General features: G+C 41.1%; 2 protein-coding genes across 3 annotated transcripts; both read right to left on the bottom strand.

Moving 5' to 3' along the window:
* Positions 1 to 24,102: 24,102 nt before the first annotated feature.
* On the bottom strand, positions 24,103 to 73,073 carry LIX1 (limb and CNS expressed 1). The gene is made up of 6 exons (XM_074994196.1): positions 72,992 to 73,073; positions 59,957 to 60,120; positions 38,588 to 38,728; positions 30,373 to 30,468; positions 26,770 to 26,847; positions 24,103 to 24,968 (listed from the first exon to the last, which is right to left on the bottom strand). The coding sequence occupies exons 1-6, from the start codon at positions 73,071 to 73,073 to the stop codon at positions 24,684 to 24,686; spliced, it is 846 nt and encodes a 281-aa protein (XP_074850297.1). The 3' UTR covers positions 24,103 to 24,683.
* A 4,225-nt stretch (positions 73,074 to 77,298) lies between these two features.
* RIOK2 (RIO kinase 2) lies at positions 77,299 to 107,907 on the bottom strand. Of its 2 annotated transcripts, XM_074995290.1 has the most exons (10): positions 107,587 to 107,766; positions 106,212 to 106,350; positions 105,164 to 105,280; positions 102,797 to 102,972; positions 95,016 to 95,104; positions 91,623 to 91,814; positions 90,942 to 91,034; positions 87,030 to 87,557; positions 85,515 to 85,611; positions 77,302 to 77,799 (listed from the first exon to the last, which is right to left on the bottom strand). In XM_074995290.1, exons 1-10 carry the CDS (start codon positions 107,650 to 107,652, stop codon positions 77,638 to 77,640), a joined length of 1,659 nt encoding a protein of 552 aa, XP_074851391.1. In that variant the 5' UTR covers positions 107,653 to 107,766; the 3' UTR covers positions 77,302 to 77,637. The 2 variants fall into 2 exon arrangements, with proteins under 2 accessions (XP_074851392.1, XP_074851391.1); XM_074995291.1 differs by lacking the exon at positions 106,212 to 106,350 and having other exon boundaries at positions 77,299 to 77,799; positions 107,587 to 107,907.
* Positions 107,908 to 144,179: the final 36,272 nt, after the last annotated feature.

The raw sequence follows: 144,179 nt of genomic DNA, 5'->3' as shown, positions 1-144,179 counted from the left end.
ATGTTTACTCCCTAATCTCTTCTCAACAAGAAAATGTTATGCCATGGTGGTTCTAGAGGAAACCTTCTGAATGTAGACATGGTATAAAATAAAGCAGTGTTCTCTTCCCGAGTTTAATGTAGTCTGAACCAGTAGCTCTGAACATTGTGAAGCTCCAGCTCATCACACAGAGGCATTTACTTTGAACTCTAAATATGACAACTTGAATGTCAAAACATTCAGCTTCCTAATAAGCCCCCAACTGGTTATACAGTGCAGTTGTGTGTGTTTAAAGCCAAAAATCTGCAGCCCATTAAAAACGTAGGGCATCATAATACTGAATTTATTATCTAGTGAAATAACACACCCAGTGTAGCAATGGCTGTACTGCTCCTATTTAATTCTGAACACCCGCTTTTTAAAATTTAATATCTGCATCTGACTCAGAATTTCCCATCTTCTGAACAGGAGTGCTGCACAATAGAGGGATTTAAATGCAGAATCCATAGGCGCTATCGGTTTCACGTTCAAACGGTGCCAAAAAGCCTTGAAAACACGTGGATTTTATCCGGTTGCTAGGCTTGGCAGGTGCAAGAAACCGGGCTCAACTTCTATAACATAAGAGAGAAAATGTGGGCACAGAAGGATATTTGGGGGAACAGATTTGATGATCCCTCCCTCCATACACTTGCTTCTAATCTGAAATAGTACACTTCAATTTTGAGTGTATCCCAAAGAATGTTCCCTAGCTCACCCCAGCATCCTGACGGTAGTGTAGTGGTGGAATATGGAGGACCGGATCAAATGGTTTGGAGGGAGGGTTTTGCAAACCCAACCAAAAATGTTAAGGCAGATGCTTCTTGTTAACCCTTCCAGCCTCCTTTATGCCTAAAACAGAGCCAACTGCTTCTCAGTTTGGGGCAGTGATGTGCCATGAGTGTGCCTACCACCTGTTTTTGCAAATGTAATGACTTTCCTGTGTCCTCCATCAGCACAACTTGAAATGGATGTGTGTTGTACCATGTGGTCCCTGCAGCCTCACTTTCCAGGAGGAGATAGCACAAGCTATTGTTCTACTCAGTGGAGTTATGTAGCCTTCTGGCTCATTGCTGATGCCCATCTGCTCAGCTGGAGCCTCCAGCCTGAAGAAAATACCAGTGGGGAAAAAGTCTGTAATTCCTTCCCTTACTATTGTCTCTCCCCTGCCTCCCATCCAAGTCTGCTTCGGGTAACCTGCTTCACCAACCTATCCCCACACAAATTAAGGGTCAGAGATATCGGCAGAGACCTACCCACCTCAAGAACCACACAGGTCTTGGATGCTAATCTGTAATCTACTACAAAAAGGAGGGATGAAAGTTTCTCATTCACCCAAGCAATCCACTCCACAACCCTAGACCCTCAAGAGTCCTATCTGCCATTACTGGTGCTGCTGAAAGCTGTGGGACAACCTGCCCAGCTCTTCTGTTGTTAAAACCTGTTTCTAGGCACCAGTGCCTCTTAGAGGACCTTCCATGAGGTGGTGGGGTGGGTGGCAAGCATACTGGGACAAGGGGGAGGAGTGGGAGGGTGTCTGCATTTGGGTGGCAGAAGAATATGGCTTTTTTGGGACCGGCATGAGAGAGAGATGGCAATGGGATTTATTTTTATCCACAAAATGTGCAATCACTTTTCATTAAAACAGGAATTTTTTTTTCAGGGAATCCTTTAATAATTTACTTGTATTTTGATCATCAATTAGATGTTTTTACTTAATATTTAACAACTGTTTCTTTTCTCAAAAACTCCTGCAGAACCATTCTAGATATGGCATATGATCTGGCTTTGGCCAGCATGAGTAGCTGCTGTCTCTCTCTCTGGTATTGCTGCATTCTAGTTGCCTAGAAAAGGAAATAACCTTTTTGTCTGTGGTTTCTTTGCCATGTTCCCTATGCATGGTGACAAGGCTTGAGGATTTAGTTAACAGGAATTAATTATTCTTTGCAATTGTTTTATCTTAATAATATTGTAAATTGCCTGAAGAATGTGGACAGGGAAGAGTCTGAAGCATATTGTGCCAATCCCTGCAAGGCCCTTGGCTGGCCAGTAGTGCAAAGAACTCCTATGAGATGACTGGAAAAAGCCAACGTGAGATGAGGGATTGGGCTGAAGGGCATGGAACTATTGCTGGCTGTTGTCCTTCTACTCTGCTGGAACTCTCGAGAGAAGGAAAGAGGTGAGTATAGACCGTGGCCTGGTGTATTTAAGGTATTTCAGCTGAGAGAACTCTATCTGGAACAGAGAGGTCTATTATTTGCCTGGTAACTGCTGACAAGTAGCTGCTGGAAGCTGGCAAGGGAGAATATTTGCTTAAAATGAGCCACCAAGTTCAGAAGGAGTGGGAGAAAACAGATTTGTACTCACTGGAGTGGGCTATGCCAGTGTTCCATGGGTAGTGCTCAGCACTCAGCAATCCCACAACACACAGATCCCATTCTTCCCTTCCTGGAGTGAAACCAACCTACCAGAGGCAGATTGGGAAGGCAAGCCAGCCAAATCAGCGTATCGATGCCAGTAGCTGTTTTAAAGACACAGCCAGGCTAATAGCAGCTGTTTCTGGTTATCTGACACTTGACATAGCTGGGAGAAAAAAGGCTTGTTTTGTTGCCTTTATGCACTTTTTCCCCCCCTCTTATTATCTCAAGTGTGCATGGCCTATGAACCAAGACTGACATACGGTCGTTAGTAGAGATGGAATTTCCCTGTATTAGGTGTTACTCACATTAATGAAGTCATGACACAGTGCTATTCTATAAACTCATGCTATGGTGACAGGGATGTTAACAGAATAAAACTTACTGATGAGTAGGTGGCATGCTTACAGACTGAGTGAATAATTTTGTTTACTCTCACTGATGTGGGTAGGTAGAATATTGCCCTTCCTTCTCTATAAATATGTCTAAACAGTGCTTGTCCCGAACCGGCAAATAAGAGAAGGGCTCTTAAATGTGAATTTAAACAATTCTGAATCGTTTTTCTCTTAAGTGCCTTTGGGGATATGCTCTGACTCCATGTGGCTTTTTAAAAGCTGGGGTTTTTAAAGTGTGAATAGATGACAAAAGCAGCAATGACTACGCTTTATAGAAGGCACACGATGTATACTAAAATACTATACATTGGTAGATATGGTATGGTAGATAATGTACTGATGTTTCTTACTCTCCCTGGCTGTGTCTACACTACAAAAATAACGTTGCAGTTGCTTACTTCGAAGTTGAGCATCTACACACACCCTACTTTGAAGTAGGGCACTTGTCATGGAGAGAGAGAATCTTTTTTGAAAAGGTAAAAGGTATCATCTTTGACAAACTGTACCAAGAAAGATCTTTCAATGTGACAAACTCATTTCCTAATGCATGAATAAACAAAGTAATAGGCAAAAATAGGGTTTTGCTAGAGCTTGCTCTTCAGAAAATGTTTAGGCAGGTAATTGAGGGATCTTCTCCCTTTTTCCTTTGTACAATATAAGCTCTGATCAAACTATCACCAACTTTAACAATGTTAATAAGACTAAAGTTTGAATGTCTAAATGAGTTTTGAAACAATTTCAGTAAATACTGCAAATATCAATGCAATATATTGTAGGTAACTGTTCTCATCACCACCTAGTGCAGAGACTTACCTTGTTTTTCAAACATATACAGTTGTTCTGTGCTTCCCCCCTCCCCATACACATTACAAGTAAAGCCTTTTACTTTTATTTCTTTTGATAAAGGATGGAGTCTCTAAAATCCTACAGCTGTGCACAATGTGGGAATGATTTTGTCAGCTGCACTGCCCTGAGGTATCATTTCACAGCAAAACATCATGAAAAAGTTCACTGTGAAAAGTGTGGTAGGGAAAGTTTCAAAAGAGAGGCTTCAGGACCATGAAGAGGTAAAGCTGAGAGTTCTCATTCTTTCTCTTTTTGACAACACAGATTTTATTGTTACCAAAGGATGGGCAGAGGCTGGGTGTGTTCAGTACGTATTTACTTTTAAATCAATATTGGAATTTATGGTGGAACCAAAAGTACATCTTGTAACTGAATAGCATGTGTGTGCACATGCAGTGAAAGATACATATCTGAATGTCTGATTGTAATATAGGTGAAAATCCTGCCTTAAAAAGTGTACAGATAAAAATAACATCTGTGGGTTACTCTAATTTCTGTGCTCGGTACATTCCAAGGGTGGCCTGTTTAGGTAGGTGTTTCACACTCCCATCCAAATTCAGTGGCTAGTGACTTTGTTACATTATCACATGCAGTGCCACCCCTACAAAGGAAACTTGGATTTTTTTTTTATATAAAAAAAGAGAGAAAATCAACGGAACTTCCCCGGATTGAACCCAACAGGATTGTGGGCAGACAGCATGGGAAATTGCAGCAAAATCTTCTGTAAGTACCAGTGCAAGTAAACCGTAAATTAGAGATTTTCTTAGAAGACACTTCCTAGAAAATGATTCTTTTAGGTGGCTTGCTTTTACTCACAGGAACACCTTTGTCATTTAGACCTCCAGATCCCCATCAGTGGGATGAAATGTAGCGCTGTCCGCATAGTTGACTACTTCAGCGGTGGAGGTGGCTTTATTTCACTGTTGCTCTATTTACAAAAGTCACCAATGAAGAATCCACATCTGAATGCAGATGCCACACAGTCTCCACTGTTATTGCCTATTCTAAGTGTAAGGTCTCAGATCCCACCATGTAGCCACTTAGCATGTGGGCCCCTTGTAAGTAGTTTGAAAGACACTTGAAGACGATGGCTGTCTGGAAATCTATAACAAATAAGGAAAAATCCTGAAGAATCTACACTTGATTCTCTAAATGAAGAGAGTAGGAAACAAGTCACAATTCTGCTTTTGCACATTCAAGTTCTTGTAGGCAGCCCCATTAGGGACATCTTATCTGAGCTAGTATCTGTCTTAGTTTCTCATTCTTTATCAAGTTTAATCACTTAAGGCTCTTATTTGCTAGAGAATGTGGCTGTAATTAAAATCTGTGACAAAACAAAATTGTGTACAAGATCAACCATGCAATGCAGATATAATATTTTTAAAACCATGTCTGCATTTAATGTTGTTTCTCTGCAGGCAATCATTTATTAGACTGGGCCAAGTAATGCTGAAAAAGTGCTCATTGAGTCGGTTTGAATCCCAAACAATTTTTAGAACGATTATATCTGTTCAGTTTACGACTGCCTTTAGTTTACTACTTAGTGAGGGGAGGGCTGTATTCCTCATAAGTTTTATTTTCAATTACAGAAAGCTTCATGGTAGACTGTAAACATAGGATTATTGGGTTGTAACTATTTTTGTTATACATGCTTTATGCATGAGGCCTACCTTCTTCTCCTGACACCGTGCTTTAAAATTCTGATGTTTTGTCTTGAAATGAGCTCATGGAGGTACCTTCAAGTCACTGTACTAGCCAGCCTCCCTTTTCAGTATCTAACTTCCTTCTGGCCTATCTTCCCTTGACAGGCCAGCCATAAAAGCATGACTGCTGAAAACTAAGGGTGTTTCTGGGACATAGCTCAGGAAAAAGAAGCAACATTTGCAGCTGTGCAAATATCTACTTCCTGTAGGATGTGCCCAAGACAGTTTGGAACAATCGACAGCAGAGAACACCATGAGAAACAAGATCACCACTTCACAGCAAGCAAAAGAGGTACCATTGTTGCTCAGAACGCACAGAGAGCTTTTACATGATGCACTAGCCATTAGGGAGGAAGTATCAAGGACTAGATAGCATGAGCATCAAATGCTTTCTCTCGTGAGAACTTCCAAGATGATTAATATCCCCATTATCCAGCAAAACTCTTGCTCAGCAGCACTGAGTTGTGTGGGAGGGAGGTTGGTAGGGGTTGAGAGTACATACCACCATGTAGGATGGGACATTTGCATTGTTTCTTGGGAGACAACTAGCTATAACTTGTGAGTCTGCTAAGGTCATGAGTTATGGTTACAATGAATCTCTTTATTTTGTCGTTATGAAATATAACCTCTTGCTTTTGAAACTGTTCACAGGGCTGGACATAACATTTTTGGTGTAAATGACCCAATGTGCCACTAGTAAATGAATCTATATCCGGAGCTACAGAACAAAAAACGTATTGAAATCTGTGTCATTCTTTTGTTCAGGGTTACGGTCCTGTCTTATTCACTACTCCCTTAGCCACCAGTCTTATTGTTTTAAATGTTAGAGAGGAATTGTTTTTAAATGTTAGAGAGGAATATTGATAAGAAATAGCTTGTCTATTGAGTTCCTTGTCCACATTTTATATTTCTCTGGCAGTGAAGCCCGCTTGGAATTAGTGCTTGATTGGTTTCTAGCCATTCTTTAGACACGTGTGGGAAGTGTATGAGTGTTGTCTTTTTTTTTTTTTTTTTGAGACCATCAGGAAAGATATCCTCAGGAAAACCACAACCAAAATTTTTTTTTCTTTGCCTGGGGGCTCCAGTTGTATTAAATGCATAGCAACCACACAGTATCCAAATGAAAAGTGCAATGTGTAATTCTTACAGAAAGGGTGGCCATAGTCGCTGGCATAGAAACAAGCTGCTGTTTGATCCAATTACTTTTTGCTGACCCAAAGGTATAAAATAATTGCCTTAGGACATATTTGAACACCAAGTGGCCCACTAGGACATGGGCGACAGGCATGAACATCAAGTCAAAACCCTGAGTCCCATAAAGAAGATCAGCCAGTGAGCATTGCTTAGGCTGAACACCCAGAAGTCTCTATCAGTAAAGATGACTATCTTTCTGGCTGTTCTCTTGTTCCAGCAATAAAGTTGTGGAGATTACAATCTCCACCTCCAAACCCTCTCAGCTAAACCCAGCTTGAATTGTCGTACCTCTGAAAGTCAGATAGCTAGCAGCTGCTTGACTGGCATCCCACCAAACCAACTACTCATAAATGTCTCTATTGCCAGAATCAAATGCTGAGGATACATGTGTCAGAACTGATGCCCAACAAATGCCATTTTGGGGTTGAACAGTCCTGGGCTAACACATACTTGAGGAGTCAAAGCTATCACCCTTTCTCATTTCAGTCTACATTTTGTGAGCCTGTTTACTGCAGCAGCCAAGGCAACTGACTCCCTTCCATACCTGGGCTGAAGCATTGTATAACCAGCACCATGTAGCTCAAGAAGGCACAGCTGGCCTGCACAAAAGACCTAACAATTCAGCGAATGTTTATAAATATTTGAGGGTGAATTTAACCAAACTATTAACCTTCTTAACCTGTTCCCTTCATTGATTAACCTGCATGGCAGAGAAAAGAGCCATTGGAGTCTCTGTATAGATCTCTGTGCCAAAGTGTGTAATCCAGTATATGTTTTTGGTCCTCTTTCTATGTCAATAGACACTTTAAGCCACTCTGTGGTGGAACAAATTGTCTGAAGCAAGATTTTCTAATGCCTGAATCTACTGAGGCTGAGAAACAAAGCATTGCGGATTCTCAGTCATGGGAGCTATGTAAGAGTGGGTTAGATTAACATCTGTTAGAGATGATTTATGTGGTGCTTGGTACTGCTATGAGTGCAGGAGACTAGACTCCATGACCTCTCGAGGGCCCTTCCAGTTCTAGAACTCCAGGATTCTATAAGTGTCCAAGAATTGTGCCAGGTTCCTCTCTTTGCATTTTAAAAAGATACTGAATAGTTCAAAGGCTAAAAAAATGTTCACCCACAGGCAACCATTTGTCTACCATTGTCTACCATTTTTGTCTACCATTTTGTTTGTTTGTCTACCATTTTCCTGTGGGTCTTCATTAGAGAGTGTAGAGATTGTCTGTCTGGTTTTGCGCACACAGTTGCAACTGGAGTATTTAGTGTACTGGATGAGATGCACTGTGAATTGTGACAGGCATGTGTAGGACCTTTGGATCTCGAAATGTATGCTGGTGGGGGATGCTGATCACTGTAGCAGTGTAAGTGTGCGCTTGGACAGGCTCTGGAGTTGTGTGCAGGGCAGAAGAGGAGGTTCAGGAAAGAATTACAGGATTGGGTCCTCATTGAGTATGCATGGTGGTGGTGGAGGCAGTTTGCTACCTCGTGCGTCCCAGTGAGAAGTGGTAGGTGATGACTACGAGTGCACACTCAAAGGAGGTTTCAGTTCAGTATGAATCCAGTATTTTCTGATGTTTGGGCGAACTATTTTATGACATGATCCACTTCTCCAGTGGAGTGTCCTTGTTTGGTGAAGGTGGTTTTGAGTGTGTTAAGGTATATATCTTGAACTTCCTCCTCAGCACATGTTCTGTAGGCTCAGAAGACCTAGCTGTAGGTAACAAATTTCTTGGTGACTTGACAGGATCTATGAAGGTACAGGTTGAACCACTCTTGTCCAAAACTGTCGGGACCTGACCATTGTCAAACAAGAGAATTTGCCAGATGATGGGAGGGCAATATTGTCCAGCAACATTACCAAAACTTCCACTGCTTACTGGGTTGTTAGATGACATTCGGGGTAAATTACAGCTAAATAACAGCACAGAACACTGAGAGCCAGGACTGGTGTCTGGAAACAAACTTTATGGGATCATGGGAAACTTGGCTAGGTTGTCTGGCTAATTAAAATCATGCCAGGTTACAGTTTGTTCCCAGACAAGGCAGTTCCATATTAGAAAGATTCAACCTGTAAGTGTGGAAATCTCATGTTTCTTGTATGTTGCTGTCTATATGGTTCCATTGTTGAAGATGATTGTGGTGTCCTGGAAGTGGATACTGGTTTGGGAGGGTTCCAGAGGCAGTTTAATGGACACATGGTGTACTACACCATCTGAGCATTTCCTGATATGTTTACCATCCGGCAGTGAAAAGCAAGAGTATGACAAAGCCGCTTATACTACTGGATAGTCTGAGAAATGGTCCTTCATTTCCTATGAGGTTTTGTGTTTTATACACATTAATATATGTATTGCTTTGAGATGCTTATAAATTAGTAACATCATAAATTGAAAGGCCAGGTTGGCTGCTGGTGTAAACAAGCATGAGTTTGTTGACAGCATTCAATCAGTTTATACCCATTTTTATTTTGGTTTTCAGACTTTCATGAGGCCTTTTACAAACAGCCTGCAAGTGGATATATGCTCTTATTTCTGAGACAGGAAATTTTCTAGCCACCTTCCTCCATCCTTATTACATAGTAGAAAGGATCAGAAACCTTCATATTCTTCCTTCCCCCAGTATTACTTTTCAGCAATAATTATTAACTAATTTTTGTTATAGGAGTATGTTGGAGAAAAGGACCCAATTATCCTTACGATTTCATTTCAAATGCCTTAAGAATAACCATGGTCACTTGTTTAATATCGTGCCTTGCTGTGACATGCTGGGGCCTACACCATCAACAGGTAGGGGGTGAATGTTTTTCTTTGGTTGCAGGGGGTCCGGGGGGGGACAACAGGGAATGATCTCACTTGTGACCATTTATATTGTATAAGCAGCATAATGCCATGCGCTGGGTTATGCCTGCTATAGGTCTATTTTAGTTTTGATTGTTAGGGCAGTATTAGTATTAGAGAATTTTGGGAAGAACTGCATTTTTGCCTCATAGAATCATAAGGCTGGAAGAGACCTCAGGAGGTCATCAAATCCAACCCCCTGCCCAAAGCAGGATCAACCCTAACTAAATCATCCCAGCCAAGACTTCAATAGGCCATGACTTAAAAAGCCTCAGGCTGGCTAATGACTGTGGTGCTTTAAAACTCCAAGCACCTTTCCTTTCCACTCCCCAGAAGATACAGCTGCTACTCCCCAGGAACCACAATCTCTTTACCTCTTTGTAAAGTGAGTATTCAGATGCACTGCTTAATTTGTGCAATTCTTATTCAGTTAATAGATTCCATCCCATATTGTATTTCTCTGGGCACTTCATATCTCCTCTTAACATGTTTAGATTCAGGAGAATCATTGCAGGTGTGTCTATACTGCAGTTGGGAGATATGAGCTAGTTTGCTAATAACAGCAACGTAGCTGCAACAACACAAGCTTGTCATGAGGGTATAGACCCAGGGTCCTGGTGGACTTGTGATTTGATCCCAGTTTTCTTCCACCTGTGTGCTATAGCATTGTCACTATTTTTAGTGGACAGAGTGTATGCATACACATACTGCAACTACACCACTAACTGCAGCGTACACGTACCCTAAGCATGCAATATCTGCAGCTGCATGCATACGTAAATCATATTTATATGGCACTGATTCAAAGTGATAGGCATCACTTGAAAAAATGTGAGCAAACAATATGGCTGTGTCTGCACTACAAAAATAACTTCAAAGTTGCTTATTTCAAAGTGCAACTTCTAAGTCAGCAAGTTCAAAGTTGAGCGTCTACACACACCCTACTTCGAAGTTAAATTTCAAAGCAGGGCACTACTCCAGTCCTGGGAATGGAGTAAGGACTCTGAAGTTGGGTTCCCTTAACTTCGAAATAAGGGAAAATGTGTGTCGATGCTGTGGTGGCTACTTCGAAGTTAGTTCCTAGTGTAGATGTATCCATATGGCTGTGTCTATACTAGGAACTAACTTTGAAGTTAACTTCAAAGTTAGGCACTACTTCAAAGTAGCCACCAGAGCATCGACACGCATTTTCCCTTATTTTGAAGTTAACTTCGAAGCAGGGAGCCCAACTTCGAAGTCCTTACTCCATTCCTGGGAATGAAGTAGTGCCCTACTTTGAAGTTTAACTTCGGAGTAGGGTGTGTGTATATGCTCACCTTCAAAGTTGCTTATTTTGAAGTTGTGCTTCGAAATAAGCAACTTCGAAGTTATTTTTGTAGTGTAGGCACAGACTGTGTTTCATATGACAAAATGTAGCAACAAAGAATACAGGCTATACTTACAGAATGGGGAACTCTATCCCTGGAAGCAGTGACTGAACAGGATTTGGGAGTGGGGACAGATAATTAGCTGAACAAGAGTTCCCAGTTTGATGATATTTCCAAAGGAGTTAATGCTATCCTGAAGTCTATAGAAGGAGAATCTTGCATAGGAACAGAGAAGTTATTTTGGTGTAACTCCTAGCTCTGGTGCCCACAATTCAAGAAGGATGTTGATAAATTTGAAACAGTTCAGATACAAGCCTAGAGAATGATTAAAGGATTGGAAAATGTGGTATAATTACAGACTCAAGATTCAATCTATTTATTAAGCTAATGAGTTGGTCAAGGGGTGACTTGATTAGTCTGTAAGTATCTGCATAGGGAACAAATGTTTAGCCTAGCTCTTCAGTCTAATAGAGAACAGTGTAACAGAGGCCCTTTGCTGGAAGTTGAAGATAGATAAATTCTGATGGAAAATATGGTGTAAACTTTAACAACCAGAGTAATTAACCACTAGACCAATTTGGCAAGGATTCTGCTGGAATTTCTCTCAGGTATTTTCTAAGAGACATGCACTAGGAATTATTTTGGGGAAGCTCTGTGCCCTGTGTTGTGCAGAAAGTCAGATGAGAAGATGCAATGCTTTCTTTTTTTTTCAAATAAAAACAAAAAATAGGAACCAGCCATTTCCCTGCCCCCACTCCCAGCCAATCCCATTCTGGGGCTGCTGACGTGCCTGTAGTCAGTACTGGCGAGCACCAGCACACACACACACTGAGAAGTGTTCCTTGTGGCCTGACAATCTTTGAATCTATCAAAAATTGCAGATAGACAATCACAACTAATTTTTATGTAGTTGATGTTTGTGTTGTCCAAATAACTGTGTGCATCATGGAACAAATTTTGTACATTCAATAATGTATATATTTTTAAATTGTTTCCAATTTTTTTACTTTAAAAACATGATTTTCCTTTTTTCCACACAGAACTTGTGTCTACACTATAGAGGTTTGTTGACAGAAGGGGCCTTCTGTTGGCATAATTCAGGGAGCACACACAAAGCATTCTATGGACAGAGTCTTGCCAGAACTCTGCATTTGTCTCGACAGTGTTATCCCTCAAAAAGTTGAGGAATAATGCTCTGTTGACGGAGTTCTGTAGACATTTCTATTGACAGAGAGGGCTTCCAGTTTACCGGGCAGCCCTGTTTGTGGACCTTTCTTTCGGCTGCTCTGTCAACAGAGGGCAGGGTGGTCTGTCTGCTCTCTGTCGACAGATGCTTCTAGGACAGACATAGCCAGATTATGGAATGAACTAAAATGGGGATGCCCAAGTGAGGAACTTTCCTAATAAGGGTGCATCATTTTAATCATGCATGTGTCTATTCATGTATGTATATATGCAGAATGCTGGCAACCAGAAAAAAAGAGGGAGAGCATGCATATATGCATGCAAACTAGCAGTGTTTGGATAATCTCTTGCATAGGATATTTTAACCTGGTCGTTAAACATAATATTCTCCTAGCAACATTAGTGGCTCTTGCACATTTTTATATGCGGCCAAATTGGGAATGGATTTTATCTGGACATGAAATAGGCCTGTTAGTGTTATGAACTTGTGCAATATTTGACATGATTTGGTAGCTATTATGAAGTCTCAGTACTTAAAACAAAAAACTAAAATATTTGGGAATGCAGAACGCAGTCTTATCCTTTTCTTGGTGTTAACAGGTATAAAACAGAGCTTTTATCACCAGCTGTAGCTCTGTAATGACAGTGATGAAATCCAGCTGTACTCAGTGTCCTTGCTGCAATACCAGGTGGAGTTTATCAAGGCATCTCTGATGAGGGTAAAGGACCTGATTCGTTTGGTTAAGCACTGGTTCAGGACCACATTTGCTAAACCCACAGCCCAAAACAAGTATGTGACTAATGCTTGAGCCTCTTTTCTTTTTAACAGCCATATGTTCTTGAGAAATGAACAGTGAGAACTGTATGATGGATTTTACATAGTGCATGTATTATGCTTCTCTGCTATATTTTAATGGCTGTTTTATAACTGAACAAGAATGCGGCCCGATTAGACAGTGCCCTCCAGCAAAAAAGGGAATGAAGAGGAAGAGAAAATACTGCACAGCTGTGCTAGTTTATATTGGCTTTGTGTTTTCTTTTTCCAATTAAAGTGACTCACTGTTGATTGGGGAAAAGGGCCCTCCACCTATGTGACTGACAAGACAGCTTTTGCAAAGGCGTGACTTGGTGTGAAGTTTTCAAATCTTTTCCAAATCTTTTCAACCAAATAGAGTAGAAATCTGGCAAAGACCACTGAGAAAGTGTGAAGCAAATCAGGTGAGAGCTGAGCCTTCTACAAGAAGTAACTTCTAAGTATGTATTAAATTCTGAATTGCTATTCTGAAAAATTAACATAGGACACAGATGGAGCATACATTCTGGAGAGGAAAGGGAAAGAAGGATGGTTTTGTTGCTAACCCACCAGATTGGAACTCAGGAGATTTCAGTTCAATTTTCAGATCTGCTTTAGATTTCCTGTGTGATTTTGGACAAGTCATTTAATCTTTCTGTGCTTCAGTTTCTATCTATAAAATGGGGATATAATAATGCTACTTTCTTAGGTTACTGGGAACTTGTGAGGATAAGTTCGTTAGCGTGTGACACAGCAGATACTGCAGCAGTAGGAGCCCATAAAAGGAAGGAAAGATGGCTGTTGCACTCTGCCTGCTGTGACCTTCATGTGGTCCTCTTTCTTCTCTGTTTAGATCGGGGTGGCGAATCCATGGATCTTGAGCCATATGCGGCTCTTTGAGCCTTTCAGTGCAGCTCCTCGGAGCCATGTGCTGTGACTGTCATGCTTCCTCTGTGCACTCTCTCTATCGCTTGGTGGTGAGGCATGTGGTGGTGGCTCCTCTTCAGAGCCACACACTGGGAGTGCTGCCTGCCTGCTCCATGCAAGCGCCCATTGCTTGGTGGGAGAAGCATGTGGCGGCGGCAGCAGTGACTCCAGCAGCTCTGGTGAGTTCCCAGCATTTATTTAGGGTTGGTGGGGGGGGAAGCCATTCAGCCATGTATTATATATTTTTATATATCTGTATTACAATATATATAAGTATATAGTATGTGGCTTTTGGCACTCTATCTCCCGCTATTTTGACTCTTGGTCTAAACCAGGGGTGGCCAACCAGTTAGAGACCATCACTGCTTTCTCATCACATCAGGAAGGACAGGTTACCAAAGGCTATTTAAATGATTTAAGAAACTACTTTTGTGACTCGCTACATAACAAACATTACCCATATGGAAACCCTATTTGTTACGTGTGATTTCTAGAATCCCAAATGTTTTTCTTCCCCCACCTCCTTTTAGAGCAGTTAGAGGTGGAGGTATGTGGTATTTTATGAGGTATTACTTTTAAAGAAAACAACAGCACAATGGTCTACTGAACTACCACTGTGTTCCTTTTTTGGGCTATGAGAAACCTTTCTTACTATATATCCTCCAGCTTTTTGGTCACTCAGAGGAACTAAAAAAATATTGCAACAATAATTCCTACCAGAAAAATGCTCAAGGTATGTAGGCATACTGTGAAAGGTGACACCAGCCATGTTTAACAGCCAGAAAATCCTTTATATGGGAGGGACTAAACTTATTTTATTAAATTCAGCACAAATTCATTTATATAAATTTAGCAAGTAACTAGCAGACAACTGATATCAATATTGATCCCCACAGACATGATTGGTTGATTTAAAATAAAAAGCTTCTGTTCTTAAAAACAAAGCATGAAACAGAAACACCTGTCATTCTCAGAGTGAACCTGAATATAGAGATGGGACTGATAAGCAAAGTTTGAAGGCGCACTCAAACCATCCTAAAGTATGGAGTGGTTTGGATCTTGGTTTTGCTCTCTGGACATCTAAAGCTGAAGCAAAACTACTCTGAGGCGTCCAAAAGTTGGTTACTTTACATTTTGTGTTCAGTTCTGCCTTTGCACTTACAAACTATGGTTGAAGCACCACATGGCAATCTTTGTTCTATTCCTGATGCGATTGCGAATCATCTTCATTTCATGGGATGATTGTTCACACTAATCCTGAACTTCAAATATACTGAGTCATCGCTGATTTCAGCCCTTTCGTCTTTAACTGATTTCACATGGGCCAGACTGACTTCAGGATTTCCACCAGAAAAACAGCACCAATAGCAAACATTCCACTGAAATGGGAAAGGGTGAACTATACTGGCCATGTGGCTTTCTGCAAAAAATAGCCACCACTGCCCAGAGTGGCAGTGTGACTCAGTGTTTCCCTCCCTCCTCTGACGTCCCCAGTGGAAGCTAGGGCTTCCCTTTATGCTTTCCCTTGCTGCCAGTTACAACAGTCCTCACTGGTGCAGAGGAAGGCATTTAGGATCCTCAGTGGTGCCGAAAGAAAGCTGTGTATGCTGAGGAAAGCTGATGTGTAAGTGAAAGATTGTGCATCTTGGCATGCGGCTGAGGAAGTGACAGCAATGTGATGCTACAAAAAATAATAAAGCAAACAGCACCAATATAATTTATCTCCCTGCAGCACTAGTTGGGGGATGGAGTAGGTTAGCTAAAAGATTATAGACATGGCAAAGACCTATGTTTCAATTCTGGTCAGCGAAAGAATGCTTCCCCCCCCTTCCACCTCCTTGCTGTTGAGAGGTAAAGATGGTTTTGATAATGTCTGGTTCTTCATTGTATCAAACCATTCCTGCTTCTGGAGCTGCATCTGATTCCTCTCATATTAGCAAGAAGTTTCACAGATATTCATTCCATTGCTGGAAATACATTTCATCTAACATTTGTTGCAATAAATATTACACTTTTGTAGATGCGTCCATTTAACAGCAATATGTACAGTAGAACACCTTGATTGCTGCATGTTCTAGGATTCAGATGCACCATCTATTATTTTCTCTTGAGTAATGTGAAACTTTACATAGCCCAGACTTCCTAATATCCTTCCAAAATGTGGCTGCACTGACCTGATGCAAAAACTTCATGATGCAGTATGCAAAATCTCAAATATCCCCCAAAGTTAACTGTCCAGACATCAAAGTTCTGGTCTGACTGGAGAATATTTTTGGGAGACTCCCAGATCATGAGTCCAGTGGAGATGCGTCGACACTGAAAAGAGATGTGTCGACACTGAAAAGAACTAGAGTTTGAATCTTGGCTCCTGGCTTGATTCAAACATGTACAATGGGGTCCTGGGATCCTGGATCTGAGCCCTAGGTTAGCGATTGTATGTAGACGCAAGTGGAGTTAAGTTTTGAGCCTGAATTTGAACTCTAGGTTTCAATTGCAGAGTAGACATACCCATAAATTATACCAAGATGCCTTGGCCATACAGTAGACCCCGAAGTTACGCGGGGGTTGCGTTCCTCACAACTCCTGCATAACTCAAATTGTGTGCAAGTCAGGGGAGATGGAAACCAGGTGGCAGTCTGGTTCCTGGATCCCCTGGGCTTGCAGGAGCCAGGTAACTGACTACTGCCTAGTTCTGTCTCCCCTCCCTTAGAAGGACCTGGGAAACTGGCCAGCCATGTGCTTGTCAGTTTCCCAGATTCTGTCAGCGGTGAGGAGCTGGGAACCAAGCGGCATCCTGGCTCCCAGCTACCCGCCACTGGCAGAAGCCGGGTGTGGCTTCTCCCCGGCTCCCCCAGTTAATCTTTAAAGTGCTACATGACTGCTTTTTTGTTTTATGCAGTGGGGCTGTACACTTTCTATGTACTTGTTCAGGATCAGGCTTGTGCCTGGGCTCTGTCTCAGGCTGTTGCAGCATCCTAGAGCCTTGACACCAGACTGAGCTTAAATGTCTACACTCCCAGGCTACATCTACACTACAGTGATCCTTTGAAATAAGTTCTTCTGGAAGATCTCACCTGAAAAAACTTCTTTTGCGAGAGCGCATCCACACACAAAAAAGCGGATCGAAAAATGGATCTGCTCTTTTGATAGAGTGCGTAAACAGAGCCCCCGCTCTTTCAAAAGAATGGGCCAGGGTCCAAAAAATCTGGTGCCACGAGGCCTGCTCTTTTGAAAAAGGGCTCCAGGGGTGCCTACACATATTCTTGTCTGAAAGAATCTTTCGGAGAAAGGCGCTCTTCAACATCTGAGAGAGGAAGAGGGTTGCTGGGAAAAGTGCGGCGTTCTTCTGGTTTAATATCAAAAGCACACATTTTGCACGTAGACGCTCCACAGGATTTTTCAAAAGAACTCACAAGTGTAGAGGTAGCCCAGTTCTATAGTCAGAGACCCATTAGCCTGAGTCAGCTGGCACGGGCCAGCTACAGTTGGCTTATTGATGTGCAGGCAGATGTTCCTTCTGAGCCTAACTTTTGCACCAGTGAAGTCAAACAGAAGTTTTGCCCTGTACTTTAGTCAGAGCACAATTGAGGCCTTAAACAGATGCTCCAGCTCTGTTTTGGTGTTGTATGATCTCTTTTCTTCTTCTCACACAGTGCGACAGTGCAATCCGAGGCATTTGTGATGAGTGTAAATGGATCCATATTGTTTCAGCTATTGGCCCATGGAGCTAATGATATAACTTGACTTCTGGCATCTCTGGCTCAGCTTGTGCAGCAGAATGTGTGGCATATTCATGTCTTTGACCTATTCTGTCCATTTTCTGGGTACGTCTGTAATTCAACCAAAAAGTTGCTCTCTCCTTTTTACTGATCAGTTTTTCTTTATTGTAAAGCAAATCAACCTTTCAGTGCTCCAGCTGAAGGGCCTGTCTGGTGACATTAGCATAATGCTTACAATGGGTAATAGATCACAGACGGACACAGATGACTTGCCGCTTGTCAGTGTTTATTTTTACTTGCGTTTTGTTTGTACGCTTTCTGTGTTTGCTCTGTACCGCGTTAAGTCTGTATTGTGTGTATTTAGGTTTCGCAGGCTTCCTTCTTCCTACGCTATAGAGCTCAACACAGTCTCCATCTGGCAGATGGCAGGGAAACCAATTAATTTCAGCCTGGTTCAGGGGATGAGAGCTGTCCTGAAGCTTCTGGTTAGATACCCTGCAATGTTCATTGTTTGGCACAAACACTACAGCCCAAACTGTGCAATTTTCAAAAAGGTGATCCAGAAGCACACCAGGTAATAATATGACAAAATGTTCATCTGTTGGCGACCCACAGCTCTGTAAGTAGCACGTTCCTTCAGAAGATTATTTTGATGAACTTGTTGTGTTATGGGTAGGCTAGGTCATTTCCCGGCTCATTGACTCTCAAGAGGTGTGGGCTCACAACAGGCTGCTTCTGTTTAATTTTGTTATGATGTCTGCTGCCCACTGTCAGCGTTTACAAGAAGCAATGGAATTGCAGAGCAACTACTGACCAACGTTTAACGCTTTGCTTAGTAAGACAATACTGATTGACCCCAAATATTCAGAGTTCTGTCCTCGTCTCAGGAAATTTCTTATGCCAGCGTACATGCCAACACTACCAACTCAGAAGCCATCCCTTCTAAGGGGAGATAATTGGAAAACCAGCCGCAGCTATTGAATTCTAGATGCACTTGGCATCAGTGAGCCTGACAGGTTCAGCTGAATTCTGCTTCCTGAGGAAAAGGGAACCCCCATCACTCATGGAATGCAATGCAACTTTCCCTTAAGAGATGACTAACATATCTGAAAGAGATCAAAACTATTGAGGGATTGTGTGTATCAGTCTGTTTATGGAAGGGTACTCCCTTTACTGTGATAGCTAAGGACTGTACACCGACACATATCCCAGTGCATAGAGCCAATATGAGGGGCTAAACATTGAAGAGCAAATCTTTTGTAACTTGTTGATGGAAGCATGTTTCTTCTCTCACGCATCCACGCCACAGGCTCTGTCCCTAAGGCACTCCACCGCACCAGCTGTCATCAGAAGGGTGCCTTCTGGAAGACCTTCAAAGATCTATTAAAAGGTTTGGAAGGATTTGATTTTTATCAGTGAATGTCAATTCACTGCATACATACAGACCTTAAAAATTTCCACCAGTAATGATGGAAATTGGATGGACAAAGAATATGCTGCCTGGGAGCTATTAAGAGTTTGAATTAAGAACATTCAGTTTGTATGTTTTAACCTATGGGGTTCACCATTTGTGCTTTAACAGTTAAACTTCATAACATTTTGAATCTCATAGCCTATTGTCATTAAATTGTTGGATACCCCCTTCGTAATTTCATGAAACAATGACATTTAAGTTGATAAAGATCTACAAAAATATTTAAAAGTAAGCATAGACATTACCTGTCAGTGTTATAAAATCATTGACTTCTGCCAGGCCAATGTATAATCCAGGACAACACTGTGATATCTGGAAAACATGTTCCAAATTATGGAATTTAGAGTCTCTGTTGCCAGTTCCTGGTAAGCTAGCAGAGACCTGCTGGACTGCAACTGCGTTTTGTTTATACTTTTCTTTGTTTTTTCAGCACCTACCACAATCAGGTCTTGGACTATGACTGGGGCTCCTAGGTGCTACCATAACACAAATAGTAATAATTAAAAAGAAGAGTCTTAGGGAAAGTCCGTGCAAAAAGCTGTGTTGAGAACATGAGCATTCCATGATTAAACACACAAATCAGGAAATTACATACTTCAAGATTTCATTATTTGGTGATTGTGCAGCTCCTAGTTCCAGGGCATATTGCTTCATGACTAGGGCTTCTCCGTTCTAAGGCAATGAAAAATAATAATAATGTGCTGCTTGTATGCATGTTATTCTTTAATTACTTGATTACATAACCTCAATTTCATGTTACAGAATACATTTTATGCAACCTCACATGTATCATTTGTGTAACATCTTTCTATTTAGGTTTTACACTTGCACTAACATCTGTCAAATGATACCATTGATATGTATTGACTTGATAGACTCTTTAGTTCTCTTCTCTTTACGCTATGTATTTTAACAGTTTCGTTAGCAATCTTTTGTCTGTTCCTTTTAACCCATATAACAGCCTTCCAGAGGTGCAGTTCCAAGCACTGAGCATTCAGCTATGTTGTAGGCAGTGTATAAATATGGTAGCCAAATTTCCACTGTTGTGCTCTACCATAATGTTATCAGTGTTATAGCTCATAGGTTGTTATGTATTTTTCATATAAATAATTTGCATGTGCTTTGCTTGAGTGGAACACAAGATAGTACGAGACTACTGTTGGACACCATGTGGCTCTAATGTTGTACAAAGTTGTATAGTGATCATCTGTATCATTTTAGAATGTGATCATATAATCATGAAAGACTATCTAGTAGGGGGTGTGTGTGTGTGTGTGTGTATACACTAAAGGTACAATTAAGGATGCTCAGACTAATGTAACTTGACATTTTTTACCTTTTTTTAGTCTGTGCACGTTTAATATTTTGCTACTATACGGAGAATAGATGAAGTTTTCAGCTGTAATATAAAGTTCAGGTAAAAAATCCTCAATGGTTCTATTGAAAAGTTTAAAACATTTTTTTTTAAAAAAAGCAAGGAATAGGTGTACCTGTGGGTTACTTACATTTTCCTGTGTCTGTACCTTTAAATTAGTAAATAACATGGCCAAAGAAAGCAGGTAATTCTATGCAGTTCTGAAACCAGAAGGGATTGAAGAGTGAGAAAAGGTCAAACTGCTCCAGCTTTTAACCTCGTGTCCTGTGTATTATCAAGCTCACCCCTTTCTTTGCTTTCTGATGTCAAAAAGGCAGTAAGAACATCTGTTTGGTGGTGGTGGGGCAGGCGTTAATTTATTGCTTAGGAGAAGTAGTAGAAGTCTCTGTTATGAATGGTGGAGGTGGGGGGCTAATTTATTACTTAAGAGAAGTAGTAGACGTCTCTGTTAAGAATAACACTGCAGTAGTATTAGACTGTAAAAAGCAAAACATGCTGGTCTACTTTCAGGCACTGTGTGTCTCCAATTATCTCTAGTGTAACATTTTTGAAACATCAGCTTCCCCCCCACATCTTTCTGAAACTATTGGATTAGCTTTTGGTCAGTTACATAGCTACTTCAGAGCTACAGTTGCATCTTAGTAAATTGCTAGATCTCAGCTCTTGGTATTGATGTTCATATTGCTGCTTCTTTTTCTGTCAGGCCATTTGTTTTGGATCCTGCAAACCCAACCTTTAACGTATGCAAGAATAGCAATGCTTGGGATGAAGTGGCTCGTGTGGCAAGACAGAGCCTTCTTAAGCCTCTTTTTAATGGTGTGCAGGCAAAGGAGCCCTGGCTTTTTTACAAATTGCTAGTAATTGCTACCAACACCGCCAGGTTAATGCTTTCTCTGAAGTCCTGTCTAACAGGTTTTCCAAGGCCTGCGATACAACTCTGCCAAGAATAATATTCTAATATAAGGACCTGCAAATAAAGAAGGGTGGAGAGTTCTGTTCTTGCTCTTTAATCTATTTAACAATTCTTTGTTGTGACTTCTGAATGAACTAGACATAATCCATTCTAATCAGAGAACTAAGTTGTCTGCTATATTTTTATCTCCGTGTGAGAGAAGAAGCTGTGCTTACCTTCTCTTCCTTCTGTTTGTAAGACTCCAAGCACTGGAGCAAAGAGGGCAATACACTCCTTCCTTCCCAGCCAGCTGGAATTCCATAAACGTTCGGAGCATTTTTCACTTAAAAATGGGCCATGGAAAGAATGAAATGGTTACACACAAAGAGTATTTATAGCTACGTAGCATCTGGCAAAACACAAGGTTGCAACAGATCAATGTTGGAAGATGCTATAATAGGCTATGGCTCAATACATCATTTATGTCAGAAGTTTTGCCAGTCACATATCTCCTGAGTGTAAGATGCAAGGAAGGTCAGAAAAAAATGAAATGGAGATAAATGATGTATCTCTACCTATTGCATAGTTTAGGCACTAAGTATTTCAGTTTGTCAAGGGAGACTGTTTCATATACAGGTACAACGCAAGTAATTAGGAGCTGCAACACAAAATTGCCATCTAAATGGAGCTGTGGCTAGCAAGAACAGGAGAAAGAGAATGGAATATAAGAACTGGTTCCAAAAGGTGCTTTGAGCATCAACAGACCCTTCTAGGGTCCGAATAGGGGTGAGGGAGAAACCAGACTGAGACCGAACGGGAGGGAAATAGAAGTGGAAAAGTAGTCAGTAAATTTGCCCTGAGTGTAATGCTGTGTTGAGTCTTATGGAAGTTAACTTACTTCATACTATCCCAGCAGATCATATGGGATCCAGGATTTGGTGTATAATCACTTGAAATTTAGCTTTCCTTTGATTTTTATCTATGTGCAGATGACAGCTCACATAATTGAAAGAAAGGTAGCAAATTAAATTGTGTATTGGAAAAAAAGTCAAATTAGTTCATTTTAATTGTTTAGTAAGATTTTATTTCTTCATTCAAAACATAAAAACCAAGTTACTTTGCCATTACAAGCTGTTGTTTAATATTTTGTGATGCCTCAATTCTATCCTGCTAGACAGGGCCCGAACAGATAAACAATTGTCTTCAAATACAAAATAGAGAATGTGGTGTTCATTGGTGCTATAAGAAAAAAAAATTGTACTCAGTGACTCACCGTGTTTTGAAAACACATCTGGAACAAAGGCAATTTTTTTTTCAGTGATCCCTGAAAATTTCAACATCAGTGCTTGACTAATTATAAATGAATTCGTCCTGAAAGAGAATGAATGCCACAGTCTGTCTTACAATGAGCCAGATAAATTAAAAATTCATACTTTTCCATTATTTTGTATTTGTTTCAATGACATAATTGGCAAAATTCCACTTCCTCAAAATTTAATTGCATTGGTATGTTTCTCCACTTAATATAGCAAAGTGTTCTGTAATATGGATTTCCGCTCTCAGCAGAGTTGCTTTCAGTTAAGGGTTCTCTCAATGGGCAAATATAAAGAACTGAGAACTAAAAACAATTAAACTCCTTACTGCTACTCAGCACAGACTTCAATCACTGCTACTACTTATGAGGAAGCTGTTTCCTTTTTTTATGCTCCTGTGGAAGCTGCTAGTACAATGAATAAAATTGATAAATTGTTAAATTTCCTTTTCTTGTTCCTTACTAAACAACTTCTACGTGAAATCTTTGAAACCTGAAACATTTGGTATTTTTTACTTGTGTATGTTATATAGTAGTTCCTAGAGGCCATCTGAGAACAGGCCCAACTGTATCAGACCCTGTACAAACAGAAAAGATACAGTTCCTGCCCCAAACAAGCCCAAAAACAATAGCTATCTTATCAAAATAGTGAGAAGTCCTACGGCACCTTATAGATTAACAGATATTTTGGAGCATAAGCTTTTGTGGGCAAAGACCCACCTTGTCAGATGTATGTAGACATCTTGTCAAAATTCTTTTCTCTACAGCTAAGGTAGGTTTTACTTAATGGGATTCCATCACCCGTATACTAGGATGAATGATTTCCCAGTAGCAGCTCTACCAGTCTTGTTGCACAATTCATGGTTTCTTCTTCTGCTTCACAGGTGGGTACCTTTCTAGACTTTGGCTTTACGTGGAACAAATCTACTTTGTTGTTTTACCACTCAAAGAATTCTTTTTTCTACATTGAAATGTCTGACATTTAAAAGCATGAATGGCCATATTTTCATAAGAGTACTAGACTGGACCTGCACTTCTTGACATAAGAGAAATGTCAATTTTAAGCCAGTTCATTAATTCATCAATGAATTGAAAAAAACAGTCAGATGATTTTGCTTGAGAAAGGATTATAGAATCAGACTCTAGGTGGTTAATTATTAATTGCAGATCTTATAAATAGTCTCTTAGTTTGTAAGAGGGTTTTTAATACTGGAAAACCTGACATCTTACATAGTATAAGTGAACCCATTTGAATATTAAGTTGACTTTGCTTACTACAAGAATGAAAGCAATGTATAAAATTTAAGACACAGAAGGTCTATTTATACTGCAATCAGCACAAGTAGGCATCTCAGAGCTAGCATTAATCCATCCAGTTCAAATACCAGAGCACTAGAGCTGTGGCAGGCTGGATTTCAGCACATACTCTGTAAGCTCACCCTGAACTCTATCTAGTCTGGGAGGCAACATGAGCTGGAGCCTGCGTTGCTGAGGCTTCACTGCTCTGGTACTCAGCCTAGCATGGGTATGCCTCCAGGAGCAATGTGATTGCAGTCTGGACCTACAATTAGACAGATAAGGTCAAAAGTCCTGTACTAGTGAGCAGTTGTAAAGGCAGCGAGGACTTTGCAGAATAGCTGTTTTAAAATTGTATTTTTCTGTATAGTTTGTGCTCCTGGAAGAATCTCCCTACAGTAACACTGAGAAGATAAACTACACAGACTGCTGCAATACTCTTTGCTTGCATTGTCAATAGGATATCAGAATGGTGTAGAAATATTTGTGTGTGACAAGCCCTTATGCATAAACTATAGTCCTTCATGCCCCCTGGCATTAGTAACCTGTAGCTTTTTTGATTAGAAGGTCTGCATGAACTTGTGAGCAAATATTTCCCTCATCTTTGTACACATTTCTCTTACTCAGGAAGACTTTGTACTCATCAACACTATATATCACTAATATGCCACCGGAATTTTCTGCAGCTATTTTCTGTTCAAGTACATCATTCATATATTGCTTAACAGACCAAGGAATCATGTTTTTGTGTTGATCTGATGCTGAAAATGTTTTCTTTCAAATATGTGATTTATTCAGCTCTAGTGAATACACAAAACAAGTGAAAGTGACTAATAGCTACTTCTATGTGAGACCTAACTACCAAGAGTTAGTATGCTAGAGAGTTCAGTGTTGTTATCCCGCTTCAGGACAGCAGGGCTGGAGGTTGTGCTAGTGATAGCCCTTTAGGGCCAGGTCCATTTCATCACCATGTGACGCTGAGGTAACTTGGTTGCTGTAGATCTGGCTTAGTGCTAAACTCAGTATTTCCTTCTTTTCCTTGTAAAACCGTAATTCTTGTCCAGCTTTCCTGGCTTCCTCCAGCTCTCTCAGTGCCACTTGTAGCTCTTGGGAAATAATTCCTGGAGATTCTTGCTCCTTCATAATCCAGTCCAGGGCCATGTGACTTCTCATCCTTTCATCTAAGGAATACTGGGAATAATAGGAAATTACTTCCTATTACCCAAGAAAATCACAACAGAAATAAATTAACAGAGATTCTCCTTTTAGTCAAACAGGCTCTAGTAGAACTTTTTAGTTTCTGTTCTGTAATTTTAACCAATATGATATTCCACCATATAATGGCAAATCTATATCTTTGAAACACAGCTAGTTTAAAGAAGCTAATGTGACCATAAATCTAATGATCAGCATTTATCTTAATTTGAAATTAGGACACTTCATAGAAAGTGATTTAAAAGAAATCCTTATTTTAAAACACACCATCCAGATTTTGAAAGAATTGTTGTACAGTCAATTTTTAATTTTATATTATATTGCATCACTCATTGGGAAAAATCTCAAAGCTCTTTACCAATATAAAACTCAACCCTGCAAAGACGTACGTGTAGGCTCAACTTCGTGGCAACCTCTTAATATGAGTGGGACTATGTGTGTATGAGTGTGTGTAAAGCTCAACACACAAATATTGCCAGGACTGGGGCCTATGTTTGTGGATTCGCATATCAGGGTTCAAAACATATAAACAGTCTCTGCACAGAGATTGGGTCAACCATCAGGGTAACCCAGCCCCACATGGGATGACATAGCATTTGTTTACCAGAACATAATATTGAGTAAGCGCTACATTTCTAGCAGAGGAAATTTAAGAATACCTCAGTCACCTGTGATTCCAGAAGGAATATTGGTAAGTAGAAAATAATTGATACCAAAATTTTCTAGAGCGCAGTTAACATTTGCAAATATACTTGTCTACACTTGCCTCCAACTTCAAAGGGGGCCTGTTAATCAGGGTGATGGGAAATTACTAATGAAGTGCTTCAGTGATATGCAGCTCTTCATTAGGCTAATTCTCCCCCCCACAGCAACTTCGAAGTGCCCATGCTACTTTGAAGTCCTTTACTCCTCAAAAGTTTGAAGCTTTGAAGTTGCTGCGGGGAAGAATTAGCCTAATGAAGTATTCACTGCAGCACTTCATTAGTAATCTCCCGTCGCCCTGATTAACATATCCCCTTTGAAGTTGGGGGCAAGTGTGGACACAGCCTTTGAGAAGTAATTTGAACAGAGATGCCTGAATATTAGTTTTTTTTCCCCTTGCTTGGACAATATATGCTATAGTGCCCATAAATCATCTTTAAGATTAGACATCTAGTATTTATATTTGAATTTAAAAGAAAAAAAAGTCACAAAAGCATTCAACCTAATACACTCATGTATTTTCAGAAAACCAGAAGAAAAGAAGTTTGGACTATAGCTTATTCCAGTAAATTTTCTGCTTATTAGTTTTCCATTTGTCATTCGGTGAACTAGGCAACAAATGGGAACAGATGAATGCCAGAGGCAGAAATCTGTTCAAGAACTTTACTTTCCAATTATCAGTTTTGTTTACATTTGGCTTGGAACGCAGACGCTACAGGGGAAGCTTTTTTAAAAAAAGAATAATTTTAGTATCAAATTAAAAGCCATAAAAATATTTATAGATAGTGCAGTAGATACTTGAAGACCAAATGTAAATGGAGTATCCATATCAGTTGTACTTTTGGACTTAAAATGGGAAGGGTAAACCTTAAATAACCAAAGGAGGACTATTGAAGCAAAGGCGACTGAGTTATGCCTAGTGTTGTTTTCTTTCACCTTAGTTATATTAAAACAGACTATTATTTGGTCATTAGAAAAAGCTGCTTTTCTAAATCTTTTGTAATGGTTACCTCTGCACTAATTTGTTTTTGCTTCTCTAAATCTCAGTTCCTGGAAGGATAAATCAGTCACAGGGTGGCAGGTTCTTGTAATATCTTACCTGACGTGAGCACTTTGTTTCACGTAGTGCTTTAAGGCTTCCATTCCAATGCAGTAGCTGAAAGACTATCATTAGCTCCTGTAGAATGAAAGCACATTGATTACTGATGAAAATCTGCAAGGGCAGTACCTGTGCTCTTTTAAACTGAGTAAAATTGTGTATATTTAGCATCTTCCATAAGGAAACTAAATAAAATTGACCCTAATTACATTAAAGGGTGTAATGCATTAACAAAAGCCATATGGCTATTCAGCTGGAAGCTACACGTTCCATAGCCCTTTTCAAAGAGCATAGGTACTTGTCTACTGAACAACATTCCCACTCAATAATTCAAGATCTAGCCCTAAAACCTGTGAGTGTTGATGGGTGTGGCCTCAGAAACCCCTTGTCTTGAGTCACAGGGTTCCAGGCATTTAGGGTCCCACAAGAATCACCAGCATTGTGCAGGATCAGTCCCTGCATAGCTACAGCATGTATGAACTACTGTTGAAAGTACGGTAGAGTAGCTTTGTTTTTTTCTGCACAGTAACTGAATGGCAACAAGTCTAATCATTTACTTTGCCCTGTGATTCTTCTAGTATGCAAAGCAGCACACCAAACCAAATATGGTTCAGTATCTAAAATTAACCAAACCCCTTCCCTTGTACCAATACTGGAGTAGTGTATCAGAACCAAAGCTGTGTATCAATAATCTGAAAGCTCTTTGAATTCAACAGGTTTACCTTTGTATATAAATAGCTATGTATTGTAGCAATGATACAATTTCTGCTGTAGGCAAAATATTAAATTTAATACTGGTCTCTAGTAAACTTTTTTGTGGAACATAAGGCTTTTAAGCACGTCTCCCCCAATCAAATTAACATTAATTATCAGGGGGTTTTGGTTAGATAAAAATGAAGTGGAAACTTTGTAAATTAGCAACTTTTTACTGTGAAACAAGAATAGATAGTATACCAGTTTTAAAAAGTGCATTTAAGCATGGCTTACATGCTTTAACAGGGCAAAAGCTACACTAAATGTCTATGTCCATTTGCACTCAATTTGAGTCACTTTTTCAGTATATACTATATTTGGTGTACTAATGAGAAAAATAAGTTGTCTCCTCTTCCCACATTACATTCAAACTGTGGAGAATTTTAGTTCTGAATATGGTTTCTTTCACAAAGCTTTTACATTAATTTAAAAAATTGTTTTGTAAACTTTGCTCTAAAACGTCTTCTAGACCTCTGCATTAGAGTGCACAATTGACTACAGGTTACTTTCTGGTCCATCAATAGGCATGATCCAGCATGATTTTAGTTAGCCAGCTGACCACATATCATGGGTGTGGCCAAGTTTCCTGTGGTCCTATAAAGTTTGTTTATGGACATCAGTCCTGGCCCTCAGTGGTCTGTGCTATTAATCTATCCCTACACGTCTTCTAAGAGCCCAGAAAGCAGCAGAAGTGTTGGTAATGTTGCTGTATAATATTCAGCAAATTCTCTGGATTGGGACCAGTCTGGGCCTGAGGGTGCCAGACAAGAAAGGATGACACTGTACCAATTTTATTGCCTCATTTTCACAGAAGGACGAATTTAGCAGGAGGTTAAATGACTTGCTAAATGCCTGAGTTAGCTCTGAGATACATTCAAGGGAATTCTGTAAAAGAGAATTCAGAAGAACTCAGGGTTTAGAGTAGGGTGGGGAACCTCTGACCTGTGGTCTGAATCTGGATCTCAAGGCTGGGGGCTCCCCTCCCTAGCATCTGGCCACAGCAGGGTGGGAAGCCTGGATCCTGGAGCCTCATGATGCAGATCAGACAAGACCCCAGATAAGTGGGCCATGAGCCTGAAAAAGTTCCCCAGCCATACTTTAGAGTTTCTGAATCTCAGTAGGAATTCACATTGTTGCCAAAAGGTCTGTCAACTTTGAAAACTGATTTCATCCCACCTGATCCATTTTTTTCCCCCTTAATTGTTAATCTTAACATATGGAAAAAACATTGTATTAATTCTCCAATATATTAAATGCTTGCAGGTGTGACTCAAGCACATCTCTCTAACTGGACTATAACCTTGAAAAGACAAGATGACAAAGTACAACACAATTGCCTTTCTTTCCAACTACCAGCTAGTAAAATGGAAATATTCTTCCCTGTATACACTGCAGTAGACAGAATTTAGCTGTTCATGGTACAAAGCAAATGTAATGTGCAGTGCTGGAGTTCAGACTTCCCTGTAAGTGCTAAAACATTAGTGCTGGGTCTACACTAGAAAGTATTGTCAACAGCAGTTTAGTTATAGGCACTTCTGTCAACAGAGAGGGCTTCCCGGTGCTAGGCAGCCTTCTTTGCAGGGCTGCCATTCCGCTTTCTGGCACCAGAGGGCCATGTAGGTCTGGCGAGTCTCCGTCGTCAGACCAAGTTGTGTATAGCAGCAATCTGTCAACAGAGGTTCTGGTGAGATTTCTCTGTCGACAGTAACTTCTATCGACAGATGCTGCTAATGTAGACGTAGCCAGGAACACCTGCATTGTCTTTAGGAGAGCCCTAATTAATACAAGAATGCATGCATGTCTATAGATTGGTGAGTTCCCAAAGCATATTCTTCAATAATGCAGATTAAAATAATTGACCCTTTTAATGTAGGATTAGAACAAAGTGGATTTTTAAATTGTTTGGAAAACTGCTGCCAGCATTTATCAAATCTGAAAATGAATATACTACGTATGATATGAACAGGGAAATCGGAAGACCCCCCACACCAAAAGTCTGGATGGAAGGAGGCTTGAACCAGAGGAGTAGGAGAAAAATATTTGTTTTCTGGCTTTTAGGTCACATATGTGAAGTTTGATCTTAACTTAACTTTTCCCCATTGTTGCCATGTAGTGCTGAGCCCTCATCTGAAATGCCTCTCCAGTACTTCTATTTGACACAAACAAACTTACAAATTAATTCAGTTTTTTTAAAGCATTTTCTCAAATAGCAATAAAACATTAATCTGGAAAAAACGCATGAAGTGGTGAAGTCCTTCTAATCAGCACATCAAGCACTAATATCAAGAGGAAGAAGTGGGCTTTATTTAAGAACCAATACGCACAGCCTTTCAATGTTAATCAGTCCAACCTGATGATCTTTTATCAAGGTGTGATGTACCTTGGTGACAACTGGATAACACACATCTTAGATTTGTGAGCAGCAGGCTGTGTCTAGGTTAAAGTCCTTTGAGGGTAGTCTATATAGCTGCTTCCTGGTTGGGGCGTTTCATACTTTATCACCTTCTCTTACCTGCTTCATTCCACAGCAACCCTAATTCTTCCTGATCAAAGTTCCTTTTTTCCAGGTTCAGCTACTTTTTTCTGCTTTATAGAAGACCTGACACCTTCCTTTTTTAGGTATTGTGAGCAAGAAAGTGAGGCCATACAGCATTTCCATGAAGAAAGACAAATCGCCAAGCCTGAGGAGCTCCTGCTCCAAAATAAGGAATCAGAGAACTAGGCAATTGACCAGGTGGACAGAGGGCTGGCAGTTCCCTCTGGCTATCAGCCTAACCATCTCATTGTCTTTAGACTTAACTATTCAAAAATGAATACATCAGGAGGAAGTACAATCTTACATCCTTGTACCTGAAATTCTAACATAGTTTTCCCCATGTTGCACTCCAACATATAATGATAGGCCCCGATGCTCGTGCTTGGGTCATCTGCATCACTTAAAGTACCCTTGGGAAGGAAACAAGAGAGAGGAATTAGTATTGGGATATTTGGTTATACAAATTCTCAGTTTTAATAGTTTTTGTAAAAACAATCCAGCGTTGAAAACATGACTCATCCATCATGCCTCCTCCCTCCTTTTCCTGCTAAACAATTTGGAAGTAAAAAGCAGTGAATCAAAGCTATGTCGACATGAGCCTTTGTGATACCAACCTTTCCACCACCATCTGGCAATTCTGAAAGTGCTGTGAGAGCTAGTATATTTCTATTTCTTCCTAATTAAACATTGATCTTCCCAACAGGAAACTTAGTGAATCCTTAGAAGATTTGGATTAATGAATATGTTCAACGATGCCAAGATTGAGCAAACTCTCCCACCTATTGTAAGAGAAGCTGTAATTTCACTTATTCCTAAATCTGGGAAAGAATCAAAAGGTTGGAAGGGACCTCAAGAGGTCACTGAGTCCAAGCCACTACTGAAAGACATTCTTAAAACTAAGAAGAAAGAGGTAATTTAGGACTTCCAGTATCTCTCACAAAAGAAATGAGGGTCATGTATTTGACCATCTCAAAACTTTTTCAATAAAGGTTTCATTTAGGTGCAGGTAGTTTCCATGTTATCTCGATGTGGAAGTTGTGTTGGTGTCATCTTCAAAGCATAACCCATCATCACTGTCTTACCAGGTTTGATATTTTGGTTTGATTTTCACCCCTTCCCCCCGCCCTTAGAATTTCTGATGTTGCAATCTTTCCAATCAAATCTGAAGATCTTTTGCAGGCTCTCTTGGAACTAGTTGATCGTACCAATTTCCGTTGGAGATTTCCACAACTCTGCTCCATAAAGATGGACAGAGATAAAGGTTGTGTATACAATATTTGCATTTTTGTGTCATTGCCAATCATCTTACTTTTCCACAGTGTCTCAGGTTTATTAAAGTTGTTTTTCTTGGTTTCTATATTTGTTGCTTAGCGTGCTTTCACCACCATTACATCTCACTCCCTAGCCAGGCAACATGACTTGATTTTTTTCTCATATTTCTCCACCTACTCTGAGAGTTCCTTTTGGAACCTTGACAGTCACTTTTTTCTCTTCTCCCTTGTGATGAAACAAACCAACTTGTTCAGCTACATATACAAAAAGCTGAATCATCCACTAAGCTGTACAAAGTCATCAGCAAAAATGAGATCAAATTACTCTTTGTTGTTTGTCCATAAAATTCCTTGATTGCTTTCTGTGGTTACTTTGCTTGTAACATAGTCAATGACCAGTGCAAACACCCTTGTCTTATTCCAGCTGTCATTGCACACCCTTGATTGATGTAACCGTTCTCTAACTGTGCATTATACTGGCCTTGATTATAACTATTTTTGTTTCTATTTTCAAAGATAGTCTGTGTGTACACTGCCAAAAGCCTTCTGGAATTCTACGTTTATCACAGAAAGTGTTTACCATCTCATACTTCATCATATAATGGGTCTGAGAACAACAATATGGGTTACACGGGATTTTAATTATCTAAAATGTGTGTGTTCCTCAGTAAACTGCAGGTCCATTAGTTTCTTGATACATTCCAGGGTGATACTGCACATGATTTTACCAGGCACTGGGAGTAATGTGATTCCTCTCTACTTACTGCAGTTAGTAAGTTCACCCTTCTCTGGCAATATTAAACCCTTCCACTGGGTTTACTCTTCATTTCCTATCCAAAAGAAAGCGTGGAGGTTGTTTCATCACTTATTTCATTTCTCTCAAATAATGTTACCCTTCTAGCTGTTTTCTCATTTGTAAATTTACTCATGTGTTTTCTAACTCCTTGTAATAGCTCCTAAATCAATATCAAATTGTGGTGGCAGGTTTTCATGATATATTGTTAGTGGTTTGGTCTCATTAGACTAGCCTAAAATGCCTGCCCAGCTTTTTCTTTGTTCTTCTGTAATAAAAGTCTCTTCACTTCCATCTTTAACAGGGCCTCCTGTACTGCTAAAGTTTCCTATTAGCTGATTGCTTCTCTTATGTAAAGTTAAAAGGTCACTTCTTTGGCTAGCGTCTTTGGCCTTTTGACATTTCCCATCAATATATGCCCTTTTCTCTTCTAGCACTTCTTTTTATTGTATAGAGCTCTATGATGTTCTTGCCACTTGCTTGTCTCTTCATGTCTTAACATGCATGAGATTTTGCTTTGCACTTCTTTTCCTGTGCTGCCCACAATTAGTTATTAAGGCTGTCTTTGCAATGGCTAGACAGAATTCTGATGTTTTCCCACAGAATATCAGTGTCTTAGTTTTCTTCAGCTGATTCCATTAGATCACTGAACATGTTCTTTAGTTCAGACTGAAAAGCACTTAATGTGTCTGGATCTTTTAAGAGTGCACTGCTAAATGCATGGTCTTCTTTTAACCTTGTTCAGGCTCTTTAACTTGACCTTCAGTGTAGCAGTATAATGGTTATGATAACGGTGTCTGCCTTGAACGCCCAGCTGCCAACAAACGTGAACTTCTAGTGAAATGCAGAAGTGATCTATCTGGTTCTTTGTAGCACCATTTAGGAAGTTCCACTCACTCCATGGAATTTTTTAGAAAGGAATATTATTCCAGCTGTCACTAGGTGGTCCATGCTGCAAATTTCTAAATATTCATTATTTTGATTCATGACCCAACCCTTGCCACACTTGCCCATTACTTTATCAAAACAATCATTGTTGCTTCCAAACATTGTGTCAAAATCAGCCATAGTTATTGTATTTTATTATATATTTTTGGACCTTGACTAACAAATCCTGTAACAAACTTTTGAAAGAATGTTTTTCATTATCTAGCTTTTCTTTAGTTGGTACACAACTTTGTATGACCGTAAGCTTAAAGAGTCTAGTATGAAAGCAAGTTCTGATGATTATTTCATTGATTCACACTTTCAGTGCCTGCTTTGGTTCATTCAACATTAAAATTCCTACTCCACCTTTATCAATCAGCAATGTTTCTGGAATAGATGGTAGTTTTGTTTTTCTTACCATGTAACTTGTTCAAATCCCATCCAAATATACTCACTGATTCCAAGGATATCAAGATGCCATCAATTTCTTTATCATTTGAACAGTTTTAGTAGTTTCATATATTGTTCTCATATCCCAAAATTCATTTTTTGTTACTGATTTCATTTTAAGCATGGCACTTTTCAGGACATGAGCTTTCTTATGGATTTGATCAGTGCTCCAGTATTCTCCACATGAAGCTGCTCTCTTGTTCAAGTCTGCTGTTAACTGTATAGCTCTTGGTGTTTATTCCTGTAGCATGTTTATGTGTTGAAGACGGAGCGCCATACACCACTTTAGGTAGAGGACTTCCCCATCCATGGCCCTTGGTAGCTTCTGATGACCCATACTCAGCTAAAAAGATTGAGCACGTCTGGTTGATCAGGCCATGAGGGTGAAATGAGAATAGATGAACTTTATATGGTAGGCTGCAACTTTTTTTGGACAGGGGAGAGGCATTACCCATCCATCTTCCATACTCCGTTTTACCTGGCTTTCCAGTGCAGGAGTTGCAGGGCTCTTCAAAGTAACATGCAACCCAGGGCATGCTCCTGTTAGCTTACTCCTGGGCTCAGTTTGCTTTGAATCCTACTCCCTTTCCTCCTGTGAAAAGGTCAAAGGATTCACACTCAGCCAGCCTTTCAGTTGAAACAAAAGAGGGCCCAGACTATTATCCCAGAGGCTTTGTAGCCAAGACTGCATGGCAAATAGAGACTTGACCAATGGGAGCTAACTGACTGCCATGTTACAGCAAGGATCTTTCCAGGAGTTGGAAGGAAGTATAAAAGAGGGAGAATGACATCATCACATGGCCTCTGAGAATATCAACAGCATGAAGACCCTAAAAGTCTATCAGGCCAGCCTTACACAGACTCTGGAATTTGGGGTACAGGAAGAGATCAAGAAGACCCCCCCTCTCCAAAAGCTCACTTGCAGCCTGCAGGTGCACTGGGAGCTGAAGAAAATGGCAGAAGTTAAATTCAGAAGCGATTTGGAGCATTATCTAAGAGGGGGCGATAGCTCGGAAATGCATTTTTTTCCCTGGTAGTGTTTACTACCCTCTACCTGCTCTTCATTGCTTCTGTGACCTATGATTTGGAACTCTACCTCCTGTCTCCAAGTCTCCTCTTGGCTCCACAGAACTGCTACAAAACATCTAAACTCGCAGATTTACTTATGGGAGATGCAGCACCAAAAATGTCTGTTAAATTAGGCTGGTGTGCCTACAGGCATTGATGGATGACTTATCACTGTGGCTAACTGCTCACACTTTGAGTTCCAAAGACTGACTATATGATAATGAGGGCATGCTGATGGCCTGTAGTTACATGAGCCTTATTTAAGCTAATACATTTTAAGTGGTCCTCTGGAGTAACATGAAGTAGCTAGGTGTGGAAGTGGCTAAGTTCCTTCTGTATTTAAATTTTTGTTAATGAAAAACTAAAAAAGGAGCACCTGAATGAACTACACTGGATAGATTCCTCTCTTATAACCCTAAGCATTCAGTGGCAGATGTACAGAGCTGAACAGATCCCTATACAAGACAGTTGCTCTAACTGAACTGCCAGAAAATTTATAGCTTTTGAATGTTGTAACATTAGCACACTGCTGCTGAAATATTTATGCTGGCTTTTAAATATCCCTGAGGAAATCCATCTTGAGGTCTGCAAAGTGTATGCCCTTTTACCTTCAAAATTTCCATAAAAAATGATGAATTACATTGAATTGAACCTCCCTTTAAATTTCGTGTATGAATAAATCATACTCCATTCTTCCTACCCTGCATAAACTTTTGTTCCTTCAAGTGTATGAAACTCAAGTACAGGGAAAGAAAGCCTTCCTTTCAGCCACAGATAGATAGCCATATAAGGAGGTCTGGTCTATATCAGTTCTTCTATTGTGGCTTTTCCCTGTCCCTCCAGTAAAGGAGAATGAGATTTTCAGCAGAAAAGGGGGAAACTTCAGGAAGTGTGCCTCATGAAATGCTTCAAACCATCTTTCTAAACTCTTAATTCCACTCCACACTTATCAGAAGCTACTTCTGAAGAAATGGAAGAAATTCGACTAACCCTTTGTTGATCCAGGACAAAAGCTTAGCTGTGAGCCTGCATATTCATTTATAAAGATTTGCTACATCCCACGTTGATTTTAGTGACATAGCAGAATGCTCAACTAGAAATTGCTTCTTGTTTTCCATCTATAACTCCAAATTCTGTTTGGCCAGCCTTTACTATGACAACAGCGGGGAGAAAAAATCCCAGGCCCTAATGATGAACTGGAAGCAATTTGAACTGACAGGCCAGAGTTAATGGGCGGTAGTATGGCTGTGAAGAGAAATTGTTTCTTGAAACTATTTTATGAAAGGCTACAGTGGAATTATGGTTTCCTTCTTATTTTTCTTTGTTTGATAATTTGATATGAAACAAATTTTGCTTCATCTTTTCACAGCAATGCATAGGATTCAGTCATATGTCTTCTCTAACTGGGAGGCCAGTGCAAGACAGTCCTCAAACACTTTAGATATTTTGAAAGTATTCATTAGAACTACTAGGACTCACTCCTTGAAGGGGCTGAGAATAGTCAACTTCCATTAACTCAACAGTGTGGGAGGGGATACAACAGCTTAGCTCATCACATTGTTGCAAAAAAACCCAAGATACTCTGGAGTGTTGTAAGCAAGACAAAATAAGTAATTGGTCTGTTCTACGCTATGCTGATTAGGTCTCAACTGGAGTACTGTGTCCAGTTCTGGGCACTACCCTTCAGGAAAGATGTGAAGAAACTGAAGAAGGATACTGATGCTGTGGGGGGGGGGGAGGGTCGGGGGGGGTGGAGTCCCATGCTGATCCCACCCCCAGGAACATCTCTTAGCTTCTATTGGTTGGAAACCAGCCAATGGGAGATGATAAATTGTGCTGTCCCTTAATGACACCCCCTACCCGAAAATCTTTCAGCTCACATTGGCCTGTTTCAAGCCAATAGGAACAAAAAGATTTTGCTGGGGGCGGGGGGAGCAGAACCCAAAGCTCTCCCCACTCATTGGTTGTAGGGCTGGCTGCAGGCTGGATGAAAAGACTTGACCAGCCAGATCTGGTCTCAGGACTTTATCTTGCCCACCCCTGATCTAGATAGTGTTTAGTTCTGCCATGAGCATGGGGGTTGCTCGATGTGACAGCCTCTTAAGGTCCCTTCCAGTTCTAGTCTTCTATGACCTATTACTTGTTACATAAACACAGTTGGAGGTATAATTAATTTTACATTTATAACAGGCTTATGTAAAGGCAATCATTTATATTTATAGCTAAACATAAATTATAAACTTCACTCACTACTGAAATGCACCCCTCTCTGGCTGGTGGAAAACTGTAGCTGAAACCAGTGCACACATCATTAACATTCCCAATTTTCATACTTTTATATTCTGTATTAGAGGATTTAAAATGAAACTGTAAAAAACAAAAAAACCCCTCTCACCTAGGAAGAAGGAGAATACAGACCTTGGGCCATATCCTGAATTGTCATTCATCCACACCGCTCCACTGAGATACAGAACCAGAGCTCTGTTGATATCACCTACACATCTGTCCGTCTGTTTTCAGACTATAAACCCTCTAAGACAGGAACCATGTCTCTCCTCTGCGTGCAGTGCTTAACCCTGATTTTTATAGGGGCCTGGGGCAGTACAATAAAATAAATAAATATATAATAACCTTGAAAGAAATTTAGTCCTTGATTATCAGATTATAGTCTTGATTTTAAACTTTAACAGTAGAGAGTTGATATTTGCTGGGCATCCCCCCCAGTTAACTGCAAGCACAGATGTCTGTTTCATGTACTGTGGTTGATTTAGTTTTGGTATTTAATGGCAAAGGTTCCTTCCCGCACCTATTTCCCTACCAGGGTCATGATAAGGTCAAGAAATAAACCACTGAAACAGAGATGCAGTGAAATAAATTAGAGATCTGATATAGCATTCTGCATTGTTACCCAGGGGTTTTTACTGTCCCTAATTATATTCTGTAGTTAGTTACATAAATTAATGTGTTGTCTGTGAAAATGGCAAAATTAGACTCCTGAAGTTTTTTCAGATCATCTTACACAGCCAGATTCAGCTCTTGATTATAATCATATACATTCAGTGATATCTGTGGACCCACTTTGGATTTATGCAGAAATAACCTAGAGCTGAATCTGGCTCTGTAAGATAATGATTCACATTGATGTGATTGAAACCCAAATATGACAAAAGGGACCTATTAGTGTTTCCAGCTTTCCATTATCTGTAACTTATATCTTTTATTTCAGGATTTTCTGAGATGTGTCTTAGTGGCCTGGGATGGTGCAAGACAGGCCATTCAACATAATGGCCACAAGCATGGTAAAACATCTCACAAAGCCACATTATCAGATGTTGATCCAATTTAGTCAGATGAGAACAAGAATAGAGGTCTATTTCCCATACATTTGAAACTCTCTTTTTTTTTTTTTTTGGGTGTGTGTGGGAACTATCGTTTGTAATTCAGGCTAAAAATAAAAATTGCACAGGTGGAATTTTGGGGAGATTAAAGTAATTTTTGAATGTCTCCTCTCCCCAAGTTTTTTGATAAAAGTTGATAATTAGTACTTTGTTCAAACGACTAAGAAAATTAAGCTAATAACCAATTTGAACAAAAGGATTTGTGTCATCACTTTACATGCCACTCTATTCAGGAACACTTGCATACACTACATCGTAATATCTTTGGGAAAATGGGTGCGGTACTGATTATCCATGGATGGCGGTGGCAAGAACTCTAGGGACTCCTTTCTGGTGACAATAGTAGTGTCTGCAACCTGGCTAACAGGCATCACTAACAAACTGAGTCTGTGCCTGGATAGTGACACACTATCATTAGAATTACCTTTAAAACTAGCATTCCCTTCACATTGCATAAGCAAATTAAATTAACTGAATCTGATACCCTGCAACTGATTTTTACATGTTTATCAAAGAGTTAACTGATTATCAGTGAAGATAGAGTCATGTAGGATCTAATATTAATCCTAGTGAAGGAAGTGATCAGTATAGCTGACAACTCAAGAAAAAGTTTTATACTTACACTGGTTGAGGAAACAGCTTCTTGAACACTTTCCATAATGAACTCCTTTGTAATCTTGCGACAGGGCAATTCATTGAACAGAGAGTTGATCAGAGCCACTTTTGCAGCATCTCGTCTTGCCTCTGCTCTGCTTAAGCAGCTCTGAAATTGCACATAAATACAGTGGTTACAGATGCCAGGAAATCTACTCTAGTTCACCTTTGAGCTACTTTTGTCTTAATACAGAGAGCCCTTTTCAAGCTCAAATGAAAATTGTATTCCCACATACACACTAACCAGTCTGCTTTTGTCAGTAAAGCTGGTTGAGTTCTCACAAAAAATATTTTTCACTGAAAAATTGCCTTTTATCCAAAATGAAAACTTTTCATAAAATTGTCAGCATCGTTTCCACTGACTTTCCCTTCGTGAGGCACCTTTGAAAATTCAAGCTCACATTCATTTCCTCTAGTCTAGTTACACTGTGGCTGTGTCTACACTACGGTGATCTGTCAAAAAAAAGTAACTGTTAGAAGAGATTTGTCCACACACAAAAGTGGATTGAAAGAGCAATCCACTCTATTGACAGAGAGAGCAGCTAGAGTGCCTGGCTGCTATCTCAACAGAACAGCCAACTGGAAGCTCAGCAAACAGGACTGCCTAGTGAACCGGAAGCCCTGTCTGTCAACAGAGGGCCCCTTGAAGTGTCTCCACAGCTATTTTGTTGACTGAAACTGTTGTCAAAGGCGATTTTCCTCATTGCGGAAAGGCACAATGCTGGTTGGCAGAAGTGCCAAGTTTTGTCAACAGACTGTTGACAAAACACATTTTGTGTATAGACGCGCCACGAGTTTTGTTGACAAAACTCTCTCGTGTAGGCATAGCCTGTGAGAAAATCTTATTAGCACTTTCAAACATGGTATTTTCTATCCCACCAACAAAATATTGTAAATAGAAATTCATACAGTGGAGACCTCTTCAGTAGGTAATAAATGAATGAACTGTGGTTTCTGTTCAAATGAATCTCATATAGGGCTCTCTGGCTACGATGTGATAATTTTTAGCTAGGCTGTCAATTATTAGCCATCTCAATTTTTGGCCCTGACTATGATCCACTAGCTATTTTTTAGGGGTTGCCAATTTCAGTGACACACACTTTTAAATGATTCTTCCATCATAGTTCTTCAGATACTGAATTAATAAAAATCTAATCCAAAGCCCACCAAAGTCAGCTGGAGTCTTTCCTGTGACTTTAATTGGCTGTGGATGAAACCCTTAGTGAGGGTACAGATGTGCTGTTGTACCAGTGACAGACCTTTACTGTGCTCTCTAAAAGCAATGAAAATGCAGGTAAAGTCACCAAAGCCAAGTGATTAAGATGTTTCAAAAGCTTTTCTTTTTAAATGATTAAACATAATGTTCAGATTCAAAGAAAACTGTTTTGCTTTCTTTTCACAAAAATTCCATTCTTAACACATCTGTTTAAAGGATGGGCTTTCTAAAAGGAAAAACATTTTAATTGTTACATGCTTTGATTTTTTCCTCACTAAATCTGATATTTCTAACATACCTCAGATAGCCTAATTCCACAGCTACCCATAGTTTGTAAAATAATTGATCCTTTTGTGGGCAATCCTATGCACCTTTTATATCCATTTAGAATGGACTAGAACACAATTTTTTACCATTTTGTTTTTCTTTTTAGTTTTAAACCTTCGCTTGTAGGTTACACGTAAGTACGTCCACTGTCAAAGCCAGAGAATGAAACTCAGACTTGTATGTTTTAAATAACAAACTTTTTATAATAAAAACCAATCCAAATAATTTATATTTAAACCATCTTTGTGAAGATGACAGATAAAAGAAACGATTAGTTATTAAGTACAGCCAGAAAAGCAGCAGATCAAAGAAGTGGCATACATTTATAAGCAAATGGTAAGACTTTGGAGATCAAGAGATGTAAAAATCTGGAAGAGTAGAGTAATCCTTAACATTTTCTAAATGTAACAGGAGATACATAGACTTAACTAAAATAGATTATGATTTTAAACAGTGACAGATGACTTTCCCTCTTCATTTTTTCTTTATTTTAAATGTTTTCAGTCTCCAGAGAATGAAACTGATTATAACTCATTTGAGCTGGGGAGTAAAAGGGCAAAATTTTAAATTAGTTTCCTCAGAGGGCAAAGGCTAAAGCATGGGCTGACTTAAGTGGTACAAAGTAGTCTTGAATTATCCAGGGCTTAAGTTATAGTGGAACATTAAATATTAATGCAAAAGGGTGAAGGCTCCCTTAACAACTGGTCCCATCAGTGAGCTTGGTCTTAATCCTACCCCACAGTGGAAGGGGGTAGAGAAGAGAGCTGGTAGGAGGTCAGTTGAGGAGTAGTCTCCAGCAGTCACGTCACCTTTGGATATGAGGTTTTAAAGAATGTGGCTGGTTGGATGAGAAGGGAAGCAGCTCTCTTGTACATTCTGCTCATTGCAGTTCCTAACACCTCAGCCCCACCAGTCAGCCTCCTATGTTCCCCATTGACCCACCAACATCCTGGTCCCCCATCCAACCCCCACAATTAATCCAAAACTCACTCCCACTATCCCTTGCCTTACAGGCACTCACCCATGTTGCTACACAACTCACTCGAATTTGGCCCAGCTGCCCATCCTGTCATGGGCCAAACCTGTGTGGCTGCAATGTTGCTCAGGTTAGAGATGGGCACTCTGTTGTTCAAGTGCATGTTGGTTAATCTGAACCTGGAAAGCATCTTAGAAATAGAAATTTAAATTTGCAATGTAGCCTGACAGTCAACAAATTTGGGTTCTGTGGGATCAGTAGGAGCAAGCCAGTAAGTTCCAGCTCTGAGAAGAGGACTAACCCATCCACTGGCAAACATACTCTTCAGAATCCTCAGTTGATCTCAAGTGCCAGAGTAAAACAAGAGGAGAGATACAATCTCTAAATCACAGAAGGCCAACAACATAAAGGACTTCATAGTTCAGAATCACTACCTTTCATCGCACTTAGAAATAAATGATGAGACAAGTAGTTTTTGGAGCACACATGTAAAATGTTCCCCACACAAAGTAAGCAAGCAGTTGCTTTCTGTTCCAGCTAAGCTTTTGAGGATGTCTACAACTGCTGCCCCCAAAATTCAGTCCAGCATACTCAAACCAAATCTGGATAAAACAGGGCAACTATGCCAAGGTTTCCATTGCATAGAAAATGTGGCAGTTTTCTTGGGCTGCTGTCTGGATATTTCCAAGGTCCTCTCTCCCCAGTCTGAAAACCTGACAAACAAAAGTCGGGCAAATAAATAAATGCACAGATATTTGCTGTAGCTATTGTCTCTCATCCCTTCTGTCTCACCAAATTTAGGACAGCTAGCGCTCCCCACAAGCCTCAAAACGAAACAAGTCTCAAGGGGTGGGTGAAGTAATTCCAGGGTCTGATGAAATGGAGATGATGAGGTGGGGTTATCATTCACCTTCTGAAGATAGCACAGTACTACCATCTCCACTGGAGCTACCTTCTATGAATAGGAGTAGGATGCTATCCAGACAGAGAAGCAATTACCCAGTACTCCCCTCAGATTTAAAAAAAGAATAGTGACACTGAACAACAATTCCATACTGTCTAGGCTGTTTGGGTATCCTAGTGACTGAAGAACTTTACTTTTATGGGCTGAATTCAATACCTTGCAAGACCCTGCAATCACATACAGTGCATGGAGAGAGAAGCCCTTTTAGCAGCTCCCTTGAAACATTCAGACTGTAGCTCTTTTATTTTGCAAGGCTTTAAAGTGCTACTTGACTGCTTTTTGTTTTGATAGGGTATAGACTAGCATGGCTCCCTCTCTGTTTCTCTTTTAAATGGTTTAAGGAAGAGGCTTTCAGCGGCAGAACTTTCAGAGGAATGTCACTGACCCTTGTTTGAAAAAAAAAAAAAAAATCTCATACACTCATCCCTTGCTCTACGAGCACAATTGGTTCCCCACTTTGTGCTCTTAGGCGAAAACTCATAAGAGGGATACTAAATTACCATTAAAATATACATAAAAGTCTCTGACTGGTTCCTAGAGCTGGGCGAAGGAGCAGCAGCAGCAGATGGCACTGCTTTGGAAAGGTAAGTGAACCTTGGGTTGGGAGGGTTGGAGTGGGTTAAAGGCTGGGGAGAGTTTGGGGCCATGAGTGGGAGGGAGGGTTAAAAACTAGGTGGCCAGTTGGTTAGTTTCACAAAAGACACAAGAGACAAACACAGTTGCTGAAAAATTCTACAGAATTGCTCTCAAATTTGTAAAAGTGAAAGTATCCGTCTTCTCCTACACTGAATACGGTTTGAGAGCATGGTTTATTGCTAGAGCTAATTTTTACTCTTCTGTTACGAAAATGCTTGACCAAAACTAGGCAGGGTCCTTGAGAAAGGAACTTTCCACAAAGGTCTACAAGAAAGATTGTAGCTTTCCTTATTACACATCCAGCAACCTATTTTGAGAATCCGAGGAAAGCTTGTTACCTATCATGGTGAAGGAATCTTATGGAACTGTCTTAGATGCGTGTTGAGTGCGTGGCCTTTTTCTGCACTTTACTCTCTTGCACCCTGTTGCTTATTTTTGAGGCAACCTCCTTCTATTCACTCAGCTTAACAGGGGAAAAAAGCCAAAGTTGGAGGGAAGGGAAGGAGTCGGACAACCAGGGTTAGTGAATTTCTTCTGAACAGTCTGCAGCTGAAAAACGGTTTCATAAACTATTTAAAAGAGCTGCAGTTAAAATAACCAGCATATTTGGATTCATTCGGGTGGTCTTTTAAAATTTCCAGTTAATTTGTACATGACTTTAGAATCCAACCAACTTCTCTCCAGTTTCGCATTTCTGACAGTCCCACCACCTAGCAGTCCCTGTAAAACTAACATTATATTGTACAGAATTGTAGACATTTGATTACAAGTTTTACTTTGTTATTTTAATATCTCCAGATAGAATTACCTGATGTTAAAATAGCCTCATTACAAAGGAACAATAATTTAAAATACTCTAAAAACTAAAGCCACTTCATACTTGGCACGAAAGGAGTACAGAATATTTAAAATAGGTATTATTCCATAACTAAAAAACCCCATGATAATATTCATCAGTGATGTGCCATTTACATAGTAAAGTTGTCCTTTTACTTACTTCTCTCTTAGGAATATTTTAATTTTATAAACCCAATTTATTGAGAGACAGGAGTATCTTAATTCACCAGACATTGAGACTCATTACCTCATGTACAAAGACATGTGATTTTCATCTCCATCTTCATTGTTGCCTTAGGTAACTTCCCAGACCACATAATTGGATATGAAAGTCATGCAATTTTCCCATAAGTCCCTGCCTTTTTCCATCATGCGATATAATTTTTGCCTGTCTATATTAATTCCTTGCTTTTATAGTCAAATTGGATTGGGGATTAAGTAAAGCCCATTAATCTAAATTGCCTCACAGGAGTTGAACTCCATCTTTCAGAGCTTATCCCACTGTTGGAGGGGTGACACTTTTCATCCCATCTCACATCAAAACCAAAAATCTAATTACCAGCCACTTTCACTCATTGCACAGAATTTCAGTGATGTGCTGCCAACAATCTAACAAGAGGAGCCCTCAAAAATGTTCTGACTGTTTGCAAAATATGTGACTTTTCTTAAATAAATGACTTTCTTCCAAAAATAGAAAATTCTATCAAACTCAGTACTTTCCCCCATATCTCGTTAACCACTAACCGTCAACCCAGCCACAATGTACGAATTCTATCCTTCCAAATTCCATCAATACTTTTCTCTTCACCTCTCATGTTTTCAATTACCCAAAACTTTGAGGAGGCTACACTAGATGAAGCTTCCCACCTGTCAGGGATTCCTTTCTTGTAACCACAGTTAAAGGCAGGAAAGTTGTCCTGCAGCCCTTTGCTCTGAGCTGATTGGCTGGAGGCTGGCTTACTTACGGCAATAGGTTTAGGTTCCAGGAATGACTCTTGGGTTGGACAGGTTGTCTCTGACCAATGGAAAGCTCTCTGGGTGCGTCTACGCTAGCCGGCTACTTTGAAGTAGCTGGCAAAACGTCAAAATAGTACGTGTCGTGTCTACACACACCGTGCACTATTTCAACGTTGAAATAAACGTTAGGCGGTAACACGTTGAAATCGCTATTCCTATCCGAAGATGGGAATAGCGCCCTACTTTGATGTTCAATGTCGAAGTAGGGCATGTATAGACGATCCGCGTCCCGCTACGTCAAAAGAGTGGGGTCCTCCATGGCAGCCATCCACTGAGGGGTTGAGAGATGGTCTGTCAAGCCCCTGTGGGGCTCTATGGTCACTGTGTGCAGAAGCCCTTAGCTCAGGTCTTCTGGCTGCTACTGCTGCAGCTGGGGGTCCATGCTGCGTGCACAGGGTCTGCAACCTGTTGTTGGCTCTGTGGATCTTGTGCTGTGCAGGCTGTGTGTGTCTGGGAGGGGCCCTTTAAGAGAGCGGCTTGAGGCTTTGCTGGCCCCTTATTTTGACGGGGACCGCTTGTGTGTGTGGACGCTCCACATTTCCTTCGGGAGTGGCTCCTTTTGATGTTCCCCGTCGCTACTTCGACGGTGAATGTTGATGGCACCAGCCCTGGGGGACGTGTAGACAATACGCCTCCAAGTAGCCTATTTCGATGTTCTTACACCGAAATAGGCTACTTCAATGTAGTGTGCTAGTGTAGACATAGCCTCTGTGTTGTAAGAACATCAGCTACCCTCCCCAGTTGCTGAGGAGGCTTAATGGTAGAACCGGGCAAATAACTTCAGAGGCAAAGCCATGTTAGTCTGTAGCTTCACAGACAACAAGCAGACCGGTGGCACCTTAGAGACTAACAAATTTATTAGGTCATGTGCTTTCATGGGTAAAACCCACTTTCTCCGATGAATTATTCAAATAACTGCTATTTCTGATTCAATGGCAATTTGAGAACTTATTTTATGTCTAACAGAATGAAAAAAACTGTGATGCATTTAGGCAGATTGGGAAAAAAATCAGTTTAGGGTCAAATGACACATTTTGTACAAGCACAGATGAATCTTTTTAAATTCGCAAAACATGACTTGGGCACTGAGGAAGTGTTGGAAGCTTCCCTGTCTCCTTTAACCCCCTGGTTAGGGCGATCTCCTGGAATGTGGGAGACCAAGATTCAATTTTCTCCTCTGCCTGATATGAAGGAGGATTTGAACATGGGTATCCCACTTCTCAGGAGGCTAGGGGATAGTCTCTCTCTGTCACTCTGAGTGAAGCTGTTCTGCTCTGGATAAACAGTCATTGGAGGAGATACTTGACCATGGGTCTCCCATGTCTATTGTGAGTGAGTGCACAAGTCATCCAAGTGCAGAATGTGGTGTCTCTCTCTCAGTAGCGCAACCATCATTCACTGTTATTAATAGTGGCACTTCATAGAAACAGAACAGTGACCATGCATGACTATGAAGTGCCACTAGAATGATAGTGAATGTCTTCCCTCACTGGGTGGGAAGGCCTAACAGGGTAACAGGTTTGCTTTATGTGATGTTTGGGTAAGAGGAAATAAAGCTCCCTGCTCTTATTCCTGGCAGGATTGGAATAAAGGCATAGATAGAGAAGCTAGAACACTAACTAGGGACTCTGATCTTAGAAGGATAACAGAAGTTCAGTTGTTTTATTATATAAAAAAAGTTATTCTAGCCCATTGGTGAGAAGAAATTCTGAAAAATAATGACAAAACAAAACCAGTGCAGAGGTACTGCGTCCAGGGCATCTCAATGGTGTGTTAACTTAGGGTTGCTGACTTTCTAACTTCAGGAAACTTTGAACAAACTTGCCCTGCCCCATATCATCCCTACTTCTACCCCTTCTTGAGGCTCCACCACACACTCACTCCATCCCCCCTTCTTGAGGCTCCACCACACACACACTCCATCCCCCCTTCCTCTGTCACTTCTTGTCCCCCAGGCTCTCCCATGCTCATTTTCACTGAAAGGCCCAAAGAGGCCTACATATTGTTTGACAGATGTATCATGCTAAGCTTCAGTTTTAGGAGTTGGCATCAAAACAGTAAAGGGAAGAATTTAAAAAAAAATAAATTTCCAAAGTTTTCATGTTTCTTTTCCTCCCCTTTCCCATATTTTTGTAACCAACTCCATATTTTTGTTCACTGAAGTTATTGTGATTGTGTGTGTCGAATTAGAACCACACATTATCACAGCAGTGGAGCCATTAAAGACCCATCCTGAAGCCGAACAACAAATCCACAAACACACAACTACGGAAATGGATACCTATACCAATAACTCTGCAGAACCTGACTCCCACACGTACATGCAGATATCCACGTGTATTCATGTGTACACATCTAACATGTACTAACACACCTAATTCTACATTATTATTTAATATAAAATTGTTGTTTAGTACCCAGATGCCCCAAATGAGATCAGGACTCCAGAGTGGTAGATGCTTGACATATAAATAGCATTTGGAACAAATTGTTTATAATGTAACTAGACAAAGGTGAGAAGAAATGTGAAATTTATTGCTTTTCTGCAATTACTAGGGAGGGTGGAGTCATGGAGAAATCAAGTCATGATGAGCCTAGAACCCCAGATTGCCTAATTTTAGACTTGGACACTGGGAATGACAGGGGCAAACTCCTGGCCAAGGAAGCAGCAGTTTATCCCACCTCTTTTCCTCAGTGTGTACCTGGAGAGACTGGAAAGTGCGGTTGGAAGGGGCAGAATTAAGGTGTGCATTTCCTATCCTCCCTGCTTCCCCCTCTCTCCCATGAGCCTAGTGATGCTACGTGGAATTGAGGAAGAGAGTTTCTCTTGTAGCACCTGCCAGCCCCAGCTTAACTTGAGCCCAAGAAAAATCTAATAATATTAATGAGCAGCTTGTCCTGCCTGACGTATGAAGCAACACATTGTCTCCCTGCATCCTTCACCCCTAATACAACAGATGCATGGCCCTCCCATTATCTCTCAAGTATACCTTGGTGACATGACACCCTGGGGAATTTCCAAATCTGACTGAAGACATGGATATCAGGAGCTTTAGGGTTCGTCCTCTTCCCTCCCACCTCTTTGGTGCTGAAGGGCCATGGCAGACCTGCATAGGTGCCAGAACTCAGGGTGCTTTTATTAGCAATAACAGCAATAACAACCCCAATACAGGATTTCAGCCTTCTGCGTCTCCACTATAAAACATGTGCCAACACCACTGCACAGCTGTTTGTTTTGTTAGGTCTAGTGGTAATTTTTGTGTCCCTTTAGATTATCAAGACTGTCTTTGAAGGCTAAAGGACTGGAAAATAAAACAACCTGACAGCTTTACTTACAGGAGGCTAAAGGGCATCTATGTTAACAAGTGAAGGAGATTCCTGCCCAACATCAATGGACTTCTCCTTCGCAACCCTTCAGGTATGAGGCACAGCAAGATGGCTAGACTATTGCTTTTCAGGTTATCCAGTCAATATGACTGCAAAAATAAACAAAATCAGCGCTAAAAATGCTGCAGAGTGAGCCAGCCTGGGTGACAACTAATTTGGCTTAGAAATAGTTTTGAAGTGAGTGGGGAAGAAAGCAATGCACATTTTCCCTTTTTTGGTGCATTTGGTATTTACTAAATAAAATGAGCAATTTTAATTCAATGTTTTAGGTTAAGTTTGAAACCACTATCGTCAAAACTCACTTTTATATTCTCATAATACATATTCTGGTGATATAAATACACGTGCTTGCATATTTTGGCGATGAACAATATAGAAAAGCCAATTAAACACATACATTGTCATTTAAAATTCTACTCAAAACTTTTCCCTTCCCTCCCCTGCAAGCTAAAAGTTCATTATTCAAAATCACACAAGTCATTCATTACTGTTGCTGGTTAAAATGAAAGCTAAACTTGAACTGCAACTTTTTTCATTGTGTTCTCAAAATTAAAATATTCAGCAAGGTCCTCCTGGGTATTAAAAGCAGAAACATCTGCTAAAAAATATGAGTGGCTTGATGACTAAGGTCAGCAAAAGGGGAGCCAAAAGCTGGTCAGATGGGCCTTATGCTGGTGCCCTTTTGGTCAATGAAACTCCTTCAGTTTTGCTCACTGGCTGTAGTATGTGGTTATAGGGCTTAAATACCCAGAATAAAAATGGCATAAATAAAATCCTTCCAACATATCCTTTTATACATTAGACAATAGGATTTCATATAAATGCAAGAGAATTTTTTCAGTGACAAAAGCATATCCTATAAGGTATAATTCTGAATGCTGAGCAAAGACTCAGAACAGATCACTGTTTAAAAACCAAATTGTAATTTAGTTTGAACAGAGACACATTTATTGAGACAGTGGTGCCTAGCACATTATGGGATGCTGTAAAATAATAAAAATCATGAACTTAGCATGCTTTAAAAAGTCTATAGATTGAAAGCATGGATACCTAAAGAGTAAGATAACAGTAGTTCATTATTAAGCCTTTCTAGTGGAATTTCAATCCTTTTCTCTGATGAGCAGTTTGCAATCAGACCCCATCTGCTCAATCCTAATACCCTTTCCTAAAGGATGAATGGAACCAATCTACTTAAGTCCTTGTGGGAGTGCTTAAAGAGAGGAGAGGGATTATTCACAGTGTATCCAGCCCAATAGTCCTTCTCTTACATTCCATCACTGCAGTTATCTGGCATCAAAGGAGATATTCATGGCTGGCTTAGAAATATGACTGACATATAATGGATGTTACCTGCAGAGTCACAGCATTAAAATTACATAATCAAATGATTTGTAATGCACAGGAGAAATATATGATTATGTGAAGAGCATTGTAAAAATAAATATTTGTGCATTTTTGGGACTAGTGTTGGCAACATATATTTTAATATTATATAGTGATGGTGGCATATCAGGTACATCAGACTTTATATAAAAGATGTACAGTAAATTTGTCATAACGTTTTCCCTCAATTTTCCTTTCTCCTGTCATATTTTGAAAAGTCAAGGGGCTAAAATCAACCAACTTGACAATCAGACTTCATGACAACTTTTCAAAACATCTTCTGTTCAGAAAATTCTAGGTTGTTTAAAGCAAGAACGCTAATAATGCTCCGGAGAATTTCATAACATGATGATTTAAACATCAGAGCTACAGCCACACAGCAAGGCTATTTTGAGATAACAGACCTTTTTTGAAAGAAATTTGTGAGCATCTACACTATGCACATGCTATTTTGAAATAAGTTTATTTCATAAGCCTCATTGCAGGAGGAATAATCCCCATTTTAAGACAGCTATTTCAAAACAGGCACTGTTAAAATACAGACTAGTTCTATTTCAAAATAAGCCATAATGGCATCCAATGTATATAGTAGGCATCCTTCGATCCCGAGGGATCACGGGTTTGCGCCCCAGATGGACTGATTTGAGCAGCGTCTTCTGTGGCTGTGTAATCCAGTCTGGGAGTGGCAGTCCTTTCCTCACTGTGAGCAGCAGTAGGCAGATGTCGCTGTGGTATCACGGGCACGGATCTTCCTGAGGGCTCTCCTGTCTTCCGTTTCCTTCACCAAGGTAGTTTCATACATAACAAGAGCTTCCTTCACTCCCTGTTTCCAGGCATGCCTGTCTGAGGCGAGCAAATACCAGGTGTTCACACTGATAGAGAGAGCGCTGAGGTCACACTTCCACGTGTCCTTGTAGCACAATTTAGGTTGCCCTTTCGGCCTCTTTCCAGACACCAGTTCGCCAAAGAGGAGGTCCTTCAGTACTCGGCCATCTGTCATGCGTGAGACGTGGCCCAGCCAGCGCATATGCCTCTGTTTGAGAAGGGTGAACATGGAGGCCATGCCTGCCCTCTCAAGCACTGCGCTATTGGGGACCTTGTCCCGCCATGAGATACCGAATATGCGCCTAAGGCAGCGCATGTGGAATGTGTTGAGCCGCTGCTCTTGTTTTGAGCACAAAGGCCATGTTTCACTGGCGTACAGCAGCATGCTGAAAACACAGGCTGTGTAGACCTGCACCTTGGTGTGTACAGTGAGCTTATTGTTAGCCCACACTCTCTTCGTCAGCCTGGAGAACGTTGTGGCGGCTTTTCCAATGCGCTTGTTGATCTCACTATCAAGTGACAAGTTGTCCGACAACATCGAGCCTAGGTACACGAACTCATGGATGACTTCCAGTTCGTAGTCTAGCACGTTGATAGATGGCTCGTTACCCACATTTTGGCCCATCACCTGGGTCTTCTTTAAGCTGATTGTGAGGCCAAATTCCATACATGCATCCGCAAAGCGAGTTATGAGTGACTGCAGTTCCTGCTGAGTGTGAGCAGCAATAGCTGCATCGTCAGCAAAAAGGAACTCCCTTAGATGCTTCATAAGCACCCTGGTCTTCGCTCTAAGCCTCGACAGTCAGAAGAGGTTGCCGTCCATTCTCGTGCAGAGAGAAATGCCCTCTGTAGCAGTTCCGAAGGCATATTTGAGCAAAACTGCAAAGAAGATGCCAAACAGTGTTGGAACCAGCACACACCCCTACTTCACTCCACTGAGAATCTCAAAGGGTTTGGATGTGGATCTGTCGTATACGACGGTCCCCTTCATGCCTTCATGGAAGGCCCTAATAATGCTGAACAGAGTTGGGGGACAGCCGATCTTAGCCAGAATCACGAACAGAGCTTTTCTGCTGATGAGGTCAAATGCCTTGGTCAGGTCAATGAAGGCAATAGACAGAGGTTTTTTCTGCTCCCTGCACTTGTAGTTGCCTAACAGAGAAAACCACATCTATGGTGGACCGTTCAGGTCTGAACCCACACTGAGACTCAGGGTAGACTCTCTCCGCAAGAACATTGAGCCTCTTCAGAACAACATGTGCAAATAGCTTCCCCATGGTACTGAGAAGGGAGATGCTGCAACAGTTGTTACAATCGCTTTTGTTACCCTTGTTCTTGTAGACAGTAACAATGTTAGCATCCCTCATATCTTGCGGAACACTGCCTCTCTCCAGCATTGGCAAAGTATTCCATGCAGCTCTGAAACTAGGGTACCATTGGCGCATTTGAGGATTTCTGAGGGAATACTGTCTTTCCCTGGGGCTTCTCCAGAAGAGAGTGCTTTTAGCGCGTCGCTGAGTTCCTCCAAGGTGGGCTCAGCATTGAGTTCAGTCATGGTGGGCAGAGGCTCAATGGCATTCAGGGCTCTCTCTGTAACTACAGTCTCTCTGGTGTACAGCTGTGAGTAGTGTTCCACCCAGCGTTCCATCTGCTTGGTTCTGTCCTTCAAGACCTCGCCTGTGGCCAACTTAAGTGGGGCAGTCTTTCTTTGTGATGGACCGATGGCCTGCTTGATCTCATAGTACATTCCTCACATGTTACCAGTGTCTGCGGCCTGCTGAATCTTGGAGCAGAGTTGGAGCCAGTAATCGTTGGCACACCGCCGAGCAACCTACTGCACTTGACTCCGAGCAGACCGGAGCGCCTGCAGGTTCACCTCACCGGGAGAAGACCTGTATGCAGCCAGTGCCTGTCTCTTCTTCTCAATCAGGGGCATCACCACTTCAGTGTGGGCTTCAAACCAATCAGCAGACTTGACTGTCTTCTTCCCAAAGGTAGATATCGCAGTATTATAGATAGCGTCCCGTAGTTGTTCCCATCTCTTGCTGATATCAGCGTCGTCCAGGTGGGGCAAGGCCTCTTCAAGTGCTTGGACAAACTCACATACTTTTGAAGGGTCACGAGTCTTGCCAGTGTCGATGCGCGGCCTCCCTTCCTTTTTGGAGCGAAAGAATCTTTGCAGCTGGATGTGCACCTTACTACACATGAGCAAATGGTCAGTGTCACAGTCTGTGCTGTGGTAGCTACGTGTCACCCTGACATTACCTAAATGGCTGCGTTTGGTGAGGATGAGGTGAAGCTGGTGCCAATGTTTCGATCTTGGGTGTCACCACGAAACTTTGTGCTGGGGTTTGACGTTGAAGAAGGTATTGGTTACGCAGAGGTCATGTTGGGAGCAGAGTTCAAGGAGGCGCTATCCGTTTTCATTCATCTTCCCTGTTCCAAACTGTCCCAGACAGGATGTCCAACTGTGGTGGTTGCTGCCAAGTCTACCGTTGAAGTCACCAAGGGTGAATAGCAGCTCATGGGAAGGTACCTCACTGATGGCAATGCTAAGTTCATCATAGAACTTGTCCTGAACTTCCTGGGCAGAAGTTAAAGTAGGAGCATAGATGCTGAAGATGTTGACCATGCCCACTGGTGTTTGAAGCTGGATTTTCAGCATTCTCTCAGTTCCCACATTTGGTGGTATGACTGAGCCAACTAGGCTGTTTCTGATTGTGAAGCCAACACCATGTTCCCTGGCCTCTTCTGGAGGCTTCCCATGCCAGAAAAAGGTAAAGTCCTTCTCCCTGAGACATCCAGAGGACAATAGCCTTGTTTCCTGGAGGGCCACGATGTCCATCCGCAGTCTTCTCAGCTCGTTGTTAATGATTGCTGTCTTCCGGGGGTTACTAATGCTCTGTAGGTCTTCTGTAAGGCCAGGAGTCAAGGTCTTTACATTTCATGTGCCCAGCCTAAAGGCTGGATTATTTTGTTGCTTGTTTGTTTTGCCTGGTGTAAGGTTAACGATCCACCTGTCAGTGATTCCATAAACTCCACACACCCAGTGGAGCAAGTGGACTGTGGCAAGGCAGCACCTACTTGGCTGGGGGCTGCCTAGCTTGAGGCGGGCGGTAGCTGCCCAATGAGATCCGAAGACCTCTCCCACTGTTGGAAGCAGCCCCTGGTGCCTCACTCTACGCCAATCGAGTGCAGTGGCTTAATACTGGTAACTGCTGCTTCCCGTGTTGTGTCACCGCTCAGAAAGCGATGCCAGAGCATCCTCTCCAGGGCGCAGGCCTGGGCAAGTAAGTCTGAAGAACCAGCTGATGCCCAGCAGCAGGTTCCCCCTCTCCACGCCACTGATGTAATCCAAGGGAAAGGCGAAAGCCAGTACAGCTTGGCACCAGTGTCGTCGCAGGAGCTGCCAGAGTGAGATTGAGCACAACCTCAAACTGCCTTAGGGGCTCCATCTCCAGATTTTTCCTCAGGTTTTAGTCCCTAAGCCTTTCCCATGACTAGGTATCGCCTCAAAGCAGCAGAGGTTTTAAATCAGAGTTTCCTTCTCCTAGGTGGGCGGCCTTCCCAGGCTGACGAACCCCATCTGCCCGAAGCAACTGGTTTGAAGGCGCCAGTCACCCACCTTCGCCCCTTCTCCCGTCAGTGCAAACAGTTTCACCGGGCTTAGAAACTAAGCCACACGTGAAGGCCAGGCGCTGGACTTCGGTTGTCAGAGGCTATTGGAGACGCACGCAATGGGAGCATTTTGTAGATAGTTGGAGCTAATCCCCGCTACCACCCCCGGCTATGTCAACCCTTGAAACCAGCATCCAATGACCCTATCTTGAAATAGGCACAGTGGATGTGTCTGAACATGCCCCCTCATTTCAGAGGGGGCATGTTAATGAGGCAATCTAGAAGATGTTAATGAGGCGCTGACATGAATATGCAGTGCCTCATTAGCATAATGGCAGCCATGCGCGATTCGAAAGTGCCACTTTCGGAATACACGTTGCCTGTGTAGATGGGGGCTTTCAAAAGAACTCCCCCTGCCTCTTCCTAAAACTAAATAGGAAGAAGGGGCTTTTGAAGTCAGGGGGTCCTTTTGAAAGGCCCCCTTCTATACAGGTGGCATGCTTTCCAAAACCAGTACTTGCAAATCACACATGGCCACCATTATGCTAATGAGGTGCTGCATATTCATGTCAGCACCTCATTAGCATCTTCTGAACTGCCTCATTAACATGCCCCCTCCAAAAGGCTCTTCTGGAATGGATTATTTCAGAATAACTGCTGTGTGGATGTAGCAAAGGAAAATTAGACTCCAAATGGTAAAAGTGCAAAAAAACCTAAACAGAAATCCCAAAACAAGAATATTGATATTTATTTTTTTAAAAAAGATTGTAACAACATTTAAATAAACTTCTTTCTAAGTGAAGAATTAAACAGATTGACAGAGCCAGACGCGTACCCAGAAGCCAACTGCTACAAGACAGGCCCAACAAGGAAAACAAGAGAACACCACCAGCCATCACATATAGACCTCAGCTAAAGCCTCTCCATTGCATCATCAGTGATCTGCAACCCATCCCGAACAACGATCCTTCAGTCTCACAGACCTTGGGAGGTAGGCCTGTCCTTGCCTACAGGCAGCCCTCCAACCTAAACAAATTCTCATCAGCAACTGCAGGACACAACACAGCAACACTAAACCTGGAACAAATCCCTGCAACCAATCCCTGCTGCCAACTCTGCTCACATATCTACACCAGCAATATCATCACAGGACCTAACATCAACCACACCATCAGGGGCTCTTTCATCTTCACATCTACTAATATATATGCCATCATGTGCTAGCAATGCCCCACTGCAATGTACATTGGCCATACTGGACAGTCTCTATATAAAAGAAGAAATGGACATAAATCAGACATCAGGAATAGTCACATACAAAAACCTGTAGAACACTTCATTCTCCCTAGACACTCAGTAACAGATTTAAAAGTAACAGCCCTAACAAAAAAAAAAAATAGAAAGAAATTTCTGAGCTGCAATTCATTTGCAAATTTAACTCCATCAACCAAGGATTGAACAGAGACTGGGAGTGGTTGGTCCATTACAAAAGCAGCTTCTGAGCTCTTGATGTTCACACCTGCACATTAGCATCTGACAAAGGACCACATCCCCACTGAAGAACTGACTTGTTTTCTCCTCTCTTGATGTTCACAACTCCACATTAACTGCTGATGATGGGCCATTTCCACGCTGACTGAATAGACCTTGTCAGCTCTGACCATTCCCTTTACTGAGACACCTTCTTTAAATCACCCTCTGACCCCAGCCCCAGGCATCTGACGAAGCTACTTTGCCTATGAAAGCTTATGCTCCAAAATATCTGTTAGTTTGTAAGGTGTCCCAGGACTTCTTGTTTTTGAAGATACAGACTAACATGGCTACCTCTCTGATACTTGTCACATGGTGTTAGAGGTTTATTTTTGACTCCTAAGTACACAGCGCAAAAGTATGCAATGCTTGAGATGATGGGAAAAGCTGTGTGCTCTCCTACATAATCTTTTAACACAATTTAGTGTCCCATTGGAAGTTTCAGATGCTTTTACCTGACACATTCTGATGTGCTAATGCTCCCAAACTCCTTATGATGGAAAAACACCTACAGAAACAGAGCAAGGTAAAGAATTTGATAATATACAGCTATTAGGGAGTCATAAGGAGGAAGGAGAAAACTTCCTTGGCCTCAGAGGATAGAACAAGAGGCAATGGACTTAAAGTGCAGCAAGGGAGGTTTACGTTGGATATTAGGAAAAAGTTCGTAACTGTCAGGGTGGTCAAACAGTGGAATAAATTGCCAAGGGAGGTTGTGGAATCTCCATCGCTGGAGATATTTAAGAATAGGTTAGATAGATGTCTATCAGGGATGGTTTAGATAGTATTTGGTCCTGCCATTGGGGCAGGGGGCTGGACTCGATGGCCTCTTGAGGTCCCTTCTAGTCCTAGTGTTCTATGATTCTATGATTATCAAAAGAATGAGGGCTTTAATCTAACCTGAAGCAAATCAGTGTAATGCCACTGGCTATGATCCTTGGCTTCACTGGATTTATATGATTTATACTAGATGAGGACCTGGTCTCAAAAGTCTTAAAAAACAAAAAAACAAAAAACAAACAAAAAAAACTGCTTAGCAAAGTGGAACATCTATTGTTGTTCTGTGCTGCTAAAATGGAATAAAAATATCCTGGTCATAATCAAAGGTGGTGTGAATTGGCATAGCTCTGTTGAAATAAATGGAGTTCAAATAGGCTGTGTCTACACGAGCCCCTTCCTTTCAGAAGGGGCATGTTAATGAGCGGGTTCAAAATATGCTAATGAGGCACTGCCATGAATATGCAGTGCCTCATTAGCGTAACGGCAGCCACAGCGATTTGAACGTGTGGTTTTCGAATCGTGCGCCGCCCGTGGAGACGGGGGCCTTCTGAAAGGACCCCAGTAGGTTAGCTATAGCTTGGTGGTGTACACACTATGCTAGGACTTCTTAAACTTTAGTAGGGAAAAAAAGCCAGGCACCACTACTGGCATGCAGAAATGTAGAAAATTCTTTGAAAACTCCTCTTCCTCTACAAGATCCACAGGCACTAATGGATAAATACAAAACACAACATGACAAAGCAAAAGAAGAAAAAACTTGATGTTACTAGTCAGAGCAAACTTTGAGCCTGATTACAAACTCATTATTCAGACTAACTCCCAACAGACTTCAGTGAGAGCTCTACCTGAGGGAGAATTCCAGGGTTGGGGTGCTATTGTATACCTAATTTAACATTAATTTTTTTGTTTACTCATCATGCACATCAAAAGGGAGATACACTAGTAATTAAATACACACTTATCTGTATACATTGGGGGGGCTGCCAAAGTCACCACAAAGCCAAAATGTTGGTAAAAGGTGAAGCTTTTCAAAATGACAAGCGTGCCAGCAAACTACCCCCACCATGCTTTTTATAATGTAAGGCCACTCCCCAAAGCACGACCGTCCAGAGTTAGTGGACTCAAGCTATCATATGACATATGCACAATTATTGTGTCCCCAAATACTTGGATAATAGGACATGTAGAAAAAAAATTGTAACTTGTAAAAATCACAGAAGTATACATACCTGTCACTTCTCCCCGTTTTCCCCACAATATAATTAATGGGTCTACACAATTTTTTTTCCCACCCCATAAACTAAAAGGACTCAAAATAAATTTTAAATAAGTTGCTCCTTGGCAAACCAGTTTGTAAAAACTTTTCATCAGGGTCTCTTGCCCACTTGTCACAATACTTGGGTCATCTTACTTCTGATGACAGTCTAAACAATTCCTTTCCTACTCTTGACCTGGAGAGGCAACCTTTTGACAGAAGACAAATACAGTAAACCCACAGTTCAGAGGACCCTGATTTAGCAGACACTGGGAACAATGGATATCCTCCAAGAAAATAAATGAGCTGAAGGAGCCACTGCCGCTGTTGGGGCCACCAGCGTGGCTGGAGGAGCCACCAGACTCAATGAGGCTGCCACTGGAGCCGCCACATGCTCCACCCACCAGGGGCGTGGCACGTACACGGGCAGGTGGTGCTCATGTACATGCACCCCAGGTGGGAGGAGTGTGTGGCGGCACCAGTGGTAGCTCCAGCTGCTGCAGCTCCTCCAGCTGCTCTAGCGGTAGTAGCGGTTGCTCTGGCTCAAGCAGCAGCCGCTCCAACGGCTCTAGTGAGTTGCCAGCAATTTTTTTTTTTTCTGGCGGGGGAGCCTGGTGGGGGAGGGTCCACTATGGTAAACAGTAAAATAAACCCTCCAATTGAATGGACTTTTGGCATTAATGGCCACCTCTATCCCCATTAGTCCTTTAAATTGAGGCTTCACAGTCTCCAGGCCATTCAGTGTTTTAGCTTTTAGGCAGGGATTTCCAATGAGGCTGCCACTTCTCATGGTCTTTTTCTATGGTGTGGCCTCTTCTCCACTGGCAATGGGCCTAAAGCCAACAATTCATTTCATAAAAGCTAAACAGGCAACAACCGGTAAGAAACTTTAAATGTCTGAAAACAGCATAATGTCCGGCCAGTGAACTTCACTTGTGATGTAATAAGGGCGAACTGATTTTTGTCCCAGGAATTTGGTTCTTGAGGGAAGTATTTTCAACATCTCATCTAATTTTTCTCCAAATCATGGGTGTCACCTTAGCCCCCTTGACCTGAGCGGGGAGTGCCAGGAGCTGAGGAACTCTCAGGATCAAGCCCCATGTTAGAAATCACTGACAGTATATTACAAGTGATACATACAGGGTATAATTTAATTAGATACAGTGCTCAGTCACTGCCCCTTCTCCTCCTCCTCACAAAACTTGACCAAATTAACTTTTCTGTTGGATACTATGTTTAGCCCATATTGTCTTCTTCAAGCTGATCCAGAATAAAAAGGCAACTAATTTAAAATAATTAAAACAAAGATTTAATTATTCTGCCCCAATCCTGCAATCCCTTAATGTCCAAAAGAGTTGAAGAAGAATAAGACTTCCTAGGACTTGGCCCTGAATAATTAAATTTGACTAACTATACAGAGAACACCAAGTGAAATCATATAAAAATGTACATGTATTACTAATATTCTAGACTGAAAATAAAAGACTAAAGATTGGATTTACATTTATGTTGTCAACTATAACTGAACAAGGGACAGAATTTAGTTTTAAATAATTTCAGAAATGTTTGTAGTTTTTAGGATTACTTGTTTCTCAACTTCTACTAGATTTTGCTCAAGTAAATTTCAGGTTTATATATTTATGCAGCTAGATAAAATATTTTTCTTCTCTTTGGGGAAGTGCCTTAATGTTTTTCTAATTAACATATATCTTTCCCCAACTCACCAGATTTAATTTATTTTTTCTCTTAAAGTTGGTTCTTTTATTCACTTTATGCCTTTCACTCCATATGAAAAAAAATCTGTTTCCAATGACTATTTTTTTTACTGCAGCACATGCATGAGCACTGTTGTGATGTGTTTGAATTGCACAAATTGCAGGGGAATCTTCATAATAAAAATACAGGTTGAACCTAATCCAGCACCTTTAAGACCTGACCAGCGCTGGATGAGAGAATTTGCTGGGCTATGGGAAGTCAATATTGTCTAGCTGCATTACCAACACTTCTACTGCTTACTGGGCTCTTAGAAGACATTCAGGGTAAGTTACAAATAAGTAACAGCACAGAACACAGAGGCAGGACTGGCGACTGTAAACAAACTTTACAGAACTGCAGAAACTTGGCCACACTTGTAATAAGTGGTCATCTGGCTAACTAAAATCATGCTGGATAATGGATGTTGCTGGACAAGAGAGTGCTGAATTAAAGAGGTTCAACCTGTATCTTTTTACTGAATTAATAAAAATAATGAAAATATTGATACTACAAATAGGTTTTCTAAAGATTATGGAAAAAATCCCAGCCTAAACCAAAATATGGTCCTTATACTACTGACAATGATACTGGTTACAATTAGTTTTAGAAGAACAGTAAGTAGAATAGTAAGTCATGCCATGGTCAATTAATTCTCACCACTGCTCCTTACATTTTCTAAACACTTCATCTCCCTGAAGACAGTATGGTCTGGCACTCAGGAATTAAGTGCAACTATAGAACTCTCTGAAAATAGGTAATTATTTATTTTTCTTTTAAAAAAGCCTTTGATGAAAGCTTTCTGTTTGGCAAAAATTGTCGCATGTTTCTTACCTGAAAATTGCCAAAACAGCTTCCTCCAGGTAGGGTGACATAGCAGACAAATGGAGGACCAGGGGAGTTCAGTGACTCATAAACCACTGTGCCTTCACCAGGAAATACAGATCTCTGCTTCTGTTTGTTTTCCCAGAATTCCTGAAGCATTGCTACGACATTCACTGTCAAAGACAGAGGAGTGATAAATATTACGTACAGTATAGACAGTTTATCTTCACACGCAACTTCATTTCACAGCTTTACACATAGGAACTACTAAAGTACAAATGGAAAACCACTATAGTGCTCCGGCACTACATAAAGTTTTGGAGACTAGATTTTTTAACTTTGCTTTAAAAAGAATAAAACTTGGGGGCCTAACTTCTTTAGGCCCATTTGAAAATCCCAGCCACAGGGTTATAGCTGATATTTCTGGCAACTATCTACAGTGATGGCACTTTGCCAAAAATATTATCAATTCCTATTTCAGACCATATCCTCTGCCCCTCAGATAATATGCCAATTAACCCCTTCCAGAAACGGGTTCCTCTGAGGGTCATTGTAAAACATATCCACAAGTTATTACCCATTTCCTATGTTTTTTCATCCCAATGGTCATAACAGCAAAAGCAGTGAGAATATAGAAAATGAGAAAGCAGAAGGTTCTTCAGACCTTCAAAATGGTATGGACAAAAGAAATCCCCTTTGCATAACTAATAGAATTGGAAACAGATGGTTGTTGCAACATGTGATGGTGCTTTGACATAAACCACATCAGAGTGAAAAGCAAACCACAGAAGCAGACTTCTACTTTTCTAAAGTATAGCTGTGTTCCCCACCCACCTTGAGACTACTAGAATTTATGAACTGCATATTTAGTGATCCATAGTACATGCTGTTGATTTCTGATACCCATCACAGCAACCCATGAAGAATGAAGTGTGCGGATGAAATTGGTGACCTATCATTTTTATGTTTAATAATCCTCTTATATTCAACTTATGCCAACTTTGAGTGATGAAGAATTTGAGCAAAAATAAAATCTTTAGGCCAGCAGAACAGACTACAGAAGTTAATGCAGTCTAGATCATGAGAAATGTCTAGGGTCTGCTGTGTTAAGAAATTCTCACCGAGCTCGAGGGACATATATCTTTTATATTGCCAATTGCTTCACTGTCTCTTACATTCATGTTTGGTCACTATTCAGTTTAAAAGCCATTAAATGAAAGTTGATATCTAGGAATAAACTTCCTGTGTGTTAAACATATACGTTTTGAGCTTGATGGTTCAATAGAAAGTGCCACATTTATTGGAAAAATTGTATTGGTATTAAATCTTCATTGAAAAGGTTATGTATGGGTAAAAACAAATGAGCTTGAAATAGAATACTAGAATAAAAACAAATGACAACAAGAACAGTAAAGTTTTAGGACATCCATATTAGGAAATTGTGGTCCCATAGCATTTAACTATCTACACCCTGGATCCAATACACCCTGAATCCGATACAAACAACATGAATACCACCCACGGGTCTTTGGGAGCCTCAATATACTTGTGACATAAAATGTTAATTCAAGAAAACATCATCTGCTCTCACCCTAGTTTGCAGGCCAGCTATTCAATAGACTTTCAGATCAGAGCCACAGCTCATCAGAAATAATTTGGTGTTTCAGGCTGGCCTTTTCAAAAGAGCACCAGAGAGTCTGGTGCTTAAATCTTACTGAATTGGGCCTGGATTTGGGGCAGCGCACCTTTCAAAAACTCAGACTCAACATCTGTTTAATCAACGAAAAATGATAATGCTCCAGATAATCAATAGCTCTTCAGAAATGTTCAATGCTCACAGTAAGGCTGGCCTTTATCAGTTTTGCCTTTTTTTTTTTTTTTTCACATGTTTAATCTTTTTTTTGGTCAATTTTGGAGCAAGGTTGAGACAGTTCAGAGTACATATTTTGGTTTTCTTCTACTCTTACTAGTTCAGCATTTGGATAGATGGTGAATACTTCTTGGTTGGTTGAAACCTCTCAGTGGATTTTGCGATGTCTTCCGCTGTTCAAAGAACTAATCTATACAAAGCTCTCTAAGCAGCCAAGAGATTTTTCCTGGTCACAGTAAAGAGCAAAGAAAATAAGTGCAAGTCTTTTTTGTGGACATCCTTACACATAGCTCTGTCTGTTACTTTCCCCTCAACTAAAGGAATATAGTCTTTCTAACATTGAAAGTGTTGAACTCACTAAACTTGGAAATGCATTCTACGTCTCATATTAAAAGAATGCTATTCACTTTAATTTGGTTTTTGTGTTTTGAACAGTAATGACTGGAGTACTTACGGGGAGTTCCTAAGTGTTTTATTACTTCAGCTCTAAAATGTATTATGCAGTATATTGTAACAGCACTGAATCAGTTAAACAAAGACACGGTGAAATCCTGGCTTCATTGACATAAATGCCAAAACTCCCATGATTTCACTCATGTATTCTACATATGCATTAACCTTTTTTCATTTTAAACAGTTACAAGCAGAAAACAAATATCTAAGTAATGTTAGGAATGTGACCAATTTACAAGTAAAGGATTCTTGGCTCCTATACCCTTGATTTACCTCAGTGCATGAGCATTAAAAGGATTTCAGACTGCTGCAAGATACTCGAAGTGGCGTTAACTTCTAGTTACAAGGAGATAGAAAGAGCATCCCTTTATTGTGAAGTTCTTTGCTTTTGTTTGCTCCAGTACTAGCCAAGATCCTGTGAACTTTAGAGCAAACTGGACCTTACTTCTGTGGTAACAGTCTCCTAGCTTTTGAGACCCTGAATTTTACAGCAAATCAAAGAACATGTAGCTTTGTCACGTTAATTAAAAATATTGAACACCATAATGACTAGCACAATCAATATTCATATTATTTAAAAATGACCTGTATTTTATTCTGTTCCCCAAATGTTCAGGTTTTGTATGGATGTGTAACCAGTGCAGAAGGTTTTTAAGGGAGGGTGAAATAGCAGCCTTGACACCTGACCTAGAGCTTCTGACACACTGGGAGCAGTTGAGGAATTGGCTTTGGAAATCTGGTATCTCCTTGTGGGTAGGAGCAGAGATGACTTAAGGATTGCAGATTGCCTCACATTTCAGTTCCCACATGTGGAGATAGCTGTGCGAATATTAGGTATGCTTCATCTTACTTTTTATTATGATGCTTGCCTACATGGTCGCAAAGGGTTAACCCCTGCCAGAGGGCCAGAAAGCAGAGCATGACTTTAGATAAACATAAAACAAAAAAGCAGTCCTGTAGCACTTTAAAGACGAACAATCTAATTTATTTGGTGATGAGCTTTCATGGGACAGACCCACTTCTTCAGATGAGGATTTCCCATATCTGAAGAAGTGGTTCTGTTCCACCAAAGCTGATAAATTATATTGCAGGACACCTTTTCCTGCAAGTCTGTCTCAGGACAATGCATCTCAGGACAACCCCCGTATGAGTCAGTGCAGAAACGTTGAGGACACAGTAGGGTGGATAGGACTTTTTTATGGGGCTGCTTGTAGTTGGGAGGGACTAACCTGCATACACACGGACCTGGGTGCTAGACTTAGAGGTTAACTGTGAAGACATAGCCATAGACCATTAAAGATATTGTCCGTCATCTCAATTAGTTGAAATGGGTGCCTTGAAGAGACACATGGGATCTAGTTATTTTTGAAAGGAAAAACTCAGTTAAGATGCAGATGGATTGTTTAATATTTTAAGATTTCCATGAATGCCTTGGTTCTGAATAAACAACACTAAAATGAGGAAGCTAGTTAAACAGAAACTAAAAGGTAGAGTAATTAAACTAAAATCCCTGGAAGCTGCATGGAAACTGTTTAAAGACACCATACTAGAGGCCCAACTTAAATGTATACCCCAAATAAAAAAACACAGTAAGAGACCTAACAAAGAACCACCATGGCTAAACAGCCATGTTAAAAAGGCAGTGAGAGAGAAAAGGGCAGCTTTTAAAAAGTGGAAGTCAAATCCTAGTGAGGAAAATAGAAAGGAACATAAACACTCCCAAATTAAGTGTCATAATGTAGTAAGAAAAGCCAAAAAAGATTTTGAGGAACAGCTAGCCAAAAATTCAAAAAACGATAGTAAAATGTTTTTTAAATACATTAGAAGCAGGAAGCCCGCTAAAAAAGCAGTGGGGCCCTTGGATGATAAAGATATAAAAGGAGCGATCAAGGAAGACAGTGCCATTGCAGAGCGATTAAATGATTTCTTTGCTTCAGTCTTCACGGCTGAGGATGTTACAGAGGTTCCTAAATCTGAGCCAGCCTTTTTAGGTGACCAATCTGAGGAATTCACTCAGATTGAAGTGACATTAGAGGAGGTTTTGGAATTAATTGATAAGCTGAATAGTAACAAGTCTCCAGGACCAGACGGCATTCACCCAAGGGTTCTGAAAGAACTCAAATGTGAAATTGCGGAGTTAACAGTGGTTTGTAACCTATCCTTTAAATCCACTTTGGTACCAAATGACTGGAAGACGGCCAATATAACACCAATATTTAAAAAAGGCTCTAGAGGAGATCCTGGCAATTATAGACCGATAAGTTTAACATCAGTACCAGGCAAATTAGTAGAAACACTAGTAAAGAGTAAAATTGCAAGGCACATAGAAGAGCACGAATTGTTGGGCAAAAGTCAGCATGGTTTCTGCAGAGGGAAGTCGTGTCTAACTAATCTATTAGAATTCTTTGAAGGGGTTAATAAACATGCGGACAAGGGGCACCCAGTGGACCTAATATACCTAGATTTCCAGAAAGCCTTTGACACGGTCCCACACCAAAGGCTTTTACGTAAATTAGGTGGTCATGGGATAGGAGGAAAGGTCCTTTCATGGATCGGAAATTGGTTAAAAGACAGAAAACAAAGGGTGGGAATAAATGGTAAATTTTCACAATGGAGGAGGGTAACTAGTGGTGTTCCCCAGGGGTCAGTCCTGGGACCGATCCTGTTCAACTTGTTCATCAATGATCTAGAAAATGAGGTAAGCAGTGAGGTGGCAATGTTTGCAGATGACACCAAGTTGTTCAGGACAGTCAAAACCAAAAGGGATTGTGAAGAACTACAAAAAGATCTCAGCAAACTGAGTGATTGGGCAGCAAAATGGCAAATGAAATTTAATGTGGGTAAGTGTAAGGTAATGCATGTTGGAAAAAATAACCCAAATTACACGTACTACATGATGGGGTCAAATTTAGCTACGACCGATCAGGAAAGGGATCTTGGAGTTATAGTGGATAGTTCTCTGAAGACATCCACGCAGTGTGCAGCGGCAGTTAGTAAGGCAAATAGGATGTTAGGAATTATTAAAAAAGGGATCGATAATAAGACAAAAGATATCATACTTCCCCTATATAAAACTATGGTACGCCCACATCTCAAGTACTGCGTGCAGATGTGGTCTCCTCACCTCAAAAAAGATATATTGGCATTAGAAAAGGTTCAGAAAAGGGCGACTAAGATGATTAGGGGCTTGGAAAGGGTCCCATATGGGGAGAGGCTAGAGAGACTGGGACTTTTCAGTTTGGAAAAGAGGCGATTGAGGGGCGATATGATAGAGGTATATAAAATCATGAATGGTGTGGAGAAAGTGAATATAGAAAAATTATTTACCTTTTCCCATAATACAAGAACTAGGGGACACCAAACGAAATTGATGGGTAGTAGGTTCAAAACTAATAAAAGGAAATTTTTCTTCACACAGCGCACAGTCAACCTGTGGAACTCCTTGCCCGAGGAGGCTGTGAAGGCCAGGACTCTATTAGGGTTTAAAAAAGAGCTTGATAAATTTTTGCAGGTTAGGTCCATAAATGGCTATTAGCCAGGGATAAAGTATGGTGCCCTAGCCTTCAGAACAAGAGCAGGAGATGGATGGCAGGAGATAAATCACTTGATCATTGTCTTCTGTTCTCCTTCTCTGGGGCACCTGGCATTGGCCACCGTCGGCAGATGGGATGCTGGGCTCGATGGACCTTTGGTCTGACCCAGTATGGCCATTCTTATGTTCTTATGTTATGTACTTTGCTGTGTAAAACCTGAACTACACCTGTAATTACCACATCCCATGAAGTGGAGTGAACTGGGCAGGGGATCGAATCCTGTGGAGCCTTCTGAGACAAGGCATGGTGGGTACCAGTGAGGCCGTAGACCGGTCAAAGTGAGAGACGCACATGATTTCATCCTGAGGGAGCTGATGTGTATCTGGACTGGTAACTGACACCCGATCAAGGGAATCCTTGACTGCCAGCAGCCACTTCTCTGACCCCATCTCAAAATGACTACTGCATATGCTGTGGTCAATCAGTAATGAACCAGATTTTTTTCATTTGAATGGCTTCTGGTTGTAAGAGTTAATGCTGCTTTGAGCGGACTGGTGCAGAGCACACCTCAGAGCTATATCTCCTGGGTGGTGGAAGATTCGGGAATACAACACTGCATTGGTATACAATTGGAAGGCTTTCCTCACAACCATAAGAGGCAGGGAATTAAATTTATTTCTTTGAATGGAAGATTAGATTCTATTGCTTATTCCTTAATTATGGTACTAGCATTAATGTTGCTAATGTTTTGTTTGGGCTTTGCATTTAGTTACGGATAGTTTCGGGCTATAAGAAAAATGGCTGCTTTCCCTGCTATCTCCACTTACAATGAAATCCCATGAATTTATGCAACTCTGATCTTAACAATGGGAAATCTTTGTGAGGTGTTCAGAAGTTATTTTATATCTCCAGGTGGAATGAGGATGCATACTCCTTGAAAGGTATTGCTACGCACTCCATTATTTACCTAGGGAGAAGCGGAGAACATACATTTTCCTTCTCTTCAGTGAAGCACATGGAAAGTTCTACAAACCGTAAGTCTACCTCAACATTGCCATTGGCAGGCACATAATTTAATTAATGAAAATTAATTACTCCAGAAGCTTTGTGTTCACTTATGCCAGCATGTGTAGGGTTACTTTGCCTGAGGTAAACAAACGCAAGTAGAGCACTGACAGTATAGATGACAATGGACAACACTCATACATAGACAGGGATGTATTTTGGGAAGGGAAAATCTAAGACTAATGGGCTGTTCAGAAGAGGAATCATGCAGTCTGACCAGTAGAGTAAAATGGAGCCATAACCCTGACAATATTTCAATGTCAAAAGAGAGCAAGATACAAAGAACACACAGGATAACCAGCTACTTTGTCATTTTTAAACTTAAAAGGATTTCTGGGAAAGAGTTGTTTTAACTAACTTGACAGACTATCATTAAATGAACCCTCAAATGCAGAGAACAATAATAAAAGCTTTTGGAGTTAAAAAGTGAAGTATTAAAGAAGATTCTTAAGTGAAAGGCTACTAAAGTTGTCTTACATTTCTTAAATCAATCTGCGGCACATAATCAGTAAAACCATATCATTTAAACAAAGGTCATAAGTTATAAGCACACCCTCCTGCAGCTGTATCATATTATGGACTGTAACTTAACACATGCATCTTGGAGAAGTTGTTAAAATTGGGTTCAGATTAACAAACCTATATTGTTTAAATATGTTGAGAAAAGGGTCAGAAATTCAGGTGGGAACCATCAGGTTCTATAGGAGTTTAGGTATCTTATGATCATACTTTTTTCTTCATAAGAGTATATTTGAGTATATTTTGGAATAAATGTATACTCTGCACATATACAGAGATCGCTGCTGCGGACATGGACATAATAAACAAACTAGGATTTTCACTAACAGTTCCATAAATCTGCAAACCATTATATGCTAGTACATTAATAAGGATGTCATTATCCCCATGTTAAATTTCTATGGAACATAATGTTCTTCAAGCATAAGTGAAGACAAAACCCTCACTAAAATAAGACTAACTGGTAACAAACAAAATGGTACTGTGTAGATGCATATTGTAGCTCCAAAAGTTTTAGATACATGTACAGCTTCAAGAGGCTGGATCCTCGTTTTAGGGTAGCCCCTCTATCACTGCTCAGGCAGTTGAAATACACTTTGGTGGGTGATAAAATCCCTGGTGATGTAGAGCAAGCATAGCCTTTGACGTGGATGTGCAGGTTGGTGGGAAGGGGAGATGGCTGAAGTGCTGCTTCACTCTGGAAAGATGTGACACAAATTAGAGCAGCTTTGAGGCTGCACTAACTTGCTTGGGAGACTGACCTATACTCTGGTTTCTCTCTGCCACTGTCATGGATGTAGTAGGCATAAGGGTGGCGTAAGTGTGGTTTGCTTTTGATGGGTTCTTTGCTGAGAGCCAAGAATTGGTGCCAGAGTTTCTTACGGATTTTGAATGCGAGCTCTTGGAACTGGGACCATCCTTTATGAGTATTTGGAAAGTATCCAGCATACAGTAGGCATTACTATCAATAAATACCAATCCTGGGAATTTATAATCTAAATAATGTTGTCAAGGATAACAAAGCTTTCATTGTCACCCCCTTGATATTGGCTCATGAGTGATTTAATAATCCCAAATTTATTGCAATAAAAAAAATTAAAAGCACAGATCATACTCCCCATTGTAATAAATGTAGATCCATGGGATAACATTCTGTATCATGCACCTTTGAAGGCCGTGGCTGCATTCTGTCCATTTTCACTGGGATGACTATTACTTACATTCCAAGCTTTCTAGCAGCTTCACACAGATGCCATTTATATAAATAAAACTGCCAGAGAAATATTTATCAAGATCATATAGCGCCTGATCCAAAGTATTGTGGTGGGAGCCTTTCCATCAACTTCACTGGGCTCTGGATCTACTTACTCCTTTCCCCTACAGCTTGAAAAACCAAATGACACCTATTTCTAAGTAAATCAACAACGTATGATATAGGTGCCACTGCCAAGCATCTGGTTCTGAGAAACAGACAGACCTTTACATTCATGCAAAATGTTCATTTTAAATATCTAAAAAGCAAATGTGTTTCGATACAATTACTAAATTCTGCAGTCAAGGATGATCATTTTGAAACACTTTGTAATATATTACAGCAAACTATAGTCAGGAAAAAGTCAAAAGTCCAGTAAGTTTAAACTTGAAGAAATTCAATTTGAGTATTTTTAATTTTTTAGAATCTATTTAAATTTACATCGTTGTGGGAAGTTATGGAGCATTAGACAATTATTTATAGACTAGAGATAATTTTTTTCACTTTTTCCAGTCCCTACAACTGAGTAAACACAAATTTTCAACATTACATATTGAAGTATATATCCTCAAATCAAACTTTTAATAAATTTTAAGCACCCTTTTTCTCACTTTGCTTATCTGTAAATGTAGATTATTGATGGAAATATTTTTGGATTGGCTCATCTCTGCATAGGGTAAAATTGGCATTTACCTGCAAAAATCTAGCCCTTCCAAGCCTATTTAAGCTGTAAACTTCATGAGGCAGCTAACTGTTTTGTAGCTGTACAGCACCTTGCACAATAGGGTTCTAATCCACAATGCAGATTCTTGAGAAGTATCACAACACACTTAATGACAACCTTGGAATCTAATCTACAGCATACGGTGCTGTGTTTGTACATGTACTCACTTACACATTCATCCTTCAGACAGGCTCTGCTCTTAAGTCAAGGTGACAGGCCCGCACTCATCACAGCAGCAGCAACAGCAGCAGCAGCAGCCCAGAGCTACAACTGCAAGGCAAGTTCTGCTCAGCTCCAACCTGGATCCCGCTCAGTTTGGATGGAATACCATTGGAATTTAGCAGCTAATATCTAAGAAGTTTTTATAGAGCACGTGTGAACTGAGATGTTTTCAAAGGCTTGTAACTTGGCCAAATTTAGACAGATTTTTACAACTCCAGCAGAAAGCTGAACTCAAACACAAAACCCACTCCCTTGGTGTCTCGACTGCATTTGAGCAGTGTACTGGAATTTTCAAAGAAACGCTCACCAGAATTTTTTTAACCTGGTTAGAATATGTATTCCTCCACCCAGAGCTGTCCCCTCCATAAGAAGTGGGGTGGCCACCCTAAGCCCTATGCTTTTTGGGGGGCCCTGTCACAGCCACCCAGCCATCTTACAGATGAGAGAGAGGAGGTTTACCTGGGGCAGGGCACAAGTGACAGCAGCAGGGGGTCATCTCCTTTCCCCTTGCCCTGCCCCACCCCCATGCTCACCATCTGGCACAAGAAGCAGTCTGCTTTGCTCCACTGTGCCCTCTTGGCACGCTGAATTCAGTGGGCTGGGAGGATGGAACATAACGGAGCAGATTGTTGTTCACGCCATGCAGTGATTGTGAGGGGGAGGGGAGGTGAACCCCTGCTGCCACTGCCATCTGCCGCCTGTGACCTACCCCAGGTAATCCCTGACCAGGCTGGTTGGAAAGTGGGTAAGAGGCAGGGTGAGGGTGGAGTGTGGAAGGGGCGGAGCCTGTGCCATGGTGGGGCCCCACTCCTAGGGCATGGTTTGCCCTGGGCCCCGCCTCTAGATTTATTATCAGAAACTGTTCGGCTGGCATTTTCCAACAAAACTCATCCCAAGGAAGATAGCAGGCATAGAAAAATTTCAGACTGAGTGGTTAAAGTTTGGGAAAGTTGTAAGATACTGAAAACAGGACCTTAAAATGGGGCATGTCAGGCAATCTTGAAAAGAGGTGGTTGTGCTACCAGACCTGCATATAATATTTGTAACACTCAGCACTGCTATTTTGCCCAGTCAGGTAAAGGCAAAATCATGTTTTTTCTTAATACATTGTGACAAGTAGTAGAAGCACTATTATAGCTGACAGATGTGATTTCATTATTGGGTTATTCCTACTAATATCTAAAGCCTGTTCACTTGGAATGTTTGTAAAATAATCAGACACACAGGCATACTCATAAGGATATCCTATTCTGTAGTATAATTAAATCCTACTGACAAAATACTGCCTCCAGTACAAGGACTGGTGAGTTAGGAGAATGCTAAATTCTTCATGATCATGCCATTATCTGCAGTCTCATTTTGATTTTAATTTCCCACTAGCTTCAGTGGGAGCAGGTTTATGTAGTAGTTAGGATCTTTTCCAGTACAGAGCTGTGTACCTTGTGGCTTCCGTGGGTGCACATGGTAGGATCAGGCATAAGATGGGACGGTTTCTGCACTAGAATTCCTTAAAATGAGTGCTTCCTGTTGGGATTCCAAAAGCCCTTATGAAGCAGACATTCCAATTCATCTGTAACACTGGGCATCTGCTTTTTCTCTTTGACTTTATCAGTCCCTAGATCTGAGTGGTCACAGCATCACTGTCTGGGCAGCCGGTTCATACATTTTCCATCAACATTTTGTCAGTTGATCTTTAGGGATTGGTCACCAACAGAAACTCAAAAAGGGGAATGCAATTCCTCCCCTCTACTGAGATCAAATTCTTTCCTCCTTGTGATGTTGGCTCTCACTGGCTTTTAGACCAGTGTGCCAAGACTGAAGCATTACATGCGTCTACCTCAGCAGCACAAAGTTCTCCTGCTGGGTGGCCTGAGAAACGATATTATTTATATATGGAGCTGTCCAAGTCTCTTACTTCAGGCCACTATTCCGATACTTTATTCCCTTCTCCCCTTCCCCCACCCTGCAGCTGCCGCATTCCTGAGTCGCACCTTTCTACATGAGCAGTGATACTGCTTATACAGAGAAGTATTTCTAAATGCAAGTAAGAATACAGGAAACTGGCCACTAGGAAACAGTTAATATACAGTACATGGAGATCTCTAGATCCTTTACCCGTTTCTCTCATACCACATTTCAAAGAAAAAGCAGTAAGCGGTTGATGTAGCTGCTGACAAATGAAGCCAAGATGCAATAAGCGCCTTCCCCACTATGCTGAATGGAGTAAAATAGATTACAATTTGATATGTTTGAGAAAAAAAGTGTTGGCAAACAGAGTCAAGTGCTATGTTAGCTTTATCTTTCTATATCACATAATTGATCAATTAAAATTACACCTGCAAGCACCATACTATCACAATCAGAAAGCAGTGGCATAAATGAAAAACTGCCCTTAGGGAGACAAATTAAGTGATCCCATTCATCATGGAGGAAACTGCAAAATAGTGGAGTTTAAAGTAGCATTTTGCTGAATTTGCACATGGATAATGTTTCTTATAAATTCCTGTTTCTCCAGGCACTGACATATGACTGTAGGTAAGAAACAGTGTGCAAGATTCACATACCCTTATTCGACATGAGTAACACCTAATTCCCTGAGTAATCCTATGGATATCACGAATAAGGGAATTACAATGAGGCTCAGTAAAACAGAGAGCTAACTTCAACCACATATATTTCAGCTGTGTTACCAAGAGATGAAGAAATTCAATGTATAGCAATTCATCTCATTTAGCTTCAGAAACAAAGTTATACAAAGTAGTTTAATACAAATGCTAAAATAAAGACTTTTACAAAGCAATTGCCTGATCTGTTTTGAAAGGAAAATTGAACAGTTTGACAGATTTGTTGTCACACAAAATACCACAAAGTGTTTGTTTCGTTTGTTCAGAAGTCTGAAATAGATTGTGACTTGCCCCCCTCCTCCATTTGCAAGACAACATGCTGTGGTTTAAAAAGCAACATACTGTACTGCTGTTATATCAGTCTCAATAGAAGTGCTCAGATTTGAGAATTCAGCATTTAGAAATTTTTACAGGAAACATTTGGTCTAATAAACTAATTGTTAGGAAGAGTAAATATTTATTGTAGAATTACATCATTTTCTGTGATTACCAAAATAGTGGATTTCAAAAACTTGTCGAATTTAATCAACTTATCCCTTTAAAAGAAATGCTTTGAAAGACAATTAGCTTTTCAAAATATGCACTTGAAATGTATTGTTAACGATGATAAAAAAATAAAAGCAGACGATGGATGATGCTGTTATACTAAAGCAATCCTGCGTCCCATAAAAGTAGACTATTTGCTTTGTGTACTGTACTCCACAATGTCTTAACAACACATTTAAATTTGACATGAATAAAACTATTGCTTGAGAAGTCAAGAAACTTTCTTTGGTACTTACAGTCTTTAAATACAAAGGCAGGGTCTCGATGAGGCAGTTCTTGGGCAATTAAATATTGCAGGGACTCCAAGATTCGGTCCATCTTGGTTCTGCTTTTCCAGAGTGTACCCACAAAGTGTCCTCATACCTGAATTATTCCCGCCCTGTACGGATTTTATGCAGTTCATTGATGCTCTGGATTACCAAAGAATCTCTTTTAACATCTGCCAATCAGACATTGCCCAGAATCAAAAGATCCTCCAGGGGGTCCTCCTCCTTGGCTCACTTATCTTTGTTATATACTGAGCTAATTAGCTGTAAAGGCAGGCTGACAGGCTCATTCCTACCACTTCCTTCTGTTAAACACACCCACCTACAGGCTACCAGAAGAAGCTAATCATGTGAAAGACATTTCTCTTTCATCCAAACATTGAATGTGCTGAAACAGACATAGTTTTGGTTTCTGCTGAATTAATACAAGCTCCCTCCCGCCCATTCTCTTGGAATGTTAGGACGAGACTGAGAAATCATAAGGCTCTCATTAGACAACTCAGCTAAAGTTCTGCAGAACTCTCCAGAGAAGCATTAGCAATGAAATAACAAAGAGATGTTCAATGTAAGAGTAAAAATCGTATACGTAAAATGAAACAAGTAGTTAGCTTTGCTTCCTATTTTAAGTCAGTAAGGGCAATGGTTGTTCTTCTACATTAATAAGCATTAACAAACTGCAGATTGGAAAAAAATACGAGTGAGACAAAAAAATTCAACTACTTTTGATTCGTGTTGTAAATGCAATTTGACTTCATGTTTTGTTAATGTATTTTCCAATTTAATTTCCTAATTATATAGGAATCAGGGAGTAACAATTTGTCTCGACAGCAACACTTATAGTAATACCCCTCTACATTGCTTTGTTTTTTTGGAAAATACTAAGAAAAAGAAAATCAAAACCCTGACAAATATATGGGTGCATAAGGAAATTAATCTCAAAATTATACGATATGAATCTGGTACAACTCCCAGGTACTTTTGATTAAAATGTGAATAAACTGAACTAAATTTAAGCTGGGACAAAGAATGGTACATATGAAAATAAATCCTTTAAGTAGGGAGAAAGTAGCCATTTTGTCAATAAAGGTAACTTCCCCATTCTTCTTTTAGTCTCAAATAAATTAAATTTCTTGGTGATAACTGCCAAGAAATATGGCTTTTATCATTAAAAGATATCTACATCTAATTACTTGGAAGTTTTACGCAAATATTGTACTGAAAGTTATGTATTCACTCCATAAGAAATGCCTTTTTGTTTTTCTGTGTATTGATTTTTAAGAGGTTTGATTGATTAAAAAACTATGTAAAGGCTAAAGTTACCTTAAGTGCAGCCATTTAAAACAATGATAAAATCAAGACACTCATTGCTCCTAAATATGTGAATTTGTTAAGACTGTCAAGAACCTTATTGACTTAACCTCTACATTTCTCAAAGTTCACTCTAAATAAAGTAAACTTTGTTTGAATGACCACATATGAAACGTAAACTGAACCCTGCAAAGTTTAGTCCTTGTGTAAACTTCATCATGACCTTTGATGACTTCAGATATTTCAGGAATTCTACTGTTGAAAAAGAGGTTTAATAAATTTATATTAAGCTATAACTTTGAGATTCAGTTCTTTCCTCACTAACTCCAGTTTCTGTCCAAGAACATTGAGAGAACATGTAAAAAGGATTGCTTATGAGTATTTCAAAAGAATTACTGGAATATTTTGAAAAACAAACTGCATGGATTTCCATAATCCCATATTTTCTGTCAGAAAATTGAATCCATCTGAACCTTTACATAGCAATCGGTTCCAAACTAAACAGAACGGGTGCGTCTACACTAGGAACTAACTTTGAAGTTAAGTACTACATCAAAGTAGCCATCAGAGAGTCCACACACATTTCCCCTACTTTGAAGTTATCATTGAAGTAGGGAGCCCAACTCTGAAGTCCTTAGAGCACTATTCCATTCCCAGGAATGGAGTACTTTGAAGTTTAACAAGTGAACAGTCTACTTCCAAGTTGCTTACTTTGAAAAATTTTGTTGTCAATGTCTACACATCAAAAGGAACTTGTTCTCTCTGACAGAAAAATGTCTAAATTAGAAAACAAGTTGAGCTCATCCATCATACTGGAATTTTTTTTTTTTTAATCTTGTCACACATCCTGAGAAAAGACTCATCCAGTGAGATGCCCTCACAACTTTTTTTTAAAGAACTTAAATGTGAGAGTACAGATATGCAAAGGAAAGAATACATGCAACACCCCTGCAAGTGCTGAAGTCTGGAAATGTACAATGAAATCACAACAATCTGAATTCTACCCCAATATCACTAACCTTAGTTATATGAAGAGACAATTCTTCAACACAGACCTTTAGCATATCAATAGCCTGAAAGACCAGCTAAATCATGGACTTACTTTTGTGGAGACTAATATATTGTGGACTAAGGTGAAGTGCACATGCTTGTTTCATCTCTTCAGTAAAGTGCTACTGCTTTGTTGAAGACCATGTGCTGCTGGTAGATGCAAGCACTTACCGCTAAGTAACTACAATAGGGACAATTTTCCATTCCACATAAGATTTCAGAAGTGAAAGTGACCACACTGTTAGCTAACTGCAGTATAGTGATACATATAAATACCCTCAGCTGGCCATGCCAGCTGACTCAGACTTGTAGAGCTCAGGCTCCACGGGTGTTAAATTGCAGAGCTAGTTGGGGGTTCAGCTGCAGCCTAGGCTCCTGCAATTCTGCAAGGGTAGAAGGACCCAGGTGCTGAGCTCCAGACTGAGCCTGAAGGTTTACACAGCAATTTTAAGTGCTGCAGCCAAGCCCAAGTCAACTGATCTCAGCCAGCTGAGGCTGAGCCATATGTCTTTCATTGCTGTGTAGATGTTCCTTGTGTCTGTGGTTATAACCCTCTGATGGGCCAAAATCCAAATAGTAGTTTTAATACCAGCAGAGGCATGTAGATGTGCTCACAAAACCAAAGTTGTCTCGACCTTCTTGGCTCTACTGGCAAACTGATGCAAAAACAAGAGATTTAAAATATCTATAGCACATAGTACTAATTTCAAAATTACGATAAAAAAATTCTCCTTCCTAAGATCTTCATCTTAAACTAGCATGAAGTAGGCATGCACGTTCCAAGGAAAACGTGAAGAATTAAGGTTGTTTGGGTGAATGTAGTTCTACTTTTTCTAGTTTTAGTTCAAAGCGTAACCCTATTTTTGAATTTTTCAGGCTAACTTTTCTGATTTGCACCCAGAAATTACACTGTTCTCTTCCCCCACTGATTAAATCAGAAGACATACAAAACCTTTCTCCTCTTTTTTTTTTGTTTTGTTTTTTTCCCCCCAGGCATTAATATGAGTTCTCAAATTTTTTCTTTCTGAGTGTGCTCCTGCCCTGCAAATGTCCTATTGCTAAAAATATGCCACAGCCCCCCCCTGTTCCACAACTTTTTCTGCACATAAAAGCCAGGCTCAGCACTGGGGGAGGAGCAAGAGTGGGGACATAAAGAGGACAATTGCCTGGGGCCCCATGACAGTGTGCCCTGCAGAGCTAAAGTACTCAGGTTTTGGACTCAGCCCCAATAAGTCTAATGCCATCTAAGCTTGATGGAGTCCCTAAAGCCTGCTCATGGAGCCCTAGAGGGCTATGGTCTGCTGGTTGAGAACCTCTGGCTTAAAGGGTAAAGAAGCTTATGTTTCTACAAGATTTTCAAAACATATGAGCAAATTATGTACTTAAAGTTATGGTAATGATCTTTTTATATAAAAAATTTCCAGAATCACCTGCATCAAGCTAACTGGCAACTTACTAGATGTATAAGAGCAAGATTTATAGAAGAGGCTTTGAATTGCTAGGTTCACAGCTATCTTATTAGCTTATGGGTTATTAACCTTCCTACAGGTACAAAGCCCAAATTCTTACTAAAAACCTGATTGCACCTAAAAACAGATTGGACCTCCTGGTCTGGCACCCTCACGACCTGAACAGTTCAAATGCAGGGAGTCTGCTGGACTGTGGAGATCTGGCTGCTTTTGGCCACCCCACTCTGTCCAGTAGGGCTCAGCCAAAGGGGCAGCTGAGCACACAGCTGCTGGTAACCTCTGTGGCTGGAGCTCTTTGGTCCAGCAATACCCATAGTCTGTTGCCAGACCAGAGAATCTAGGACCAGAGACATTCAACCAATACTTCGTTTCTGATTATTTTCAGGTCATACAATTCAGATTCTTCAAAGACCCCTGCTTACATATTGGCTTGATAGCATATTGGAGACATATTGAATAGTTTTGCCTTTTAATTTTTTGTCTTTGTAAAAACATACATTAATAAACACTTTATGGACAGTTTTCAGTCTAAACATCCATTGCAAAATGTGCCTATAAAAGATACTGTAGGTCATAATTCCACTTTAAATTATCTTATCTGTATCCTTAATTTAAAAATTGGCTTCAGTCATACGTTTTACAGATTGTTTTAAAACTACAAAACAGAAAGACAAGGTTACAATAACAAGAGTGAAATTTATTGACTATAAACATTCCAATTTCCATAAAAGTAAATTCTCAATTCATCATAGATAAGTGTATTGATATTCCATTGGAAGTTACAATGCATTAACCCCAGAAACTAGCAGCATCCAAACTTGACTTAATATTTAACATATTTTCTCGACGCTGTTTGGTATAAACATTTGCCTCTCCTTTGTGTAACCGTCGTCTCAGAGCAGCTTTCTGTTGCTTAGTCAGTTGATGTTTTATCTTCTGTTTCACCAGTTCCTAAAAATAAGTAAACCACATAAGTATTCTTTGTATGACATAAAATTTTAGGACACATTCATTTATATTTACACAGTGCTTTATGCAGGATATTAAAAATTGTGTTGTGTGTCACCTGGAGACTTTGTGCCTCTTAAAATTAAAAAAGTATCAGGGCGTAGCCAAGTTAGTCTGTATCTTCAAAAGCAACAAGAAGTCCTGTGGCACCTTACAGACTAACAGATATTTCGGAGCATACACTTTCATGGGCAAAGACAAAGCAGGTCTTTGCCCATGAAAGCTTATGCTCCAAAATATCTCCATCTACAGGGGGTCACAGGTCTTCTTGTTGCCTTTAAATTAAAAAAAAAAAAAAGTTACCTTGATCCAAGCTACTCTTCCCTGGTCTGACAAAGTTAGGACCTGAATGGCCCCAAACAAGAGAATTTGCGGGACCAAGGGAGGTCCTCTGGCACTGGGCTCCAAGCCCTGACCCATGCTGCCAGGGGACCCTGGCCCTGATCCTGTGCTCCCTGAGACTCTGGCTCCTTGCTGCTGGCATGGGGCTGTGCCTCGGGGCTCCCTGGGGCTGCCACATGGCGCAATGCCGTCCCCAGCTGGTCTGCTGAGGCTGTTGCCCCAGCCCCCCAACAGATGTTCCCAGAGCAGAGTGAGCCAATATTAAGAGGTGCAACTTGTACTTATTTCTTGGCTTGTGGCTATATTGTCTGGTACTTGTTTTTGGAACACTACACTGAAGTGATTGAACGAACTGTACGTAAGTGGAAATGACTGAGGGTTAAACAGCAAAGCCATCTACCGCTGGCAACAAAGAGAAGGGGAAAAATTAAAAGGTATTGTCTGCAGAAATGATTATAAATTCTTTCTTCAGCTGTTCCTCTGAACAGGGGCAAGACACTCAACACAGTGCAGCATATATAGTAACAATAATTTACAGGGCAGACACTGTCTTCTTTGGTGTCTTGCACAGCCTCAACCACAGATGGTCACGAACAGCAGGAGGAGTAATTGCCATTTACCTGGTTTTCTAATAATTTGATACATATCTTCTGCAGCTGTTTATTCAGGCTAGCTCCTACTTGCTATCAGAAAAAACAAAACAAAAACAAAAACAAAAACAAAAAAAAAACCCCACCAAGCTTCTGCTTTGTAGATTTTGGCTGCAGATTGCTTGTAGTGGAGAATGTGCCCAATTAATGTAACGCCTTTCATTTAATTCCTCAGAATGAACCAACTAGATATGGACACAGATCTCAGAGGAGACCAATACAGCTAATCAATAAGGAGAATAGTTAAGGAAGAGACAATATTTGAAAAATTGTGCCCAAGCAAATCGTCAGCTGAGATTTTAGAAGTACATTGCAGCCTCACCTCCTCTGATACACCATAATGCTCTCCTGCCAAAACATACTATCTTCATCACACATGCTACTGCTGTGCCAATATAATGCATGAAACACTCAGATTTTTATTCTCAGCATTGAAACACAAAATTAGGCGGTCCATCTAGCTCAGCATCATGTCTTGACAGTGCTGGTGCCAGTCACTTCAGGCAGAATGAACAGAATAGGACAATTTATTGAGTGATCCATCTCCCATCATGTAGTCCCAGCTTTTGGTAGTCAGAGGTTTAGGGATACCCAGACCACAGGATTGCATCCCTGGCCATCTAATAGCCATTGATAGCCCTATCCTCCATAAACTCACCTAATATTATACTTTTGACCTTCACAACATCCCATGGGAACAAGCCCTAAAAGTTGACTGTGTGTTGTATGAAGAAGTACTTTTTGTTTTAAACCTGCTACTAATTTCATTGGGTAATCTCTGGTTCCTGCGTGATGTGAAAGGGTAAATAACATCTCTTTATCACTTCTTCCTGCACCATTCACCATCCATTTACAGATCCTTATCTCCCCCAACCTCTTTTCTAAACTTAAAGTTTTTTTTGATTTTGCCTCACATGGAAGCCGTTCCACACCAATGATTTTTGTTGACTGTTTCTGTACTTTTGCCAAGTTCAATATACCTTTTCTAAGATGAGGCAATCAGAACTTCAAGCAGTACTAGAGGGGAATATCATGGATTTATACAATGGCATTATGGCAGTTTCCAGTCTCATCTATTCATTCCAAATGGTTCCTAACATTCGGTTAGCTTTTTTGACCGCTGATGCAAAATGAATGTGTGTTTTCAAAAAAAACTATCCACAATTGCTGATCAAGAAAAAACCTCTCGATGTAACAGCTAAATTTAGATGGCATCATTGGTAAGTAGAGTTTGGATTATATTTGCCAATGACTATGACTTTGCATCTATCACCACTGAATTTCATCTGTCATTTTGTTGTTCATCACCCAGTTTTTTTGAGATGCCTTTATAACTATTTACAGTTACAAATCACTAGCCAATCACTGCTGTGTAGGAAATGAACCTTAGAAGAGACCCTTTTTGCAGCCCAGGCCTTCACAGAGAAGTTATAAGCTAAGTACCCCTACTTTCTGTTTAAGAGACTCTACATCCAATCTCAAGGGTGTTCAAAAAGAAAAAACCAAAAAAAAAACCAACCAACAAAAATCCACAAAAAGCTTGCAGCTTACTTTCCCAATAAAAATAGGACAAGCTGTGTTTAGTTATTGTTTCTCCTCACAGTTGGACTTTTTTCCTTTTTTTGCAGGGGAGGAGGCAAACTACTCCATTTAACGTTTTGTATCTTATAGAAATCTGAAAGTAAACTTCTCCCCCTTGTGGTTCAAAATAGCAGAGGGTTTTTCTGGTAGCATATGCACAGAAGAATGAGAGAAATTTTGCAACATTAACACCAAAAAAGACAGCAAAAGCATACTGAATGTTAAAAAGCAGGACTACGGATAACTATTTACTGTCATCTGCATACATCAAACATTTCCACTAAGTATAGTCTCTCCCTCTCTCCTCATGCAGGTCAAACGCTGAACAAGTAATCACACTGATGTCAGCTAACTGGACCATAGAAACTTTTTTCCCTGTTTTATAAATACCAACATCCAACAAGTCAAAGGGTAACAGCACATTTACATCTCTTTCCTCTTGTTAATACTAGCTTCCTATAGCAGTGTTTCTTAAACTTGTTGAGACCACGGAATACCAACCAATAATATTTTTATGCAGAACACCTACGAAAATTTTCTTAAAAGAAAAAAACAACAGCAACATATACAGCAAAACCAAAATGAGTAATTCAATCAGGTTTCATAGCAATGAAGAAGTAGCACTGTACAGTATCACAGTATCTGGTTTTAATAACAGAAAATATATCAGTGTATTTTTGCAAGCACTCATGGCACACCTGCAAGCTGTTCATAGAACACAGTTTAAAAAACACTGTACTATAGAACTAGTTCTTACAGTATAATGGAACAGGGAGATGCTGAAGGCTGACTAGGGCTTTGATTTGTAACAGATGTTTAAATGGAAATACCAAGACAGATTGATTTCTGTTACCATAGTCAACATAAGTGAGATGCTACTTATTTGAATGTTAACCTCCCATAGTCCCTCTGACAAATATCACCAAAATTCCTACTATGCAGCAACTAAAAAGTTCTTAACAGTGAATTGTGCAAATCTACTTCTAAAAATAATACTTAAGTGATCCAGGCAGATGGGGAACAAGGGACCGTACCATCTTCATAGTCCCTACAATCAGGGAAAAATCCTTTTCAGATGGAAGTGAATCTAAGCATAAAACTTAGACTGAGTATTATACTGCCTGTTTGCATTGTCCTTTCATCATAATCATGTGAAGGGTGGGTGACTAGGTTGAGTGCTTTGAATAACCAAAGCTTTATTAATTTAAAATTTTGCAGAATTAGGTTATCCTCTCAAGGTTCAATCAAGTCTGTGAGAGTGCAGTATGATGCTAACACAATCTCAGTGACAAAGCTATTAAATGTTTTAGCTTACCATAGCTGGGATTTTCTTCTATAACGGATCAATTTAATGTCTCTTTTCTGGACAGTTTCCAAAATTTGTAGATAGTATATGCTGTATTGTTCATATATATAAATTCCTGATGCTATACACAAATTATATATAAATAAATATTGTTTATTTTCACAAAGCCCTAAAATGCTCAGAGCACTCATTATTCCATGTATAGGCCCAGATGAATTGTGTGTTTATTGGAGTACTTGCTTTGCAAGCACAATGCTAATGTACTTCCATGAACACATATAGCTTATTGAGAAAACTACAACCATATTAAGGTTGCTGCTGCCACCAAGTGTTTTCAAATCTGAAGTTCTGGAATCATTTCTTCTAACTGGACTCAGTGGTGCCTCTCTCCTTCTGGAATCCTACAAGACTGCATTCATTTCTACGAATTTGTAGACTGTCCTGTAGTGATGTCAGTCCATCCTTTCTGCTAGGGATTCCTGGACCATTACAGCAGTTATATCTGCCCATGGTTCTGGTCCTAAAGTTTCTTCTAGCATTCCACTAAAAGGTTATAATTCTTATTACAGGTGACTTGTATATATAAAAGGATTATTAAGAATGCATTGTCTTTTAAGTTCTGGAAACTAGTTTTTGAGCAGAACTACTCCAATAAATAGTCAATACACAACGTTATATGCACACACGGGATATCTCCAATAAACACTGTCAACATGAAATTTAATAATTTCATATAGACAGATAAAATATACTAAAAGCAGGCAAATACTCTGGAAATAATACAACTACCGACTGGACCTCCCATGTCTGGCATACGCAGAACCTGAGTGGTCTCAAATGAGGGATCTGCTGGAAAAGGGGAGGTCCCTGCCACTGGCTCCCAGTCTGCCTCTGCCCAGATTCTCCCCGCCCCCATCCTCGCTGCTGCTTGCTGCAACTTGCTGTCCCCACCCACAGGCTCCAGACGCAACTACCCACAGCTGAAGGCTCTGGCCCTGACCCACACGCTCTGGATCAGTTCTCTGGTCCAGCCAGACCATGGATGTTTCTGTACCAAAGAATCCAAGTTTTTAGAGGTACTCTTGTGTAAAGCAAGGCTTCTCTACAGAAATAAAAAACATTAGTTAATGGGACAAATCACCATTACAGTGTTCCTCAAACAACTGAAGTCCTTTGTACACAAATTGCAATCTACTAAGCATGAAAAAGTCCACCAAAATAACTATCATAGTCACATATTGGATATTAAACCAAATATTCCCAGAACATGTACCCTTATAGTGTTATAGAAGTACTATGCATCTATCATCTGGACATTTTGGCACGGCTTGTCCAGACGGGGCTCCTTTTTGAAAGGACCCCACAACTTCAAAGTCCCCTTATTCCCATCTGCTCATAGGAATAAGGGGACTTTGACACAGCTCGTCCTTTCGAAAGGACCCCGACTACTTCGAAGTCCCCTTATTCCTATGAGGGAATAAGGGGACTTTGAAGTTGCGGGGTCCTTTCGAAAGGACCCGTCTGGACGAGCCGTGTCAATTTCAAAGTGCCGCGGCTGCCCGCATGCTAATGAGGCGCTGAACATGTATTTCAGCGCTTCATTAGTAAACTTCGAAATGGCCATTTGCATGGCCATTTCGAAGTTTTTGGCTAGTGTAGACACAGCCTTTGACAAATGAAATATGCTATGAAAATGTTTGGATAAGGGTCCATTCCAAAACAGAGGCAGAGCTAATCAGCAGTATGTGTTTTAAATTTCCATTTACAAATGAAATGTAAACTGACCTGGTTTACAAAGTAAAGCATCTGCAGTTATCAACAGATTTTCAACCATAGAAAATGAAGTGCATCCAGCAGAAATTATCATTTTTTTTTCTTCATTTGGTATAGCAGAAGGTAAGTTAACTTGTACAGAATATTCACCCCCCCTTTCCTGCAGTTAGGTTTCTAAAACAAGCATGCAATTTATATAAAAGTGTGGCAGAAGACACCAGCATAGCTATTTTTATTTGAGTAGAGGCTTTGAGATTTAAATACAGCTTCAAAAAATCTCATTCTTTTCAGACTCTCATATTTACACTATTGAAGTCATTTAAAGCCAAAGTTCTATGGAAAAATGCTAAAGAAATTTCTAGGAAGAGAGGAGTGGGTAGGTCTCATTGTTTCTTGACTTATTTTAATTCTATTTCTCATTCTATACCTTACACTTTTTAATTTGGCTAGCACTAGAAAGAAACAAACTGATTGTATGTCAGATAGTGGCCTACCAACATTTACATTTGTGGTTGATTTACATGTAAAAAATCCAATGCTGGAGTTCAACTTAGAGGTTGCACATCCAAGGTGGCAAACTAATATATGGGAAATATTTGAGAGCTATCACCCACACTACACCCTTTTATTTTACTTTTTTTGTTTTGTTTTAAATGATTATTTAAAATGTTATTAACAGCCTTGTTTTTGTTTTCTTCCCCTGGACATCCCAGGACAGAGCTATTATTCATTCCAGGTGCATATCACACTTCTTACTTTTAAGCTTTTGAATTTGATGAGAAATTGCAGAGGGTGTAGGCAATGCCATTTTGTACGCAAATATAAAAGAATCTGCTAAGACTGAGAATAGGTGGCACTGGCAACCTTCACTCCAGAGAGCAAACATACTACATTTATGCTCTTGGTCTTCACTGGATGAGCCTACAAATGTAGGAGTTACTGAGAAAGCAGCATTAAAAAAAAAAAAATCAGACACAAACAAGGCCTATATTTGTTATCTGACACAAGTGACCACACAAAATCTAAAATTTCTCTCTGATGAAAAACTATTATCATAGAAGAAAAAGAAATCCATCTACAAAAACCATCATGCTTCCTTTTTAAATCACAAGGTTGCTAAAGGCAAAAATAATTGCCTCTGAAGAGCACAATTCCACTTAAAATAGCAGATATAAGTAAAGTTATATTAATAATGTTTTGCAGCATCACACAATTGTTATGTACTTTCTGCTCTCCTTTACCATCAGGTGGATAAAATACTCAAGGCGTTGTGTACACTACAACAAAGACCCTGAACTAAGCAGGACAGAAGTACAGCAGAAGAAGTTTGACAATTTTATTTAAATTATAAAAATGTAATGTTTTACTGAACTAAATATGAAAACCAATAAAGCAACCTTTCTAGTGTCCCCTATGTTTTTTTGACAGAAAATTTAAATATGGAATGCTGCACTACATTTTTCACTTTCAACATACTGCTGAATTTTGTACTGACAACACATAATGCAGAAATTGCCAGGGCAGCTAGAAGTATGAGCAGCATATTAGGACACAGCTGTAGCTAGCTCTTAGTATCTGGGGAAGCATCAAAGGAAGTTTAGGACTACAGGATAAACCATTAACCAGATGCTTTTGCTAAAGTGACCAACAGTGAAATACATAACACATTAACATTTAATATCACTGTCTTTGAATTTCACAGTTAATACTAAAGGAAATATGACACAGCTCAAAAATCTTGGAGCTAAGATTTGAGGATATCTGAAGACGAATTGCTTCATTTTACATTCATTTTAAATGTTTTAACGTTATCTACACAAACATTCAGATTTTTAGAAACAAAAATGAAAGGTCAGATTCTGGAACACAATTCCACGATCATGGAATCATTAATTTGGACTGATCCACATTACATTTGGAAGACCATTTTAACAACAAGACATCATCATCTTACAATTTTTAAGAATCTACAGAGATAAACTAGAACACTTGTATATATTAGTTACCTGAGGAATTGTTGAGCAGCTCCTAATACTGCCAGTGGAGGTGGTACTTAAGGTTCTCATTCTGTGTTCATTGACATGAATCATACTCTCTTCATCTCTAAAATATATAAAATGCATTTTTATTTCACCTAGCAAAAAGGAAAAATAAATATCCTTTTGCTACAAGTAAGTTTTACAGTCTAAATATGCATAATATGGAAAATTTACATATTTCTACATTAACTTGACTTCAACATGACAGGTGTTTTATATTTTCTGAATTTTCAGATCTAATTTGTAACATGACACAATGACCAAGAACGTAATAAATGCCAAAAATGTTTAAAGTGACAGTATTCTTTTATATTTATGCTCAGTGATCGCCATTTGATTTTTTTTAGCTTACATGTATAAAAATTAACAAGTTAAAAAAAACCCTCAACATCTGATCTGAAAATTAACGTGAGCCTTGCCCAATGTTATCCACTGCCCGTGAAGAAATTAGGTAATTGGAAGTTAGCTGGTGGATGAGGCAAAAAAGAATTCATCAGTCTTGTTTTTGTATCACTGTATTGGCTTTGCAATGCCAACGGTACTAAAAAATTGTCAGCAAATTAAGCCAATATGACTTGTACTCATAAAAGTGAAAATGTCATTCTGCTACATGACATTAATTCCCTACATGCTGAAGGAAAAATTCTAACAAAACATCAAGGCAACATTTCCTAGCCAAAAAGAGACATGAACTATATCTATTCACTCACTAGTAACGCACATTACTTTAAAAACAAGACAAGTTAAATCAGTAGGTTCTCCTTACGCCTATCCAGTGCTGTCCAGACAGCAAATCATTGCATTCAAATGATTGGATGGGGTAGGGACAGAAGGAGAAAAAGGGGCTACTGCTCAGTGTACTCAATTACATGCACCCATCCACACACATTTTTTGCTGGTATAGAGCTCATGCTCTAAGGAGCTAGGATAGAGGCAATTATGATCGCTGATCAGGACAGGCAAAGAACTGAAAGCCAGAATAACAAACAGCTAAGTTATTATGACTGGATCTCGAGAGCTTGTGCTCCTTAGCTCACTAGAATGATTTCACTTCAAGAAACAGTCTGTTAATTGCAAACTGCACCATAAAAGTTAATGTGGAGCAGTATTTTAAGAACACGAAACCCCTTTTCATGAGTGCAAACAGGCTAAAGATGCATCCAATAGAAAAGTATACAATAGCTATAGAAGGTAAGGGGAAATAGCTCAGACATCAAAGTCTGGTTATTACATTTTATGCTATGGAGCAAGACAACTGATCTGTCACACTAGAAAATATATGAACCTAAGAATAATCAATACAATACCAAGAATCTGGTCAAAAGGAAAGCAGCATATGTTCACTTTGAGATTAGAAATATATTTTCAATTTAAACATGGCTGGCTGAACACCAGTGCATGCTGAACTACTTGAAAGATATTCATTTACTGAAAATAAAAAATAAATGTAAGCTGTCTAAACCAGTCAATATGAATCTATACCTGAAAGGCCTGAATTCTCTGTTTAATGTTGACAAGTTGACCAGATCAGGGCATTCATCTTCATGCTCTTTGTCAGCAGAGTATTCTCCTTGACCTGCACGATCTTCAATTTTGGTGGAATTTTCAGTTCTCTTTTCATCCTCAGAAAAATCAATTGCAGAACTCTCTGCATTACTATTGTTGCTGGAAAAGCCAATCTGCCCTTCAGCTTTTTCTAGAGCATGACTTAATTCTGTCATATCTAAGCTTTGTGCTTTTTTACTACTGTCAGCTATGTCAACTTCTTTACTGCTACATGCCAAAACTTCAGAGGATCTGCTTTCAACATTATCTTCCCGTTCATCTGTGAAATTTGTTTTTTCTTCCTCCTCTGTGGTACACAGATCTACTTTCCCATCAAGATCATCTACAAGCACTGTTTTACAATCCTCCTCATCAGGACCTGCTGGGTAAAGCAATTCATCATCCTCCTGCATATCTTTAGTGTAGCCACTGGCTGCAATCTCTACGTCAAGAGAGCATTCTCTCCTGGAAAAGATGAAGAGATCGAAGCACAAATAAATTGTTTCCCCTCAGCACATTAAATCTCTTCAGTATTTTTTAAAGACATGATTACTAACAACCACCATCATTAAACTGCCTCTGTTAAAGAACTGCACGGGTATATAATTCTGCCACTCTTTCAGATGCTGAGTGGAATCTTAAAGCAGACTCACTGAACTTAAGGTGAGTTCAAGATATAGAATATGGCCTAATGTAAATACAATGCTATTTGTATAAGAACTTACAATGATGATTTCAGTATCTGTAGTTATGACTGTACAACATCTGTACACTTCTGAAGTATTATGATTTAAATTTAACTTATGTTTATGATATTACATAGTCTATAAGCACTAATTCTGCATTTATCAAAAGTTCAACACTTAGCATGCTCTGGTTAAAGTGTGTTTGGTTCCCTGCTGAAAAGTAACTGAAAAAAAATCTGGAAGGGGTTCAATATCTTCTAAATGAAGTGTACTTATAAGGGCTCTTCTGACTTTCTTCATGAGGATTTCTTCAGGCAGCTAAGTGAAGCTTCCAAATCACAGGCCCTGATTCTCATGGGAGACTTTAATCATCCAGACATTTGTTGGGGGCGACCAACACAGCAGCACACAGACAATCCAGGAAAGTTTTTGGAAAATGTTGGGGATAACTTCTTGGTACAAGTGCTGAAGGAACTGACCAAGGGCCATGCACAACTTGACCTGCTGCTCACAAACAGGGAAGAACTAGTAAGAGAAATAGAAGTGGGAGGAAACCTGGGCTGCAGTGACCAGGAGATTGTAGATTTCAGGATCCAGACAAAAGGAAGAAGGGTGAGCAGTAACATTCAGACTCTTGATTTCAAAAGGGCAGATTTCGACTCCCTGAGAGAACTGATGCGCAGGATCCCTTGGGAAACAGAGATGAAGGGGAAAAGACTTCAAGAGAACTGGCAGTATTTTAAAGGAGTCTTACTGAAGGCATGAGAACAAGCCATCCTGCTGCATAGTAAGAAATGCAAATGTGGTAGGTAACCAGCTTGGCTTAACAGGGAAATCCTTAGTTAGCTTGAATTCAAAAAGGATGCATACAACAAAAATGGAAACATGGACAGCTGACTAAGGAGGAGTATGAACATACAGCTGGAGAATGCTGGGGAAAACGAAATCAGGAAAACGAAAGCACAATTGGAACTGCAGCTGGCAAGTGATGTGAAGCGTAACAAAGAAGGGTTTCTACAGGCATGTTAGCAATAAATGGGTTATCAGAGAAGGTGTGGGGCCATTACTGGATGAGAGAGGTAACCTAGTGACAGATGATGTAGGAAAAGCTGATGTACTCCATGCAACTCCCACACGACGGTCCTAGACAATGCAGTATGGGAAGGTGGAGGGCAGCCATCTGTGGGGAAGGAACAAGTTCTGAGTGATCTAGAAAAACTAGATGTACACAAATCCATGGGTCTGGATTTAATGTGCCCAAGGGTACTGAGGGAATTGGCAAATGTCATTGCCAAACCTTTGACCATTATCTTTGAAGACTCTTGGAGATCAGAAGAGATCCTGGATGATTGGAAAAAGGCAAACAGTGTCCATGTTTAAAAAAGGAAAGGACAATCCAGGCAACTATAGACCAGTCAGCCGTACCTCAATCCCTGCGAAAATAATGAAGAGGATCCCCAAGGAATGCATTTTGGAGCACTTGGAAGAGAGGAAAGTGATCAAAAGTAGCCAACATGGATTCATAAAGGCAAGTCCTGTCTGACCAATCTGATTAGCTTCTATGATGAGGTAACAGGCTCTGCGGACATAGGGAAGTCAGTGGATGTGATATATCTTGACTTCAGCAAAGCTTTTGATACAGTCTCCTACAACATTCTTGCCCAGAAGTTAAGGAAATATGGATTGGATCCTTGGACTATAAGATGGATAGAAAGCTGGCTTCATGGTCAGGCCCAATGGCTAGTGGTCAATGGCTCAATATCTGGATGGTGGTTGGTTTCAAGCGGAGTGCCACGAGGCTTGGTTCTGGGGCCAGTGTTGTTCAACACCTTTATTTATGACCTGGATGAGGGACTGGATTGCACCCTCAGTAAGTTCGCGGCTGACATAAAACTAGAGGGAGAGGTAGATGCATTGGAGGGTAGAGAGAAAATCCAGAGTGACCTGGATAAATTGGAGGACTGGGCCAAAAGGAATCTGATGCGGTTCAATAAGGAGAAGTGTAGAGTCCTGCACCTGGGGCGGAAGAATCCCAAACATGGTTACAGGCTGAGGATGGTCCCAACGATTGCCCTGCCCACCACAAACTACTGCCTCACAGACCAGTGGCTGTCCAGGGTGGCCAGCTTCCAGACGGTAACGGTGACTCGCTTCTCCAAGCTGAGCGCGAGCCACACGTGAGTGTTCTGGAGCAGAGGCCAGCAAGTGGCACAGCTCCAGAAATGTCTGCTTGGCTACGCAGAAGTTCTGGAGCCAGCAGTTGTCGTCCCACTCCCCCATGACAAGCTGGTCCCTCCACTCGAAGCTTGTGGACAGCTTCAAAGGTGCCAGATCGCTCAGAGGAGGGGAGCAGGTGGTGCCCCGTGGAGGTTGCCTGCAGAACAATGGTAGGTGCTGGAGGATGGTGAAGTGCAACGTGGCCAACAGGCCAACCATGGTCTCAAGGATTTCCCCGTCAGGGAGCTGCTGGGGGTCCATCTGCCTGTGGTCTGGGTGTCTGGTCCCTGCAACAGGTCTGCTGCGCTGTCTGTGCTAAGGCAGCGTTCATCATGTGCAGGATGAGGGTGCTTAGGAGGGGACCAGAAGGGCTTTTCAGCCAAAAGACCCCATCCACGGTTTTTCCTGGTCTGTTCTTTTGAAAGTGCGCCCAGAGCCATGTGAATGCTCTCTTTTGAAAGAGTGGATCGAAGGCTTGATTTGCTTTCTGTGCATAGACACTCTTTTTTGAAAGGCAATCTTTTGGAAGATACCTTCCAGAAGATTACCTTTTGAAAGGATGCTGTAGTGGAGACGTAGCCTTAGTGATGTGGGTTGGAGCACCATTTGTATTGGGTCTTGGAAGAGACCTCTTCCCAGCTACAAGAACACAAGCTTTCCTGGTTTCCTGATGGTAGGAAACAATAGCATGTGAACTGGGGGTAAAGCTTTAGCATGTCACCTACAGTGATTTTAGACAGATTGAGAGCACAGACATTTCTGATATTAAGAAGAAAGAAAATCCCATATCAAAATGAAAAGGAAATGACAGGTGTAATGCTGTCTCCCTCCCACAATTTCCCGGCAAATTTTGGTCAACATTCTCATAATATAAAAAACTGATACAGAGAGAGTCCTGTCATCTTTACTGATCAATTAAAAACCCTAATCAAGTAATATTTCTCACCTGATATCTTGGAAGGTTGGGAAAAGTTCACTTTCATAGCCAAAGCGCTTCTTAAAAAAGTCTCTAATACATTTGACATCTCTGTCAAAATACCTGGAAATATATAGAATTGTTTCCACAGAATTAAAGCTACAGACCTACAAGCTTTTGGGTATGTTTCTAAACATCTCAAGCTCTATTTCACATTTGTCTCAGTCACTGCTTCAAGAGCTTCTAATGTATTAATTCTTCAACTTAAACTCATCTTAAATTTACTGAATTTTAGAAAAATGAGATTCTTCCAACTCTGTCTAACTTCATTTTATATTAGTGTACAGCCAGAATTGCTCTGGCAAGGAAATTCCTGTAATCAGCTTTTACACCTACACTGTTGCTTTTTTACACTTTATTAAGAAGAGATTAGCTACCACACAGGTGAAAAGAGAAAATTCAAACACAAAAGTGAACCACAGCATCACTGCAACTTTGACCTGGTTTACTGAGAATCTCTGCAAGATCCAATCACGCATCCAATCTAAATTTTGACATTTAGGTAAATGGAAAATTAAAACTGAGTAAATGTGTGGCATTATTCATTTTACAAGACAGTATTTGTAGAAGAAAGTTAAGAATGGCACACAAAAATTAATAATCTCAAATGGTCAATCTGAGTTAGAAAATGTGGTAAGAGTGAATATATACCATTCAGCATTTGGATGAGATGTTGATACCATCTGTGGGAAATCAATCATGGTGACCTGATCCTCGTTGTCCAATAAGAGATTGAATTCATTGAAGTCTCCATGAATCAAACCGTGGTTGGCCAATTTTACAATTAGTTCCATTAGCTCACTATACACAGAGGCAGGATCTTCTAGTTGATGCACTTGGCACCTAAAATATTAAGCATACAAGAAAATGAAAAGTTAAAGTAAAACCCAATTCCGCTGCAAAATAACCCCCACTCCTCTTTTCACATATGGTGTTCATGTTTGTCTGACTTCTTATCAAACCCAAGACTAACTGGGTATGAAAAATACACTCCCCCTACATCCCTTGTCCACAGCAGACTGGAAAAACAATGACAGAAAAGAATGGTGAAGCTTGTAGTGGTGATGCCCATCACTACCTGATGTGGAATTAAACAGATGTCCATCTGCAGCACCTCTCCCTGCACTAAAATTCACGTCATAAGGGGAAAGGGGAGTGCTGAAAATTTGAAAGGATTTACTGTTTAGATACTAGTATAAGTATAAAGGTTATATTGGACTATACCCAGTACCAAATTTGTTTTATGCTTTTAGCTGTGCAAACAACATCAAACCAGCTCTTCAAATGCAAACTTTACAAATATTTTAGTGTTTTAAAAAAATTCAGATAATACAAAATGACAATTAAACAGAGCATGATCTCACCTGAAGACTACTTGCCCCCCCCCGCACTACTGCTGTAACACAAATATCTGTGTGTAAATAAGAAATTATTTCTTTCTGAATTTGAAAATGGTGAGTGATGACAGAGTGCATTATAAGAAATAGGGGAGAATGACCTGAAGCCAAGGAAAAGCACACAGTCCCATGAATAAACACAAGATTTTTTTCCCCGACAGTGTAGTTGTCAGAGTGTAAACCACCCCACTTCTGTCTTTGGTTAAGACCATAAACAAATTGTTTGAAGAGGAAGAAAAAATATCTGGGGTAACCACCAACAGAAGAAGAAATGATCCTAAAAAGACACTGTTAGAGGATTTAAAATATATTACCAGTATGGTTTAATTTCTTTTTTTACTAGATACAGAACAGTGTATTTTTTGGGTGGAGACGGGGGAAAAAGTGAGAGAGAAAGGAGGACTGCATAACTGGAATTGCCCTTCCAACTATCCCAGATTCCAATAGTGCTCTGTTACTACAGTGAGATTGGGTTATAGAGTACTAGCTGCCTTCATGGAGATTGGTGGGCCACTGTTAGCTTCTATGGTACTGAAAAACACAGTCCCCTGCATAAATATTCAGATGTAATTTTTACCTACGCTAATGAATCAAAGTGCCTCTGAGCATGTACTACAGTTAAGATCTCCAAAATCATAGTTACTCTATTTAATTTAGTCTTCAATTGGAGATTATGTTTTGTAGGTATCAGAGAATATTAGGACTGGAAGGGACCTTGAGAAGTCATCGAGTGCAGCCCCCTGCCTGTATGGCAGGACCAAGTACTGTCTAGACCACCCCGACAGACATTTATCTAATCTGTTCTCAAATATCTCCAGAGATGGAGATTCCACAACCTCCCTAGGCAATTTATTCCAGTGTTTGACCATCCTGACAGTTAGGAACTTTTTCCTAATGTCCAACCTAAACCTCTCTTGCTGCAGTTTAAGCTCATTGCTTCTTGTTCTATCCTCAGAGGCCCAAAAGAACAAGTTTTCTCCCTCCTCCTTATGACACCCTTTTAGATACCTGAAAACCGCTATCATGTTTCCCCCCCTTAATCTTCTTTTTTCCAAGCTAAACAAGCTCAATTCTTTCAGCCTTTCTTCATAGGTTATGTTCTCTAGACCTTTGATCATTCTTGTTGCTCTTTTCTAGACCCTTTCCTATCTCTCCACATCTTTCTTGAAATGCAGTGCCCAGAACTGGACACAATACTCCAACTGAGGCCTAACCAGCGCAGAGTAGAGTGGAAGAATGACTTCTTGGGTCTTGTTCACAACACTACTGTTAATGCATCATCGAATCATGTTTGCTTTTTTTTGCAACAGCATCACACCATTGACACACATTTAACTCTAGGGGTCCACTGTAACCCCTAGATCCCCTTCTGCCATACTCCTTCCTAAACAGTTGCTTCCTGTTCTGTATGTGTGAAACTGATTGTTCCTTCCCAAGTGGAGCACTCTGTGTTTGTCTTTATTAAACTTCATCCTGTTTACTTCAGAACATTTCTCCAATTTGTCCAGATCATTTTGAATTTTGACCCTATCCTTCAAAGCAGTTGCAACCCCTCCCTAGCTTGGTATCATGTGCAAACTTAACAAGCGTACTTTCTATGCCAATATCTAAATTGTTGATGAAGATATTGAACAGAACTGGTCCCAATACAGAACCTGTGGAACCCCACTTTTTATACATTTCCAGCAGGATTGAGAACCATTAATAATTACTCTCTGAGTATGATTACCCAGCCAGTTTTGCACGCACCTTATAGTAGCCCCATATTAGTTGTATTTGCCTAGTTTTTTGATAAGACTATCATGTGAGACCGTATCAAATGCCTTACTAAAGTCTAGATATACCACATCCACCGCTTCTCCCTTATCCATAAGGTTCATTAGCCTATCAGAGAAAGCTATTAGATTGGTTTCACATGATTTGTTCTTTGCAAATCCATGCTGGCTGTTCCCTATCAGCTTACCAAGTGTTTGCAGATGACCGCCATAATTACTTGTTCCACTACCTTGCTTGGCACAGAAGTTAAACTGACTGGTCTGTAGCTTCCTGCATTGTTCTTATTCCCCTTTTTATAGATGGGCACTATATTTGCCTTTTTACAGTCTTCTGGAATCTCTCCTGTCTCCCACAATTTTCCAAAGATGATAGCTAATGGCTCAGATACCTTCTCCATCACCTCCTTGAGTATTCTAGGATGCATTTAATCAGGCCCTGCTGACTTGCAGACATCTAACTTCCCTAAGTAAGTTTTAACTTGTTCTTTTTTTATTTTATCTTTGAAACCTACCCCTTTTCCACTAGCATTCACTATGTTAGGCATTCCTTCTTCAGACTTTTCAGTGAAGACCAAAATAAAGAAGTCATAAAGCATCTCTGCCATTTCCAAGTTTCCTGTTACTGTTTCTCCCTCCTCACTGAGTAATTGGCCTACCCTATCCTTGGTCTTCCTCTTGCTTTTAATGTACTTATAAAAAGTTTTCTTGTTTCCCTTCATGCCCATAGCTAATTTGAGCTCATTTTGTGCCTTCGCCTTTCTAATCTGGCCCCTGCTTTCCTGTGTTGTTTGCCTATATTCATCTTTTGTAATTTGTAATTTAATCATGGCGTTCAGACTTTGTCTCCAACAGTTTCAATTGTCAGTACTTACAGAGGGTAACCACTAACAAGTTCCATTACTACTGCATGTCTATTATAGTCAAATGGTTGTGGAACAGGAAACTTTCTATCATGCAAAGCCTGGAAAGAGACAAAGAGTAGGAAAATTAGTGCTACTGCATACCAAGACAATTTCTCACATATTATTAAATGGCATACATTATTAAATTGTAAAAAAATCTTGGTGGCAGAGTCTATGTATTCTTACTGATGTACAGCACCTATCACATTTTGGGCAGCACCAAAATACAACTTAAAAAGATTAATGTGTGCTACATACTATGATAAATATTTTGACATATCAAGTAACTGAGAAAAAAAATGTATACATTGTAAGGCCAAAAGAGAATGTGATCATCTAGTTTTACCTCCTGTATAAACACAGGCCACAGGACTTCTCTGAATTAATTCAATTGAACTAGAGTCTCTCTTTCAGAAAAGTATGCATTGGATTTTAAAATTTCCAATGGGAGAGAAACCACCAAAACCTGGAGCAAATGGTTGCAACGGATCATTTATTCTCATCATTAAAAATCTGTGCATTATTTCCAGTCTGGATTTGTCTAGCTTCAAATGCCAGCCCTTGGATCACGTTATACCTTTCTCTGCTAGACTGGCAAGCCCACAATTCCTACCTTCCTATTTATATGATTTGGTGTTTGGATGTACTGAAACACATAGCCTGCTTCTACACTAGCAAGTTCTTTCAGAAAAATCCAGCCCTTTTTCAAAAGGGCACAAGGAATATCCACACACAAAACGCACTCTTTGGAACCAAAAGGAATCGAAAGAATGTGACTCTTCTTCCAGAAGCCCTCTAGAAGAGCACCTCCTTTCAAAAGCATCTTAAAAATAAAATTGCGTAGACGGTCCACAGACCCTTTTTTTTTGAAAGGGCAGTCCTCATGGTGCTGGATTTTTTGATTGTTCCTTCAGAAGAGGCTGTGTGGACGCACTCTATCGAAAGAGTGGATCGATCTTTTGATCCCCTTTTTTGTGTGCGGACACGCTTTTTTGAAGGAAGATCTCACAGAAGATCATCTTTCGAAAGATTACTATAGCCTAGACACAGCCCAACTGTTTGCATGGGCCTAGTTCACCAAACAATCCAGATCACTCTGTCTCAGTAAATTTCCCCCCTCCCCCCATTATTTCTCTTTCCCACAATCTTCATGTTATTTGCAAAACTTCACCAGAGATAGTTTTATGTTTTCAGATCTTTGATAAAAATGTCAAACAGCATAAGGCCAAAGCATACATGATAGCAGAAGTTTCATTTATAAAGACCAGAGACTGAGATACTGCTGTATAATGAATGAAATGGCAAAGTTCAGACTCCAGACCTGAAATTCTGTACTTGTACTATTAACTTGTTTATAGTTTCACTGTATTCAGTCCAGAGAAAACTGGGGATGTAACAAAGAGAAAAGAATGGAATCAGATCTGGTCTAGTGACCCCTGATAAACATCAGCAAATAACTGGAGGATGCTGTGTCAAGAACTAAACAAATTCCACATTTTGATTTTTTGCCAGTTCCATTTTGTCTGGCTAATCTAATTTTTCTGCATGTCCATAAACACAAAAGTTCACTGTCCTGAATAATTAAGCTTCATCATAACCACATTACAGAAATATGGGGCAAGAACATAATGCCTGTGGCACTACTGTTAGCTCTTCTAGACGTAAACTCAATTAATGTACATAACCCAATCACAAGTTCTTTTTCTATTCCTATATTTACGCCAGTGCCAATGGATTTCACAACCAATCAGATTTCACTTCCATGTATCTCCTTCTAATATCAAAATAAATAATTTTAGATGGATTTAGTTTTATTTCTCCGTATTTCTTCCTCTTTTAGATGCATGTTGAAACCATCTGCAGGCTTTCCCCAATACTTTCTAAAAGTGGGTGGCAGGGTGTGTGTACTAGCAGGGAGGTAGATGGAGGAAAAGGAAAACCAGCAAGAGATCTGTTTTTGTTTTTTCTTCTTGGGAGGGGAGTGGAGAAGGAGGGTTAAATTTGGAAAATTAAGTTTCAGAGGGAAAAACCCAGCAAAATCCTTAGGGAATCTAATGGCAAACTCTGTCTATATTTGTGCAAGCATGGAGAATCACTCTCCTGCAGGGTTACACTTAGTGCTAAATAATTCTAGTTAAGATGATGGTTTAAAATGATTGAAGCCGGTATCTGCACAGTACAATGTCCACTGTACACAGAAGCATGGAAGGAAGCTCTTAGAGACTACAATTTGACAAATACAGGACCATAGTTTTTAGTTCTTCTAGGAAGTGGCCTTAGCCCTGAAGTCCGGGTCTGCAATGGCTGTTACTTTAATTTGAACAAAGCTACAGCCAGAATAGGGGATGGATGGATTATATAAACAGATGAAACCCATACTATGATGAAAACTAGGTAAACTAATAGTTTAAAAGCAATGGAAATGAAGGCACACACAATGAGCACACGATTATTTTATTTTTTTTTTTAAAACATTCCTAGCACTTTGGCCAGAATTACAAAATATATAAATATTTTTAAAAACCTGCTTTTTCCAAGGCTAAAATTCTATAGAGACTTCTGTACATGCTCAACATGATTAACTTTTTGCATGGAGCACTTGACTAATTACAGCCTACACAGCAGTGGTTCTCAATCCTCAGCCAAAACAGCACACAGTTGCAACCCACACGACATCCTCGGGGCCATATAGGCTACGTCTACACGTGAAGCCTACATCAAAATAGCTTATTTCGATGTAGCAACATCGAAATAGGCTATTTCGATGAATAACGTCTACACGTCCTCCAGGGCTGGCAACGTCGATGTTCAACTTCGACGTTGCGCGGCACCACATCGAAATAGGCGCTGCGAGGGAACGTCTACATGCCAAAGTAGCACACGTCGAAATAAGGGTGCCAGGCACAGCTGCAGACAGGGTCACAGGGCGGACTCAACAGCAAGCTGCTCCCTTAAAGGGCCCCTCCCAGACACAGTTGCACTAAACAACACAAAATACACAGAGCTGACAACTGGTTGCAGACCCTGTGCCTGCAGCATGGATCCCCAGCTGCCGCAGCAGCAGCCAGAAGCCCTGGGCTAAGGGCTGCTGCCCACGGTGACCATAGAGCCCCGCAGGGGCTCGAGAGAGAGCGTCTCTCAACCCCTCAGCTGATGGTCGCCATGGCAGACCCTGCTATTTCGAAGTTGCGGGACGCGCAACAACTACACGGTCCCTACTTCGACGTTGAACGTCGAAGTAGGGCGCTATTCCTATCCCCTCATGGGGTTAGCGACTTCGACGTCTCGCTGCCTAACGTCGAAGTTAACTTCGAAATAGCGCCCGGCACGTGTAGCCGTGACGGGCGCTATTTCGAAGTTAGTGCTGCTACTTCGAAGTAGCGTGCACGTGTAGACACAGCTATAGGTAGCATATATATTGTGTGCACATAGTCATGTAACATACACAGAGCTTCAATGTTCCCTCTAAATTTTTCCACCCTTGTGTGGAATGAATTTTGTTATGTGCACCTATTGAGGTAATGTGTGAATGTGCTCCACCAGTAAAAACAAAACAAAAAAAAAAGTTGATACATTTTTAAAATAAAATACCTATTACCGTAGGTATAAATACTCCAGCCGGTACAGGTTAAGCATTTTAGAACTCACTACTCAATGAATTAAATTTAAGCGGAAGAAAAATAACATGATGAAATGTACAGAGTAGTCAAAATACTAAAACAACAGCACTTTGAAAGACTAATATTACAAAGAATGTATGCACATATAGTACCAAGAATAACAACAACATAAGTATGTGCTGAGTGGGGAGCATGAAAGAGTGAGAGAGACAATATACAAGTGTGTGTGTGTGTGTGTGTGTGTGTGTGTGTGTGTGTGTGTGAGAGAGAGAGAGACAGAGTATGCACATGTACTGGCTGCTGGGAAAGTGTAGGAGAGACTGTGCACCCTCTCTTTGCAGTGAGTGACTGGGCTTGGAGTTCATTCAGGCATCAGCTTTCTCTTGCTCCCGGAGTCCTGTCTCCCACTATCTGCAGAGAAGGGTTACAAAAGTGGTGGAGACAGAAAGGGGGAGACCCTCTGACATCAATGTCCCTCCTTTACTCCTTCAAGAACAAATGGCCAAAGGTTTCAAGGCAAAGGGCAGGAGTAGCGTGGCTGCGGAGAAATGGTGGGGAGGAGAAACTGGTCATGTCACTGGCAATGTGCAGCTCTACTAATCAAGCACGTAGCACCTGATTGACTCGTGGGCGGCCCTGCGATTTAAAGGGAATGCTACGTGGCCCACAATGGAAAACAGGTTCAGAACCAAGTACATTCATAAGTCTTTCTTGGACCCAGGCATAAATATAAGCCAATGCTTTGCAAAATTTCTGAAATATTCTAACCGCCCCCTTCATCTCATAGGAGTGTTCCTGATGAAACTATACCAACCATCTAGTTTGTAAGGTATTTCACACTGTTTGTTTTAGTAAAATTATCCAGGAAGTGCAATTAGTCCGTGTGTACAGGTTCACCTAAACAATATTTCAAAGAATAATTTTGAAAGATTGAACAATTTCTTTTTGTTCAACAGTGACATAAAGGAAGGGAAGACAGATTTGGATACAAGTATGTGTACCTCTGAAGATGAACAGAAAGAAATTAAAAGATCTCAAACAGGTGAGGGAAAATTTAAAAAGGATAAGAAAATTTTAAAGCATTTTCATTAGATAAAATTGATAATTTTTAGCCAAACATTTAATAAAGACAAATGTGTGCTTTGACTGAAATTGTCCTCAAAGAATTATTTTCACGAAAGCTTCCGTAGGGTCCAGAGGAAAAAAATTCTGCAGAACGCTAAATTTACTGTAGACTTCCACTACTAAAAGTAATGATCTATACACATTTAAGCATCTGTGTCATTTAACTTATACTTGGTCAAAAGTCTTAATTTTTATCTTTACCATGTTATAATACAGTGAGTCATAATTTCTCCCGTATGAGATTATTAATTTCATTATCTGCACTTGGAGACAAGTTTAAATTTAATTCAAATGAACAAAACCTGCATTTCAAAAAAGTAAATAAAAACTTGTGTGCCTGATATCAAAGAAAAAAATGTATCAAAATGGGTTTTGAATTCAAAACTATTTATTAAAATAAAACAACTAGTATCTATAATTAATTAACTGAATCCATTATATTTGGTCACTATGGTCAAAATCGTCACAGGTATTTAGAGGCCTATAACCTATTGATTTCAAGATATAGCTTGTAGATCTCATCCTATCACAATTAGTTTTTATTCATAGATTAGAGAAACAAAACAAGCCTTCCTGCATTTTAAATCCTCAGCTGGTATCTTAATTTTCAGTGGTTTAAATCATTGAACTGAACCAGTTCAATGATTAAACCATTGAAATAAACTGCAATGAAAGACTTCCTAATTGTCAGGATGGATAAACACTGGAATAAATTGCCTACAGAACTGCTAGCATGGAGGACAAATAACTGTCAGGGATGGTCAGGATGGTACTTGATACTGCTTTGAGGGCAAGAGACTGGACTTGGTAATCTCTCGAGGTTCCTTCCAATTCTAGTATCTGTGATTCCATATTAGCCTGTTCTTGTCTTAGGAAACATCTGCATAAGGCCCCATACATCTAGAAACCAGGCCTCCAAGCCCAGGCAGCTGATCTCCCCAGGCTGCTACCCAGTAGCAGCAATAACCAACATGCATTCCATTTCCCATGACCTGCTGGGGATGCAGATCATGGGAAGTTCCATCTCTAGGTTTGGAAAGAGAGCAGCCCCATGACTCCTGATTAATTCCTGGCACATATAAACCCAAGGGGAATTCCAGGAAGTGTCCCGGCAACATGCCATGACTATTCCAGGTCCTGGATTTGAATTACTGGCTTGACCCTGGGTTTACTTGGATTTTGACCACTAACCTAGACTGAAACCTGACTCAGACTCTGACCCTTTGTACTGACCCTGGCTGGCCTGGATCTAACTATGAACTCCATGGCTATTACTAGCCTCAGGTTTGCCCCTGTTCTGACTCTTGACCCTGAACACACTTGTTGGAATCTGACAATCCGAGATGCTGTTTATAAAAACAGCAACTAAAAAATTTGCTGTGAGAAATGTAATTCAGATAAGCTGAGTGAAAAAGAAACTCTTATTACAAACTGACATTCATAAGCCCAACCAAACATACAGATAAGATTTTTAGAACTAACAAATTAAACAATTGTACCATTAAGCACTAATAGACAAATTCCAGTATATTTTGAGAATATATTAAAATATACTGATATTTCTATATTCTTGCCTCAGATGCATTTAAGTTTTATAGCACAAAATTCTGTCATCTCACTAAATAACTCCTCTGGTTGAGATCCATACTATTTATTATCGGAGAAACTCAATTACACAAAAAAAGTATATATAACCATATTATCCCTCTATTGGTCCTACAGTCTACTCTCAAGTGACTAAGTGCTCTTCTTCTAATTAGAAAGGAAAAAACATCACAATGATCAAATAAATCTGTCAGAGTACAGGAAAAATTTATATTCAATATTTATATTCAATATATTTAATTTAATTTGAACAATCATTAAATTTTAGCAAACTGCACTCAATATACTCTAGCAATTTAAGCACATAACATAAACAGGATAATGCTACATTAAAACAGAAAAGGAAAATAGAGGCAAGTGGCTATACAAACAGGACACCAAATGAAACTGTGGAGTTGTGCTGGGAGTAGAATGTGGGGGAAACCAGAATTCCTTAGGTGCTGGAGATCAAAATGAAGACAAGTCTTGGCACTTCATGCCTTGTGCTGAAAGTCGCATCTGTTTTAGTGCCTTTTCCCTAACACTGAAGTTACAGAATTGGTCTTTTGGAAGACAATGACCAAATAATCCTATTAGGCACAAACAAAAGGAGTAACTAGAGATCCGGTATCCTCTTTCAGGGCAAAACAGGAGATCTACATGGTACATGTACCCTGCAATAACGGACAGAGATTATAAACCAGCACAATAGTAGTAAGATTAAGTTGCATTAGATGAACAGCTCTTGATGCCCACAAAAACCCACCCTAAATTTTTGGGCCTATACTATCTTATTGTCTCTCTTTAATAGGAGAGACACCACTAAAATGCCACCGAACACTGAAAATTCAGAGGGAACATATCCTATAGTTAACAGCATGGGCCCTACAAAAAGAAGATATTAAAACAAATCTTGTACCATGTAAAACTGAAAATAGTTTGCCACAGTCAATATTTTGTCTAGCAACAGTGTAAATTTAACTGAGTTGGTATCCAAATGACTTACTTTGAGTGAAACAAACATTTTATGTCCACTAACGCACCTTTTCAGTTGTGCACATTTTACTTTGCATGGACAAATCATATCATAGAAGAGTAGGACTGGAAGGGACCTCGAGAGGCCATCGATATTTATGTATGTCAAATTTCACACAGAAATGTCTGACACTCACCCTGCAACTTCATTGCTAAGGTTAGAAACATGTATGCAAATCCCGTTTACATTGCAAACGTGAATTACATGAAAGGGGATCAGAAAAGCACCTTGCATCAGCACCTTTTTCACTATTACAGCACTCATTATATATTTTATGGAAGGAAATAATGAGAGAGACAGACACCAATGGGCGCTGGTTGTTGATGATGATGATGATGATTATCTATTTTGGACATGAACAAGTTATACTTTGTGATTAAAAGTACCTTCATGAAGGCAAACTCTTTCATGGCAGCCAGGCGGGATAAATAAATCCATGACATTTTGTGTCTGTGCTTATGGTAGTCACGTTTATTTTTTAGATTACGAAAGGAAGTTCTCCCAAGCCTATGCAGCTTTAATGCAAGCTGTTGCTCCTCTTCATTTGCTACAATATAAATATCTGTAAAACAGAAGAAACAATTATGTTCAGCTGAGTGTGCGAGATTAAACGTTTGTGAAATGTGCCATGACCATTCCAGCTCCTTACTGTTGAATTTCTGGCTTGACCACAAGTTGATCTGTGAAATATTTGTGAAAAGTGACAAATTTCCACACAACTTTTTGATCAATTACTTACACAATTGCAAAAAACAAATCACATCTACTGATTCTTCTGCATATAAGCGAACAGGACACCAGCTGTATACTTGCTCTCCTAGGGAGACATTTAGATGGTAACTGACAAATGTCATGTCTTGCCATCCTGTTCCCCGAAGAAACTAAAAGGACTTGCTTAATCTAGCCCCATTAATCCTGTAGTTAGCTAACAATTTAAACGGGCACTACATCTCCCTCCTTGGAACCGATGCCTGCCTGCTGCAGGTGCAGACTCTGCAGAGAGCTGCCTGTTCTTAAAAGGAGAAAGCTGACAGCCAGGGGCAGGACCCCACTTCAGATCAGCAGCAGCTACCCCTGCTGCCATCCCTTTTTCCCCCTCTCTGTGGGGATCCACCTTGGAGGGCTTTTCAGAGCCCTGAGTTGGGAGATGGTAGCTGCAAACCTGCCTCCTCCTGCACGGACCCATGCCCATCCTACAACAGAGTACGGGACCAGGAAGAAAAGTACAGGGAGCTGGGGTCTGGTTTCGTTGGAAGTGGGCATCCCACTCAGCGCTGCCCTGCGTCCCTCTGTGCTGCATGAGTGCAGGTAACAAGGTCCTCTTCACTCCTACCCAGTGTGAGTAGTGAACTCTCTCTTCTCCAGAACATTTGATAATCCTGCAAACCTCACATTCCTGTGGATGCCGGATATCAAAGAGTTTACTGTATTAGTTTTGGTTTTGGTAAGGCCCATTACCTGTGTCAGTGTCATAATGAGCAGTTGACACTACCATCTGTTTCTGCTGCTTACTCCCAAGTTTGGTAACGATCTCCTTGACAAAAGACACTGGTACAGTACAATAGCTCCAGATAAAGTGAAGAATTACACAGGCCAAGGCACCAGCTGAGGTCTGTCTTCAACAAGGAAGTTAGGCAGTGGCATACATGCAGAAAAGTACTCCTAACATGGCACAAATGTTTCCAGTACTGTTGGGAACAAACTACTTAGAACAAGCTTCAATAATTCTTCTAGTTGCTCTGACTCACTAAGCTCCAGTGTGGCAGAAAAAACAGACACTGCACCCAAGAGATGTACTTCATCCTTTCAAGTCAGGTCAGTAATGCTCTTCTTCATCCTTCAATGACAGTTCTCTGTTAAGTAATCTACATCACACCTTCCCACCTTACCACATACCAGACAAGGCTAAGAGCATCCAAGATAGTATTGTGCTCATTTAATGTGCTACTGAATCCCATCTCAACTGAGAACTGCTGAAGCTGCCACATTTTACCCAAAACAGGCTGGTAAGTTTTAATATACTTAATTGATTTTATTTATAATTGGAGATACACATCTCCTAGAACTGGAAGAGACCTTGGGATGTCATCTAGTCCAGTCCCCTGTCCTCTTGGCAGGAGCAAGCATCCTCCCTGACATCTATTTGCCTCAATCCCCTAAATGGCCTCCTCAAGGACTGAACTCATAACCTTGGGTTTAGCAGGCCAGAGCTCAAACCACTGAGCTATCCCTCCCCACTATGTTTGTCTTTAGTGTAGAAGGAACTCCAGAAAACAGAAATCCTAGTCACATGTAATTTTTCTTTATTAATACATAAGGGAGAGAAAACACACCATATGGGAGCATTTTATGAGAATGAAGTGTGAACTCTTGGTCTACTGAAGTCAAAGGAAAAAGTAGGCTTCATTGTACCCAGAATTTCAACTAAATGTTTCTCAAAATCGCTTACAAGATTTTTAAACAAACAAAGAAACACAAACAAAAAGAAAACAAACAAAGTAATACAAATGCCATTTAATTATCATTTCAAATGACCACTGAAATATTTGAATGAGTGGCTAAAGTAAAGTTCTAGAATCAGCCAAGTGAAGAAAAATTCAAATGTTGATGAAGGCACTGTATGACATTTCAAACAGTGACAATGTAGTTTAAGTGTCTGATAAATTAGTGTACTATGTAGCCAGACAAAACTTTACTGGACACCAGTCCAACATAATGGGGATATCTGTTTAAAAAACATTTTTAAAAAATACCTGATTCTTTGCCAACACCCATCTGATTTCCAACAGAGGCAACAACTTGTCGTGACGATAGCGTTTTCAAGGCAAGGTAGTCATACCCACCATTAGTTAATCGATAGCCCTGGACAGCTGAAAAATATAAGATAGCAAATTCCATGAAATGCTATATACACACCACGAATAGAACGTTTCTTTTTTTAAACCACAACAGTGTGGGAAAAGTTGCAACTTTAATGGCTTCTTTCTAGTCAATTTACAATTTACAAAGTGTTCATTTTAAGATATGAGCAAAATGAAACCAGTGGAGAACAATGCATTCACATGAAGGTATCTGGATAGCTGAGGGAAAGAAAGCAAAAATGGTGAGAAAAAAAAAAAAAGGGAATGGATGATGAGAACCAAAAAGAGGGTGACAGTAAGTAAAGAATGCAACAGGCATGTCAAATGCAAAGCCCACTGAGGGCTGCACAAATGAAAACTGATAGAAGTACATTTTCTTTGGTGGCCCTGAAAGCTATCAGAAAGTTGTAACCATTTATTATTATAGATTATGGTTTAGGTATTTTTTAATATATATCTTCAGGTCTTGTTTGAATATAAGACAATAATTTTAATTGAAAATTTAATACTTAATATGAATTTTATTGTTTTATAATTTTATTAATAGTTCAAAGATTTTGAGAAAAGACACACCTAGCAGTGAGGGAAGAAAAAGACAGAAAACCATGATGATAAAAGCTGACCAAGGAGAAAAGCCAAGTCAGAAAAGCCAAAACATCTTGAAGACAGAAGGGACAGATGGTTTTGCTGTGAGTGCACAATGAATGAGTATGCTAGAGTTGACAAGGACTTTATTGTGGAGGTGCACAGTTGTGCAATCTGACCATGTTTCAGCATTATGTTCAGATGATGGGGCATTTGAACAGGAACAGATTTTGTCTTAACTGGTAATTTATCTGAATTTTAGTGAATACATTTACATGAAGCACACTTGAGCAACTTGAACTCAAAAGTAACTTTGATTTCCGGGGGGGGGGAGTGGGGGGGGGTTCATACTCACTTTTAGTTCGTTCATAAGCTAAGAGGGTGTGTTTCACTAACTCTCTCAGAATTTTGTTACATCCACCATGTTTCAGGCTGGCTATGGACGCAATCAAACTAGCGGGAACTATTTCATGATTTTTCATGCCCATCTCCACCTAAAATAGTAAATGAAAGACATCCATGAACTCTCTAACTACCCAATGAAACCACAGTTTCCTCTATCAAGCTTAAACTTACTTTCCACATATACATTGACACAGACTAAAAATACTGCACTGCATAAAGTTTCTTTAACTTAACCCAGCTTTTCAATTTATTTGCTTGAGTAGGAGCAGAGATGGAGTCAATTTGAGGGGGAAAAAATCTATACTGAAAATGGAGACCCTCTTGTTTAGCAAATGTACCATAAGACTTGTAAATACATGTAAGGCTGGAAAAGTTTAATAGAAACATGCTATCTTAGCCTGGAAAAAAACATGACCTAGAAGTCAATATGAGGGATGTATAGACATAGAGAGCGGGACAAAAAGCATGCTTGATTTCCTGGGAGAGCAAATGAAACATTACAGTGCCATGCTTTTTGTATATTTCATTTTCCTACTCCTGTCAGGAAATCAGAGCAGTAATCAAAAGATCCTACAGTTCAGAGAACTTATTTTATTTCTTGCATGCTACAATAATGAGAGCAACATAAAAATTAAGATAAAGTAAGTTTTCGAAGATATCTGCTGTTCCACTGCCATTTCAGTTTTTCGACAGTAGTAATGGTGGGAGCAGTGTAGATTAGACATAGGTGGCCACTAGCATTTTAAGCACACGTGTAGGCCTGCTCTAAGAAGAATAAGATAACGCAGTGGTCAGACAATCAGGGGCCACGGGAAGCCACGTCTCCTCTACCATGCTCACTATCACTATTACGGGTAAACGTGAAACAACAGGAGACTTCTTGAAGACTAACCCTAATGGTGATGCCTGTGGGGGAATCCCCCTACCCGCATTTCAGTCGGTGGCTGGAAAACCAGCTTTGCTTCAGCAACCAATGACTTGTCTTAATGTAAAATAATTTCAAAGCTTTTTTGCCCACTTTAAAGAACGAATCACAGTGCACCGAGCAGGAGGAGGCGGACACACCACAACGTCCCCCCAGGATAGGAACAGCCTTTACCCCGGCTGACACACCCGGGAGAACGCAATTAGCAGCAGGTCAGTTATACAAACCCCCGCCGCAGCTCACTGGTCACCGGGGCTCAGAGGAGGTTACACATCTGAGCGGGGCCAGGGCAGCTCTCACGCGGGTGTCACCCTAGGTCAGCAGCGCCACCGCCCCGCTCCCTGCGTGCGTTGTTACGGATCTCATCGGCCCCAGCTCTTGTCACGCCCCCTCCCCTTACCGCCGTCAGGACTCTGAAGTGGTCGCGGGAAAGGTAGCGGAGCATCACCACGTTCAGTCGCCCCATGCTCGCGCCCTGCTCCTCCCGGGCCGCCCCCACGGATGGTTCTAACCGGGGCCACCAGCAGTCGATCTCCGGAACACGACACCCCAACTCCGCCGATGCGCGCAAGCGCACCGCTGCGAAAAGGCGTTACTTCCGCCACCAGGCGCAGCGCATTGGTCAGGTCCTGGTAGGTGAATACATATCCACAGATGCCTGATGGGCTATAAATCCGACTACCCTCTCTACAGCTGCCACGGACTCTAGGGGTTTGATACCTACGCGGTCATAGGTCGGTCTGGATTAAGTCATTATTCTTTCCGCTTTGCGTTATTTTAACATGAGGTTTATATGTATCTACCAGGATCGGCTGCCTAGGAGAAGCGTCCTGGTGCCAGACGCAGAGAAGTGGCTCCATTCCTGAAGCTCTGTTCCTGCGACTGACCGGTGCAGGGACCGCCACCGCGGCCACCTACCGCTGCCCCCGACAAAGGTAATTTACAAAGTTACACCGCCAACTACCGACCAAAGTGGCAATGCCGGCGGCAACTGCGCCTGCGCCAGTAGCGGGTATGAGCCCACGGCGCCTGCGCAGGAAGCGGAGTTGCCGACCCGAAATGCGCCTGCGTTGGGTTCCGAGGTTGAGATGCCACGTGCGCCGTAGCGCGCTGGGTCTGGATGAGAAGTCGTATTTCCAAGTGCGCCTGCGCAGAAGGGCTCCGGCGTGAGCTGAGCTACTGGGGTCGGTCGTGGATGTCTCCCGCCGGTGACGGGCTGCTGCGCGGAAAGGGACAGCGTCTCCCTGCTGGAGTTCCCCGTGTAGTTAGAGGGGCGTCCGGGCAGTCCTGCTTCATCGGGCTGTCACGTGTCTTGCCAGTGAATTTCTGCAGCATTTGCTCTCTCTCCTCTCTTTTTTATTTTTTGCAAGTTCCTAAAGTTCTGCTCCCTCCACTACAAACCGTATTTCATCCTCAGGGGCTTTGCAATGTCCTTGATTTCTGTGTGTGGCGTGTAAGTTGTAGTGCTAAGTCTTTTCACTCTAGGACACGCTGTGCACAATCAGGTCTCATGTTTCCGGCATGAGCCATAAAGTCAGACTTGTCAAACCAGGAAGATGACTTACCAGTTTCGTAATTCCAGTTTCTAAGGGATGTAGTAACTCTTTTATGGAATTGGATGCTTTTCTAAACATGCTTTAATTTTAATTACAAGGTTGTGTCACTGTATTAAATCTGGTCACTCGGCAGTATAGCATTCCCCCCGCCCCCTCTCGTCGCCATCCGCTCTGTGCCCCTTCCCTGTCCATGTTCCGGAGAATGTTTGCATGGGCACTTTAAAATATATATAGATATTAGGGATGTTTTAAACTTTAATTGGTTGACCTTACCCTAAATGGGTGAGGCTTACCAGTTATGTCCCCTTAACAAGTTAACCGAATAAACAGGATTTTTACATCCCTAATAGATAGTCTCTACGTGAAAACTATGTGTGTTTGACCAGAAATTTGGATGATCAAACTTTTTTCTTTTTTAGTTGTATTTTTATTGCAATTACAAGTTAGGAAATAATTCAATTAAATGCACCAAGTGTCTTTGTCTCCTGACAGAATTCACATTTGTGAAAAAGTTAATATGCCTTGCATATTCTACATGTTGTCTGTATTAGTTTTGATCATTGGCTGTTAGATCTTCATTCTTATTGTAAGTTGGGTACTGTAGTCATCTGTGGCGTTCCTGTTCTCATAAGCTGAATTTCAAGAAATGGTGTATGCTGTGTTTAACCTGTATAAAGAAAAATATGAATAATAAACTTATTCTGTGCTTCACATTATTCTTTCTAATGAGCGTTCCAAACCATTCCTGTCCCCCCCCCCCCCCAAAGTGGAAACTATAATTCATATTTTGCAAATTGATCTAAACAAATAACTGCAAGCAGGTAGGCACAAAAATAGAAAAGTTAAAGATACAAAATGAACTCAAGCTAGCTAGGGACAGAGAGTAACAAGAAAACACTCTACAAATATGTTACAGAAGCAGAAACTAAGGACAGGGTAGGACTGTTACTCAATGAAGTGGGAAAACGAACAGATAATGTGGAAATGGCAGAGGTGCCTAATTACTTTTTTTCACCAAGAAGGCTGGTGGTGACTGAATGCCTAGCATAGTGAATTACATTGGAAATTGGGTAAGATCAGAAGCCAAAACAGGGAAAGAACATATTAAAAATTGCTTAGACAAATTAAATGTCTACAAGTCACCTGCTCAAATGCATCCTAAAATAGTTAAAGAGCTGATTGAGGACATACCTGAGCCATGAGCTGTTGTCTGAAAAGTCATGGAAGATGGGAGAGTTCAGAAGACTGGAAAAAGGCAAATGTAATGTTCCTTTATAGAAAGGGAAATAAGGACAACCCAGGAAATGACAGATCAGTAAGCATAACTTTTGCACCAGGAAAGATAATGAAGGAATCCATTTGCAAACATCTGTAAGATAAGTAAGCATAGGTTTGTTTCAAAATCATGACAAAACAACTTGATGGTTTGTTATCCTAACAAAGCTTTGTGGATATGGGGTGAAGTAGTAGAGTTAAGTGAAACATTTGATAGTCTCCTATGACCTCCTTAATAATCTAGGGAAATACAGTGGTTTCATAACTGATGGGATAACTTCCCAGAGAGTGGTTATCAATAGTTTAGTCATGCTGGAAGGGCATAGTGAGTAGGGCTCTGCAGGAATAATTCTGGGATGGGTTCTGTTCAGTATGTTCATCAAAGGCTTAGATAATGGTATAGAGTATGTTTATAACACTTGCAGCTGATACCAAGCTGGGATTCAGTTGCATATGCCTTGGAGGATAGGATTATAAACTCATCCCTCGCTGTATGAGCGCAGTTGGTTCCCAACTTTCTGCTTGTAGGTGAAAACGTGTAAGTGGGGCACTGAATTACCATTAAAATACATGTAAAAGCCTCTGATAGGGAGAAGGAGTGACAGCATACAGCTTAAAAGGTAAGTGAAGCTGGGCGGAGGGTTGTTAGAAAAGGTACAGGGACCCCGTGGCTGTGGGTTTCCCTGCGCCCCAGTCAGGGACCCTGTGGCCTGCTCAGCTCTAGCTGTGGGGCTGCGGGTCTCCTCACAGCTGGCTCCGCTCCAGCTATGGGGCTGCGGGTCTTCCTGCACTCTGGCCAGGGACTCTGTGGCTGGCTCATATAAATGGGAAATTCACTCTTTTAGTGAGCAAAGCTAAGTATTTATGTCTCTCATTTTAGCTAGTACAGGTAAGCCAAGTACTCATTAAACGAGGGATGAGTGTAAATCAAAATGATCTGGAGTAATTGGAGAAATGCTGTGAGGTCAATAGGATGAGATTCCATAAGGAGAAGTACAAAGTATGCCAAATAGAAAGGAACAATCAATTCCCCACATACAAAATGGGAAATGGCTGTCCAGGAATGAGCATTGCAGAAAGTGATCTAGGGATCAGAGTGTACCATCAGCTAAATATGAATCAATTATATGACATGGCTGCAAAAGTAAGCAAACATTCTGAGATGTTTTAACAGGAGTGTTGTACCTTTCAGCAAAGATGTGGACAAACTGGAGACGGTCCAGACAAGAGCAACAAAATTGATTAAAGGGCTAGAAAACATGGCCTATGAAGGAAGATTGGAAGAATTGCGTTTTAGTCTGTAAAAGAAGACTGAGAAGGGCATGATAGCTGATCTCATGCATCTAAAAGGTTGTTACAGAGAGGAGGGATAAAAATTATTCTTAACTTCTGATGAGATAAAAGCAATGGGCTTAAATAGCAAAGGGAGTTTAGGTTGGTGTAGCCAGACAGAACCCCCACATTTTCTCTACTCCATCTTGTCTCTCCTGGGTGCTTCAGAGCACCAAAGGGTTAAAAGAAACAGTTCAGCCCTGGAATGCCTGAGAGTGCGGATGTGCTTATCTCAGGCATAGATCTTTTTCATGCTCTGGAGCAAAGACAATGGGCTAATAAACAGCCGGGCCTCGGACTGCCCTTGGCTAAGTACCATCAGCTGATTCACCTACACAAACGTCCCAGACGGAGGGAAAATCTCTGGTCCATGAAGAAAGAATTCCCTAAAATTATCTCCACCCCACAGGTGTGAACCAGCCTTGTGAGAACTAGTGTCTCGAGACAAGTTAATTCAATTGGCATCTTTTGAGATAAGGAAGAGCATACGTGACCCAATGGGTATAAAGTAAGGGTCCAGCAGCCCGTCTAACTGAGCTCCAATTACCTCTACCTGCTGGTCAGGAGGGTCTTTCCCTCCCGAGGTCCTAGGGGATGCCCGTTTCCTCATTATTACTGCTTCTTCCTGAGGGTAACACCAGGTTGGTAATGCAGGGGTGAGAATAAGACCTGTTAAATGTATTGCTTTCCTTTTGTTTTCTTTGTGCGCGTTCAGTAATAGATCTGTGAATTGTTACATGCTGGCTATTGGCAACTAAAGAACAAAGTGTAAACCTTGTAATCTTTGTAACAAAGTATAAATCTTGTAAGCTTGCAACAAAATATATATCTTGTAACCATAAGAGTTAAGTCTCCTTAGTCAATAAATAAGTAACTGATTAAGTTGTAACCTGACTCTCCCTAGTACTGTGCAAGCTGAACACAAAACAAAGAACCCAGCTGCTTTTCAGCTGCATTTAGCCTGGTCATTGGTAAGAGTGTGCTGAGAGCTGAGCGCTGAGTCGTGCTGCCTCCATGGAGCAGACTCTCTGGGGCACCTGTCAGCCACCCTGGCTGCCCGCTGCGAAGGGACTTTCTCGTCCTAGCAGCTAAAGACTCGGGTGTGGGAAGCTCTCAGTGCAACCATTGGGGCACCCGTCAGCCTGTCCTGGCTGCCTGCTGCGAAGGGCCTGTCTGTCCTAGCAGTTAAAGACAGACGAAAATAAGGGCATAGGTGGTATCTCACCCAACCGTCGGCTAACGGACATTATGAAAAAACTTCCTAATTATCAGGGTAGTTATACATTGGATCACATTGCCTTTAGAACTTGTGGAATCTCATTATTAGAGAAGTTTAAGAGCAGGTTGGATAAACAACTGTCAGAGACTGTCTAAGATGGTATATAGTCCTGTCATGAGTTTTGGGGACTGGACTTGATGGTCTCTTGAGGTTCCTCCCAGTTCTGGTATTCTATGATTCTAAACACAATTTATAGCATGGAATTCATTAGCTACACTTGCTCTGGTGAATTTAATTTTTGAAGTGCAAAATATACTGAGGGAACAAAGGAAGGATTAATCTGCTAGTGGGTTGGTGTATTTAAGCAGTAAGACACATCACATTTGTGAATTAGGCCAATTCATGTCCCTTGCAGTGTGGATTTTAAAGCTAATTTTTGAGGTTTTTGCTGTTTCATTAATTTATGTGTATTTTTATGACATGAGTTACTGCACCTCTTCCTGATTAATTTCTTGGTCTCTGAAGAGACTGTCAGTTGCCCTAAAGAATGTGGTGGCTTTCTGATGTGCCTTTAGAACACTCAGATTACCTGAACTGTGAATTAGTTTCTGATCTACCTGTCTTCAGATGAAAAATGAGACTACTAACCCACTATACCTTGCTAGTTCATTAAATGCTGACATTTGGACTGTTTCCATATAAAGACTGTACTAAACTTCATGTTCTTGGTTTTGGATAAAGAATATTAGCTTAAATTTTCTACAGTCTGGAGAAAATAAGTGCCTGTCTGTTTTAAAACATTTTTTCTGGTGTAAGTTACTGGTGGTATACCTTTTTGTTTCCAAATAAATCAAGCTTTGCTAAATATTCTTAATATAACACCACCATTTTTACAACATAAAAGTATTTCTTGCTTATAAGACAACTTGACAACTTAATTCAAATAAAATGAAATGTTAAACTTCCATCAAGAACGATCAATAAGGAGTCTTTCTTTAACGTTAATTTATGAGCTCAATAGTCATAAATCTGTTAACTTCGGTAAAATATTTTAAGAGTCTGCATTGATAATACAGAAGAATGGAAAAGTTATTTGTCAACTAAGTTATATAGAGGTTGTGCATTTTGATATTCCTAAATATTGTAGCTTGATCCATATATTAAGATTAGCACAGAGAAAACTGGTGTTAGTAAAACTTCCTAATGAATGGCAGTATCCCTGCCAGATTTACAAATGCTATACATTCATCTCGTAAGGTAGATTTACAAACATCTAAAAGCTCCTGTTGAAAGTGAAGCTTGAATAGTGTAGTTCATATACTAGGCTCTTTCATAGTAGTGTTAAAAAAACCACTGTTCTCAGGATACATATGAGTGGTCACAATTTTATTGCTGCAGGTGTCCCTTTTCAAATGAAAATCAATAACAGGTCTCCTGGGATTACATCTGGTACTGCTGCAATTCTCGTGGGTTACGTTGACATCTGTATTCAGCTAATAGTGGGAAAATGTCTGAACTAAAAATTGGTTTAATGAGCCTGCAGTGATCCTCAACCTTCATTTGCATATTACTTCTGAGATCTGTAAGTCAGTGGTTGGCATTGGTCATGATGGTGTTGGGTCACCTCATGAATCTTGGTTGGTGTTGCAATAGAGTGGTAGTTTATCTAGTACGTGTGAGGTCTGCCTGGGGTTAATTCCCTTGATATTATGGATGAAAATATCCCCTTGAAAATGTTTTAAAGGGGGTATGGTGTATATTTTCAGGGAAATTAAAGCTAACTTTTCATTTCTAATTAGTTTTCACAGGTAGCCTTGTTAATCTGCTTCAGCAAAAACAGCAAATAGTCCAGTGGCACCTTAAAGAGTAACAGTTTTATTATGACATAAGCTTTGATAACTCACTAAATAGACTCTTGAAGTGAAAGAGACAGATGGTAGGGATAAGAGAGAGGCATATTACATCAGACCTAATTCATTCAGGGTGGAGGTGGATAATACGGTGAGAATACCTAAAGGAAAAATTACTTACGGCAATGAGAGAGCCATTTCCAGTTTCTATTCAAACACGTTCTGATCGTGTCAAATTTGCCTGTGAATTCTAGCTCAGCAGTTGCACATGGCAGACTGTCTTTTGCTTAGGATGGCAACTTTCATGACTATAACTGTGTCCAGGGAGGTTAAAATGTTCATTCTCCTTCTGGTTTTCGTATGTTACCATTCTTTATGTCTGATTTTGGTCCATTTATTCTGTTATATAGAGACAGTCCAGTTTGTCCAATGCGTGTGGCAGAGGGGCATGATGGCATATATCACATTAGTAGATGTGCAAGTGAACTAGCCTTTCATGGGGGTTAGGCCCTATCATGGTGTCACTAGAGAAGATGTGGACAGAGTTGACAATGGGGTTTGCAGGGATTGGATTCTGTGTTAGTGTTTCAGTTGTGGGGCAGAGGGCAGAAGCAGCACAGCAGTGTGTGGAGGGCAGCTAAAGTGCTAGTACTTCAGAGCCTCCTGGCCAGACCAACCAGGATCACTGGTCAAGGGCTCCAGGATCTACCAGTACATCTTGGTCTACTGGCTGGTGACCATTGGTGTACAGCCAAGCTGCAAGTTACAGATGCATTTGCTCTAACCCCTTGGACCAAGACAAACACAGGATCTCTGCAAGCATTCCTGAAACTACAGTACCCACCTGGGGAAATGAAGAAGCAGATTGACAGAGCCAGGTGGGAACTCAGAAGTCACCTAATGTAGGACAGACCCAAAAAAAAAAAGGGCAGCAATTTCACAGGCCATTACCTACAGCTCCAGCTAAAACCTCTCCAACACATAATGAAGGATCTACCACCTATCCGAGATGATGATCCACTTGCTGTCTCAGACTTTGGGAGACAAGCTAGTTCTCACTTACAGACAGCTCCTCCCACCCTGAAACACATACTTACCCCCAACCACATGTGCCACAACAGAAACACTGTAACAAAGCCACGGTTTAACCTTTCCCCTAGTATCAGGTTAGGCTGCCAGTCTTCATAACTTTTGTTATAAATTTTAGTGCTCTCAAAAATCATTATTAGTTTAATGCTTATGTGGTGTGAATTTAGTGCTCATGAATTGTTTGTGTTTTGTTGGTTGGGGGACTTGAAGACTGAAATACTACCTTATTTACAGAATAGGTGCGGTAAGGATAGCCAAGTTTCCCTGCTGTACCTCATCAGAATGGCTTTGTCTAGATTGCCGACAACTGTTGGCAAAAGATGCGCAAATTGCGTATCCCTTGCTGACAGCCTCTGTTGGGAGAGGCTTTCCCCACATTTGGCCCATCCACATTCAAGACGTCCCTTCTTCCTCATGGAAAGAGGATGACTGGGATGTCATCAGAACTCCCAGAGTGGCAGACTTCCGTTGGGAGACCTCCAGGCTCCTGACAGAAGCCTGCAGTCTAGACGTAGTTTGTGACCCAGTCTTGACCAGCTTTAAGGATATATGTGGATATGATCGGATGTTCACCTCACACTTGCCCTGAGAGGTTTAAAGGCGTATGAGAAGGAAGCTAATTAATGCAACAGGCTACATCTGAGGGGAGTCAGGTGACTAAGTTATTCCCTGATTGAGTAAGTTTAGCTAAGGAGGAATTAGCCGAGGTGTGTTGAGAAAGGTGGGAGATTGGCAGCAGAAGGAGTCAGGTGGGAAAGCCTGTAGTTACTGCCCTGGAAAAGGGAGGCATGTTTGGGCTGGCAAATCCAGAGAGCAGGGGAAGCCAGGAATGTAGGACTGGGCTCTGGGAAAAGGCTATAACAGCTAGAAAGAAACAGACCTTGACTGCTGGCTTATTGTGTCCTTGAGCTGGAACCCATAATAGGAGATGGGCCTGGGTTCCTCTGCCATGCCCTGAGGGAGTGGCACTATGGGGCAGTGAAAGTGAAGACTGTCCAGGACTACAAGTGAGAGACTTTGGTACCCCAGAAGTGAAAATTCCAAAGTGATCTGGCTGGCGGGCCAAGTCATGAAGAGGCAGCAGCAGCCCATGGAGTGAGAAGGGGATTGGAGGCGCAGAGACAGAGAATGACATGTAACAGTGGGAAGAGGCAGACCCAGAATGACTAGGAGGAGGTGCCATCCTAGTGGTGATGGGGCACATCAGAGGGATAATTTAGTTTCTGGGCCTGTTCAACCTGTGGCCTCTATTGTGTGACTTCTAACACGAGTACCAATTACAATGGTGTGTTTTGAAAGGTAGATCACTCCCAATATGAACTTAGTCCTAATTATTGACATAAAGTTGAAATGCTGTATATCACCAGTTTTCTGAGTCACCTGATTTTCTTTTGTCATGCTTCTGGACAGGGAAGGTGGTTTGGTTAGCTGGTGACTTGTGGTAAAATTTAGGAGTCATAAGGTTTTGTGATCATTCAGTCTTTCATACTTCTGTAATTCAAATTAGGACGTAACTATGTCTTTGCTGAGACTGGTCACAGTGCTTCCTTTTGATTTGTTGATCTTTCTGTTGTATATTTGGCGTCTTGTATACTCTGAGAGTGTTGGGAGTTCTGATACGCAACTGAAATGGGAGATGCTGTACAAAAGGTAGTGCATGTGTAGTTGGGAGGGAAGCAAAGTCCAGGTGAGTTAGGAATAGCTCTTATGTAATAAAATGAAACTCCCTCAGCTGCCAAAGTTGTTCTTCAGCATCTCATGACAGTTCTTAAATTGTACAAGTGCCATGTAGAGTCTCTTTCAGCTGTGTTCCAGCAGTCTATCCTACCCACTTGAAATAGGAATGGGAACATGGCCTGGCAGAGGCTGCAGGTCTAGCTGGTCACTTGTTTAGGAAGTCAGGCATGAGCTTTTTTTTTTTTTTTTTTTTTTTTTTTCCCTTCCTGTGGGCCAATTGGCAGAGGCCCAGGGAGTTTTTTGCCTTCCTTGCAGAATCTTCAAGCCACAGCAGGTAAAGTAGGAACATTCTTAGAGCCTAGCTGAGGTACTAGAGTGGCGTTCTCTATTTGTTGTAACTTGTGATCATTTTTCAGTGCAAGTAAGAGAATAAAATTAATGGTTGCCACCAGTAAAAGATGTGGGATTTTGCTTTTTAGCCCTTGGGCTCATGACCCCATCACTCCATGCTTAGGGACAGCAATGAAAACCACGGCTTTGCACACACTGGCTTGTGAAAACCACAGGTTGGTGTACATGTAGTCACAAGAGACTGCATTGAATTACCATTTTGTTTACACAAATGGACATAAATGTCTTCTTCCTTTTCAATAGGAATTTTAAAATTATCTCCTTGTTAAGTTGTTAAAAGGTTGTATGATATGGCACATGGTTGTTTGAACTCTGATTTTTGTGCACTGAATTTTTGTACTCAAAGGTCTATTTTTGGCAAATTAAAATATTTGTTAGTCCACATCAAATATTGCAGCATATATAGTGGCAGTCATGAAATCAAACTCTTCTTATATACGCCAACCACCTCAGAATCCACAGTATTGTGACAATACATCATCATATTTATAAATGCACAGCAAGTTCCATACAATTTAGATTGGCAGGCAAGTCACCAGGCCCAGCACTACTTGTAATTTGCAGCAGGCAAAATAAACCTTTCAGCATCCCTCATGCATACTTCCACAGTGGGGTCTTGGAACAGCCTTAATGGCTAGCTGTTCAGATTCTTCAGACAGCTGCTCTAGCTTGCCTCAGGTGGCAGTATTTTTCCCTTTGCTCGACAGATATTATGCAGTACCAAACAGGAAGCTATAACTGGGGGGATGCTTTTTTTCACTGAGATCTAATCTAGTGAGTAAACATGACCAGTGACCCTTCAATCTACCAAAATATATTCAGTGGTCATTGTGCACCTACTGAGACAGTAGTTGATTTTTTTCCCCCCCTTGGCACTGTCCAGATAACTAGTGTATAGTTTCCTAAACCATGGGTTCAAGGGGTATACTGGGTCCCCAGAGTCATTGTCATTTCCACAACACTCATGGTTGTCCACTACTCAGGAAAGAATGTCCCTGAATGTAGCTGTCTGAATAGTCCTGTGTTTTTAGAGAGGAGAGTGTCCTGTACCTTTTCTGGCCAACCAAACTGGTGTCCCTTTTGATTCACTAGCGCATGACCATGGAAAAGTATACCTTTCTTTTGGTGTAATCAGTAAAGAGATGCTAAAGTAGGGGTATGCTTGCCATATTGCCCCATTGCAGAAGTCCCACTGCTGCAAATAAGTCCATTATTTCCTGCACAGAGCTGAGAGTCAGTCTTACATACCAGGAAACAATTAATTGCCCTATACGCTTCCATGCCCATGGTTGCCAGTGTTGATTTTTCAACTCCAAAATGATTTCCCACTGCCTGGTAGCAATCCGATATTGCAAGCCTCCAGAACCTGATGACTATTTGCTTCTGCACCATCAGTGCAGCCCTTGTTCTGGTGTCTGTCTCCTGGAGGGTCGGGGCAAGCTTGGTACCCAGATCCAGGCAGGGCTGCTGGTGGTGTATCGGGGAAGGAAGGGTGGCAAAGAAGGCAATTGTTCCAGGGCTCAGTAATTTAAAATGATGCAGAACTATAATGTCTGAGCCTTTTTAATTGTCTCAGAATCCCTCACAGCACAGTCCAAGCAGCATTTAGGGATTGCTAGAGAAGCTGCAGTACAATTTGGATGGAGCTGAGGGCTGGCTGCCCCAGCCTCACTCCTTCTGGGGCCCTGGAGAGGAGCCCTCCCACCTCATTTTCCAGGTCTCAGCGAAGTCTTTTGCCAGCCCTGAATCCAGGAAAGTGGCTTTTCACCTGAAAGTTCTGCAGCCACTGCTTATTACTCAAAACCTTCTTGCAGATCCAATACAAGGAAAAAAAGTATGCATGCGTCTATCATACAAGCTTCAGCAGCTGTACAGCAATGTAACTTGTTTCAACTGTAGTCTGTAGTGTAGATACTTCGTTATTATAGTACAATTTAATGTCAGTGCTGTTTTGTTTTCTATTTATTGAACCTTTCAAGTGATTTAGGGCTGTGCTTTCTGTGGGAGGCAGCTGTAATTGTGTTTTCAGGCCAGAGGCAGCTACAATGCACTCTCTCAGGTCATTTTTGTTTTCCCTTTGTATCAAAAAAGCTATCCTAACTAAAAATATGAGTGTTCTGTGTTTTGGAAGAAAATATCATTGGTGTTGCTGGTACCAAAGAAAACGGGGTGAATGTGGTTTGAGGTGAGACAAGAGGAAATGGTGATGTTTTTGGGGAAAGTAAAGAGGAAGACAGTGCAGGACATGAGGCAGAAGAGGGGAGGGACCAGGGGAGAATGGTAAAATGAACAGTGGTTAGATGTGAATGATGCCAGGAAGCAGAGTGTGTACGTGTGCCCAGGGGAGGCAGAAGATGGAAAATAATACCAGAGCTGAGTCCTAAAATTTGAACTGATGTCTGAGGTTCTTGAGTCTGGCTTCTCTTGCTGCTAGACTTGCCTCTAGGAGGAAGGGTCTGTGTTCTTTTATAAATCACCTCCAGAAAACTGGTGAGGCTGGTGGAGGTGTGCCATGCATGAGAGTGACTGCTGGGGTCCTGCAGCACCTTCGTGGTGTAATGGTGGTTGCTCAGGCTCTAGAAGCTTGACTTCCTTTTTTGGCTTTTGCTAGAGCTGTGTTATGAATTACTTTGTGCTGATTCATCTTTGCAGTAAAGATGTATTAATATTCACTTGGGTGTTTTTGTTTTGTTTTGTTTAATCCCTCCTGGCTGATGTAGGAAAGTGTTTTTGGTATGCTGCATGCAGATAAATGAGTTTAATAAAGAAATATAACACTGTTTCTGATGTTGTGTCTGCAATATGTATAACTACAGTGGATTCATTAAAGTTCCTAGAAAAAATCCCTGATCCAAAAATAATACATCTTCTGCAGAAGCTATTAAAGGACAGGCAATGAAAGATTGTGGGGCTGGTATTTCTACAGGGTATAGTTAAAGTGTAACAGTGAATTTCCATATTTTGAAATATTTTGGCTTCTTGTGAATTTAATCATAATTCTGATATTTTTTAAATGCTTGTCTTTTTGTTCTAAGGATTTTTTCCTTTAAGCTACTGAAACATTCTTAACTTTAACTTTGCAGGCAAAATTTATTTGGGAATATTTTGTTTTTGAAGTTGAAGGTAGACTGTTTCACAAAATAAAGTGTCAGATACCACTAGAACTGTGATTTGTGAGCAAATTCAGTGGCACCTGTGGTCCAGATCCAACTCATCAAAGACTCTGGGAATCTTTCCATTGAGTTCAATAGGCGTTGAATTGTTCCATATATGTTATGTTCAAGCTGTGCAGGCTTAGACATTGGAATTTTATTTAGTAAGAAAATAAAAGTTTATTCATGACCATTGGGTTATCTGTAAACTTCTTGAAAACTGCTAGCTAAACAGGTACTATAATCTGTCAGAGAAGCCAGGTCAGGTTTATTCTGTTTTACAGTACTGTACTGCACTGCAGTATTCATTACATTTTATTTATTTATTTATTTATTCACTTGTATTACTGTAATTCCTAGGAGCCCAAGCCATGGACCAGCCATCCTACTGTGCTAGGTGCTGTACAAACAGAATGAAAACTCTGTCCCTGCCCTGTAACTGGTACCTATGTAAATTAATGAAAATTCCAACATTATACCAGACTCAAAAGTATCTTAATCTGTTCTATCTTTAGTTACATCATATTTTTGCAAGATGAGTCTCCTTCCTCACTATTACATTTCTTCCCTACTCCAGCTTTAGCTAAGCAAAAAGATGATGATGTCTCCTGGATAACATTCGAAAAAGGAGTTCTGCTGAATTTATTTCCTGAAGTTAGAATGTTGGCTTTAAGATATTTTTTTTTAAAATCTTGTATCCTTGAATTCCCTTATTTTAGGGTAGCATTTTCACTACTGTAAATATATTGTTCATTTAAAAAATCTTCATTGGTGTCCTTCCTTTTTCACTTCCCCTTTCTTTTATATGTTGTAAATAAAAGGTAATGTTAGATCACAAATAAGAATGTAAAATGTAAATGTTATTCATTTGAGTGATGCTAACTCAATCTTGCCTTATTGTCCTATCACTTATAATTACATCAGTGCAAGTAATTTAAATTTTTCTCTCAAAAATATTACTGATAGAAGCTAGAAGTTTCACTAGTAGTATCCTTGTAGTATTTCATTGTTTTCCATTGGGAGCTATAGTTACAAAATTAATTGGAGGATGAAACAGGTATTTCAGAACTTCTGATCTTTTGATAATTTGAGGCCCAATCTTGCCATGAATTCTGGTCAGGTATGATCTCACGATTTTGTTTGATTTAAGTAAAAGGCATTGAGGGGGTAGATGTATACAGAGCTTAGTGCAGTTCTAGGACCGTGGTTACTGTAGCTGGGAGTATGCTTACAAGCCAGTATAGACAGACATTAATTCGATCTGCTGAAGCTCATCTGCTAAAAATAGTAGTGTGGAAACTTGAGGCAGGGGCACCAACACAGACTACCCACATGGGTATGGACCTAAGTTGAGGGCAATGGTTCCCAACCTTTTCAAGATGGGGACCCATTTTGACAATTCAGTAAGACATTTTTTTATCCAAGGCAATTCAAAACCAGGAGCGTGTGGGTTCTCCCCTGGGAAAAGTGCACCACCGCAGTTTAAACCCCTCTCAGCCCCCTGGGATCCCCAGCTGGAGGGTTGGGGGGGACCCCCATGGCTGGGAGCTGGCTGTGGCATGGAGCTCTGGTCAGAGACACCAGCTGCAGGACCCCTGGCCGGGAAGTTGGAGGGGACCCCTGCAGCTGAGAGCAGGCTGGAGCACAGAGCCCTGACCTGCTGTCAGCCTCTGCACCCCACCCTCTCCTCAGGCTTAAACCTCTCTCAGCCCCGCTCCAGCTACGTCACACAAGCTTCACATGTTGCCGCCTGCTGCTCCTTCGCTGGGCTGCTGCTACCACATCCTCTGCGCGGCTCCCCCCAGCCCTCCTATTCCCTTTTCCCACCTGCAGTGTGGGCAATTCACTGCCCTGCCATGCTGAAATGGGACTCAGTTTAATGGGTTTAAAGGACCCCTCCTGCCAGCTGTTAAACCAATTACATTGAGTTTCATTTCAGCATGGCAGGGCAGGGACTGGGAGCGGGAGGAGTGAGCAGAATCAGTGGTGGGAGCCATAAATGGGTCCTTAAAGAGTCACATGTGGCTCAGAGCCACCCAGCTGGCAACCCATAGAAAATGTAATTGCAATCCATGTTTGGCTCTCTATGCGTAGGTTGGGAATCCCTGGTCTAGAGGGTTAGGTGGGCTTGTCTTGTGATAGTTAGCTATTGCTGCTGCCTGTGCTGCAGTCTCCATGCTGGGCTGCTGTTTTTAGTGTAATGCTTTAGCAGTGCTAATGTATGTCTGTCTGCCTGGGCTGGGAAGTACACTCCCAGCTGCATTGTAGACATGGCTTTCGGGTCCTATATTGCACGCCATTACTCACACATAGAGTAGTTCCATTGATTTCACATGAGTGCAAGTATTCCCACTGATTATTTTTTTTTCCTGTCTCTCCCACTATCTTCTGTTTCTTAGTTGAATAGTAGGAACTATCTATCTTTATCCCTTACATTTTCTTCAACTTATGTAGAATTTGGCTGTTTTTATTCTCACTGTGATTTAAGTATTTCCCGATTTGTGCTGAGCACAGTTCTTCTTTGCTCTCAGAAATTCTGGATGATGTCAGGCCTTAAGAGTCTGGAGACTTTATTTAGGAGGATTAATTGATAGACCACCATGAGGGCTTATCATGTTATAATGCTATCTCTTAATACACAGTCATATTATACCCATTTCAGTGGGGAATTTGAGGCACAGAAATGAAAACCAAAATTGTCAAAACTTTGAGTTAATTCTAGGAAGTCCGTATAAGCGTAGGGCTTGAGTTTCCAAAATACTTAACATTTTATGTGTTTATAGAAGGACTCCCATGCATGTTAGTTGCAGTTGTGAGCGCTGAGCTTTTCTGAAAACATGGAGGTTTCTCGAGTTGCGTACCCAAAAATGAGGAACAGAGATGATGGCTACCTTTTCAAAACTTCTGTTTGTAACTTGCCCAGCATTCCAAAGGATTTTAGGGGCAGAGGAAGGGTAGAATCCAGTTCTCCAGGGTGGCATTCAGCTGCCTCAACCATGACCCAGTCCTTCCTCTTCCTGTAACTAATTCCCTGTCTCATTTGTCCACTATACAGCTTCTCAAATTCCACAAGAAATGAAGCAGGGTCCCATACAGACTATAGTCTCTTTCACTGTACTACCCTTATCCATTCCCCTAACATAATGTGTGCACTGAATAAAACTCATTTAGAAACAAACAGCATGTGATTATGTAATTCAAGACTGTATCAAAATTCATACGCAAAAGGAGGTTGACTTAAGAGTGCATAGGAAATGTTCCCTCTGGCATTGAAAAGCTTTGGGACACTTGACTTTGGAAACTTGATGTTCTTTTGACAGTTTTTCATGTAATTTTAAAGTTTAAAATAAAAAATGTAATGTAGAATTATCTTGACTCTTTCACACTGTGGGAGCTAAGTAACTGGTAACTGGAAATGGCTGCAATCTTTTACATTAACCTGCCACTAGAGGGGGTGTGGAGACGCAGTTTGCCAGTGGATTTTACAGGCATTTGCTAGGCGGCAAAGCAATAATGAGCCCCAGGAAAAATTCTGAATTCCAGGTTTGATTGGGGAATGGTCTCCAATGCTCACAGAACCCTCCGACTCTGTCCTGCTTCTCCCCAGTCACTGCTCCTGATCATCACAACCCCTTTTATCCTTTCCTGGTGCTCCTTTCTCTCCGGTTCCTACCCTTGTTCCTGCTCCTAGCTTCTTTGCCCAACCCGTCTCCTGTTAAGGTTGCCAAGCTATTTCGGGAGTGTCCCCCCCCAGTTTCATTTACTTAAAATATCCTATTAAAATCTCCAGACCTGCTTTCAGTACTCACCAGGAGCTCAGTGCACATTCTGGAACACTCCAGGCCAATCCTAAATGGTTGCTGACCCTCCATCTCCTAACCTTTTCCTCACCAGGGCTCCTGCTTGTTCCTCCGCCCACTTCTTCTGGGATCTGGATCTTGCTCCCAAATATCCTCACCATGTAAGCCTCTGTCCTTATTGCCCTGCACACTGCTTCCCTCCTGCCCCTGGTTCTCATTCTTTTGCATTTGAGTCAGGCAGCTTCCTGCCACTTCACATTTCTCAGGCTCCAACAAGGAAGTATTGAGAGCACAGGACTGTATGTTTTTCTGCTCTCCCTTCTAGTTCCCAGTGCCACAGCCACCTCATGTCTGAGGAAAGCAATTGCAGGGAAACAGTTATCTATTCAGCCACTGCAGTCCAGGGCTGGGGCATGTTTTGGCTCTACGCATGTGCAGTTCTGTCACCAGGGTTAGTGTTAGAGGTGAATAGTCACAGTTACTAGCGTTGGTGGTGGGCCGTCAAGGTGGCTGCGCCGGGCACCCACATTCAGGAGTACTAAATTGAAGACATCTAATTTGTCTAGGTAATTTTAACTTGTACTTTTTCTATCTCAACTTCTGAACCTACCTCATTTTCATAGACATTCACTATATTAGGTGTCCATTACCAACCTTCTTGATGAAAACTGAGCTAAAGTCATTAAGCACCTCTACCACTTCCACATTTTCTTTTTATTGGTTTTCCCCTTTTCATTGAGTAACAAGTCTACCCTGTCCTTGGTCTTCCTGTTGCTTCTAATATATTTTTGGAATGTTTTCTTATGACCCTTTAGGTCTTTAGCTAATTTGAACTCCTTTTTGTGCCTTCGTCTTTCAAATATTGCCCCTACATATTTGTCTTATTTGTTTGTATGCATCCTTTGTAACTAGATCTAACTTCCACTTCTTGTAGGACTCCTTCTTGATTTTGTAGATCATTCAGGACCCCCAGGTTAAGCCAGTGTGTTCTCTTGCCATACTTCTTATTTTTCCTACACAGTGGAATAGTTTGCTCTTGCACCCTTAATAGAGTCATCTGCGAAATACAGTTGACCCATACAAGCTCATGTGACTTTTCTCTGAATTTCTCTCTCTCTAAATTTAGTTTGCTTCCCCATTCAAAATTATATTCCAGAGTATGTTTGGAGAAGTACAGTAACATAGGTAACATTTGCTTCTTTTGTCTGAAGTTTGGGGAACCGCTTTAGGAGACTTGTGTCATTACTGGTCATTAAAATATAACAAGTATAACAGAGAAGAAAGAAACAGCAGACTATTTTTAGACAAGGCAAATATGAGCAAGAAACATTCTAGCAATGTTACTTTCTTGTTACATGTATAAATCCACTTCAAATTTTACTCGGTTTCATAAAATTGATTTAAGTGCTTTCACAATTTTATGTGTCACTGTAAAATGACAATATGCGAACAGCAAAATAAGAAAAAAAACCTGCTTTTTGTTTTGATAGTGTATAGACTAGCACGGCTTCCTCTTTGTTACTATTCAGCAAAATAAGAATGTAAGTTCTTATGTGTTAGGGGAAGACAGGGCATTTTTCTTAGGCATGCTTTTTGATTTTTTTGCCACAAGGTGCAGGCTTTCTCATCTCCATCAACTTAGTTATTTGTGACTTATTGGTCTTTGTATTAAGCATTCATGAAAATCTAGGGTGGATTTTTTGCAGTTTAAATTTTTGGTAAGCTTCTTATCCTCCCCACACATCAGGAGTTGTGTACATGTTGTTTTATCATTTAGGGAAATAGGAAGGTTGTTTTTCTTAAAATTTTTAAAAGTACTGTTGTACACACCCAAGATGGGTGAATGAACTGCACAAAGTATCTTTGGAAACATATCCTTTATTTGGTTGGCAAGTCTGGAATTATATCTGATACATTTTGTGGTTTTGGGCACAGTGTAAATGAGACATTTTCTGGTCCTGCTGCATGTAAACATATGAATGTTTTTTCTGGCTCTGCTGTGTAATACAACTAGCCAACAACTCTCGCAATAATTTCTAGCACTGAAAGGAAATGTATTGGGTACAGACTTCTGATTTAATAAAACCCTCAGAATAGGTTTTTAGGTTTAAATATATTCATAACATGCAGGTGTCTGAGACATTATCATAAATCATGTACACATAAACTTAGTGCAGAAAAAAAACTTAAATGCACTTTGGGGGTTATTATATTATGGTAAAGTTTACAAGTGTTTTTCCAATTTGAGATCTCACAGACTTTCAGAATTGCTATAGTGCAACATATATAATTATTAGTTTTATTTCGTACATAGTTACGAGGTGGATTATCTGTTTTCAACACAATTAGTTTTTTATTTATTTATTGGGTGATATTTATTGGCTTAAATCATTGGTGAAATTTATTTGTGTTTTATTACTGGAAAAAATGCAATCACTTCTCATGTTGTAGATTGTATCACAGTTCATTTCGCTGGTTCTTTCAGGTTTGCTCCCACCTTCCTCATGAGCCTTGAAAAGTGGGAAGGTAAGCAACAAAGTAACTTGTTTTTTGTTATGTGGTTAGAAACTACTCACTCTGCACTATAAAAACCCACAGTTACCACAGTCCAGAACCTTGGATTTATGGTGCTTTTACTAGGGATAAGGAAATAATTTTGAGTAAAACAAGAACACACCTAGTGTGAAATTCTGGCCCTATTAAAATCAATGGGAATTTTGTCATTGACTTCAGTGGGCCTCTTTAGACCACAAATACAAGACAATGAGTCCCTTTAAAAAAAAAAAGTCAGGACACCTTTTTGGCATCCCAAATAGGGCACTGTCACACCCAGTATGGATGGTCACCCTACATTCAAACCAGCCTGTATGCCAACACTGGCATGCATGCTGAGGGTTGCTGACCCCGGCTCTAGCAGCACTACCAACAGTTCCACTGCTTAACTGGGCTCTTAGAAGACATTTAGGGGTAAATTACAGCTAAATAACAGCACAGAACACTGAGAGCCAGGGCTAGTGGCTGTAAACAAACTTCATGGGACTTCAGGAAATTTGGCCAGACCCATTGTAAGTGGACATCCAGTTAATTAAAATCATGCTGGACCACAAATGCTACCAGACCAGAGAGTGCTGGACTAGAGAGGTTCAGTTTGTATTAGCAACCCAATCCTTTGTAGCAGGGATTTGGTTTTTGGCAGGGGAATGTGTCATTTTCTATCCCAATGAAAATCTGCCCAGGTTATGTGCCTTTGAAAAAAATTGGATTGTACTGCTCAGTAGAGGCTTTGCTTAACAGCTAGAATCTCTGAAGAGTCTAATCTTCCCGGGTGATTGGGTTCAGAGATGGAGTTGGAAATCAAAGTAAATGTGGTGGACTAAGACGGGCTGGGCAAGGAGACAGGAACTGCAATGAGAGGCCTGAGAAATGAAGACTGGAAATGAGTAGTCAGGAAGAATGGGACTAGCACAAGGAGCTAGGATTGATGAGGAGCTGAGCAGAATTTATTCCTCCACCCCAGTCCCTCTGCAGGAGCAGTGTTTGTGTTACAGGCAGTGTGGTGTTAGATGCTGTGCTGGTTTTGGTGCGGAGGATCTTCGTCCCTCCTGTTGTGTTATCTTTAGGCCTGCTGGGGTGGGCCATATCTTCTAATCCCGATGTTCTAAGTGGAGCTCCAGTCATCTTGTTGGCCAGACAGTAAGAAGCATCATTGACCTTGTTTGGATCAGAGCACAGACCAAGCTGTCTGCCCTGGATTGGGCTCGGGTGGATTTACTGGTGCCATGTGGTTCCTCTCTGCACTAACCTGGCTCTGACTGCTCATCCATATGTTGTTTGTCACTCTGGCTGTCAGACTGTCAGTGCATATGGACTAAGAGAAGAATTAAAGTAGTCTGTGTAGTCTTAATTCTGGCATTTCCTAATTCATTGTTGCTTGATTTTAAAGATTAATAACCTTTTAACATAGTTTTGTTTGGATGTAATACTGTAAAAGATGGGGAAAAAGAAGGCTGTGGCAGCTAAGAAGCGGTTAGTTAGGACTTTTAGCAACAGTGAAGGCATGGGAGGTAGATGGGGACTGTAATCTAAGTGCATTAGGTGGACATTTCTGTCCAAGTGAACAGCTTTGATAGAGTTAATAATATTGATGTGTGAGTTGTTGCATTTAGGTTTTGGAGTTACCCGCATACTAGAATTAATTAAATAGTTCACAGCACTGTTAGGATTTTTGTTTGACTGTGAATAAACTCAGGAGGATACCATTACATCAATTACCTTTGTTCTTGCACAAGTTTGAGTTGTTGAAAACAAAGTTAGTCAAGAAACCAAAGGACATGAAGAGAACTTTTTGAATTGCCTATACACTAATGCGAGGAGACTGGGTAACAATCGGGAAGAACTGGCATTTACGGACATAAATTCAATTGAGTTAGTACTTCTGAAGCCTGGGCTGTGGCCACACTAACCACTCCTTTTGGAGGGGCTATGGTAATATGGCATGTCAGGATATGCTAATGAGGTGCTCATTAGCATAATGACAGCTGTGTGTTGTGAAACACGTAGCTCATGTAGCCGGTGGCCCTTTCGAAACAACCCTCTGATTTTGAAAGCCCCTCATACCCATCTGATTTTGGGAACAAGGGGCTTTCAAAATCGGGGTCCATTTTGAAAGCCCCCCATCCCCGATTCGAAACCGGCAGTTATGAAGTGCATGCGGCCACCATTATGCTAATGAGGCGCTGCATATTCATGGAAGCGCCTCATTAGCATATCCCAAAGTGCCACATTACCATAGCCCCTCCCAAAGGTGGTGGGATGAATTGTACACCTGGAATGCTAAGCTCATAGGTCTCAAAATGAATGCCATGACTGGGGAGTCCTCCTGAGCACCATTGTTTCCAGTAGGGGTCTGATAAGAATAGGTTCTTGGCACCATCACGTTTAATGTCTTTATCAAGGATTTGGAAGAAAATACAAAATCATTGCTGATAAAATCTGGCTGTGGCGAACAGTAAAAAATGTCTGTATCTCCTGTTTAAAAGTATAATAGTATCTTTGTTAGTTTAACATTGGTAATAAAAGCACAACGCTGTATGCAATATCTATTGGCTGTGTCTACACTAGCATTGCACTTTTGAAAGAGGCATGCCAATGAGGAAATTGAAAATGCAAATAAGGTGCAGATTTACATATCTTGCACCTCATTTGCATATTCTCCTTTCAAAAGAAAATAAAGCAGTGTAGATGCGGCTCTTTTGAAAGTAAACCTCATCTTCAGAAAAACACTTCTTCCTATTTTGTTTCAGGAAGAAGGGTTCTTTTGAAGATGGGGGTTTACTTTTGAAAGAGCTGCATCTACACTGCTTAATTTTATTTTCAAATAAGAATATGCAAATGAGGTGCCAGATATGTAAACCTGCACCTTGTTTGCATGCCTCTTTTGAAAGTGCAATGCTAGTGTAGACACAGCCGTTGACATTTACTTTCAAAAGGATCAGCTATTTTATTAGAATTTTCCCTTCACTCTTCTTTCTAAGGCATGGGAAAGGATAGCATTTTAAATTGTCTTGTTGTTGTTTAGTTTTTCAATAGTTCTCTTTTTCTAGAATTTAAAAATTCTAGCTTTTGTGAACAAGCATTTGATAAGCAAACAGTTCTGAGTGCAATTGTAACTTCTTACTTGATTAGCTGGAGGGGTCAAAAGGTCTCTTAAATTCTATTTTTGATGTTTCCACTGTGGCATTGTGAGCTTTGCCCAGAGAGAGTAGAAAAGTTGGCCTTTACTCAGAATGCCTGTTCACATAAGCTTGATGGTGCATTAGAAGGTGCGTGGAAGATTCCTTTTCATTCATTTTCTGTATTGGTTTTGTACTACTTAAAAATAAGGAATGTTGAGGGATATACACTACAATTTTTTAAGTAGTAGTTTTGGTACTGCATATACTAATGCTTGCTTCATATAATTCAGCATATTTCATCTTTTAAAACATGTAACTATATTGTTAGTTGATCTTGGCTTTCAAAGGTATTTTGTAGCTGCTAAAACTGTAAATGTGTAATAACTGGAAGCACTGGTTCTTTCCTTCTCTAAGGCTGTGTCTACCCTACAAAAATAACTTTGAAGTTGCTTACTTCAAAGTACAACTTTGAAGTAAGCAATTTTGAAGTTGAGCATCTACACACACCGTACTTCAAAGTTAAACTTGGAAGTAGAGTTTTACTCCATTCCCGGGAATGGAGTCAGGTCTTCAAAGTTGGGTTCCCTACTTCAAAGTTAACTTCTAAGTAAGGGAAAATGTATGTAGATTCTCTGCCAGCTACTTCGATGTAGTGCCTAACTTCAAAGTTAACTTTGAAGTTAGTTCCTAGTGTAGATGCACCCTAAATTTTGAAATGATTACTTTGTCTTCTTGATTCCATTTAATTTAATGGTAAGTAATTATTAAAGTATGTGCTACATTGGTTTGCTGTTCATTTAGAAATGGATGTGCATGAAAGCAAGAATATAAACGTTTGTTTTCTCCTTTATTTGATAATGTTTTAGTAGTATTTCATTTGAACTGTTTCTTAATCCTGTTAAATTGTATTACTAATTTTTTTTAATCATTCTGTTATGACGTGCAGGGAAGTCTCCAAATACTGTGTTACAAAAATTGGTATCTAGACAAAGTTTTCAGACAATATCTGTGTTCCATGAAAATCTCTCATTTGAAACAACTCTGCCAAATAACGTGACTATCAAATTTTGTTTGTTTGCTCTTCTGTCATTTTAGGGATTAACAAAGGCCAGATGACACTTGCATGAAATAGACATTTTTCTGTTCATTGCCAAGTGTACAGTTCACAGTATGGTCACCTGTGTTTGTCAGTTTTAGTGCATTTAAAGCACTTCTCAACCCTTTCTTTGTTCTCTAAAGCTTACATTGGAGTTTCAAACATTGCCTGGCTGGTTATTCTCTGATGAAGGTTAAGACCTTTACTGTCAGACCAGAACTACTCACTAATTAGAGCCCTTGCTTTGGCACTGAATGTGTCATGCATGCAAGCTTTCCTACTGGGATCAATGGCATTCATGTCCACATTCATAAATGTATAGTAGACACAAATCTCAGTGGAGAACTCCATACTTAACTTGCACTAGGAAAAAAAAATCAAGCTTTTACAACATGAAAACACTACCATAATGGGTACAAAATAGAGCTATTGGAGCAGACATTGGTCAGTCCGCTCACTGTATAAAAGGGTGGCTAATGCTTAGAAACAGTATTGTGTCACTTCTTTGTATCTTTAAAGTAAGTATACATAAACTTGGGGATGTATGTTTCTACACTCAACCAAAATTCAGCATCTGTTTCCTTTTTCAAGTACTTGAGAGAAAGTAATATGGCAAATTAATTCATTTACGGAAGTAAATGCCCTTTTGCTACTGGTGCAAATAACAAAGTGATGCTCAGGATAAATATCAGATATTGTCATCAGTAGTTATTTCCCATTTGTAATCTTCTCCATAGTCAAAACAGAAAGCAGTCAAGTAGCACTTTAAAGACTAGCAAAATAGTTTATTAGGTGAGCTTTCGTGGGACAGACCCACTTCTTCAGACCATAGCCAGACCAGAATAGACTCAATATTTAAGGCACTGGTCTGGCTATGGTCTGAAGAAGTGGGTCTGTCCCACGAAAGCTCACCTAATAAACTATTTTGCTAGTCTTTAAAGTGCTACTTGACTGCTTTTTGTTTTGATAGTGTATAGACTAACACGGCTTCCTCTCTGTTACTTCTCCATAATATGTATGTGTGTGTGTGTGTGTGTGTGTGTGTGTGTGTGAGAGAGAGAGGGAGAGAGAGAGAGAAATATTATTGGGGTTGTTTTTCATGAGTTGAACTGAAATATAGACTGTTCATGCTGACTTTTGTATTGGTTCTCAGGGCATGATCCAAGCATAATTTGTGTCCTTAACAGTAAAACAGCTGCAGGAGGATGAATACCTTTTCCTATTTTTTTTTCTAATATTCAGTATTTAGTCACCAATCTATGGCACTCTGCTGGCCACAGGTTTCTTCTTGTGTTCCTAGCGCGCGCGCGCGTGTGTGTGTGTGTTGGCAATTAAAGAATTTTCCTTTTGCTCCTTGACCAGTTTTGTTTTCAGTATCTATGCTGAGTGCCCATTTCTTCCCTCTTACATATGCATCTCAAAGAGCTGGAGGGACCTTTAGAGGTCTTCAGGTCCTGCTGTGAGGGAAGGGGACTGGACTTATTACTATCCCTGAGATGATTTTTTTTTAAATCTCACCTGCCCCAGACCTTTGAAAAGCCCCCTCAAAGGAGTAAGTTCACAACCCTGAGTTTACAAAGCCGTTGTGCTAACCACTGAGCTCTCTCTTCTCCTGACTATGCTACCTGGCCAGTCCCTGGGAAGATTGGTTCTAAACCATATGGCCTCTTCAGCCCATAGAAGATGGGTCAGTATTCTACGAAATTAAATTCCTCTCTTTATACTGCTTGCCTAACAAGCAGCTTACTTCTGGAACCTTCTATCTTCTGTCCTGCTTCACTGGTGGACAGGCAGGATCTCTCTCTAAGATGTGTAACTAAAAAGGAGATGGTGTTTAAGATTGTACTGACTTGTTCACAAATTATTAATACATTTATGAAGGAAATCTGGTGAAAAGACAGTGTTTGTTTAAAAAATAAAAATGGTATGTCCTCTATGTGCAGGTAAGAAAGAAGATAAAAGTATGTGGGGAATAAAAAAATAAAAGGAATGTCTTTCAGCACATAATCAGTTTAGCACTGTATTTGCAGAATATGTATGTGTCGCCCAAATTTATTGTCACAAACTGCACGGTAACTCCTCAAACTTAACGTTGTAGTGATGTTCCTGAAAAATGCTATTTTAAGTGAAATGATGTCAAGCAAATCCAATTTCCACGTAAGAATTAATATAAGTGGGGTGGAGATGGGGATCAGGTTCCAGGGAATTATTTCTTCAGCAGACAAAAGTACAGTAAAAATTTTCAAAAATGTAACTGCAGCAATGATGATTGTGAAGTAGGGATATTCATGGTTAATCAGTTAACTGGTAAGCCTCATCCAAATGGAGAAGGCTTATCAGTTATGGTTAACAAGTAGGTGCTCAAGCAGCCTCCCATTGATTGCTTCAGCTCCATAGGGCTGCTATGGGCAGAGGCACTCCAGCCCAGACTGAGCATTCCCCATCCTCAGTGGCGGGGTGGTGGTGCTGGGTGGTTGGAGCAGACCCCTGGTCTGGACAGGGACTCTCCTGCTGGGCTAAAACACCCCACCCATGGTACGCTGGGGACTGGGGCTGCTCTGTCCGGACTGGAGTGTCCCTGCCTGTGGCGTGCTGGGGATTGGGACTGCTCCTGCCATGTTGGAGTGTCCCCCACCTGTGGCAGCACTGCAGGCAGGGAAGCTCCAACCCAGACAGAGCAGCCCCAGTCCACAGCGCACACGGGTGTGGGTGCCCAAGTCCAGTCATTGCAGCCCTGATGTCCAATGTGCCGTGGATAGGGGGTGGGCAGCTGAGGCGGCCACTCCACCCTTTAATTGGTTCACAGGTTAAACTTACCATGTAGCTGGTTAACCAATTAAATGATATTTTATATTGCCATTGTAAAGCTTGGTTGACATGGTGTATCACAGAGGGAATGTCTTGCTGCTAAATGATGGACTAACACTCATCTGCCCAGCTGCATATCTTACAGGAAACTTAGGAGAGCTAATGACGGGCTTCCAGCCTCTCCCTCAACCCCAGTTCCATGCCTCAACAAGGACAGGGTGTTTTTTCTTAAAATCCTGCAGGTAGTAGATCAAGCAGGCAGCCAAATGGCAATTGACAGCACTGCACATGAGCATGTGTTCTAGTAGGTAAGCAATGAAAGAACGTTAACCAGGACAGCATTAAGTGAGGTGTTACTGTACCTATTTTTTATACTATATAGTGTTTTTGTTACTATGCTGTAAAACAATAAACATGTAATCAGTTGCTTAATTACACTTAGTAAATTGAGAATACCTTCAGATGATGATAAACTTGGCTATGCTTGGTTAGTCTCTGAAAGCAGTACAATAAATAAAATAAACAGTTAACATGTTACCGATTTCTGTGAAGCAGTTCTTACAGCATTTAGCTCACTTTACACAGAAGTTGTGCTCCTGAAATATGCATCTGAGATTGCACATATTTGTAGTAGACTTAGTTTTCAAATTGGAGAGCGCTCTCTATATTACTCAGGACTAAAATTTACCAAGCAGCTTTTTACCTTATTTTTCTGGTCCAGTTGCATACCTTTCTTTATCTCTGTTTTGATTATTACATGCCAAACTAGTTGCCCATTCCAGACCAGTTACCCAAGTTGAACCTAGACAAAGAACGAACATATCTTGCCCTTGACAGGTTTCCTATTTTCCAGTGCCATAGCTGACTGCAACTTTGTGGTGTTATGGAATACTTGGCATGAGTGAACAGAATTACGGGAAGAACATGATACCAGCCAGTTACTATAACTAGCATTAACATCGACTCTAATGTTTACATTTTTCATCTTCATGAACATAATACCTTTCAATATGGTGTGTATGTTTATATAACTTATATGTTTTATCTAAGAGTAATAATTTTGACCTTTCATGGGGAGAGAAAAATGCAAGAAAAAGATTAGAATCTTATTATAAATTGAAACTCATAAACAAGTTTTCTGCTATAACATAATTTTCAAATAAAATTTAAGCTTAGTTTGCACGCCCATGGGTTTTTTAAAGTTTTCACCTTTATTATTGATATGTAGGTTTTTTTAATAACTGGAAAAGTTAAAAGGGCACCAAGGCTGTGGCCACACTAGCCCCTCCTTTCGGAGGGGATATGGTATTGTGGCCCATCAGGATATGTTAATGAGGCATTTCCATGAATATGCAGTGCCTCATTCGCATAATGACAGCTGCACATGCTTCAAAACTGGCGGTTTTGGAATGCATGCTGGTTGTGTAGCTGGGGGCCTTTCAAAATGCACCCCCCCAATTTCGAAAGCCCCTTTTTCCCATTTGGTTTTGGGAAGAAGGGGCTTTCAAAATTGGGGCGGGGGGTGTCATTTCGAAAGGCCCCCAGCTACACAGGTGGCATTCATTTAGAAACTGGCAGTTCAAAGCGTGCATGGCCACCATTATGCTAATGAGGTGCTGCATATTCATGGAAACCTCTTATTAGACTATTCCAAAGTGCCACATTACCATAGCCGCTCTGAAAGGAGGGGCTAGTATGGCCACAGCCCAATAGTTTATTCTTTCAAAACAATGCTGTATAATGTTTGTACATTCTTCCTAGGTGCTGGAAAATAATTATTTCCTTTTTGTGTTTTTTATTTTTATTATTATATTGGATTTACGTGCAATCCTGCATTTGTTAGCATAGGCAAATCTCCCTGGAAGGCCATAAAATATAGGATCAGGCCAGTAGCACTTTGTTTTGGGCATAAACCTACTTAATGTTTGGCTTTTGTATTTCCTTGTTGTCAGCATAGTTTTGTGAATAGGAATTATTATTTTTTAAACTCAGAACAGAAGAATGGCAGTACCCTGGTGTAATATAGGGGATTTCTCCAGCCACAGTGTGGAGTACCAAACCAGGGCAAGTTGCTTAAAACAGGGCTTCTTACAGCCACAGACCATGGGGTCCTCCTCTGTAAGGCACACCAAGCCAGTGACAAAGAGCATTTCTGTCGCTGCTCTAGCTGGCAAGAAGTCACATAAGCAATTCCCTCAGATGCTCCAGCTTCCCTTGTGCCACACCAATATTCTTCCTTACACACGTGAGAGGTTATGAAAACCAATCTCACTAAATCCACAATGGTTCTTCCATTCCCTAAGGATCTGCCACATCCCCAGGTCAATGAATACCTTAAGATCTTACCCAAAGAGCACACTGTGCCAGTCCTTTAGATCCTAAGGTTATTAATGGGGAAAAAAAGAATAAGGTGAGAATAAAAATTGTTAAAGCAATCAGATTGCCAAGATCAGTCACCCAGTTCTTAATGCAGGCTGCAGCAGGTGGGTCTTTGTGGGTCAACAATCCTTCCAGGCTCAGTTCATAGCAGGGATGTTTTTGAAGTGATGAGCTGGATTGAAGACTGAAGAGAAAATGGAGGAACCTCAGGATCCCCTTTATGTCCTTGCCCATGTGGAGATAAATCCTTTATTTCTCCCTTTGTGGATGCATGTCTGAAATGGAATCTGTAACATGAGCAGGTCACCTGTCCATGTCCCTTTTTTTGGCATTTTGCCATTGGCAGCCTCCTAGGCTACATGTCCACAGCCAAATTCCTTAGATAAGGATTGGAGTCAAGTGCTGCTTTACCTGTTGCAACTCCTTCTATTGTGGTCTCCCAGAAACTAACATTTCACATACCAGCACAGAGCTAATACTTGTAATTCCACATATAAACATAATACAAACATATAAGCAGCATAAACAGATTCAGTGAATCACCAGCTTTCTTTAGACACCTCACTTGGCCCATTTGGCACAAGATTGGGTGCAGACCTAGGGCAGTGGTTACAATAGTGTTTGCATGTTCATTTTAAAATCCAATAGCATCACAGCTGGTGGCAACCTCACAGTTGTCTTCCAAATTGGGTTTAAAATGGTGTGTAAATCCAGTTTTTCTCTAACCATAGAAGGGCTTTCAGTATGAAATTTCAGATTGTTATATAATGTATGTTAAAATTGAAGGTTAAGCCATCTAACAGCACATATCCTTTTCTTCTCTTACCCTCAAATATTACCATTAAAACGGCTATCATATACTGTTGGTTATACCTTTAAAATCTTAAACTTTCCCCCCTGGGGTTGCCTGTCTTCCAGCACCCATTTTGCCAAGCTATCTCCTCTCAGCATGCCACATTACTTCACCAAAAATTCACAACTAGTTGTATTAGGGAAGGGTAGTTTGTTCAAGTGTAAAAGGGGAAAGGCGAAGGGAAGCAGAGTTCATGTTGCACTGTGATGTCTATGGTGCACAGCAGTTATCATAGGACAGTGTCAGCCTGTGTGTGGTTTGTTTACCTTTTTTGTGAATTTGAATCAAGTATGATTGTAGGTATCAGTACGTGTACATACAGTAGCAAAGGCGATGAGGTAATGCATTATTTGTGGTGCCACCTTCAGTTATGCCTCTTGGCTTGGAAAGATGCCACATATACATCTAGGCTGCGTCTACACGTGCACGCTACTTCGAAGTAGCGGCAGTAACTTCGAAATAGCGCCCGTCATGGCTACATGTGTTGGGCGCTATTTTGAAGTTGAAATCGACGTTAGGCGGCGAGACGTCGAAGTCGCTAACCCCATGAGGGGATGGGAATAGCGCCCTACTTCGACGTTCAACATCGAAGTAGGGACGTGTAGACGATCCGCGTCCCGCAACATCGAAATAGCGGGGTCCTCCATGGCGGCCATCAGCTGGGGGGTTGAGAGATACTCTCTCTCCAGCCCTTGCGGGGCTCTGTGGTCACCGTGGGCAGCAGCCCTTAGCCCAGGGCTTCTGGCTGCTGCTGCTGCAGCTGGGGGTCCGTGCTGCATATACAGGGTCTGCAACTAGTTGTTGGCTCTGTGTATCTTGCACTGTTTAATGAAAGTGTGTCTGGGAGGGGCCCTTTAAGGGAGCGACTTGCTGTTGAGTCCGCCCTGTGACCCTGTCTGCAGCTGTGCCTGGCTCCCTTACTTCGATGTGTGCTACTTTGGCGTGTAGACGTTCCCTCGCTGCGCCTATTTCGATGTTGGGCTGAGCAACGTCGAAGTTGAACATCGACGTTGCCAGCCCTGGAGGACGTGTAGACGTTATTCATCGAAATAGGCTATTTCGATGTCGCTACTTCGAAATTAGCTATTTCGATGTAGCGTTCACGTGTAGACGTAGCCCTAAAGGCCACCAGGAGCTCTGTTACTCTGTGAATCTTAGCAATGTTATAATTTGTTATAGGTTAATATAATAGAGCTACATAAAAATATCAATAGCAGAGTTGCAGAATTTAAAATATATGTTCTAGAGGACACACAACAGCAGTCCTGTATCACTTTAAAAACTAACAAAATCATTTATTAGGTGATGAGCTTTCATGGGGCATTCCCACTTCAGATCTTGAAGAAGTAGGTCTGTACCACAAAAGCTCATCACCTAATAAATTATTTTGTTAGTCTTTAAAGTGTTGCAGGACTGCTGTGAAGATACAAACTAACACAGCTACTTCTCTGTAACTATTCTGGAGAAAGATAGCCTTAGGCTAATACACAGGACTGGAAGTCTATAAATTAGGATTCTGTGTAGGCTCTGCTGCCAACTATCCATTTATCCTAAGGCGGATCATTTAGGTCGTGTTCTGTAAGTCCTGAGTGCTTCGTGTAAAGATTGAATGCCTTGAATTCAGATTAATGTCAGTGTTTCACAGAAGTTTGCAGTATTGACCTTTAAATTTGACTTGGGGTTTCTAATCTGAATAATGAGATCCTATCTATTTCATAAGAGGGTACTGATGCTAAATTTTAATAAATGCTTGTAAAGTGTTTGGCGATTCTTTTTAATATATATATATATATATATATATATATATATATATATATATATATATAAAAATTTCAAATCCAGAGGATGTTCCTCACTAGATTTTGCGGTCTTTTAAGGTGAGAGAAAATAGTTTTACATTGATAGACATTGTTTCATTTAAAATGTTATACATGGCTACATCTACACGGGGATGCTGCATTGAAATAGCTTATTTTGATGTAGCGAAATCGAAATAAGCTATTTCGATGAATAGCGTCTACACGTCCTCCAGGGCTGGTGCTGTCAACGTTCAACGTCAACGTTGGGCAGCACTACATCGAAGTAGGCGCTGCAGGGGAGCGTCTACACACCAAAGCGGCCCAAATCGAAATAAGGGTGCCAGAATCAGCTGCCGACAGGGTCACAGGGCGGACTAGCACTTCCTGGGCAACAGCAAGCTGCTCCCTTCAAGGGCCCCTCCCAGACACACGCAGCCTGCACAGCACGCGGTCTGCAGAGCCACAAGCACGCACATCCTGTGGAAGCAGCATGGACCCCCAGCAGCATCAGCAGAGGTCCCACACCCGCCCCTGGAGGAGCAGTGCTTGCCCTGCTTAGTGCCATGCAGGAGGCAGCTGACCATCTTTTATTTGAGGAAGATGAGCTGCCCCCAGGGGATGAGGAAGCAGCCCAAGACCTTGCTGCCCTCCCAGCCCCACCCCCCCCCGCTGCACACGCTGCTGGCTGTGGAGCTACCCCACGAGCACGGACTGGTGGGAGTGGCTGGTCTCAGCGAGTGGGACAACAACTGCTGGCTCTGGAATTTCCAGATGAGCTGGCAGACGTTCCTGGAGCTCTGCCAGTGGCTCACCCCTGCCTTACGGCACCAGGACACCTCCATGCAACGTGCCTTCACCGTTGAGAAACGGGTCAGCATTGCTGTCTGGAAGCTGGCCACTCCAGACAGCTACCGATCCGTAGGGCAGCAGTTCGGCGTGGGCAAGGCCACCGTCGGGGCTGTCCTTATGGAGGTAAGAGGACCCGGGGGGGAGGGGGAGCCCAGGGGTGGAGGGCCAGACACATCCTGCACACCCCTCACCGGTGCTCTCTCATGTCCTTCCCCTGCAGGTCGTCCATGCAATCAATGCCCTGCTCTTCCACAGGCTCGTGTGGCTTGGGGACTCAGATGCTTTCATCGTGGGGTTTGCCAGCCTGGGCTTCCCAAATTGCTTTGGGGCTCTGGATGGGACCCATATCCCCATCTGTGCCCCGGAGCACAGCAGAGGACGCTTCCTCAATAGGAAGGGATACCATTCGGTGGTCCTCCAGGCCTTGGTGCACAGCCGGGGCCGCTTCCTGGACATTTATGTTGGCTGGCCTGGCTGCACCGACGACGCCCAGGTGTTCAGAAATTCGGGCCTGTGCTGCCGGCTGGAGGCGGGGACCTATATCCCCCAGCAGGAGATCCCTGTGGGGGACACCACCATGCCCCTCTGTCGTCGCAGAAGTGGCGTACCCCCTCCGGCCCTGGCTCATGCACCCTTATGCGGGCCATGTCACAGCCATCCAGCAGCGGTTCAACACGCGCGTGAACCATGTGCGCCAGGTGGTCGAGTCCACTTTCAGCCACCTCAAAGGGCACTGGAGGTGTCTCCTCACCCGCCTGGATGCAGGCCTCACCAACATCCCCCAGGTTGTGGGTGCGTGCAGTGCACTCCACAACCTGGTGGAGAGCAAGGGAGAGGCCTTCTTCCAGGGCTGGGCTGTGGAGGCTGGCAGGGCTGACATCTAGCCACCCACTGCCCCCAGTCGTCAGGTCGGCCCTGCAGGCCCATTTTGACCAGGCTACGGGGTGACCGCTGGCAGGGCCAGCTGCGGATGAGCCACCCACTGCACCCCACCCATCCTCCACAACACTCCCTGCCCCCACACCCACACCACAGAGCACCCGAGAGCACACCCCCCACACTTTTCTTTGAAAGAAATGGAAATGTTGTTTCAAACAAAACACTGCAACCGTATTATTAACAGAAGAAAACGGGGGAACTATGTACATGGGGGGGGGGCAGCTACTAAAACAGGGGTCTAACAAAAACGATTTACAAATGGGGGAATATGTACAAAGGAGGGGGGGCCACATCCTTGGCCCCCACACCCTAATGTCCAGCGCCTGGTGTTGGGGGGCACAACTCATGTCCCGGCCGGGGCCCTGGTCGAGGCTGGGTGGGGGCTGGGAGAACGAGCAAATACGGCTGGCCGGTGTCCACAGGCCCATGGTCCCCCTTGGCGGCAGGCCCCAGGGTGGCAGACAGTGGAGGGACGGCAGGTGGAGCGGCGGGCGGTGCGGCGGGGGGGCCAGGTGCTGCTCAATGCAGTCAAAAGTGCGCGTGAAGGCCCCCCAAGCCTCCTGGCGCCAGGCCAGCACTCACTGTTGGAGCTCTAGCTGCCGCTCCTCCACCCGCAGGCACCGCTGCGACACCTCCAGCTGATGGCGGAGGGTTGCAAGCAGCTGGGGGTCCGTGGCCGTCCGCAGGTGGCTCCTCTGTCGGCCTCGTCCTGGGGCTGGTCGGTGCTCCACTGAGGGGCTGGCGTGCTGGGATGGCCCTGGTGGGCTCTCTGGGACCACGGACACGTTGCCGGCCCTCTCTGGGCCCTCCAATGGTGCAGCTGCGGAACACAGGGGGGAACAAGAGTGGAGACAGCTGTTTAGTGTGGGCCCTGACCCGTGGCCCTTGTCCCCCCACCCCTCTGCTGCTGGTTCCCCATCCCCATCCCCCAGAGATGCTGATGCTGCTGATGGGTGTCCCCCCCTCCCGGGGAACCCTAGGTTCCGCTCCCCCCATCCCCAGGGATGGGGCATGGCGCTGTCCTGCTGGGGGGCAGGGGCTGATGCGCTCTTCTGAGGGACATGCCACTGCTGTCCTTGGGGCCATGGTCATGTGGGCATGTGGAGGGCCCTGGTCATGTCTCTTGTCTCCGCCCCTTAACCCCGGGGGTGTGCACCGGGGGGGTACATACCTGATGGTTCACTCCTACGTTCGGGGGACACCCATTGGGTGGACGCCCTGCTGGAGCTGCAGGACGGGTGGGTGATGCAGAGCCCCCCAGTCGCTGGAGGACTCCCCCTCCTCCTCCTCCTCCTCCTCCTCCGGCATCCCAGGGGTGGGCCCCTGGGGTGCAGGGCATGCCTCCTGGGCGGACTCCACCTCTGGGGCCTGCTGGGCCTCGTCGGCTGGGGTGTCAAGAGTGGCCAGGGGGGAGGAGGTGTACCGGGGGCCCAGGATGGCCCTGAGCTCGCTGTAAAAGGGGCAAGTGGCGGGGGCAGCCCCAGATCAGCTGGCCGCATCCCGGGCCCGGGCATAACCCTGCCACAGCTCCTTGTCCTTACTCCTGACGTGGTCAGGAGTGCGGGCAGGGTGACCCCGGGCAGCCAGGCCCTCGGCCAGCCGAGCGAATGCATCCGCGTTCCGCCTCTTGCTCTCCATTACCTGGAGCAGCACCTCTTCGCCCCAGAGCCCCAGCAGGTCCCGGATCTCGGCCTCCGTCCAGAAGGGGCCCCGCTGCCTCTTCCCCAGCTGGCTGCCAGCGTGGGAGCCCTGGCTCCCCTTGGGGGGGGTGACCTGGGGGCGCTTGAGGGGCTGGCTGGATGCCATGGGGTGCAGGGTGGTGTGCTGCAGCTGAGGAGGGATGTGCAGGCTGAGCACGTGGCTGTGCTGCTGCCTGCACGAGCTCTCAGCTTCCTGCACAGGAAATAAGGGGGAGGGGAGCTTTAAGGGGCTGCTGCATGTGGCAACCATAGAGCTCAGGGGCTGGAGAGAGCGTCTCTCAACCCCTCAGCTGATGGCCACCATGGAGGATCCCGCTATTTCGATGTTGCGGGATGCGGATCACCTACACGTGCCTTACTTCGACGTTCAACATCGAAGTGGGGTGCTATTCCCATGTCCTGATGGGGATAGCGACTTCGACGTCTCGCCGCCTTACGTCGATTTGAACTTCGAAATAGCACTCGCCACATGTAGACGCGGCGGGTGCTATTTCGAAGTTGGCACGGCTACTTCGAAGTAGCCGGCTCGTGTAGACGCGGCTCATGAGTGCAACGGCAAATAGTAGCTTCTGCACCTCAGTGACTGACTGTTTGTTTGTAAAGACTAAAGTTTTACATTAATATCGACTAATTATTCAATAGGACATATTAGAACCCATCCATCAGATGGAATTATATTATTTTGAGGTGCTTGGAGACAATTATTTTGTAAGAGTCAAAATTGAGATACTATTTAAAGTTAATAATTTATAACTGTAAACAACCAGCAGCTATTTGACATTAAACCTTCACTGTTGAGAAATCAGTTTTCCTTCTTGTCTCAATTAAAAAAGACCATTTGGATATAGTTCTAAAATATGTAGCTAGACTTGTCATGACCATTTTTCTTAAAAATGTACTTTTGTTTCTGCAGGCACATTGTATTAATATACAATGACATGCTGGAAATTTAAATGTACAGTTTTTGTAAAATGACCTTTCTTTAATATAACCTCATGTGATTTGACTGTAATTCTTTCCTGTAAAATAAAACACATTGTCAATTTTTGGTTGTACCTGGGACTGTTTTTCAGCCTTTGTTAATTGTTAATGTAAATTGTCCACTTCAAGACTGATTTCTGAATTGTGCGCAATGTTCCTCACTGTTTTTAAGCACCTTTTGTGTACCACTGAATTCAATGGGAGTTGAAAACACAGTACATGTCACAGGGAATGAGTTTTTAATTACCTACGGTCCAGTTGGTATATTTAACATTTAATGTTAATCAACAGAAGTCCTAAGTAGCAAACACATCCTTACAAGGAAATGAATAAAAAAACCTACTGAAACAGGAAGAATTTTAGTCTTGCTGGGCGTGTCTACATTACAGTAATATTTTAAAAGATGATTTTCTGGAAGATCTCTTACTAATGATTTTCTTTCAAGAGAGTGTGTCCACACAGCCCCCACTCTTTCAAAAGAAAGGGCCAGGGATCGAAAAATCCAGTGCCATGAGGACTGCTCTTTAGAAAAAAGGGGACCATGTGTTTTCCC

Source organism: Carettochelys insculpta, chromosome 5 (genome assembly GCF_033958435.1).
Source record: "Carettochelys insculpta isolate YL-2023 chromosome 5, ASM3395843v1, whole genome shotgun sequence".
Lineage (NCBI taxonomy): Eukaryota > Metazoa > Chordata > Testudines > Carettochelyidae > Carettochelys > Carettochelys insculpta.
The sequence above is the reverse complement of the archived record's forward strand: the minus strand, read 5'-3'. Positions and strand labels throughout refer to the sequence as shown.

Coding starts and splice junctions, on each gene's coding strand:
- RIOK2 (XM_074995290.1), bottom strand. CDS start 107,652: ATGGGGCGACTGAACGTGGTGATGCTCCGCTACCTTTCCCGCGACCAC. Junction 105,281..106,211: donor AGCTTATGAACGAACTAAAA/GTGAGTATGAAC, acceptor TATATTTTTCAG/CTGTCCAGGGCTATCGATTA. Junction 91,035..91,622: donor TCTCATCCAAATGCTGAATG/GTATATATTCAC, acceptor ATATATTTCCAG/GTATTTTGACAGAGATGTCA.
- LIX1 (XM_074994196.1), bottom strand. CDS start 73,073: ATGGACCGAATCTTGGAGTCCCTGCAATATTTAATTGCCCAAGAACTG. Junction 38,729..59,956: donor GCTGTTTTGGCAATTTTCAG/GTAAGAAACATG, acceptor GTGCAATTTCAG/AGCTGCTTAAGCAGAGCAGA. Junction 24,969..26,769: donor AAACAAAGTGCTCACGTCAG/GTAAGATATTAC, acceptor CTTGGGTAATAG/GAAGTAATTTCCTATTATTC.